This window comes from Manacus candei, unplaced genomic scaffold (assembly GCF_025592945.1).
Source record: "Manacus candei isolate 608988 ecotype Guabito, Panama unplaced genomic scaffold, ASM2559294v1 h1tg000019l, whole genome shotgun sequence".
NCBI lineage: Eukaryota > Metazoa > Chordata > Aves > Passeriformes > Pipridae > Manacus > Manacus candei.
In genome coordinates, this window is record NW_026138067.1 from 2,310,304 (window position 1) to 2,449,048 (window position 138,745).

The following is a 138,745-nucleotide window of genomic DNA, read 5'->3' on the forward strand; positions in this document are numbered from 1 at the left end:
CAGATCATGATTACATATTTTGGAGCCCTCTGTCATTTTATAAGATATTATTAATAGGAGTGAAATATTTAAATGCAGATTACTTTGTTATAATTTAGCGTGTAATGATATGAAAATCTTGGTATTATTTTAGTTAAATTCCAAAGATGGTAGAAATAATCTATGAAGTGCTTCTCCAAAAACTGATCATTTAGCACCTGAAAAAAGTTATGTATTTACGTCTTTAATTTATAGTGGTTCTGAGTTTGAACATTGATCAGACTGTTTTCTTTTAGACTAGTCAGGAAATGAGCTGATGTTGAAGTATTCAGGTTTATCCATTCAAGCAGCCAGGCTTCATGGTCGCTTAGCTGAAAGGGGAATGGAGCTTCCCAGTAACATGAAATACATGTTGGCATTTGTGTACTGTTCCATGTCTTTATGCAAAACTGAGACCATGGTTACCAGCTGTGAAATAGGTAATATTTTATTATATATAATAGAATTTGTATTGATATGTGTCTACAAATAAGTGTATTTAAAAATGTGTGTATGTATTTTATATGTGTATTTATCTCTGTATAAAATACATATTCTGTTTGATGTTTCAGATGTGTTAGGTAAAACTACTGTTGGTTTGGGTTATTACATAGCTCCTTAAGTGGTAGCTCTGTAATCTATTTGTAGGACCAAGTTTCCTAGATTTTCCCATTTTTGCTGTGACTCAGACTATCATATTTCAATCCCTCTATGCTTTCAGGTTGCTTAGATAACAAACGTGATCAACATTTTTTAACAGTGATGAGATGCATCTCATTATGAATTAAATTGCATGTATATAATATGCAAATATAAAGCAATCCCGAGTACTACAGAACTATTCAGTATGTTATAACACACCATCAGTATATATATTTACTTTCAGAATTTTGAGCAGCTTTACAATGCCTTGGAATTTCTTCTTCTTTGTTTCAAAGTTACAACTGTACTGTCTACCATCGAGCCTTGACTCCTGCTGGTACTGTACTGACTGGTTATAGAAAGACCCAAAACATACTAAGACTGACTTTTTTTTTACACTGTTGCAATAAATACCAGAATATTTTGTAAAATGAGGGTGAATATGAAGTGATGCCTTAAGCCATTCTCCCCTCTGAAATAAGTTGACAAAGGATGGGTAAGAATGCAGCTGCCTTCTCCTCACTGCACCATGTTACGCTCTCAATGAGACCCCAAGCACAGAAGCTGTGGTCTCCCTGGAGTAATTGCTGGATGCTGTACAGAGTGCCTGTGGTTTCCGTGGCTGATCTGACTTCAACTCCAGGCAATAATACAAAATCACTGCGGCAGAAGTGATTAAACCATTTATGCAATTTTAGAAAGGTGCATTAAGTCTGGTTTTCATTTCATCATGAAAACTTATTTCTGAAACACACACACTGTCATTTCCATCTATTTCAGCATTGTTAGCACCCGGATAAATGCTGCTGCTTTTTTTTCTTCTTTTTTTTTTTTCCTCCTCCCAGGCTGACCCATTTTATGACAATCTGAGCTGTAGTCCAAACTGCTGGTTGCATTCTAGGGACTTGTCCCAGCTGCAAGGGAGGGACAGAGGAAGGCTGTTGGGCTTGCTGATAGTTTGGCCTCTGAATAGCAGTTCTTAGATTTAATGGTTACATTTCACAGTCCTCGGTTCACTAGATAAGGTTTGATAGAGAAAAATCCGAAAACTTAATTTTGATTCTTTGGCAATAGAAGCTGGCAGTGTCCTGAAGATACCTAAGGAGTTTATTTTAAATAATAATATGTATTTATTTCTTCTCTGTGTTGTTTCCTATCAAAGTCAAGAGCCATCTCTGCTGTCCTTACTGAGATCACCTCTTGGATTAACCCTCTATCAATCTCTGTGGATTCTGCTTCAGTTTTGCAGGAACACATGGAACATATTTTCCTTTGGAAAATATGGCTACACTCAAGTGTGTTTGTATCTCTTTAAATTGTAGGGTAGGATCTGCAAGGATCTGCATCCACAAATATATATACATTTGTTTTGTCATAGCACAGGTTTTGTGTAACTGAATGTTGCAAATAACAGAGTTGTGTTACTGAGTGTCTGCAGTGGCGAGGTTTTTGCTGGTTCTGCTCTGGTTAACACATCTTAGTTGGGGCAATGGGAGTGACATGCAGCAGAAGTCTGAATTTGCATCACCGAAATGCTGTGTTAATGTATTAACAATATATGGGTTCATAGGTGGGAGGGAAGACTGTGAATAAAATCCAGTTTATAACTTCACAGGCTGTAGGCAAAACTGGATGTTTCTAAATGCTTGAATATAAGAGAATAGAAAGGATAGTGGAAAGTGTAATGTAGGATAAAAATGGGTACTTGATTTTGAGAGGATTTAATTTGCTTGTTGGAAGTTTTTATAAGGATGCATCACACTTAAAAGAGGGACTGCTGCACTGTGTCTCCATACTGATCTAAGCTTGTCCTAAACTGAACATTTGTTTGCATGGTCTGGCTGGCTCATTAAGTGTTGTAAGTTAATGAGGTTTCTAGTGCCTTTGTGAAGGAAGGAATTATGGCACAAAGAGCAAAGATAACACACTCGAAGCTTGCTACAGCACATTAACCATGGATGGATCTTGATGGTTACTTTCCTGTTGCTACTGGTAAACCATTCTGTAAAACCATTTGGTTTTACTTTGCAGTCCCAGTGTGAGATTTCACATGATGCTGAATTTTAGAAACTATCATCCCTTCCCCTTGCTGCGGTAAAAATAAAGGCCAACAGCTTGTAATAACAGATGTGATCTCCCAACGATTACCTCTCCTTACACTGGTAATTCCCCGAGTGGCAGAGGTGCAGATCTAGCAGCTGGTTGTCACCTTTGACTGTTGCCTGTAATATTTGACTAAAGCTGCGTGAAATGGGTTCTGGCTTTCTTGAGCAGAGCTTCACTTCCAGCCTAGATATGTCATCACTGAAGTTACAACACAGCTGGGAACAAACACTCCTGCCCTCCTAACAACCTTCTAGTAAAACTAGCAAACCCGTGTTCAAAACAGGAAGAGGGGATGTTTCTGTTGGAACAATGCTGACACAGTTTGCCCAGCTGGATGCAGAGGCTCGGCAAAAGGCTGTTCCTGAGCTTTTACTGTCATAGTGTGAAGGGAAATACTGTTGATCTTGTTATTAGTAGAAAGATGGTTTGATGAGTAGCAGGGAGCGATTGACATTGCAGTGGTCTGGCTTGGATTCATGCTTCCATTGATCACAGATTAACCAATGCAATGATTCCCATGCCCAGACTGTTTTATGCATGTTTAGCAGAACCGATACGTTTGCTTGCTGAGTTTAGAAAGGACCATTTTAGTGTTGCTCTCAACAACAGCACACACTATTCTTGTTCCAAAAATATTTTGCCCAAAGACTGACATGTTAAGAGTGATAATTGGTGGTGGTGTTCGTACTGTATGCTGAGACATGGTTTGCTCTTCCTCCTTCTGCTAAAATTGCATCTTTCCTTCCAGAGCAGCAACCTAAATGTGCATTTCTAAGAGGCCATGCTTCTAAGACAAGCTCAGCTTACGTCAGAGAAGCACTTCTACTAGGTCACAACTATTCTTCAATGATTCAAATATCCCAAGACCCACTATCCTTTATGCAACAGTGGTTTTTCCTGTGTTTCTTCTACTGGTCACTCTTGTAGCTTGACTGGGGCTTGTTTTAAATACAGGCTCAGGAGAGCAGGAGGCTGCCGTTTTCCCCGAAATTGCCCCCCTCCCTCCCCCCCCCCCCCCCCCTTAGAAGGCACAGTTCCTTATACTGTGCCCTCTCTACCTGTGGAGGAGCGGGAGCAAGCAGCTGGATGCATGTGGCAAGTTTGACGCCGGCTGAATGACAGGCACCCATCAAAGCTGCTCCATCACTCCCCTTCGAAACTGGACAAGAGAGAGAACATGTAACAGAAGGTTTATGAGCTGAGACAAGGACAGGGAGGGATCACTCACCGATTACCGTCACGGGCAATGTGGAAAGGGGGAAGATGAGCGATTGGCCCGGCAACGTTGTAGGCTTTGCCACGGGCGGGCGCCCCCCTCGACCACGCGGGGCGGGCTCGCCCCGTCCCCGCCCATGGCCGTCACTGGCCGGGGCTGCCCGTGCCGTGGGTGCCCGCGGCGAGAGCGGCGCAGAGAGGCTTCGTGGGGTGCTGGGCTCCGCTCGGCTCGGCGGGAGCGGCGGGATGGGCCGGGTGCGGCGGGGCGGCTGCGGGCTGCTCCCGGTCCTGCTGCTGCTGCCGCTGCTCGGCGGGGCGGCGGGGCCGGGCTGCGGGGGCTCCCCCCGCCTGCTCCGCTTCTCCGGGCAGGTGCCCGAGAACAGCCCGGCGGGGACCCGGGTGCGGGGCTTGCGGGTGCCGCTGCGGAGGCTGCTGGGCCCCGGTGAGCCGGCCGGGGAGTGGGCGCTGGAAGGAGACGGCGCTTCGCGCTTCTCTGTCCAGCGGTGGCCGGGCAGCGGGCGGGGGCTGCTGCTGCTCCTCACGGCCGAGCGCCTGGACCGGGAGGCGCAGCCCGAGTACGGACTCCGGCTGCGGCGGCGGGCGGGACGGTCCCCCCGGGAGGCGCTGCTGCAGGTCCGGGTCCTGGACCGCAACGACCACCGGCCACGGCTGCCGCCGGCGCGGCCGCTGGAGGTGGACGAGCTGGCCCCGCTGGGCACGGAGGTGGCCCGGCTCCGCGCCTCGGACGGTGATGAAGGCGCCAACGCGCGCCTCACCTACCGCCCCTGGCCGCCGGGCGCCGGCAGCCGCCTGCTCTTCGTGGTGCCCCGCAGCGGGCAGGTGCTGACCGTGGGCTCGCTGCTGGGGCTGCGCCGGCTCCGCCTCTGCGTGGCCGCTCTCGATCACGGGCGGCCGCGGCCCCTGCGCAGCCCCGCGCGGTGCCTGCGCTTGGCTGTGCGCGGGCGGGGGGCGGCGGGCGCGGGGCGGCGGCGGGGGCCGCGCTCGCTGCAGCCGCCGGGACCCGGAACCCGGCGCTACACGGCCCGACTGCCCCGCGGGACCAAGGCGGGCGACACCGTCTTCACCGTCCCGCGGAGCGGAGACCGGGCGGCCGGCGGCTGGTTCGAGCTGGTCTCTCCCGGCAACACCCCTGTGGCCGTCGACAGGACGTCGGGGCGGCTCTACCTGCGGCGGGAGCTGAGAGCGGGCGGCCGGGCGGAGGTGCTGGTCAAAGTGCACCGCGACGGCGAAGCAGGTAGCGGTCCGGGACGGGCGGCGGGGACGGGGTCGCTTTTCCCCGCGGGTCTGGCCCAGGTGGGTCGGGATGGCCGCGAAAGGGATGGGTGGGGATGAAGGGTCGCTCCGAGGGAGGAGGATGCTGATCAGGCACGGCCGTGCCGGGCACTTGTCACTTGAGGAGACGCGGCCGCGGTGATGCTGCGCTCCTGGGGCGCGGGAAGCCGCAGGCAGCTGTGGGAGCTGTCCCCCGGGCTCTGTAGGAGGTGTGGAAATGTGCCAGCTCTTTCCCGGTACCTCCCTCAGAGCTTTTGCGTCCTGCCTTTGAAGGAGCAGCTGAAAACGTAGGGAATGGTGTTTTGGTTATGTTGTTTTGTAAGGAATTCTTGTCACAGCAGGTTCACTTTAGTAGGACTGGAGGCGTCCGCTCAGGGGTTATCAAATGGTTAAAGCCTGTTAAAAAAGGGGGCACACCAGGATAGATAGTTTGTCTATTGTGGGAGCAGTTAGCAGAAATCCTTTTCTGCCGCTGTGGTCCTCTGTGACCTGGGAAGGGAGAGGTGACACTGCCCTGGGTGTGGACGCTTTCAGACCTGCAGCTGCAGCCCCCTGCGCTGGAAGAGCCCTCTGCGCCTGGCCGCTGAACTGCGCCGAATGATGCTGGGGGTCAGCTACAGCTCTGGCAGAGCAGTGCATGGGAGGGGAAAGGAGTCACTGCAAAATAAATGTCAATGAACTTAGGACAAGCAAAACCCCAAAATCATCTTAATCTAGAATCCTAGGAGTTGGTGTGCAGAACTAAATGGAGATACCTTTATACAACTGTTTAAGTCCTCTATATATCGACAGCTTGTATACCGTGTATGGTTTTACTAACACAGCAAGGAGAGTGGTTAGACTTGATAAATTTCTTAAACTGTGTTGAACTCGAGATGTGTTGTGGGTTCACAAGCCATGCTTTCCATGTGTTACTTTTGTATTATTCAGAGTAAGTTTTATTGTGTGTTTGTAGCTATAGATCAGGTCTCTGATAACATTACTGATTATCATTTGCTTGGGTTTGTTTTGTATTATTTGCTTGGTTTTTTTCTTAGATGTTTGCAACTTTACTGTAGAGGGAATATTTAATGTTTTCTATAAATGGATTTTAAGCCTAGTGCTCAGAAAATGTGAAACATAGAGCTGGGAGGAAAATAAACGTGCTGGAACATGCTGGGGGTTGTGACCTTTTACCATCATGTGCTGTGTGTGGCCTCAGAATCCTGGAGCCACCTGCCTGAGAAACTTATTCTTTCAGGAATGTGATGAGTTGTGCAAGTGACAAACATTTAACATTAGAAAAACTCTGCACAGTATTTCTAGGTACTAGCTTTAAACATATCACCCAATATTTAAAGTAGAACTTCTCATTCAAGTTAAAGATGGAGTTGGAAAGGGGACACGTTGCTTGACCATCTTGCTTATTTATAATGAAAGCAAATAACCTTGTGAGCAGTGTTCAACAAATGATTAATTGTGTTGTCCTCTCCAATCTGGTGGTGTACAGCATGTTTTTACCACTGTCTGTGCACTGATAATGTATTGATGAGAGATGAGCCCCAGGGAGAAAGGAATTCGATGATCAAGTGGGACAAGGTCATTTAGACACTCCTTTAAGCTACTTTGAAAATCAAAACTATCTCATAACTTTGTACAGTAACAAACTTGGGATCTTTTTCTGGCTGCTTATTTTACAGAATTATGATGAAATGCTGAGAGGATTTGAGCATCCATTTTTTTTATCTGAAGGAACCTGGTGAACTGTCAAACAGAATTAACTTTGGTCTGCTCCTCATTTCTCCTCATGCCTCTTACTAAATGTAATTAACAGTGAATCACATTGTAATCAATATTATGGAGCGTGTGCCAAACTTTTAATCGTCTCTTTAATTGAAAAACAAAGCTATTGGACCCTTATTAATTGCCATTTCTTATGTAAGTCATGAATGCACTTAGGCATTTCAAAGTTGCTGCTTCTCCAGGGGAGCATGTCTTGGGGTTTTGGAAGTGTTGGGGTTTTTTTTGGGGGGTGGTTGTTTTGGTTTTTTGGTTTTTTTGGTTGTTTTGGTTTTTTTGGTTGTTTTGTTGTTTGGTTTGGGGGTTTTGGGGGGTTTTTTGTTTGTTTGTTTGTTTTTTGTTTTAGTTTGGTTTGACTTGGGTTTTTTTGGTTTGTTCTTTTTTTTTTTTTATCAGGAAAAGCAAGGCTTTTTGGCACTAGTCCTAGGAAGACAGGGTATTCATGTGAACAGTTAAGACACTGAAATAAATTGAATGTAGACTGCAATAACCTTCTGAATCCTCCCTGCTGCTCAGTAGCACTTATAGCAGTGATAGGTAGGGGGCTACTATCTGTTTTGTGGGTACACTGTAGCAGGCACTGTGAAAACACAATTCTTCTCCCATTGAATATACACTCGGTACACGGACCATGCATTGCAAAGAGGTTTGCACAACTTTTGTGGCTTGTCTTACCTACATGGAGCAGTTTGCATCTTCTTTAGGAACCTGGCAGCAGGTTGCCTTTGTCTGTCTCTCAAAGCCTTGCTGTTCCAGGCTCTGCATGAGTGTAGTTATGAATCAGACCTGGAGTTCAGAACAGTGTGTAGCCTGTGGAAAGGCTGGGGGTGGTGAGGAAGAGTTGAAAGGGTTGAAGGTCCATTCCTCTTCTAAGTCTTCCTCTGTTCATGCACACCTGCAAGTACCTACCCAAGTCCTCGTTCTTGTTACCAACTTACACAGGGTGCGACGTGTGTGGCTGCACAACTATTTCCTCCTCTGCCCCCACAGCTGTCCTTTCTGATGCTGGCCATAGGTACTGGTGCACACTGTGTAGAGGCTTTACATTTAGGACTGTGTCTATCATGCTTCAAAAAGGGAAGGAACACAATTTCTTAGCCCTGTTCTTCAACTCTACTAGACTTTTAGCTCAGGAACTGGGGGCTTTTTTGTTTGGTTTGGGGGTTTTGTTGGTGCTGCTTCCATGATCACAGGTCTGAGAGTGCTTCAGAGCTTTCCTCTGGAAACAAACAACAAAATTAAAACATTTTAAAAACTAGAGGATGACACCACAATCAGGCTTTAAAGGCTAGGGATGTGGCAGCAGTAAAGATAAGATGGATTTTGAAGTCCTGTTCCCCACATCTGCCTGAAGCTTTTCCTGTGATGTACAGATATCTGCCTGCAGTGATGTCTTTGCTACCCAACAAATGTCATAGGTGTCTCAAACACCCAGTGTGGTGGAGGTACCTGCAGTAGCTGTGCATCCACACGGAAAGTGAAAAATTGGCTGAAGATTTCTCTTTGTTACTCGTGTGTGCAGTAGCACCTGCAATCGCCTTTTAGCTCCATGGTCCCACTGGATGAGCCTACAGTTAGTATTGAGAAAAGCAAGACCTTGCCTCCTAAAATTGCTGAGGTGATGTATGAGTAGAAAACGTGCCCAGGGGCTGGTGTATATTAAGAAATAGTCATGAAAATAATGCAAAGTGATCTCTGCATGCTGCTCTGTCAAGCTTGCTGGTTGTGGTTAACCAAGAAGGGAAAATTGAAACCCACTCTCATAGCTTTAGACGAGGCAGTTGGTATAATCACATTGCCCAGGTGTACTGTGGCTGTGGGCTCTTCATCCAGAAGTTGATGTAGTTGTTGGTGGACTGCCAAGGGAATAAACAGGCCTATTGCCATAACTGTGATGGTAAGGGTATTGCTTTGCCTTCAAGATACAGCACTCTGTGCTCGGTCCAACGTAAGTCCAATCAGTGCCACAGTGTGTTGCAAGAGGATATGATACTCCTGAGCATTGTATCCAAACCTTAGGTGTATTTGTGAGACCAGATCTGTTAATGAATAGAAACGTCACCCTCAGGAATCTCATCAGTGTTTGAGGTGGAGCTGACACATCATGTTCATGACAGAGTAGCTATACTAAAAGTCCTCCCCATGCCAATTTTTGTAAGAATTGGAGAAAAGAAATTAATAAACTTAAGCCTTTAATTTTGAAGGGGCGATCTGTGTCCTGAAGGCTTTCCCTGCTGTGAGAGCTCCTTCATGGCCCTGCACTTCTGCCAGTGGGAGGGACAGCTTGTGCTGGGGCAGAGGCATGAGCATCATAGGTGTTGCTGACTGGACTACTCCTCGAGACCTAGGAAAAGATGCTTTCTCTTTTCCTTTTCCTCAGTGAACACCTTTATTTGGGATGCCCATCTTCTGGCCAGCTGCTGATGTTCAAGTTTGTAAGAATGAATTTGCCACCAGACTCAAAAGCTTGGGCAGGAGAGAGAGGCACAGTGGACAGCATGACTGTGTAAATATCACTAGAAGTATCACTAAAATGCTAAATTTCTAAGAGTAATAATGAACTCTGCTTAAAGATTAATTACTGCCTTTTTTAAAAAGTTTAAATATCCTTAAGTAGATTATTCCCATCTATACTGTCTTAAAAAATCTGAGTGAGAAAAGTGAAAAGTGCTTGAAAGAAAAAAATAATTTAAAAATTAAAGAGAATTGACTGTCTTTAGCTTTAAAGGAGAGTATAAGCTGCCTCTCAATGCCTAAGCCTAAGCCCTCACGCCTGTGGTTTATTTAACTCTGCTTGGTGTTCCAATCCTTTTCTAGCCCTGTTGACTTGCAGAAATGTCAGTGATGGCAGCCAGAGACCTTTTCTCTGCTCTCCAGAAGAGCAGGCAGTCTTGTCTCCTTGTCCTCTTCACTGGAGCCTCTTCAAGGGGATAGGGCTGCTACCTAAGGGAAGGGAAATATTCATCATTGTCAGTGGCTTATCTTTAAATTATTCTGTGTTGGGGAGGAGGTGTGAAATGTAGTATCCTTAAATTCAAAGGATTGTGGTTTCCAATTTGTCTCATGTTTTCTCTTGCCTTTGTGCACAAATCCCCTTTGTTTTCCTTCCCCTGATCTTTCTTGAGGCTCCTCAGATCTGTCATATCTTTAGGAGACTGGAGCATGAGCTGCACGTTTTAACCTCTGATGACTATAACATTAAACATTAAAAAAAAAATCCAATTTCTTGTGGCAAGCAGACAGTCTGGTTTCTGCTACAGATCTTGGAAATAGGGGGTGGATCCGCCTATTTCACGTCCAAGTGCAGTGTTAATGCATCATGCTCTGGCTGCAATTTTTAATTTGAGGAAATACAGCTCATTTGAAACTAATTTTGTGTTTCAGTCCTGAAGATGACAAGGGTCTTTTAGCATTATAGTAACCATTTGTCAGGTGTAGATTTATTGGTTGTGATTCAATAACGAGCCAAACTCCTGATATCTTGCCCTACCACTGAAGACTAGTGGTGTAGCCTGACAGCACAATGAGGGGCTTTGTAGACATCCCACCTTGGTGTCCTGTCAAGCCTGGTACTTCAGAAACTTCTTCAAATACCATGATGTCTCTTTTAAATTCAAATGATTCATTTTGACAGAGGGCATAGAAGCACATTTTTTACTTCTCAACTTCTCAACATTAGTTCCATCAAACCCATATCAGCCAGTGCAGCTCTAATCCTCATCTCAGGAAAAGAAAATTACTTCTATCAAGTTTCCTCCTTTTGTTAAGGGAGAAAACTAAATGATTAGAGGAACGAGGAATTGATACAGACTTGCAAGAATAGCCACTTGCAGTTTCAAAACCTTTTCCAGTTCTTTCTTTGCTTTCATGCTCTTGTCTAAGGATGGTGCAGGTAAATCTGCTCTGATCTGGTGAAGTGTGTTTAGCCCTCAAAGGCAGAAACCTCGCAGCTCATCACTGCTTGGATGGCTGTGTGGTGAGTTGCCCCATTCTTGCACTTTCTACATCCTAACCTTTTTACTTAGGTTCCTCTTAACTGGTGACTGGTTGACATCCTTTTGTTAACATGCCTTTCCTAAATGTTAGCACAAGTTAAAGCTGAGGCCTTGGGCATACACCAATATCTCCAGGGAAATCAGCCCTCCTTAATATTATCTTCTAGACCGATCATACCAAGACTCTTTCCAATGTGTGGTGCCAGGTGTTTTATCCTGTTGATTGTCCTGTTTCACAGGCTATAGAGCCTGGTTTCCTGATTATTTCCTTCCTTTCAGTGGATGATTCATATTGACAAAATGGGTGAGCTGCAACATAGTGATGTTGCATTTTGATTTAATCGGATGCTCTGGTTGTGTCAGGAACAAAATAAAACATTATTGATTTTGGAGGCTTGATCTGTTAACGTCTTTCCAGTTATGGCAACTGAAAAAATAATGCATTGCTGGGGAAAATATCTACTTTATCCAGACTGGTTTTGTTTCACTGATTTGTTTCAAGTCAATGTGATAATTTTCCATAGTATTTGATTGTCATGTATCTGTAACACCTTAAAATCCTTGAGTTTCTCACATCTGATGTGTGCATAAAGGGGAACTACCAGAACAGAAATGTCCATACTGGTAGTGCTGCTTCTGAACAGCTCTTTCTGTGTGATAGGGGAACTTCGTGCTGTTTGACTGACCCCTTCTTAGTCTCCAGACCATGTTCAACACTGCTTTTTTAGGGTTTTGGACTTGCTCCAACAAAGATCTGCTCTTTGTAACTATCTTTTCTTCCATTTATTCCCTGTTAGAATTAGAGCTCTGATCTGTGTGCATATAACCCAGGCTGTTTTGTCAGCATGCTTGCAGGTTGCTTCAATTTAAATTTTGTTTACTTGCATGAAGAAAACAGCTTCAAGCCTGAAAATCTGCAATAAATGCTGAGGGCATGAAGGAGTGAGCCAGGTCTCAGCTGCAGAAAGACATTCCTCCTTGCTGCTGTACCACAGCCCTCCAGGTTTGGCCTCATCCCATGTCTTTCCTTTCATGTGTGGTGCTGGATGTTTCTAGAGTGGTGTTTGCTCCTTCCCTCACTTCTTACCCTTAAGCAAACAGCAAAATAAAACACATGGTCCAAAGAATGTTTATGCTATGAGTTCCCTCAAGCTGCAAGCGAATGAGTGACATGTGGACATGTATGCCTCAGAAATCAATGAGATGCAAAAGCTGAAAGGCAGGGAAATTAATGTATGATGGAAAGGATTTAACAGTCTTGCTGCTACTGTGCCTCTGCCTAGAGGCAGGCTTTGCAACAACAAAGTGATTGCCAGAAGATATTTATTTAGTCAGGTCTTAAAGATCTCAGTGATGGATGCTGTCTCACCTCTCTGGAAACTATCAAATGCTCCATTATTTTTATAATCAAAAACATGCTCCAAGATCCCACCCACAGCATCTAATGCCAATCTTTTCCTTGGGAATGAGAGTTTGTTACTTTTTGGTTTGCAGGTTAGGGAACAACTGACTGACTTCATACATCAGTCTTTCAGCGTCTTATAGTAATGTTGGCATATCTCTTGTAGTCTCCTGAAAATCTCCAGGTCTTTCCACCTCTCTTGATGTTTTCTGTTTGTGCTCTTGGCTCTTCTCTGGACACTTGCCAGTTGGTCCACATCTTTCTTGAAATCCACTCCCCAGAACTTTAGTTCACTGGGTTGCTCAGGGAGGTTTTGGAGTCTCCTTCCTTGGAGATATTCAAAAGCCATATGGACATGGTCCTGAGCAGCCAGGTCTAGGTAGTCTGGCTTGGGAGTGGTTGGACCAGGATGACCTCCAGAGGTACCTGCCAACCTCAGCCATCCCATGAAGAGGTGATCCGAGGCTTTCCTAAGTGTCACAATTTTACCAAGGTTCGTAGAGGGCTGAACATGAGCCAACAGTGTGCCCAGGTGGCCAAGAAGACCAAGAGCATCCTGGTCTGTATCAAAAATAGTGTAGCCAGCAGGATCAGAGCAGTGATTCTTCCCCTCTACTTGGCACTGGTGAGTCCGCAACTCAAGTTCTGTGTCCAGTTCTGGGTTCCTCACTACAAGAAAGACATTGAGATGCTGGAGTGACTCCAGAGAAGGGCAACGGAGCTGATAAAGAGTCTGGAGCACAAGTCCTGTGAGGAGAGGCTGAGGGAGCTGCGGTTGTTCAGCCTGGAGAAGAGGAGGCTCAGGGGGAACCTTATCACTGTCTACAACTCCATGAAAGGAAGTTGTAGCAAGGGAGTGGTCACTCTCCTCTCAAGTAACAAGTGACAGGACAAGAGGAAATGGCCTCAAGTTGTGCCAGGGGAGGTTTAGATTGGATGTTAGGGAAAAAATTCTTCATGGAAAGGGAGGTCAAGCATTGGAACAGGCTGCCCAGGGAAGTGGTTGAGTCACCATCCCTGGAGTTATCGAAAAGGTATGTGGATATGGCACTTAGGGACATGGTTTCATAGAATCACAGAATCATTAAGGTTGGAAAAGACCTTTAAAATCATCAAGTCCAACTGTCAACCCAACACCACCACCATGTTCACCAATAAACCATGTCCTTGAGTGCCATATCAACTTCCAGGGATGGGATTCCCAGGCTTAGTTGTGGACTTGGCAGTACCACGTTAATAGTGGGACTCGATGATCTTACAGGTCTTTTCCAACCTAAACTCTTCTATGTTTCTACTTAAATACACGTTTCAGAGAGAGGGAAGGTGATTTTTTTTTAAAAGTCCAGAAGATTATGGTTAATTTGAACCACACATATATTTCCCCTGATATGGTGTCCTGAACTCAGCGAAATTTTTTACTTTGTCTGTCTTTTTTGAAACAAAAAGCTCTGTTTTAGGGCAGACTTTAACTGGGTTTTACAATTCTTACAGCAGGATTAGGACCTCCTTATTAATTTGTATTTAACACTTGGATCACCTACATGAAGCAATATTATAATTTTTGAAATAATTCTCTAGGTTTGACTAAATGGGAAAAATGCTTGGCTAGATATTCATCTCTGCAGAAATTAGAACTGCCTGAATTAGACCAATGAATGAACAAAAAGATCTTTAAATGCTCTGTGCCTAAAAGCTTTCGTTCTGTTATTTGGCTGTACCAAAATGATGCTGTCTGTAGCTGGCTTAATTAAGACGTGTTTCTCAGCCCCACCTCTCAGCTATAGATAAAATACTGACTGCTACAGCTGCTCTCATGAGCCACTGGCTCATGCTGTGGGTTGTGCCTTGTCTTCCACAGCAATACAGGGAAAAAAAAATTAACCAATGTTCCGGTGTAAGCAGTGTTGGCATATTAGGAAACCAGAAACCATGTAATCTAAGAATTTCCTTTAGCTGAAGAAACCATGTCTTAAATGATTTTATGTGTTTTTGAAACCCAAAAAAACTTCAATTAAGTTCTTTCCTTCCTGGGAATGATGACCTCTGGGAAATTTGCCCAGCATATATTTTTACTGTGGGGTAAGGCTGCTCGTCAATACAGGCCTTGCATATTAGCAGATGTCTCTATCTATGGGTAGTCTTTTATTTAGTATCAGATCCCTGAGGTCTACAGTTAAAATTATTTGGAATTTCTGGCTTATTTCTTGCCTTGGTGCTGTTTTTGCCCATGTGCTCCTGTCTTCTTCCAGCCTGTGTGAAATGTGGCCTGGCTGAAGGCAGAGATCAAGGATTTTCTGTATGAGACACAAGTACACTGGTGGGTGTTTCTTTTGACAGTGGTATAGTCCTTAACAGACCTGAAACCTCAGTGCAGTTTGTTCAAGTATGTGATCATATTTTTTCAGACAGAAGACATGCATTTCTCATATGTATTTTCTACTCCCCCCTTTCTACATTTAGTTTATTTTTTCATTCAAATTTATTTTATATATTCAGTAATATATTCATTTTGATTTGAAGTCAAATCCCAAAGCCTCCTTTGGAACACAAATGTGCTCAGGAAAATTTCTTCAAGAAGCCCATATAAACCTTTAGCATCTGTTAGCAACTTGATGTAAGTCCAAAAGGTTTGAACTTAGGTGTCCCTAGAGGTAAAAATACTGTAATTAATTCTCCATGGGTTCTTTGCAGTGGAAGATTTTTACAGATATTAATGAATAAGATCAGAAAATTCCTGACTAAAGTTTGTGAGCAAGCTGTCCAGAAATCCATGCATCTTTTGCAGATAATGACTGGTACCTCTGTCATGTGACACTCTTTGCCCCAGAAGATGAACTCCTGTCCTGGGGCATGTACCCATACCCCTACCTGGCACGTGTGGATCCAGATGCACGAAAGGGCACTCTCATCTACCAGCTTGTCGCACATCACAGTAACAATGAAAATGCCAGTGCTGGGATAACTTACACACTCATTGCAGGTAGGTCTGTTCTGAAGAAAAAGGTAAAATTCTGTTGAGTTGCAGATGTTTCTTAGCAAGTTCCCATTTTACAATTTAATTGATAGATTTTTCCCTTGGGGAATCCTTATAGATACAGTAGGTACAGAAAGTAGAAGCTGTAAGTGCTTTAAGTAACAGTTACATGGATGGGAATCTTTCTTGTTGCCATTTTCTTTGCTTTACTTGTATTTTTAAATTGATTGCAGCCTTACTGTTAGCTTAAGGCTTCATTTCTTACATGTTCTTGTCTCTTTAACACTGCACTGGTCACCAGAACACAGTGTGGGTGACAGATAAGGTACACAACTGGAGAGGAAAAAAGAAATGCATGCAGGGACACAGGCAGACGATTTGAGGATAGCTTACCTTAAAATGGTGAAGATGGAAATGTTCTTGCCGTGGGGCATTTCTCAGACCAGCTTTGTAAATGTATTGACAGGTGGCGAAGAACGATTCCGAGTGGATAAGGGTACTGGCATCATCATGACGACTGGCTTGCCTTTGACATGGAACAAGGAGTATGTGGTTACTGTGGAAGCCACCGATGAGTACGGCAACAAAAGCCCCTATGCCTCCATTTCTATCCTGGCAGGCTCCCGACCTCCACAGTTCACTAACATGTCCTACAGTGTGTTCGTGCCTGAGAATACTCCAGCAGGAGAGAAGTAAGTTGTACTTTGTTAGGTGAGCTCCCTCCCTGCAGTCTGAGAGGAGCTTCAATTTAGAGAGAGCACAGTAGAGTGAAACTTGTGGTTTTGCTTCTCAGGGCTACAAGTATGCATTTGTCTATTACACTTTTAAAATAACATTGTGTTTTCTAAAAGAAGTTATGCCTGATCTGGTGTTCCAGAGTCTCCAGTGTGGAACGTGGGATGTAGTCTGGGATGCTGGAATTATTTTAATGTTTCTGGGGTCTTAGCACATTGCACTGTGAATTAGAACAGCCAACCTACTGGCTATGCATCTCCTGGAGATGTAAACGAATGCTTGAAAAGTAGACTTTTAATTAACTAGATTTGGAGTTGTTCGTGTCCCATTTGACTTAAATTTTTAGAAAGACAAGTTGTTGCCAGACTCTTGAGATAACAGCACCAGTGTGAAGTGCAAATAGATAAAGCTGAGTCTTCAAGGGGCTCTGCTGTTGCATGAAGAGTAGCTAAGCCAATTCACAGTGGGGAGATGCTCCTGAGCTGGCTCTGGCTTTATTGTCACTATTCAGCTGCTTGAGAGCAGAATGGGCTTTAAGGCACCAAGTAGCAGGTGGAGCATAGGGCCATAGGGCCTTTAAGGAGTAGAAAACCTCAAAATAAGCTGATGAAGTAGGAAAAATTGCTGGAGATGCCCCACTTAGTCCTTAAAAGGGACTGAATGGGAAGGAGGAGGGAAATTTTTCTCCTTCCCTGGAGCTTCCAGTGAGATGAGCTGAAAATGTATTGTCATGATGGTCAGAGACTGGTGTGAGAGATGGAGCTTCAAAACCTAAGTCACTGTATGGAGGCAAACATATCTTTCATGTCCTACCAAGGTGGACAGCAGGATCTGAAAAACTCTGTGCTTCATGGGTTTCCCATCCATCTCTGAACCTGTTCCTTTTCTGAATATACAACTTCAGAAAAACTCAGAAGTATAGTAGGTCACCTATCTCTGAAACTGAAGGTATATTAGTTACTACTGTCAAGTATTTAGAAGGGTACAATAGGAAAGAAAAAGATGTTTTAATGTTAGGGGGGGTTAAAATGGGCTGTTATCCCAGCCCTGCTATGTCAGCGGATAAGTTTGGGGAGAGAAGAGAGGGTAGGTCAACTCTCTGTAGCATAGGGATTTCTAGTCTGAATGCAAGCTGAGGCAAGCATCAACAGAGAGGGAGCAAGACACCTTTCCTCCTCATCATCTTCCTCCTCTAGGTGCTCAGGAGACAGCTACTGTTGTTGTTTGGAAGCAAAGAGTTGTTCTCTCATTCTTTACAGAGTAGCAGTTGTTGAGGCTGTTTCTTTCCAGAGCCAGCCCCTTTCATACACTCTGCTGACAAACCCCTCTGGGCTCTTCAGGGTGAGGCAAGAGAGCGGAGAGCTCAGCCTGACCCACCCTGTGGACTACGAGAGTGAACACCATCTCTATCATCTCTTACTGAAAGCCATGGAAGTTGAGAGCACTCTCAGCAGTGTGACTGAGGTACATGAATCACTTCACATCCTACCCACTGTCCCTGCAATCTTTGTTAGTTTACTGGTGGAACCAGTTACACTGGTGGATAGCCTAGGACACTTGCGAGGATGTTGGGGAGGAAGGGGACCTTACAGAACAGGGAGAAAGCTGGGGTCTGACTTAGGTTCAGATCTACACTCTGCAAATACCTTTTGTCATTTCTTTTTGGCTTTGCCTCCCATCTGCTTGGAACTGGAGAAGAAAATAATTCTTTGTGATAAAGGAGTAGTGTAAGAAAAATAGTATTGGAGGTGTAAGGATGAGAGAGCAAAAGCACTGACTGCCATGGCAGTGTCTAGAACAAGATGCCCATTTTCTGAAGTGTAGAAGCTAAAATCTCCTCTCAGCATGTCCTTTTGTCTCAGGTCATGGTCCATATCACTGACGAAAATGACTGTTCTCCTGAATTCCAGCGCTCCATTTACAGCAGAGACAATGTTCCCGAAACCATTCCTGTTGGCACATCTCTACTGCAAGGTGAGGACCATTCCATTGCCTTTCATTTCAGTCTTGCCACAGACCTGCTAGTTTGTTCTGTTTTCATGTTCTTGCCATGAGGAAGTGCTCACTGCCTTTGTAAGACATGGCTGGCAGCTTTCCTGGAGGTAATAGATGGCTTTTAGATATCCTGGAAGTAGAGTTGTGTGTGTCTTCATGTGAGGATCACTGTGCTGTGCCCAAGGAAGGTTCTTGTGGTACCCAAGAGACATTAAAGCAGCTGATAGGCAGTGACTTAGTGGATTGCCATAGCTTGTTTCCTTTAAATGTTGTAGCTGTCTTTCAACTAATCTTGGTAATCTTTTTGTGTCCCAGACACAGCTGCAACTAGTTAAGAAAAAAAGTGTTGAGGAAAAGAATTTTTTTTTTAGATAGGCAGATAGTTTTATCAAATAAGTATTAATGCTGTATAACTGACTTGCAAAGTGTTAAAAGAGAAAACTTTGGAAAGCCTGTGAACTTTTATTTATGATTGTGGCTTAACAGTCATCATCCCACATTTGCTGTGTTTAACACAGCTGAGTGATACTTGCACATAAAACCTGAGTGCACAGATGATGCTTTAGAGGCTAGAATAGTGTCATGCTGAAAGATCAGAGCTGTTGAAAATAATTTTTAGCTCCAAGTTCCAAAAAAATCTTCAAGGAAATACCATGGTTGCGCAAATAAAGAGTGAACTTGGGTGATGTTGCATCTATTGTATCAGTCCTGAGAGACCAACAGGCAGGGAACAAAAGCCCATTCTCCAGCCTGTTTTACTGGTGTCAGTTAAATGCCTTCAAGATGTCTAAAGATCTGATGTAGTCTGATGTGTTGTGATACATGCCATAGCTGTATTCTGCCTGAAACAGGGAGAACACTTACAGGCTCACTGTCAGCATTCAAACTGAAAGGAGGGGCAAGTACTGGGGTAGTAGTGGGAAGACAGGCTGAGACCTTGAGGGTTATGAACTGTGTGAAAATGGATATGTGTCAAGGCAAGACTTAGCAAAAATTTACTTGTCTAACATGTCTTCTGAAGCCAGTAATGTAAATTTCCTAAATTTGGAGCTTAACTCTGCAGGTTGCAGTGGTGATAAGAAACTTAGCTTCCTGGTATAAAGGGGCTGCAGGGTCTGCTTTCTCTAATGCTTACCAAGAGAGTTCAGAGCTTCTTGAACTTCATTTTTTGGTTTAATGGCTCTTGGGAAACAAGAAGTTGATCCGGATGATCAACTCCTAAAATTCCTAAGCATGTGATTTTCCTTAAACAGATGAATGCTCTTCTCTTCAGGAAACTTGTAAAGCTGATCAAAAAGCTCTTAGTTGCGGGGAGAAAATGTGTGCACGACGTCCAAAGCAAGCAGAATGGCAAAGCTGTGCATTTGCATCCCATTTTGTTGTCTTGCCACATGTGCAAGTTTTCAAGAGAAAGAGCCATCTTAGAAAAGAAAATGTGAGGTGGAAGTATAGTGACAGTCAGTGGAAATGAGTGTATGAACATTCACTTGCTGTTGAAGGGCTGGGCAGGGTTGTTAGTGACTACAAGGCAGTTGTATGGGCAGTCACCTGTACCCTGTGCTGGATGAGATCTGTGCCACTAACTCTGACTGCCAAAAAAAGTATTATCTCAGGGGGAAAAAAACCCCCAAACAGCTCTTACCTTGGATGTAGTTCCTTGAGGGGTGGGATTTTGCAACCTCAGAATGTCCCACAAACAAAAATAAATACAAATGTGAGACAGCCTTTGCCATTCTGGGCATGCATGAGTTGCTGTTGATGGCAGTGAAGAAGGTAGTGTGATATGTGGCATTTGTTAACACTGTTAGTAATGTAAATGTAGGTTTTAATTGTCAACCATTTTTATTTTAGCACACTCGAAGTCTGGCTTGAGTCATGTTTGTAGTGCAGATGCTATGCTGAGTCAATCCATCTACTTAGTCATTGTGGGCAGGTTTGTGCTGACTGTGTGTGCTTTAAGATTTCTGGATGCAAACATGCTATGATGAGAAAAGCATGGAGGGGTGTTCTCAGCAGGGATTAGTGTAGTCCCTCAGCCTCATCACTATGTCAGCAGAACAAGGCTTAGAGTTGGAGCTGGCAACTTTGTACTAACACATGAGGCTTTGAGCTGGAGCTAGATTGCACTAAACTAGCTCAGAACACAGGCAAAGCCAGCACAGACCTGCTTGTGGCTGCTATATGATCCTCAAAATATCTTTGCAATGCACATCAGTTTGCAGGATGGAATTAAATGGAATGGGAATAGAATTCCAAGTTGCAATTTGGAAGTAAGGCTTGTTCCTGTCATGTACAAGTAAGTATCACATTCCCTATTTGCCAGAAAACATCTGGGTGAAAGGAAATATGATAGTTAAGCACATAAAATATATTTTTGTGAATGGTTACAATGGCTCACTAATGACTGTGACTAATTCAGAACTTTTCAACTCAAATATGTCTTTCTAAAAACAATACTTAACCAGATTTAAGTCACAGTAATTTCAAACTTTCTTGAGTTTTTAATATATTTTTTCTTTCAGTACAGCAAGAGAGTGATCAACTCTAAAGCCCCTGATTTTGTAATCTGTAACACAAACAAACGTTTACACAGCAGGATTTGGAGAGATTTTAAACAAAGTGTTACAACCCCCCCTAAATGTCCTTGTACACAAAGATGAGTAACTTTCCACAGGCAGATGTAGCTGAGGTTTTTTGCAAATAAGTAGAACAGTATTTGTGTACTTTTGAAATCTTTCTCTCCCCATTTCCTACTTTGAGTTAATATTCTGATAGAGACAGGTGGTTGTTTCATCTGTGGATGATGCTGCAGCTCCCTGCCAAGGTGTCCACGCACTGCAGTCACTGGTCTGGTTCCAGAAGTCTGTATGCTACTGTAGTGGCTGCATCCTACTGGTAGAATAAGGAGTTTGTTTAATACCAGTGTGGGTATGATGTGAAGCCTCCTGTTTGGCTAGAAAAATTGCAGGGTAATTGGAGAGGTGAGCTCCCACTCTTAAAAATCACATTTGATGCCATGCTGTGAGCCCTAGCTCTTTGTTGTGCTGATTTGCTGCTTCTGAGCAGATGGGACACCCAACATACTGAATAAACACTTACTGGGGAGGAATGTTTAATCACTCTTTGTACCTTGAAGCACCGGGTAATTAAAAAATACTTTATCTGTAACATAGCTGGAAGCTAATTAAATTTGAACGGCATCCCCAGAGAGAGTGACTACACAGTTTATGACTGATAATATTCAACCAACGTGCATATTGATTGTGTGGTAATTACCAGTGTTGACTGCTGTTTGTACAAAACGTGTTGTGCAGTATTGGGATCACAGCTCTTTCGCAAACTCACCTGGCTGTGATCACTCAGGCTGTGTTGAAGGGGATGGAAGAATTGTTTTGATTTTTTACTTCCAGCCTCCTGCTAAGCTCCCAGATTCTAATCATTAAAAAGAGACTCTTATGGATGAAACAGATTTAGGTGATGCCTGTTCTCAAAAACAAAGAGTTGACTTTATAGGAAATAGCATAACCAAACCTCTTTTACAGTATGACTAGTCTGTTAAATGTGTTCTCTTTAGTACTTGCAACAGACTGCGACTCTGGCTCCAACTCTGACATCACTTACTTCATCCAGAGCACTGATTTTTCCATCACGCATCACGGGGTCATCAATTCTAACCAGAGGCTGAACTTTGAGCGAGCAAACCATATGTATGAGTTTGTGGTGATAGCTGTTGATAAAGGACACCCTCCTCGGACAGGGACAGCGTCTGTGCGGATTCGAATGGCCAACGTGAACGATGAGGCTCCCGTCTTCTCCCAGCCTGTGTAAGGCTTCGTGAACTCCTGCTTTGGGTTTAAAAGATGCTGTCCATATGCGTAACCTTAATAATACTTGGCTGAACGATCACTTGTTGTTTTGTGCAACTATAAGTACCACTGAAATTTCTATATAGAAAGGCTTTAGTAGTTGGACTTTCATTTCCAGATTGTATTAAAAAAAAATACACCAGTTGTGATACCAGTATATTCACTTTATACTTACAGAGGGAGAACAGAATAAATCAGAGACCTGATTATACAGGGAATGATTTTGATGACGTTGGCTTCTAGATCTCTAAATGATTATCCATGTATAAATAGATGACAGATAACAATGGTAGTTAGCAAAAACTAAAACTTAATTTTACCATCAAAGATTGTATTGTAAGCTAATTTCATGAGGCCTTGCTTGTTTAAGATGCCTCTTTCTTTCCTGTCAATAATCAATACAATTTCTATTCTTTGCACAGCTTTCAAGTATGGACATATTTTAAATACAAAACATACATATATTTAATTACAAAACATCAATTTACATTCATCTCTGTAGTATCTGATGCTTTCCATTAATATATAGGGACATAAGAAACACATCATGACAGATGTCCTTTTTCTCAGCTTTAGGAGATATGTGATCCTGATTTGCAGTACAGTGTAGTATGGTGCATATTGATATCTTCCAAAAGATCTTTGGAATTTATGTATACTAAAAGTGCAGGATTGCACTTTTTATGTATACTAAAAGTGCAGGATTAGTACTTACTTACTAAAGTAAGTACCCCATGCTGAACAAAGAAGACCAAAGTCACATCTTAAGCCAATTAAAGATTTCATGAATGCATGTTCAAAGCTTGAAAAAAAAAAACATTCATAATGAATTTATAATTTTGTCTAATGGTTACCATGGCAATGGTTCATCTGATACTGTACATGCTGCCATTGCTCCTGTATGTCCATCAGTTACAGAACCTTCCTTTCGGAAGATGCTGGTCCCAGCACCTTGGTGGCTACTGTTCGGGCAGAGGACCCTGATGGAGATGGGCTGCTGTATCTGATTACAGGAGGCAATGAGGAGGGCAACTTTGAACTGGATAGCCAGAAAGGTAAGGAAAGAGGTTTTAGAACACAGTTATTTACCATCTAATCTCTGTTGACTCTGCTTCTGCTGTATGTCAAAAACGATAAGAAAACACCATATTCGTATAATCTGCAATTGGGAATGCTTCATATCAGTGAGGATTAGTTCTTTGATATGATGGTTGTTATACAACTATCAACCAAAACCTAGAATCCTGGCCCAAGGCTGCGCAGACTAGGATGACGGATTCCTATGCTTTGCAACTAAAATACAAGCTGAACAACAACACAGTGACAGAGAAATGCGATGCTCGCTTGATTTTGTTTGTTTACTCCCTAAATTAAAATGACGCTTTATGCTTCCAAATTTAGGTATCATTAAGCTCCGCAGAAACCCACCACCCAACCTGAAAGGGCCACAATACACCCTGAACATCACTGCAATAGATGACAACGCCTCAGGGGGACCCACCCCTCTTAGCAGTTTTGCTGAGGTTATTGTAGGAGTTAATGACATTAATAACAACAAGCCTGTCTTCAGAGAGGTAAGATGTTTTTCTGCAGATACTCTTTTCCCATCCGTAACTGGAGTTCTAGACTCTCCTTAGCTACTGGTGATTTCTGGCTGGCTGAAGGGACTGTGTGTGCAGAGCAGAACGAACTTGTAAGTGAACAGCAGTCAGCTTTCTTCATACAGAAAATGTAAAGTCTCCATTCTCCTTTTTTCCTTCCTCTCCCTTAGAGATTTATTTTTTTGTAACTATAAGTAATAATAGTGATTTTCTTCTGAGTTTTTCTCAGGCCTGCTGGAAAAAAAACATTGACACTGTGCAGCAATTTCATGTGGCTCTGTGTAATATTTAGGGTCAGATGTTTGGGTGTATTTTTAGTGCGCTTACTACAGTGACAGCACCTGGGTTTTGGAGAATCAGCCTCCAGGCACATACGTGCTACAGGTAGAAGCCTATGATGCAGACCTTGGCGTCAATGGAGAGGTGAAGTATGGGCTAATGCACCGAGATGGAGCTTCCCTAGGCTTCAGCATTGACCCAGACACAGGTCAGTAGCTTCGGGTTGCTGAGATAAAATGAAAATGACATTTTTTTGTAATGAAAATGCCACTGTATGAGTGTGTTCATGTGGGCTTATGCTTTAGCAGTGTAACTGCAGGGTTAGCTGTAACAGTTTATAGGATAAACCCTTGATAATGTTCAGAGTATAAGGGTAGCCATGCACATAGATTAGATTAAATTAAGGTTGTAATGATTCAAATCATTACAAGCATAGAATGGTTTGGCTTGGAAGAGATCTGAAAGATCATCTAGTTCCAATGCCCCCGCCATGGCAAAGACACTTTCCACTAGAGCAGATTGCTCAAAGCACCATCCAACCTGGCCTGGAACACTTCCAGGGGTGGGGCACCTACAGCGTCTCTGGGCAAACTGTGCCAGTGCCTCACCATTTTCACAGTAAAGAATTTCATCCTAATCTCCCTCAGTTGAAAGCCATTACCCCTTGTCCTATCACTACATGCCCACAGAACCTCTCCAGCTCTCATGTAGGTTCCCTTTAGGTACTGGAAGGCTGCTATAAGGTCTCCATGGAGCCTTCTCTTCTCCAGGCTGAAAAATCACAACTCAGTCTGTTTTCAGAGGAGAGATACTCCAGCCCTCTGATCATCTTCATGTCCCTCTTCTGGACTCATTCCAACAGGTCCACTTCCTTCTTATGTTGGGGGCTCCAAATGCAAATTAAGTAGGGAAACAAACCCCAGTTCAATAAGCAGATAAAAACCTGTCACCTTCCTATTGGATCAAGTGTAGCTATAAAAGTGCAGAGCAGAAAGCGTGATTTAAACAGCCTGAGTTTGTTCTTCCCTTCCATATGGTCACAGTTTATTTCCCATCTCATGCACAAATAGGAGATCCAGTGCAGTGCAGGCAAAACCCTCATACCAAAACACGGCAATGATGTCTTGACGTATGATGTATTTCAAATGACAAAGTCATAAATTTGGTTGAAGTTTCTACAGTTAAAACAGTAAAATTTGGTACTGGCATGTCCAGGACTGTACAGGACACTGAAAGGGCCTACAATAGAGCTGCAGACCTCTGGACCTGAGCATAGTAGACATAAGTCTGGAAGTGATTTCAAGACAGCCGGTTTGAAGTCTGTTAGCCAGAAGAAAATAGTAGAGATAAGGAGAGACTTGATTAGTAGGGAGAAAAAGTGGAAAATTTGGAGAAAATAGTTTGATTTATCCATGGAGCTATGTGATTGATGGAGCTGCCCAATTTTAATTCATTTAATGAGACAGCCTCCAACTCCTGTAGTAGAGATGACTTTGGCCACATCACTTGTGCCTTCTGTGGTACGACTCTTCCTCAAAGTAGTAATGAGCTGATTCATTTATTTGACAATCATTGGAATAAACCTGAGACCTTTTGATGAGAAGGACAAAGCCCTTCTGTGCTCCAAGAGCCATGAGATCACAAGGTGCTCATACTGAAGCTCCTTATCAGGGCAGCAGGAAAGAAAGCTGTTGACTGCTGGCAGCAGGTGACATATGAGGAGAGGAGAGATGGGAGAATTGAATTTGGTCTTGTCCAAGATGTGCATTGCAGGGTTGGTGTAGATTAAGCTTGACAGTTGTGTTGTGTGTGGTCAGAGCTTCCTCTTGTGCAGGAGATGTGCAGATCCCTCTCTGCAAATTCAGTCCTGGGGCTGTGACATGCAGAACAGGGAGTGTCTGTGTTCCCAGGAGTCATCAGAACCACGCAGAGTTTTGACCGGGAGCAGCAGAGGGAGTATATGCTGTGTGTTACTGCTACTGACCAGGCACAGGAGCCGCTGATCGGGGTGTGTCAGATCACCGTCCTCATCGCTGACATCAACGACAACGATCCCAAGTTTGAGAACAGTCGCTATCAGTGTGAGTGTTGCTTAACTACCTGTCCCAGTACTGCTGCATGAGCCTGGTTAGTAGTTCCTTATACCAGTGGTCAGTTTTTTAGGTGACCAGTCTTCCTCTGTTACCCACTAAGCCGGTCACTGCTTAAACCATCACCAGTGCAAATGTACAGAATTGATCAGTCCTCTTTATTCATTTCAGTTCTCAAAAACATTGACTGTCTTCACTCCTAGAGATGAAGCAGATCTGATCTCTTCCCTTTGCAGCTTTTCCCAGCCCAGCTTTTCTCCACACTGAATCTTTATTTTATGTTCCAAAACAAAACATGACATCCTAGCTGGGAATTCATCAACCCTGACTAGAAGTGCAGTTGTCATCTGTGTCTCTTTAGCACAGCACCTCTGCTTGAAGAGGCTGAAGTGGCATTTATCTCTTGTCAAACAGCCTGAAATCCTTGGTTTCTAGGGTGCCTTTGGTTGGGAGCCCCTTATGCTGCCTGTAACTGTACTCCTGAGCTAGCCTCTCCCGTTTACCCTGGTGACATTCCCTTTTTCATCCCCACACAATATGCTTTTCATTTGTCTTTCATTTAATTTGACTTGATGCTTCTCCAGCAGAATCCTGCACTTCATTACACTCGGACCCTCTAATGTTATCCACAAATGATGGGCATACTCTCTAGCTGTTGGACTAGAACAGGCCCTTCCTTGCATAATTGCCTCAAAATGGCAAAAAACTGATGATGAATGTGACAACTCCATTTTGTAGATGTTTGTGAGTTGCATGGAAATGTCATGGAGGGCAAAGTGGTGACCAATGCCTTACTAAAATGAAGGTGGCTCACAAGTGAGTTGTCTTCAGCATCACAGAGGCCAGCATCTTAACAGGGTTCAAAAACAGATTGGATGTTTGACGAGGAGGAGAAGTAACCTGCTAGGAAATAGGCAAAATATACATCCACACTTCAGAGTTATGCAGAGGGACAGAAAGAAAATTGTGTTAAATCTTTTAGAGTATTTTGCAGAGACTAACTCCAAGTGCCAAATTGGTTAAAATGTGCAGATTGGGAATAGCCATTTCTACATTCCTACCAGTGTTTTCTGCAGCTTGGCCAAAGCAGCACTGAGAAATCAAGTAGAAATTATCTCTGAGAAATATTTTTGAGCAGAGCAGACAAGTCACTGAGGTAAAGACAAAGTGCAAAGATGAACCTTTCTGTTCTACTGTCAAATGTCCTTCAGGTGAAACTGCCCAGTATTTTTACTTCAAAAACTGTGAAGCTGAGAGATTGCATTTGGTAATTATGATTGATTCAGCACTTCTGAAGAATGGGTAGATTTTCTTTCTTTTTCCATGAACACAAGGTACCAGCAAAGGTCCTGAAGCAAAGGCAGCACTTTGAGATGGCGAAACCGCAGATAATGAGGTCACTGTGCATAGCGTTTTGCCAACATCTGTACATAAGTAATCAATGCTTGTACGTCACAGAATTAAAAATAGCTCCTTCTCTAACAAGATCAAATGCCATTAGTCAGAGGTTTCTATTCATTCTGGAAACTGCTGGTTCTTTATTCCTCAGCACTAGGATGTTGGTCAAATCCCTGATTTAGCCATGCATCTTATCATCTGCCTGCAAAACAGACATTAAAGAAATGCTTAACTCCCTCCAGTAGGGATGGTGTAGTAAGTGTTAGTTACGCCAGCAGCAAGCAAAGCACATGAAATGAGAGAGTACAGCCCTTTCAAGTAATTTTGTATTTTTTCTTACAATGGAATTTAACAGAATTTGACTGTTAAACACAGTATAAACACACAAAAAGTGGTATTTTACACTGTTTCTTAGCAATTAATTCAATTTTCATGAATCTATTTTAGTGTTGGTAGTCTCTTCTGAGATTAGCTTTAGCTGTTACTGACATACCAGGGACAAGAATCCTAGGACAATTAAATGACACAGGAGCTAAGAGAAGTTAATTGTTGTTCATGAAGAAAGTAGTTGTTGTGGTTTAAAGTTTTACTGCTCCACTGCCACAGACTGTAGATATTAAGGGAGAAAGCCAAAACAGAAAACATGACCGCTCCACTTTAAGTAGTATGCAGCTCTGATTGTCCCACCTCAAAAATGCTAAAGGAGACACATACAAGGGAGATCAAAGATATGAAACAGTTTCTGAACAAGCCATGATTAAATAGACTGACTGGGTTGTCTAAACCCAACTGCATGAGCCTTCACCCTGTCAGGACCATTTCAATACACTGAGCTGATGGAACCTTACTACATGGAAATGTCTCAAAACCATGACCAGGCAAGCACCCATAGCTGCTTGGAGAAGGAACTGGGACTGAATGGCTGAGAATGGAGGGAAGAACAAGACCGAAGTCAGATCAGAGCAGTGTAAAAATGGGAGTGTGGAAGAAAGACAGCCAGCAGGGATGCAATAGCTTCATATAAAGTTGTGCCTTGCAGAGTGGAGTAGGAACTGACTGCTCATGAATTCCCATCACTTTGTTGATGTCCCTTCCAGGAATCAGGCTTTAGGAAGACAAACTTAATTACTCTTTTGTGCAATGAACACTTCGAATGTGTGACTCTTTGCCACCAGATTTTTAGATACAAGCAAGTCCAAAGAAGGAACGGTCTGCCTAGAACTGTAGGCACAAAGGCATGATCTCTGTGTCAGCTGTATTACTGGGAATAGGGAGTGAGACCTAAAGAAAGAGACAGGTATAAAATGATCATTGCCCTTGCCCTGGGGGGCTTCTCCAAAACACTGGGATGTTGGAGACCTCTTTGGCATGACCTGAGTCTTCATGCTTTGTGATTACCTACTGCCTCCCACTGGCAGTGCTGCTGCCACCACTCATATTCAGGATTAATTCAATTCACACAGAATTCCCTTTGATGCCAACCTGCCTTTATCATCAGCCGGGCACAGCAGCCTGGGCTGTGATCCGAAGCAGCAGGCATGCAACCAGCTGTGGGGTTTGGCAGCGCTGCTGTGGAGACACACAAGTGCTGGCAGCAGCAGTGTCAGTAAATCTGCATCACCAGCAGCTCGTGTAACAACCCAGCATGGCTGGGGAGAGGGACAGGCAAGTTAAAAGAGGACTTCAGACACTCTATTGGTGACAATACTTTGTAACCTACCTCATTACAGAAACATTTAATCTACCATGAATGGGACTATGGCGTTTTACAAGGGTATTTCTTTACACACACAGCCTGGTAAACTAGATCAGACCTGCTGACACTATCTTTGTCTTTTCAAAGACTTCCTTAGTGAAGACACTCCAGTGGGGATGAGTTTCCTCCGTGTTGCAGCTCACGACAGTGACCAGGGTGTGAATGCTGCTGTCACATACTCAATGTTAGAGCATCAAGTGGAATACTTCCAGATCAACCCCAGCACAGGTTGGGTGTACGTGAACTGCCCACTACCCCAGGTAATATGAGACTCTGCTTGGAACAGAGCAACCTCCAACCCCCCAAATCCATTGCAAATCCATTAATTGCAATCTCCTGGTTTGTACAAAATGGTTTGCAAATATACTCTGTTTTCTTTGTTTCGTAGACAACTCGCATTAGCCGCTATATTGTAGCGACCGATGGCGGCAACAGGAGCAGCACAGTGGAGCTGACGGTCACTGTCACTAATGCACTCAGCCAGCCACCACGGTGGGAGCAGAACAGATACTGGGTAACCATCCCTGAAAACACCATTCGTGACACCAAGATAGTGGTATGTTAAAAATGTGATTACTTCCCTCCCTCTTCATCTCGACTTCTTCCTCTGTTTTGTTCTGCCCACTCTTCAACTTTACTCAATCACAGTTCCTTTATCTGACTTCACCGTTGTGTGTCCTGTTAGAGTTTGTGAGGAGCACTTGTTGCAGAACAGGCTGGCATTTCAGCTGGCAGCAGCTTTCCCAATGACTTACTTAAACCAATGGCCACCAGGATGCGCTCCCACAGAAGCAAAACTTGTGCCCTGCACATGTAGGAAACCCCTGGGTGTTCCCACCGAAGGCCAGCTCCTCCATCCTCCATCCTCAGTGGCCTGTGCTACCTACCTGCCTCTTTCCTGCAGCTTTTCTCATTCAGCACTAGAGCACAGAATGACTGCAATTTGCTTTGAGCTTTTTTTAACTCAAATCAATTCCTTTTTAACCCATACAGACTTACTCTTTAAGGACAGTGTCTTCCATAAATTGCCAGATAATTCCTGCCTTCCTCCTCCTGCATGTAATATCCAAGCAGTTGCAAACAATTTAGGTTCTTTTCCTGTAACTTGATGGGTAATATGTACAACTCGATGGAGAAATGGTCTCCTTTTGGATCGCTTTTTCTTTGGAAGGAGGAGAAAAAAGGGATTTCCTTTAGCCAGTGGTGCAGTTCTTACTTGGCACACTTACAGGCAGGTAAATTTCTTGTTGATTAAAGACCTGCATCGAACATAAATGTTGTAAAATGAAACTCAGCTCTGTAAACTGTTTCTCTTTTGTCTGTTATCCAAGTCATATAGGCGTGTATGTTCTTGGAGGACATACGTGCACGTGTGTTCTTGCCATCAAACTGAACATGTAACATTTGCAATCCTGTGCTTCATGAACATATGTCGTGGCTCTTTTCTTCTTCAGACCATCAAAGCCACATCCCCTCTTGGTGATCCCAGGGTTACGTATAATCTGGAGGAGGGTCAAGTTCCAGAGACTAACATGCCAGTTCGTTTCTATCTGAAGCCAAACAGAGCTGATGGATCTGCTTCTCTTCTAGTCGCTGAACCACTTGACTTTGAGACAACTAAGTTTTTCATCCTGACAGTCCGGGCACAAAATGTAGCAATGACTCCTTTAGCTTCCTTTGCCACTGTTTGTGTGAACATAACAGGTAAGCTTTGCTGTTATTAGAACAGCTCATTCAGAACAATATTCTAGTAATTTTTAGTATAATGTCATGAATTAAGGTAACATCTATGAAATGCCAAACCACCTAAGAAGGCTTTGTACATTTCTGTACTGTAAAAGGTTGTGCAGTCATCAGAAAGGTCTATTTGATATGATTTCTAAGTACCACCATCAAATGTGGAAATGTGGTAGTGCAAAAATGGGCTGTCTGAATGTTTAGACAACTGGTTCTATAAATCTAATTAGAAAGAATTTCTTTTGATAGGAGGAGAAATCTAGTACTTGTTCCCAAGCTATTGAAAGGAAATGAGTATTACTGGAAAGAGTCTGTGCTATTAAAACAGCACAGATAGGCTGGGCTTGTGTTGGATATCTGTTTAGGGTTTTTTGTTACATACAGAATTTTCTATTGCACACTGAGATTAAAGCTCTAGAAATAAAATTGCAGGGGTCCTTACAATAGGTGCAATATTCAAAAACTTAATCCTTATAGTAGCATCTTTTGGTAAGGCTCTACTCCTGTAGATCCACATAAAACTATAAATCTGATATTAATCCCTGCTTTTTGAAGCATTAGTGGAGTTACTTTTGATAGTAGACATTCAGATGAAAATATGAATAAGTGAAGTCCCCCTGGTCAGTGCCTCTTTGTAGTTTATGGATCGTATCTCAAAAAGTTTTTCCTATAGTGCAGTTGTTGGTGTCAGAATTTGTCAGAAAATTCATTTTATTTACAAGTAAAAATCCTTTTTGAGTAACTTAGTATTTTGTACAAAGAAGTGTTTACACATACACATATACATTAGCGGGAGAACAAAGCAAGTTAAACAACTTTGAGAGAAATAACCACCAGAAAATTTCACATGCAGAATTGTCCTTTATTTATGCACAAGTACACAGAAAAGGAAGTTTTTTATATCATCTTATTTTTCTTATCTTGCTCAGTGAATTTGCTGAAACGTTTCTCCAACAAGAAATATTCTCTTCTGTAAAATAGGGGAAAATAAATAGACTTTTAGAATAGAATTTTCCACAGGCAATTATGCACATAAGAGAGTAAGAAAATTGGGATTTATGGGAGCCCACACTGACAACTTAAAAAAAAATTAACTTTAGACACTCATCCTGTAAATAGATGCTAGAATCAACAGAATCACGTGGCAGTAGTAAAACAAAATATGTGCTTTAGGGTTTTCAGAATGAGATATTAAATTTTTTGTCTGCCCTTGACAAAGAGAGATGGAGCCAAGGAACTGTCATTACAGCTCCTCTGTCTTGGCACTATGCCACGACACAGGAAAATTACTTCCTTCAAATGTGGCTGTTAAACTGTGAGAAGTGCAAAAAGATATAGGGGACTGTGCAGCATTTCTGAGTTTAGTCACCTTACAGACAAAGAGGAACCTGGACCAATTTGCCATGGGTTCAGCAGGAGGATGTGATTCCAGTGCAATTTAAATGGATTTGAGTCGGTGCTGCCGTGATTCTCTTGCGCGTCCCTTGTGCTCATCTTGTCCGACACAGCAGTTTTATGGACAAAATGTGCCACAAACTGTCCCTCCAAAATACTGGGCATGCCTTTTTGGTTTGGGTCTCCACAGGGGTCAGGCAAGGAAGACAAGCGAGACCAGCACTGATATGAGCTTAACACGGCTTTGCCCTGTGTGTAATCTGACCTGACTGCAGGTTGCCATTATCAGATCGGCCCGTCCTTTCCCTCACCTGCATAATTTCACCACATCCCTTGCATTGGATCTCATGATCACAGAACTGCAGAGTGTGTCAGGTCACATCCAGCCTTTTCTCTCAAGAAATTCAGTCTCAGAGCAACCAAATGAGCACTGTCAACGCAGGGCCACGTGATCCAGTTCGTGGGAAGGGGGATCCCATGGCTTAGAGCAGGATGACAGGAGTGGAAAGATCAGCATACTTCCTTTGGACATTGGCCAGTAGTTAGATGAGGGGAGGTTAATGTGCAATTGCACCCTAAATAATCATTAGGTCCTATAGCCTAACATAACACTGGCTATACCGCCCTGCAAAGGCCGGGAAACACATTCTTTGACTACTCTATAGAGTCTGCAATTTTAATTTTCATTGTATGTTAATCTTATTAAAATACTGAAATTACCTACTGCTGTAGATAACCAGCTCTTTACAGACTGGTCCTGGTCCTGGCATTCATGGACTTACTGTAAGAATATTGCTGGTCAAATCCTTAGCTAGTATCTTAGCTGAGATTAGGCCACTATCTCCCAGAAGCTGCTCAATGTCTTTAAAAATGCCTCCTGTCAGCTACCACAAGAATGGGAAGACCTAAAGTAGGATTGTTTCTTGCTATGAACAATGTGAGTTCTTTCTCCAAGTAAAATGCAACTGCAGGGGGAAAAAAATCAGCACAGTAAAACAAAGTCTTCAAATATTTTCTTATCATGATCTTCATCACCTCCTTTTGCAGATGTCAATGATAATGTTCCATTCTTCATGTCTTCTAACTATGAGGTGTCTGTGCCAGAAGGAGCTGATGTTGGCACATCAGTGGTTCAGGTGTTAGCCACGGACTTGGATTCTGGCCTACATGGAGAGGTTTGACCTTACATCCAATTCTTTTCCTCCCGATAGTCAAGTTTTAGTATTGTAATTAGTGAGAATGTGTAGCCAGCAGATGACAGGATAATGAGCCACCAACACTTCTTACAGCACTTGTCAAGCATTTGTCTAGCATGTGCCTGATGTGCATAATTTGGGAGGCAGGCAGAGAAGATGCTGTTCACTATCTTCAGATCCTTCATCATAGCATCTAATCCTGATCCAGCAACCATGATAAAGCACTGCTGCATGATTTGCAGGGTTGCTCCTATGACAAGACAAGTGGATGTGGCTGCAGGCCATGTTTCCAAACTCTTACCTCTTCAGCTCATTTTTTAATTGATTGTCAGTGATTGTTGTCAGTTATTCACTGTCATTTAAATATGGCCAATTAAAAAACATTTTATTTCATCATCATTGGTCAAATGGTTGGTCAAACCAACATTTGATCATTATTGTCATAATGACCCAACCCTAGGGAAAAGCAGAATTCTGAAAGAAATTGCTCATTTTCCATGTATTTTCCTGAGCCCTTTCCAAAGATGTTACTAGCTCTTCTGTGAAGAAACTCTGGCTAGTGGAGATCTGCTGTTCTGGAACTGTCATTTTGCAATGTCTGAAGAGCAGCCTGTAGGAGAACTGCCTGGTGGTGCTCTGGGCATGACCTGGGGGTGGGGATGGAAATGTTTTTCTTTTCAGAGAGCAAATTTTATTATTTTATTAAACTATTTTTTATTAAATTATTTAATAATTTTTTATTAAATTATTTTATTATTTTATTAAACCTCAGTGGAGGTTTTCATTTATTCAGTCCTGTTGAACAGGACCCAAATTATCAGTTAGCTCCATTTTTTTTTTTTTTTTTTGAGATCAAAACCACAGTGGATTGCTAGAAGCTGAGGAGACACCAGGGAATATGTCATTCCATACATTTTGTTCCCTGTTACTCATGGTCTTTCTTAACTGCTCCTACTGGCCCCTGTTGGAGTTTGGGCTTGATGGGCTTTGATATCACCTCTTCAGGTGTTCTTCTGTCTGAAAGTTCTGGGGTTTTTATATAAAAATGAGCAAAAGACTTAGAAAATCATATTCACATGATCTGTCCTTCCTCAGAGTGTTGCTACTTTGCAGACAGAACCAGAAGGCTGCTGAAGAATGGGAGGTCACAACACTTGGCCATATAAATGAAAATCAAAAATGTTAACTTCTCTTAACTATTTCCTTTTTAGGTTCACTACTTAATATTGAAAGATTCTAATGAGGATTACCAGTTCTTCACCATTGAACCTGAGACAGGAATTATTTCCACCTGTGTATCTTTTGACAGAGAGAAAAGAGCCTCTTACTTGATTGAAGTTCAGTCTCAGGACTCTTCAGAATCTGCTAGACCTGGTGTTCATGGGCAGCCCAACACAGGTAAAACTAGTAAGGAATTCTGTATTGGTTAAAAGATATCAGAGATTGAGTTCTTTAACTTTTATAGACTTGGAGGGTATGTGAACTGTCTGGAATAACACAAGGTATTCCAGCTCTGCCATTTCTAGTCTGCATGTTCCTCTTGCATCTCCTTCTTAGACACAGCCTACGTAAGGATTTTTGTCAGTGATGTGAATGACAACGCTCCGGCATTTCCTCGGTCAGTGTATGAGGTCAGCGTAGATGAGGACAGGGATGTTGGAAGTCCTGTTGTGACAGCAATAGCAGATGATGAAGATGAGGGTGAGTGGACCTTGCATATCTTTTCAAGTCCTTAGTGTTAATTTGTGCTGTGCGTAGGGCTACTTCCTTCATGGGCAAACAAATCTCTGCATCCAGGAGATGATTACAGATTTCAAGCATTTTTAAAAGTGAGGAGAGAAGTTCTGGGCACATGTGAGCATTTTCTTTTATTAGGTGCTCAGGTTTTCACTGCAAAGGTTAAGCTAGCTGGCAAACTGTTTGGGACAGAATGAAATCACCTGGAATCACAATGCTGCTGTAACTTCATAATAGGTAACATAAAAACTCACTCCTGAGCATGTGCTTGCTTTTTGCCAGATCCTGTGCTTTCTAGATCTTTCTGGGAGTCAATTTTACTTACTATCATTGTAAGAAAACCAGACCTGTGTGCTTTTTGATGATTTAGTGAATATGGTGAATTAGTTAAATATGCCCGTGGAAGAATCTGACAAACAATGGATAATCTGGGATGACATGGTCAGAAATGAAGTCAGGAAGGAAAGGAAAGCCAGACTTTCTGTTTGGGCTCACACTGACATTGGCTATGATGGTGTGAAATTGCCCCTACAGACGGGCTGAGCCAGTCCAACAGCATATACCATCAGTTAGTCCCTGACTTTGCTTCTGTTGTGGCTTTTTTGCTACTTTCATGAGCTGGGACAGTAAAATTTGCTAAAGAAAAGCAAACTCATTGAAAAAAAGAAGGCAAGCTGATGACAGAGTCCAAATGAGAACCAGAGGAACACGTTCCCAGGAGCAGATGGGAGCTGGTCATTCCTTCCACTGGCAGTGCTGTAATGCCTGTGCCTCTCAGTGCCCACAAGGGAGATGTTAAGAGGCCATTTGAAACCAGTTGCTGCATTTGGGAGAATTTGACAAAAGTGAGTAGAAGTGATGCTCAAACTCTTGCTGCAAAGGCAGCCAAGCTCTTCCAAGCAGTAATGTTGAGCACAGCCTTTTCACTTTCTTACCATACATATTGGTTGCTCTAGTCTTCTCATCCACAGCTGACTATAACTTGAAATGCTGAATATTCTTTCTACTCCTAGCAGTTTGCCCATTTAATTTGGAAAATGATTTTCTATACTGGAATGCAATGTCAGGTATTTTTTACCTTTTCAAATAAGTAAACAGGAAGCACTAAACAATTTGTTGTTGTTGTTGTTGTTCCTAAAAGTTTTGCAACAATCAAACAGCTGCTGTTGTACAGGTGGAATGTTCTTCTGAGATGAATTCTTGCTCAAAACAGAGGACTTATATTTTAGCACCACCCAGTGGTTTAAAAAAAATTTAAGGAATACTGGAGTTTGAAATGAAGCTTAGGAAACATTGAGTAAAAGTAGCTTCTAGTATTTTAATACTATGTTACTTTTTTGTGATTGGCAAATGAATGAGCAACAAATTGGAGGTATACAATTCCTTCATTATCAATCAACAGACACTTGTCCATGTCTGCAAATATATATAAATGCAGACGTAACCCACAGTCTACCACACACAAACCCTTCAAATTACATACACATATCGTTTTGTTTGTGGCTGTGTCTGTTTTATCCCACACACACTATAACAGTCCAGGCAAATAAGGTTGCTCTTGGATATGTGTCCACCGTGCATAGCTGGATTAAGCATTCATAGGGTGAACAGGCAGCAATTGTTTCTTTCTCTTGTAGGTGCAAATGCCAAACTAAGGTATCAGATCACATCAGGAAATCTGAAAGGAGTTTTTGATGTGGAACCTGAGATTGGAACTGTCTTCATTGCTCAGCCTCTGGATTATGAACAAGAACAACATTATGAGCTCAGGCTTGTAGCTTCTGATGGAAAATGGGAAAACCACACTCTTATCATCATCAATGTTGTCAATAAGAATGACGAAGCACCAGTCTTCACTCAGAATGAGTACCAGGGTGGTGTCTTGGAGGAGCTCACAGATCTGCCTGTACTTGTCCTAAAGGTAAAGCAGTTTGTACAAAGCAGGGCAAAACCTGACTTTGTGTTCAGCTCAATCCCATCCATTCATACAAACCCAAAAAGATAGTTTCTTTAGGGTAGGTGAAGCCTACCTGATATTAGGACTTAGCTAGCAACTTTCTGTAAAGAACAGAATAAAGAATTTGTGTGGTGGACTTGCTGTCTTGATCAAGATAAATAACAGTTGGATTTGATGATTTTAAGGGTCTGTTCCAACCTAATTCTAAAATTCTGTGATTCTAAATGCTGAAAAATGTGATGGCTTTCCTTTACAAAGCAGAGTTGGTGTATTTTGAGTGACTGTATAAGCATAGCATGATTGGCATGTGTACCTCCTGTATGTAACGCATACTACCAAATAAACATTACCAGGGATTGGGTTTTGACTCCAACTCAATCATTTTCATTGTTTTGCTGTTAGAGCAATTCCTGGCTGGCCCAACTAGCAGTGTCACAAACAATCCCTGGATGCAAATCAGGAGCTGGGAGTTCTCTCTGGCCTGTGCTGCTCATAAGCTTGGATGTACAGCCTGTTTTCACAGCCTTCTGTTTTCTCAGAGAGAAACAGCCCCTGCTTGTCTTTGTATTACAGATCCAAAGAGTTTCACTAGAAACATTTGATCATCAGATCTGCTGTTATTTCCACTTGATTCTTCCTACAGTTATTTCCTCTTTCCAAAATATACTGGGAAATAGAATATATTAATCTGTCTAAATGTCATCTTTTTGTTTCTCTAGGTGTGCATGATGTTTATTGAAAGAGTACTTGAATGATGCAAACCAATAGATGCTTGCTGTTAAAATGCATGGTATTTATTTAGCCAGCACAATACCAGCTGCCATCAATAAGAGAACAGTGATTTCCTCTTTTCTTTTACATAAACACTACCCTGCTGTGGCTTGTTCCAGGTTTCCGCAACAGACCCCGACCAAGCAGCAGATCAAAATGCCATTAACTATTCCCTGCATGGGCAGGGGGCCAGTAGTGAATTCAGCATCAATGAGAACACAGGTGAGATCAGCGCAAATAAAAGGTTAGACCGTGAGAAAAGATCAACGTGGCGCTTTCTTGTTCTTGCAACAGATGAGAGTGGAGAAGGACTGACTGGCTTTGCAGATGTGATCATAGAAGTGAGGGATGTGAACGACAACGCACCCCTTTTCCTCTGTGTGTTGGATGGCTGTTTCGCGGGCCACGTCCCTGAGGATGCACCAGCTGGCAGTCCTGTCATGGAAATGACAGCAGTGGACCTTGATGACCCGAAGGCTGGTATGAATGCTGTGCTAACATACAGTATCATTCAGAACATCAAAAATGAAATTAATCTGGACTTGTTCTCAATTGACTCAGTCAGTGGCACGATCTGTACTGTGCTTGGGTCCCTGGACCGGGAGAAGGAAGACAAGTACCTCATAGTGGTTGAGGCCAGAGATGGAGGAGGGCTCACTGGGACAGGCACTGCCACTATATTGGTGACTGATGTAAATGATCATGCTCCAGTCTTCCTGCAAAGGATTTACACAGCCTTTGTATCTGAGAATGCGAGCATTAACACTGAAGTGGCAGTGGTGTCTACTGTGGACAGAGACGAAGGAGAAAATGCCATGGTGACATTCAGCATCCTTGATGGGGACAATGACCACAAGTTTTCCATTGAGACAGATGAAGTCAACAACTGTGGGTTTATCCGGCTGCGAAAACAGGTTGACTTTGAGAAGCCTCATGAGAGGGTATTCAATTTGACTGTGAAAGCAGAGGACATGAATTTCTTCAGCATTGCTTACTGCGTGATCTATGTGGAGGATTCAAATGATCATGCTCCTGTCTTCTACCCCCAGTTCTATGAAGTGGCTGCACTGGGGGAAGATGTGCCAGTTGGCACCAAAGTTGTTCAGGTTTCTGCTGTTGACTTGGATTCTGGCCTGAACGGAAGGTTTTCTTTCCACCTGCTACACAAGTCTGACCCAGGTGGCCAATTCTCTTTGGCTAATGATGGGTGGCTGATGGTTGCAGGGCTTCTGGATTATGAGACAGTGACACAGTACCAACTCATTGTCATTGCCACTGATATGGGGCAGCCCCCTCTAACTGGCAGTGCCACTGTTTTAGTGACTCTCCAGGATGTAAATGACAATGGGCCAGAGTTTGAGGCTCATTATAACCCAGTGGTCTGGGAAAACACAGCTTCTCCACAGGTTGTCCAAATGAACGAGACCTCCACGCTGCTGTATGCAAAGGACCGAGACACTGCTGCAAATGGAGCACCTTTCTCCTTTCGCCTTCTCGGCGATTTTGATAGTCTGACTAACTTCAGCTTGCAGGACTTCCACAATGGAAGTGCACTGCTCACTGCACTGCATACCTTTGACAGGGAAGTGCACAAGGCATTTTACCTGCCCATCCTGATCACAGACAGCGGGATCCCACCAATGAGCTCCACCAACACACTGACTGTGAATATTGGGGACCAAAATGACCACCCACACTCTGCTGGCCACATGGAATGTCTCATTTACAGCTATGATGGTAAATTACTCCCTGATGTTTGCTTCAAAGTGTGACAGTAAGGTCAAAAGAGGCAGCTGTGAGTTTCACAACAGGATTCTGTCCTGTTCCACATAAGCTAAGATCTTAGTAGAGGTGCTACTGAAGTTTGCTTAAAGCCCAATGGAGAGCAGGAGGTGTGTAGAGTAGGACTCTGGGCCACTTGATTTGTGAAAGAAACCAAACCAGTCTTGAAGGAAGAGTGTAACTGGCTGCTATTCTTTACATGTTTCTATCAGACTTGAGTCATGATCTCTGGGTTTCAGGTGCAGTTTTCCAGCAGCATTAACTTTTCAGGGGAAAAAAATGACCAAAGTTCATAATATTGCTGAAAAGAGATGAGTGTGAATGCTGAGAACCTTCTTTCTCCTCCTTAAGACTTCTTCCTCCTGCAGACTGAACTGAGTTTTAGTGAATACACTTAAGCTGAACGCACATGTAAACCACCTGAGACATTCATCTTAAGTCTTCGGCTGACAAATGCTGTTATGGTGGAATTTTCTGTGAATGCTGGCTGCAGGCAGTGTGAAGAAGCATCTTTCCCTTCTTGCTTTGGCAATTAGTTAGCAGCTTTCTTGTGATCCAGAGTGCCCACATAATAAGCCCAAGAGCAAAATAAATCACACGGGTAAAAAGATTTCGGGGTGCTTGCATCCATGTTGGTTCAGGTCATTCCTTCCTCTTCTAGTCTGCTGTGTATCCTGTGGTTTGATAGCACATTAAATAGATTATCTATTGTGGACACACTAGAAGCTTCTGAGTAGATGCTGTTGACCTTTCCTTAGAAATAGATTTTGTAAATTCAGAATATAACAATTTGTGAGCTTTGCTGAGAGGATGCAAAACCAGCAGAATGCATGCTGCTTTCCATCTCACCCCAAAGTCTCACCATCTACTCAAAATAAGCCTGATTGTTGTATTTTGGACATCCTCTCTGTCTTGCTGTAATTTCCTCCAAATTGCCATTTTTTTTTGCCCTTTATAACACAGTCTGCATTTTGGTTGTTTATCCTGCTGAACACCAATCTCTGTCTAAAACGCTTTGTAAGTTGGTTGGGTACTGCAGATAAAACAATGAAAATTTTTAGAGGTGGATTTTTTTTTCTTTCCTATTGCTTTTCATTGCAGTCACTTGTAGAATTAAATCTATGAAGCTGTACAGCAAACATTCAATAAGCAGGGCACCACGTGGCATTTGCAAACTGGCACACATCGTTGGGCACTATCGCAGATATTTTTGTAGAGGTCTTAGACTTCAGTCTAAAGTAAAACTTAAATGATCAACCTGTTTGTGTACATGTGAGAAGTCTGACTGTGACACTGACATGCTGTGTCATCTTAGGTATTCTCCCCACGACTGTACTGGGCCAGGTCCGTGCCCCTGACGCTGATGACTGGGATCACAAAATCTACCAATTTGAAGGGAAAACATCAAGGTATTTGGAGAGAAAAATGGGAGTTGTTGAGAAAGCTTGCCCCACCCCCAACCCCTCACCCTCATATCGTAACAAGTATTTACCCTGCCTTTTTTTAAAAAATCAGAAGTGCAAAAGCATTTTCTTGGTTAGACAATTATGTGTGTAGATCTCCAAAAGCCCTTCTGAATGTGAGGCTGCAATAAATAATGCTGCATACCAAACCAGGCTGCTTCCTGTTGCCTGATGGGCCAGAACACTGTTCTAAATTCCTGTTCAGTAATACCTATAATCTGTATCAGTGAACCACTACAGAAAAAATACCTATTAACTTCCAGATTCCTTCATCCAAGCTCAGGGAGAATTGTTGTTTCCATGTCACCACTGGTTTTAGGAGTGTCTGGATTGTGACTAGGACTGAGAGGTACATGTGCCATTCAGAGGTTTCAACAGAGGTGTCACTCTCAGTGAATGTATCTGCACTAGGCTTTTGCACTGTTTCCAAAGTTATGGCTATTGCGGCCTTAGTCTTCCTACACAGTTAATATAGCATAGCAGCAGAAAGAAACCTTCATGACATACTAGTGAAGAGTTACTAGGAGCCAACAGGAAGCAATGCAAAAAAGTTCTTATCTGCTGTGTCCCTTCGTGAGGGAACACATCTGCTTTCTCTAATCATACAATCATACAATCACAGAATCAGCTGAGTTGGAAAAGACCTCCGAGATTATCAAGTCCAACCCTTGATCAAACACCACTGTGGTTACTAGGCCATGGCACTAAGTGCCACATCCAGTCTCATCTTAAAAACCTCCAGGGACGGGGAATCCACCACCTCTCTAGGCAGTCCATTCCAATGTCTGATTATTCTTTTTGTAAAAAATTTCTCTCTAATACCCAACCTAAACCTCCTCTGGCAGAGCTTAAGACCATGCCCTCTTGTCCCACTGCTGGTTGCCTGGGAGAAGAGACTGACCCCCACCTGGCTACAACCTCCTTTCAGGTAGTTGTAGAGAGTGATGAGGTCTCCCCTGAGCCTCCTCTTCTCCAGGCTGAACAACCCCAGCTCCCTCAGCCTCTCCTCAGAGGACTTGCGCTCGAGTCCCTTCACCAGCCTCGTTGCTCTTCTCTGGACCTGCTCCAGCACCTCAATATCCTTCCTGAAACTGAGGGGCCCAGAACTGGACACAGTACTCCAGGTGTGGCCTCACCAGCGCTGAGTACAGGGGAAGAATCACTTCCCTGGACCTGTTGGCCACACTGTTCCTGATCCAGGCCAGGATGCCATTGGCCTTCTTGGCCACCTGGGCACACTGCTGGCTCATGTTCAGCTTCCTGTCAATCCAAACTCCCAGGTCCCTTTCTGCCTGGCTGCTCTCCAGCCACTGTCCCCAGCCTGTAGCGCTGCAGGGGGTTGTTATGACCAAAGTGCGGGGTCCAGCACTTGGCCTTGCTGAATCAGAAAAAACCATCAGTGATGATAATTAGTACCTAGCTGTTGAACTTCTCATAGCTTGTTCCTTGGCTTAATTCTTATTACAGGTACTTTATCCTTAATGATAACTCAGGTTTGCTGACTATTAAAGAAGGAACCCCACCAGGAACATACAACATAAGAGTTAGAGTCATTGATGGAGTCTGGCCAGATGTTATCTCAACTGTAAAGGTTATAGTGAAGGAAATCAAAGATGATGCCCTCCATAATGCTGGTTCCATACGAATAAAAGGTAAACAATGTGATCAAGTACAGTAAGATCGTAGTACTGAAATCTACTTTTTTAATTTTACTACTGTGATACTTAGAATTCTAATGCTCCTAGACATGGAATGAGAGTTAATAGTTTTTTAGGTAAGGGTTTGAAAATGCATGTTTATTTGCATGGTTTCTGATGCTGCATGAGTAGGAAAATCTATGGAGAAAAAAAGACAGCAAGAAAAAGCTTGTCTGATTTCTACACCAACTTTTTAACAAAACAGCAATTCATATTTTAGAAGAAAAACTATTTGAACAAGTATCTGCCTGAAATACAACAAATTGTTTCAACCTTTTTGGAAAAGTAAAACCTTCTTAAACATGTTTCTGATTTAAAAAAAATTAATTTAAAAAAAGAAAGTAATATAAATCAAAAAAGTTTCAGAACATACACCCTTAGCAGAAGCCAGCATGGAAAATTTCAGAGCCTAACAATGAAAGTACTCCTGAATTTGCAGTTGAGTCCATTTTTTGCGACATTCTGTGGTGCTTCTCTCTTCCATTTCTACAACACTTTTGAGATACATGTATTTCAGGTTTTCAACTTCTATTACAGGTATCACACCAGAGGAGTTCATATCTCAATCCCCTGAAAAACAGAGTAAATACTACCAGATGAGGAAGCTGCTTTCAGAAATTATATCAGTCCAATTGGAAAACGTTCACATTTTCAGTGTATTAAATAGTCCAAGTCCAACCCAAGGGATTGATGTTTGGTTTGCTGTTTATGGTCCACCTTATTATAAAGCAGAAAAACTCAATGGCAATGTAGCAGCCTCCAGAGCATGGGTAGGTATCCATCCTATATATGAAACCACAGCATCTTCTCGTTGTGTCTGTTCAGATAATGTACATTGCCAAGTGAATATGCACATTTAGAATGACTGAGGGAGTAATGTATGAGAAAAATAGATCATTTTAATCAGTAAACTCAATCAATCTTCTAGCATCATACTGAAAGTTTCAAATATGAATGTTTTCAAAGCCAGCCTATAAAGACATATAAAGTCACCCAAACACAATGAGCTTTTAGGATTGTGAACGTGTTTTTCCTATTAAAAAGATTGTAAAATTCTGTATAAAGGATGTTTTTGGGTGTTGCCTTTCTACACAGTGCCTTAATGTTTCAGTTTTTAGTCCTCTACATAGAAATGTTTTGTAGTTGAGACTCACAAACCAGTCAGAAGTTTCAAATTTCTAAGCTAAGAGGGCAAAGCAATAAAAGAGGCATTCTCCAGTGGAAAACCAGGTTGGAAATGTGTGTTGACAGTTTAGTAAAGTTCCTGCCCCTCTTGCAAAAAAAAAAAAAAAAAAGCATGATAAGAGTTAAATGACTCACTCTGTTGGAATTGTATCTGTTGATACAGAGGCTGAAATTAGAAATAATTTTAGAATCAATGCTTCTGAACCAACTCACTCTTGCCAGACAAGGTATCTCTTCATTGTCCAATGCCTTTCCACTCTCCCAGTATTTTTAAGGTGGAAGTTCAAATAAAAAATACAGCTCAGATGCTATGTAAATAATCCATCAGAATAATCAGTGACTGAAATTTATCCACTTGGTCTCTAATGATTATGACAGTATTTTTGCCCCCTAAGTGCATACTCATGCTGTAATTGACTTACACCTTGGCTTTGACCTTAACAGATGCCAGACTGAGCTGCCTTTGGCTGGATAGGGTGAGATTGGAAGAAAGTGGCACAGCAAACAGTTTTGAAAATAAATAAGACTTCTGCTTTTCATTGCTGTCATTAGTGAGTTTTCTCTCTGTGGAAAAGTGAGATGAATGCAACTAATTGTTCTCCACAGCTGGAAAGCATCCTGGATATAAATATCACCCAGATTGGCATTGATGAATGTGTGACTGCAAACTGTACTCACAGCAGCGGATGCAGCAGTAAGCATGAACAGAAACATGTACCAACTGTAACTACAACTGAAAGTGTTTCACTGGTGTCTGTGACAGTCCTGAGTCATGCTGTGTGTGGCTGTGCAGCTCGGGAGAGTCCTCATCTTTCCTGCTCCTCATACCAGACAAACCCTTGTCTCAATGGTGGCACATGCACGGACACTGATTTGGGCTACAGGTTGGTAAAGCTTTGTCTGGTGTGCAAACAGAATGCATCTAGTTCAGTCTGTAAGGAGGATGAGTGGAAGCTTTCAGAAGCATCATTGTGTGTCTTCTCACTGTAGCAGATATGGTTTTGTTATACTTCATGCACAGGTCTTGCAAAAGAATCTCTACTTTCGGACATGTACTTAGGTTCATCCTAGTCTCCAGGAAAACCTTGGGAAGTTTCCAGGCTGCACCAGTTCATTAATGCCCCCCTGCAAAATGCTCTCATTTTGTCCAGCCTACTTTAATGCTCTTCAACGTTTTAATCCCATCTCTTACACCACTTAATAACCTCTTCTCCACATTTCTTGCCTCATTATTTTCTTCCAGAAGTTAGATCTCATAGATAATATAGAATAAAGATGAAAAAATGATGAGCCTAGTACCCTTCCAGAAGTCAGCCTTAAGCATGTTTGCTTAAAAATGATCATCCCAACCCAGAAAGCAGAAATGCTGACCAGCCTCTTCAGAGCACCCTTGACAGGACTCAGACTGAAGCTGCAGAAGCCCTTGTCATTCTAAAGTTCTGAGTCTGACATTGCTGCTCCAATGTAATCAGCTATGGAAATTTTGCTACTCAGAAACCCATGGTAGGCTCTGCCACCCATCACTTGCTCAATTCTGAAGTTTTTTTGCTTCTTCTCCGTTTTCAGTAGTTTTGTGAGTGATCTTCTCCTGCATTCTGCTCTCAGTAGGTACTAGCAATGTATGGGAAGCAGAAACTAAGAAATAGGAGACCAGCTGTTCTCCCTCCCTGTCCTCCTGCCCATTTCTGTTGTTCCTTTGCTTTCTCACTTACAGGTTTTGTTATTGCCATGCTATGCTGTGGCTACTCTTTTCTACAGAATCCACAGAGCATCAAAGAAAGAACCCCAAGCATCTATTTTTGATAGTGTAAAGGAAATAAACCAGCAAGTAGCTTTCAATAAGAGTGAAGATGTCAGACCTCTTCTCACTTTTTCTGGGTGATATTAGCTTCCACGCCCTTCCTGGAGAGACTCTGATTGGACACAAGCAGAAAATTTTTCACAATAAGAATAATCAGCCTTTGGAATAATCTCTCCAGATTGGGAAAACCACCACCAAGTGGTGGTTTTCCCAACATTGCACACTTTTGAGATTTGGCTGTCAGAGTGCTGAGTCATCTTGTCTAGACCATTCTTTTGCCAAGAAAGGTTGGACCAGATGATACTTGAGGCCCTTTCAACCTGGTATTCCATGATTTCTTTTCTTTCCCTTTGCATCATTAAGTCTTCAAACAAGCTGATAACTAAGCCTAGTGAAAAGCAGGTTTCTTCTTCTTTTTTATGCTGAAGAGGTAAGATGTTTTCATAGGCTTTGTATATTACAAGAACTCCATCATTTATTCACAGAATATTCTTGCATAGACATATTATCATTTTGAACTAAATCTAAGTTCTATTTGTATGAACAGGTCAATAGGGAACATTTTTTGATGGAAGTTTTGCTTGTGCTAATCTTTGCTGTGTCCTAGGCAACGTGGACTCCTGTATTTTAAGTGAAGGGTCCTGCTGTCAGAAGAGCTCTTTGCAGCTTTTCTTGGATGGTGGATATTTACTTTTAATTTTTTATTTAACAGATGCAAATGTGCTGCAAATTTTCATGGACCAGACTGCCAGCAGACAAAACACAGCTTCAGAGGCCATGGTTATGCCTGGTTCCCTCCTCTTCAGCCTTGCTTTGAGAGCCGCATCTCCTTAGAGTTTATCACTGATGTCGCCGAAGGCCTTCTGCTGTACCATGGACCAGTGGCACGAGGGCAGCCTGAAGAACAGGAATACTTCCTTGCTTTAGGTTAGCACCTAACAGAGTATTTATTTGTGTTTGTGTGAAGTTGAGATTCTACTTAGTTCATAGAGGTTATTTTTCAAAAGAGGTTCAGAAAGTAATTTTTGGTGAATATGAGTCAGCAGTGCCCTGGCAGCCAGGAGGGCCAACTTTGTCCTGGGGGGCATCAGGTAAAGCATCGCCAGCCGGTCAAGGGAGGGCATTGTTCCACTCTGCTCTGCACTGGTGCAGCCTCACCTTGAATATTGTGTGCAGTTTTGGGCACCACGATACAAGAAAGATATTAAGCTACTAGAGAGCATCCAAAGGAGGGCAACAAGGATGGTGAAGGGCCTCGAGGGAAAGCTGTATGAGAATTGGCTGAGATCACTTGGTATGTTCAGCCTGGAGAAGAGGAGACTGAGGGGAGACCTCATGGTAGTCTACAACTTCTTTGTGAGGGGGAGACGAGGGGTAGGCACTGATCTCTTCTCTGTGATGACCAGTGACAGAACCCAAGGGAATGGCCTGAAGTTGTGTCAGGGGAGGTTTAGGTTGGATATTAGAAAGAGGTTCTTCACCCAGAGGGTGTTTGGGCACTGGAAAAGGCTCCCCTGGGGAAGTGGTCACAGCACCAAGCCTGACAGAATTCAAGAAGTGTTTGGACAATACTCTCGGGCCTATGGTGTAACTCTCGGGGATGGTCCTGTGCAGGGCCAGGGTTTGGACTTGATCCTTGTGGGTCCCTTCCAACTCAGCATATTCTGTGATTCTCTGATTTTGTAACGAGAATGCAGAATAGGTCACCAGTACACCCACCTTGTATACCTGTGGCACTTTGCTAAAAGCTGTATTTTTTTAAAGCCATCTAAAGAACTTTTCCAACTAAAATCTAACAGCAACAGTTATTTCAAGTGAGTGTGAGTGGGAACATGGTCAGTGCATATTCAATAACAGTCTTTCCTTTGCAGAGCTCTCTGGTGGTGTCCCGTCGCTGACCCTGAGCCACAGCTCTGGTGAGCTTTTCCTGCAGCTCTCACAAAAAGTTAATGTTGCAGATCGCCGCTGGCACAATATTAAAATTATAAATGATGGAAAGGCAAGTGTAAATATGGGCAGTCCTGTGGAAGCACTAATTCATATACCCAGTTATCCCTTCCAAATCCTTCCTCCCTTCTGTAGAGCTCTTTTATCAATCAGTCTTCCATCACTTCTGAAACAGCAGGGATAGAAGTTTGTCAGTTCAGATGTCCCCTTAGTCTTGAAGCAGTGAAGCACAGCAAGGGCTGGAGAAGTCTGATCCATTTATGAAACTGGCCAGGCTATTTCTTTGGTTTAATTATCCCACCTGCTGCTTAGACAACAAAGTTGTGATAATCCAGGGGCTAAATGCTTCCTGGACCAATTGAGTGAGATATCCTTAATTTCTCTGAGTGAAAAGCCCTGCCTCACCACAGGACTTTAGATGTTTAGCACAAAGGAGATAGATATGCTTTAGCGTACAGGGAATATCTTGCTGATATAACACTGCTGACGGCATCTGCTAGGCTCCCTGTTCCTCTCCCACGAGACAAGCTGAAGGACATGCCAGCATCTGGGACAGGAGCCTGGCAGGCTTTCTACTCTGCTAGATTGTCTCTCTGTGTTCTGATTTGGCAGAAAACTCCAAGAAAATGTTATATTCCCTCTACTGTGTCAATAACTTGGCATGATTATGTAGAGTCAGATCTTTTCTTTTGTATGGCTCCTTAGCCATATGCAACGTGCAATAACCTTCCAGATTGGTATGTGGAGTGTCTTATTATTTTAATAAAGTTTCCTGCACTGTAATTGCTAGTTACATTTCTCCCATCTGCTAAGTGAAAAAAAATATGTCATTAAAATATGTCATTAAAATGTATGCATGTCTCTGGATACAATTGTTTTAAATAATGCCTTTTTCTAGGAAGTGAAGATGATTCTTGACCACTGCGTAAATGTCTCAGCTAGAGACAATGACATTGTCATTAAGAAGAACTCCCAAATGGATCTGTCTGCCTGTGAAGCCTCTGGAGAGATTGTGGGATCTCAAAGGTAAAAATCCAAACCCAAAACAGCCAACAACAAAAACTGGCAACGTAACTACTCAAAAGAGCTAAGGAAAAAGGCAGGAGTGGGGTGGTGAAATCAGCCAAGCTGCTGTATTTTGCATGCCACTAATTCTTTCTTTCTCTCCCCTTCATCATGGGTAGGCTATTCAGTGGCCATCAGCCCCTGCAACTGGGTGGAGTTAAGAAGACTTTGCCTTACCACGATTCACAAAGGCACTTCAGAGGATTTGTTGGCTGCATACGCAATGTCATTGTTGATAGTAAGGTACGGCCACAAAAACCACTCTTGGGTTTACTGGTGTTAAATGTAGGCACCCGATGTGATGGTTCTCTTTGACCTTTTCCAGGTCTATGATTTAGAGCACCCTGCAGAGTCCCTGAACAGCGTTCCCGGCTGTGTCCTTACAGATGAAGTGTGTCAGAGTGGTGGGATGGCCTCCTGTGGCACTCATGGCAAGTGTGTTGGTGGTTGGGATTTCTTTCACTGTGACTGTTCCTCAGGATATGCTGGACCAGCGTGTGAAAAAGGTACTGCAGGTTCTAGGGAGAAATTCATGGTGAGGATCTGTGGGAACAGCATCAAACATACTGCTCTAATGTTCAAAGTCAAGCTACCATGACTTTGAACTGAGCAGCGTAATAAGACCTTGCTGTACTCTTGGAATTATTTAGATCTGAAAAGATGTAAAGATCCTTTAAACTCTTGTTGAATAAAGATACCATAACAGATGAGGGCCATGTTGAGAGCTGCTTTACTTTGCAGGGAAGGGAAGTGGTCAAACAGGTTATTTTGTCCTTTTCATTGCGGTATCTTATTTCTCAGTGGTGAAAGGTGAAACATTCTGCGTTGTGCCTTCTTCCTCCAATCATGCTGATCACAAAATGAACTTTAATGAACCTGTTAAACCTGAGGACATAATTTTCTTGTTAAATTCAGGTCCAATTTTCCATCTATAAAACGGCGATAATTACATTTGCAAGTTGAGCAACGCCCCTAGACCACAGCAGTGAAGGCATGTGGGGGCGTAATATCGGGCTGTCTGCAGCAAATACGTTATTCTGTACAAAATCAGCATGAAATATGTATCAGAGAACAAAGGCATGCTGTGGTGGATAATGAAAACCCCAGAGATACTGTAAGAATGTGCAAAATTTCAGCACAGTTCAAAAATTTAGGAAATAAATAATTTAACTCCTACTAGCCCACAGCCATTTCAGGGAACAGTGGACATACGCTTGAAGCTGGCTCTGTCCCCCTTATCTTAAACCTTTCATCAGTCCAGGTGAAATCAGAAGTGAATCACAGGTGTTTACTGAGACTTTACCTGCCCCGCATCTGCCTTCTCCCTCTAGGTACAAGGTACAAACAATGAGGTTGATCATAACAGTCTGTAATGAGCACCAGTGTCCCATAACTTTGGGGGCTTTTGATGGAAGAGAATTGGCCCTCTCAGTCCTGTAGTTTGAGTGAGCTGAGCTGCTGGTGAGGATGAGCAGCAGTGAGGAGCTGGAAAGGAGCACTTGCAAGTTAGCATTCAATCAAGGTATCAGGATTAATAGATAGTACTGGTGAGGAATTACACATATCCTTTCAGCTCAATGAATTTACCTTTCCTTCTTGTATACGGAACAATAACACCCTATGCAGGCAGCCAGACCCTCTCTTCTTTCTCCATCTAGCACACAAGGCTTAAAAGGTGTGACAGCAAATTGCTCAGCAGAAGTTCTGTCTGTCCAGTGGGGTGAAGACCGGAATTATAATTGGCATGGTCTAGGCCTGGAGCATTCACTGTTTAAAGTGTTTATAATGACCACAGAACTGCTAATGTAGCTCAGCTGTTTGTATTATGTTTTGTAGACAGATAATATTGGTTTATAAATATCTGGCTATATTTAAATCTTACTCTGTTTTGCATTATCTTGGGATGCTGGTTCACAAACCCAGCTGCTGTGTTGGCTTCTACCCCTTACTACTGGGGGACAAACCAAGTACTTACTTGAAATCCGTAAGTCATATCCTGGTGTATCAGGAAAGCTTTGATTGGTTCTAGCTTCTTCTGTGTTGGGCTGCAAAATGCTTGTGTGCCACTGGTGCTTTATGAATGGCTGAGCCATGCTCACAGCAAGGAGCAGACAGCTGGGGACAAGAGTCACTGGATCATCTCAAGAAAACCCTTGTCTGCTCATCAGCTGTAGCCTGTAGCTGCAGAGATGGTGAACAAGAGAGAACGGTGGGTTAGAAAGAATAATGGGAGGGAAATAAGCTAGAGGAGAAAAGAAAACCTGCTTCAAGAAAGGAAAGAGAGAAGAGAAACAGTGCGAGAAAAAGAGAGTTCAGCAATTAAGTCTCTCAATCATTTGATATTTCATATCCTGGGAACTAGACTAAATGCCACAGGATGAGCTTGGCACTCTTTAGATTTCTACCTGTATGACACTGACCTCAGATGAGCTTTGGTGACCCAGTGCTCCTCCTTTCTAGTAACTAAGTTGAACTATCTATCTATTTGGTGAAAAGAAACTTCTAGTTTTTTAATAAGCTGTGGCCAAAACAAGTAGATCTAGGATTGCTGTCAGGTAATGAGATTAAAATAGGTGCCTGCTCTGTAAAAGCATTCGGGCGTGGGTAGTTTAGTGGTGTTTGATTTCTACAGAAGTGTACAGTGCAACTTCATCAGACTGTCTACTGGATCCTGGACTCCCTAGAGAGATAAGGAAATAACTAGGTTCAGTGAATTTTCCTTTGTTAAAATAATAAACACTGACTTAATCTCTCTTTGTAATTAAAAAAACCCTGAGGTCTTCTTTTGTTCCATCTGAAAGGGGAAGTAAAGTGCGTATTTTCTAACACCGAGGGTTTTAACCACAGGATTAAACTACTGAAAGAAGCATTTGATTATCTTTTTTCATTTGGTTGGGTTTTGTTTAGTGTTTTTCTTCAGATCAATACCAGCTACTTTACTGGAAGATATGTTTCAGATTTAAAAAAAACCAAAACACTTTATTGAGCCCAGTGTAGGAGTGACTGGGTAGAATGTACAACTTGTAACAGATAGAATGTTGGAGACAGTATCTAATTGTCCCTTTCCTGCCTAAATTCTGAATCCTTGATTTGTTGTTTTTCCCTTAATTCTTTTTGCAATGGGGGGTGCTTTTCACAATGCTCGATTATGTAGCCAAAATTTCTTAAGAACTGAAACTCTGGCATTCAGAAGCGGTTAATTCTGAAGGAGCAGGGATCTGAGGGAGCAATTGTTTCTGAGATTTTTGCTTTGGTTTTGTGTGTGCTGTGCTTAGTTCTTCCAGAGTGGGCTTTTGGAAGGGACAGCTGGATCCATTACGAGCCAAGAAGCATTCTCAGCAGTCGTAGCACTAGGATCCAGCTGATGGTGCGCACTCGTATCTCCCACAGCACCCTTCTGAGCTTGGCCTCTGCAGATGGGAATGGATACATCCGACTGGAGGTGAGCAGTCCAAAGGCTGTTCTTTGAGTGCTCTTAATTTGTCATGGACTACCCTAGTAAGAGAAAAAGATGCAGTTTCTGATTAAGGACATCTGTTCTGTAATGTAATAAAGAGCAAGAATTTTCCATATGAGAGTAACTTCTTTTGTTTGTGTTTCCCTTCTCAGTATTACTCTTTCATGGCATAAATTCTAGTTGTTTCACTTGCTGCAAAATGTACATGTGAGTGCATGTGATAAATGTGAATGAGGAAGACTGTTTTGCCCTGCTTGCCATTTACCTTTGCTTCTCTCTGCACTGTCTATAAAACTTGTCTCTACAGTTTTGTTGCTGCTGAAAAAAGCTGTCTGGATTATGTTAGCTAGAGAGAGGTTAATTATTCTAATTGTAACAGGAGGGTCAGCTGGAAGACTTAGAGGTAGATATCAGTAAGGAGAAGATTGATAAAAGGATTCATGTGAGTTAGAAGAGTGGCCTGTAAAGAAAAGCGCTGATAATTCCTGGATCTGCAGTTTTCCTGTGGTAACATTTATCTGGGAATAAAGCACTTAAAAACAATAGTGCCATTTTCATTTTAAAAACTCAGGTCCATTTCTTGAGGCAGGACTGTGTAATAACATTTCAAAGTATATTTCTGTTGTTAAAGGTCTTTATCATCTTCCTCTAGGTGGTTGAGGGTTTCTTTAGCATTAACTTCAGTTTGGGGGACAAAAATCACTCTCTGAGACTGAAGACATTACACATAAACAATGGCCAGTGGGTTCTTCTGACCATGGAGCGCTACAACAATGAATTTACCCTGCGTGTTAACAGTGGTGGAGGTGATCATGAAATCACCTCTGTCTTGGGTACAAATAGATGGTTTGAAACGGATTGGGCAAGCATTGTGCTAGGAAACCGCCTTCCCAGTCATTCAGAGAACAATTTCCAAGGTAAGTGATATTACAGATTCCTAAAAGGAGGAAATTAAAGCCTGAAAGAGGCATCTTTGAGTGTACTGGAGAGTCTAAAACCCAGGAAATAACTCCCATATAGATTATTATGCCCCTTCCTTTCTAGGAAATTCAAAGCCAATGTTTAACTCTGCCATTGAACCTGGTTCTAGTGAAGATTTGAAATTGCCTGTAAATATTCAAAAATAGCACTTCAAATTTTTATGTCATGGAGTCACAGAATCATTTGGGTTGGAAGAAACCTTAAAGATCACCTAGTTCCAAAGCCTCTGCCATGGCAGGGACACCTTCCACTAGACCAGGGTTTCTCATGTCAAAGGCCCCAAGTAGCATACTCATGCTATGATCTTCACTCCTTTTTTTGCCTGGGAAGGGTTTAAGGTACAGACACAAAACCTCCTGGCACGAGAGAAGGAGTTGCAAGACATTTGTAGTGCTCTCTCCATTTCCTGGAGTGGGGTACTGAAGCCTTGAGATTGTGACTTAACAGCTTTTTCCATTTTGTTGCTTCTTATTCACTCCCATGTTTAGGATTAGATCTTAAATCTAGATTAATTTAGTGGAGCTGTTCTGGTTCATAGCACAGTTCTACTGAATTGTTTCGTTGGTACAAAGCAGCTGCCCTGGAGAAGTATTGTTGATCTCTAGACTGACCAGAGCACAAAAACACGTTCTGTAGCTCTCCTTCTAAAATAAAACAGATAAGGAGTATAAGGATCTTGTAAAAAGATAATTGAGTTTTCTACAATGCTCTGAGGTCTCCTGCGCATGTGCTGGGGGTGGGGCTTGGGGTGGAAGAGTAGCTAAGTTAATGTACTCCTCTGCACACTGCTCTGCTTTGATGCAGGTTGTATGCGTGATGTCCAGCTGAATGGTCAGCCACTCCTCGTGGAAGGCAGAAGCACAGAGTTTGGCTTAATTCTGAGGCGGCAAGGAGTCACCATGGGATGCCATTCCAGTGCCTGCAGCAGCCAGCCCTGTTACAGCCCCTTCCTTTGTGTAGACCTGTGGAGAAAATATGAATGCCGGTACATTATACTTTTGTTTTCATCTGGGAATGGCTGGGAAGCTCTTTCTTTGTACCTCAGACCAAGCAACTTGCTTCTAACAGTAAAACTACCTGTGGCTGCTGGCCAGAGAGGGTCATGCCAAGGACAAATCCTTCTCTCTGTCTCATCTCCCATCATGGGAGATGATGGGCCTTGCTTTTTTCTGCAAGTCTGATATGGAGCCTATTTATTCCATCATTTTTTCCATAGTGAGAGAATCACAGGCCAGCAAGAAAGTGAAAGGTCCTTTGATAAAAGGTGGATTGCAAAGCTTTGGTCTCTCCTCTGTATGAAAATATGAATATATTCTTATAGTGTATATATATAAAGTGTGTGTGTATACACACATATATACACACATATATGAATATAAAAGATACATATACATTTTATACATAGATGTATAAATATATGTATATAACACGTACATGTATTTCTATACATATAAGTATTTATTGTAAATACAATACATATTTACATATATTTTCTGTAAAGAAGTCAAAATTAATCATAATTTGTATGAAACAATTGGACTTTCAAAATTAGACTGTCACAAAATTGGATTCAAAAATTGACTGTCCAGGGCCAGAGCCAAAGCCCAACAACTGTTATCTTACATATTTAGTTTCTTGGAGAATATCCACTATTTAAAGAAAATTTTCAAAATATTTATTCAAATATGCAACTCAAAATACAGGCATTTCTATTAAAAAACCCCAAGCATAAATACATGCAGGACTGGTAGAAGAAGCACTCGAATTCTTGGAATTCAGCCAAAATTTAGCACTTCTGATGCCTAGTGATTCTCGAGTAGAAGAGGCTATGAGATGGTTTGAAGTGTGCCTTGGGACACTCCTTTCTTCAGTCTGCTTGTGAAAGAACGGTATGAAGTTTCTTCTACTTTTTCAGTAGTATTTCTTCTTTGGATTGCAGAAAGCAGGTCTGTGACCTCAAAGTATTCCTCCAGGGCCTCTCCAATTACACATCAGAAATCAGTCCTAAAAGACAAGATGGGCCATTCTAAGGAGGTCAATGACATTTCTCCCAAAGGTCCAAAAGAACATTACAAAGCTTACACCAAGTTCTTGATAGCCCTTTTTCCATTGATCTTGGCTATCCATTTCCTCTTAGAGACTTTGATTAGAACATGGCTGTAGGAAAAGGGATAGTCTATTCAGAAACTGATGGATCTCATTTTTAAGGAAGGAGTGAAGCTCTTCTGCATGTCTTCTGGATAGGGAAAACAGAATACGTGTTCATGTTTTTGTAAGCCTACTAGCTCACTAAGTTGGACTTCATATGTGTTTCATACTCCCAGTGTGGATTTGTGGTTTGCTTGAAAATAGTTAAAATTTGCTTTAAAGAAACAGTAACAAACCGTGCACAAAACAATATACAGCTCCAGATGCTTTGCTCGCTTAAAAGATATCACCTGCTTTGATTGTTCAGGTGCCCAGCTGGGAAAGTAGAAGTGACTGACACCCTTACAGGGCTCAGACACTGTAGCTCATCCACTTGTGGACGCTGGACCTGTAGGAATGGGGGAACCTGTGTGGCTCAATCCCAAGACAAGCCTATCTGCCAGTGCCCCGAAGGTTACAAGGGAAGATGGTGTGAAATTAGCCAGGTGAAGGCTGCAAGACCTGTTGGACTCAGCTCTGGCTCTATTCTGGCAATCAGCATGTGCCTCCTTGTCTTCCTAGGTAGGAAATCATGTACCTTTTGTCCTTCTTTCTAATTTTGTACCTTGTTCCATTAAATTAAGTCTGCTTTACCCTTGGATGTTGTGATGAGTGTTTCATCTTTCCTGGACATCAGCAGTTGGGAGTTCATTTCAGGATGCTAAGAGACAGCCAACAGCACATAGTCACAGTTTACTTGCTTTGAAGCCAGTTCAAGCAAGTTTAGAACTTTTCTTTTTCAGAATCACTTATTTTGAATCCTTCTTAAGTAAGAGCTTTCCATTTTTGTGTGCAACTCTGCGTGCAGCCACATCCTTTTGAAACTCTCACATGACCTGAGCCCTTACTTTTTTAATGGGCAGGGCCTACAGTTAGTACCCACTCCTCACGTATTAGGAAGGAAGAGATCTTTCTCTAAAAAGTTCATGATATTAACAGAGAAACCTCATTAAGTGTGTGGGGCAGAGGGAGATGTTCACACTGTGTCCAGTTTCAGGTGCACTTTGGCTGATAAGTTAATAACACCACAAAAATGTGTTCATGTTGATAAACTGCATACCCATCTCAGAACAGTAAAGACTCCATGATTATATTACACTTGTAACCTTCATTAAAACAGTGGTTTACTTACTTTGGGTATCTTATTTACTCAGGATTGGTGAAAGGCCAGAGATTGGCCAAAATGCCCTCTATTTAAATGGATTCCTTTAGGTAAGTAAAATACCCTTTTAATGAAGTTTATGATGTAATATACATAGATTATTCTTTACATTCATGAATTTATTTATATATTAAGAATTACTCATTTCTTACCTGCAAATTTGGTAGTCAAATTAAGAGTTGTTGTAATATCTCAGGAATCATATAACTACTTTTATCATGCATCATACTTTTTCATATGTCATGTAACAAATATGTGTTTTTATTTCTTCCAGCACTCTTGGTTTCCTACACAGTGTGGAGTCAGTGGGGAAGTTCAGGGTTTCGGAAAGGAGGAATTTACCACATTCCTGAAGAGCGTGAAAGCTGGGAGGATGTTAGAGAAAATGTCTTAAATTATAATGAAGAAGGAGGTGGAGAACATGACCAGGTATGACACAGCTTCAATGCGGTCTTTGCAAATCCAACCTCTCCTCACTTTTCTTTTTAGCTAACTAAATGTCATTATCAAATTGGCTTTTCTTTCTTTCTTTTTTTTTTTTTTTTTTCAACCTGAAGTACTCTTAAGTGGAAGGCTTCTATAACCCAATCTGTACCTTTCCCGATGCTGGTCATGTGTGGCCACCTTTGACGGCAGCATTGTTGCTTTAGCTGAACACTATAATTACACAAGGGGATTTGGTATGCTCTGGACATAGCCCTCTGAACTAGGCCCTCTCTTTTCTTCAGCTTGTAGAAAATTCACAGAATCCAGTATTGTGTGGTCCTGTGTTTCAAAACATTTTTTTTGAACTTGTTTCCTTTTAAGTTGTTTCTCTCTGATATTTGCATTCTTTTTGTTTCCAGAATGCTTATGATATAGATAAACTGAAGAAACCTCTCCGTAAAATTCCCCACTTCTCCTTGCGGGCAACTGCTCCACACTCCAGGACACGAACTGGCCCAAAAAGAGACTCATTCCCAAAACATGCACATCAAAAACAATCAACATCAGCTGCTACCAGCATCCTGGACTTAAAGGAATATGTTTCTCAAATCATCCGGGATGCAGACAACGATCTAAAGAGTCTTCCAGCTGACACTATTCATTTTTACTGCTTAGAAGGGCAATGCTCTCTAGCAGGGAGCCTTAGTTCCTTAGATTCCATTTGTAGTGATGAAGACCTAAATTATGATTGCCTCCAAGAGTGGGGGTCGAAGTTCGACATGCTTAAAGAACTCTATAAGGTCTCAAATGAAAATTTGTAACCAGAGTTAAAGGAACTTGACACATTGTCATGATGTATGGACACTGCTTTTAAAAATGTCCTTTTTTATATATAAGTTACATCAAGTAACTTACGTGATACAAGTTTTTAGTTACAGTAGTATGATATACTCACTTTCCCCAGGAGTGATAATCTGAGCGATCTTTTTATACGCACTGTACAGTTATTTAATGATAGAAGCGCAAAGACTTTTAAAGCATGAATTTTCTTGAAAACTTTGGAATGTAGGATTTCTATAGAATAGCATTGTAATATCCTTTTTTATTTGTGTAGACCACATGACTCACTGGAATTATCATGAATGCAAGAACTTGAATTATTTTCTCCCTAGCATTAATATGAATTCTATTGTGTGGGTAACAATGGGCAGGGCATTCTTGTTTTTTAAACTGAATTCATTTTAGACTGTGAAATAATTATTAAAAATGTTAAATATAAAATATTTTGAATTTCTGGTTTCTTGTCAGCTCCTGTTGTATTCTCCTAAGCTGTACTCTTCCTTGACATCACACATGCCACCTAACTCACTATTCCAGGTTGCCCAGCTGTGTGAGACTTTTTCTGTCTGACCCTTTTTCTAATTACCCGTCATGAGGGGAAGACAATAGAAAGATCCCAGCTGTAAATAGCATTTTGCTTCTGTGACAATTTTACACCCATTGAAAGAAGTTGTAAGATCTTGGAAAATTTTCTGTTCCATAAACTTTTATGTCCAACTCTGCTTTTCACATGGAACCCTTCTTCAAAGTCTGAGCTGGAAAACAGAGAAGGTAGAACGGCATCCAGGCAAAAATTGGAACTGAACTCTTTCAGTCAGGATAGTCGTTGTAAAAATTGGGATCCTCAAAACAGAAAGCATGGGAAACCTACCCCCTATTCCATTGCCTCTTCCTACTCCCACTCCCCCCAAAAGGACTGGTTTTAGCATGGAAAGGGACTCAGAAGCTTCTGAAATCTGGTATTGACTGGAACACTCCCCTCTGTGACCATGGGTCCTCTCCCAGAGGATTATTTTGTAATTCATATTCTGAAACTGAACATTTTCTATATGGATGTATTAAACAATAACTCAGAAAAGCTGAAACAGTAGTTAACTTTTTTTCCTCAGATAACTGCACACACAAAGTAGCACACATGAGAGAACGTAACAAATTATATTTAAATCAGGACGTGTAATGGACTTCTGTCCTCGTGGAAAATGAGAAAAAGGAAAGTTCTGTCTCTTTGGCTCACTCTGTAGAGGGCCTACAGGGAAGTCAGACAGGGACTCTTCATCAGGAACTGTAGTAATCAGACAAGGACTAATGGGTATAAATTGAAAGAGGGGAAATTTAGGCTAGATATTAGGAAGAAAGTCTTTACTGTGACGGTGGTGAGACACTGGAACAGCTTGCCCAGGGAGGTTGTGGATGCCCCATCCCAGTGTTCAAGGCTCTGGGATGGAGCCTTGAGCAGCCTGGAGGTGTCCCTGCCCATGGCAGTGGGGTTGGGACTAGATGATCTTTAAGGTCCCCTTAACATTCTGTGATTCTATGATTCGCATTTGCCTTTCTCCATGGATCGAGGTCTTGATTTCTTTGCCCTTTCATAAAGCATTAGGATGTGCATGGGCATGAGGATGGAGGGTGTGCCGTTTATCGGCGTGAGGGCTCGCAGGGGATGCCCTCGCTGGGACTGGACCACGGCGGACACGGTGGAGGGACGGCGGGGGGTGACAGGGTATGTGCATCCAACGAGTCACCTCGGAAAGAAAAACGCCGATTTCGTAGGGAAGTCAGACTGCCCTCCTAACAGGTCCCCCTAGGATGCGTGCGGCGCCCAGCCGCGAAACCACGACGGCTCAGGCGGGGCCGGCGCTGCCCCACAAGCGCCATGTTCCCGCCCCGCGGCGGGCGGGGCCGCAGCACCCCCCGCCTCCCGCGGGGCGGTGCCGGCCGCCATCTTGTGCCGCTGTCGGGGTTGGGGAGCGCTGTGCTGTTGTTGCGGGACTCCTTGCGGGGCCGGCGGCCGCGATGAGCGCGGAGGCGGCGGACCGCGAAGCCGCTACCTCCAGCCGGCCATGCACGCCACCTCAGACCTCGTGGTTCGAGTTCGTGCTGGAGGAGGCGCTGCTGGAGCAGCACCTGCAGAAGCCCTCTCCCGGTGCGTGCCCTGCTGGCCGCCGCCTCCCCGCGGCCTCTGGCGCGGCCCGGCCCCACTCCCCGGCTTCTCCCGGGGCAGGATCGCTCGGAGGGGCTGTGAGGTGGCGGTGGGTGCGGGGAGCTCTGCTGCGGTGCCGGGGGAGTCGGGGGCAGAGGGAGCCGGGCTGTGCCCACCGCTCTGCAGCAGCACTTACCGCAGGCGATAACGCGGGTTTTTTCAGGCTTTACATTATCTTTACTATTTAATAACTTCATTTCTCTGCCTTTCGTGTCTGGTAGATCGCTTTTCCTTTCGCGGATGTGAATTTTGTTCCGGAAATGTTTTCAGGTTGTTTATTTGTGCGGTGCGAAGTGCTGTTTGTAAACATCATTACAGTTTGCAGCTGGTTTTCTCCCATTAGAGTCTAGATAATGCCTGGAGCTGGAGTCCACCTAAAGGTTCAGTGCCAAACTTGCTCTCTGGACCTGAAGTAAATAGAAATCTAGTCTGATGTGGTATAAGAAAGTGACCGTATTTAAAAGCAGCTGATCTTTTGACGTTTATAAGTGATAATCATCTTTTCCAGTACCTGAATTCTATGACGAGGTAGAGGAAACAGGAAAACCTAGGCCGTTATTACCTCTACAAAAAGTAAATTTAAGCATAGTCAAGCTTAGATCTTATACTCTATATTGCAGTTAAGTAAATTATTAATACTTCTTTTATGTTTCACAGAGTTCAGTGCAAGTGTAATAGTACAGGTTGGCTTCTTTTTTCAAAAGAGCTCAATGGCATTGGAGAGTCTGTCTTATTGTCAGGGAGAGATTAGGGTGGGGGGTTTTTTTGGTTTTTTAATCAGTCTGAAAGTATTTTCTAAATGTATTCAGAAGTACCAGCAGTTGCTTGTAAATGTATTTCAAATACAGAGGAGAATTACAAGTAGATATATATTTTTTTACAATATCTGACTTGTGATTTCATTATGCGACATTTATTTTCAGTAGGTGCAAGTACTGCAACATAATACAAAATAGTGAAAAGAAATAAAAATGTGAGAGTGTGGTTACTATGGTCCAGTAAACTTGAAGGTTAAGGAAATATACATTAATAGTCTGATTTGAGTCATCATAAGTAGGACACCCTTGGATATTAGAGGCTACTAGGTGACACTGTCAGCAGTATAAATGATAAGAATGTAGGAACCCCATTCATAGCTGCAAAAAAAAAAATTTCTGGATTTACAAAGAATTTGAGGAGTGGCTGTGGTTTTTTGCAGATCCACCACCTGTGCAGCTGATTGTTCAGTTCTTGGAACAAGCTTCAAAACCATCAGTGAATGAACAAAACCAAGTCCAGCCACCACCTGATAACAAAAGAAACCGCATTTTAAAACTTCTCGCTCTCAAAGTTGCTGCTCATCTGAAGTGGGATTTGGATGTATTAGAGAAAAGGTATTGTCCGTACATTTTCATGCTGAAATTAGTGAATTGAAGTGGCTTGAAATCTTTATTTTAACAAATGGAAATCTGTCTTGCCTTCTCTGACAGTATCTTCCTTACGTTAAGAAGAATCTTGGGTGCGACAGTTGAAATAATTTGATTTCACCTGTGGATTAGGAAAGGGGTTTGATAAAGGCAATATCTCTGAGCAAATCAATATTGTTTATGATTTAGAGAGGAAAAATAGTATGTCTTAGACATTAAGATGTATACACATAAACTGCATAAATATGAATTGGAGGTTATATTTTCTTCACTGACAAAGTTTCCTCATTCTGACATGCTTGAATTTGGAAGTCTTGCTCCCGTTTTGTTGAAGAACTCCATATATTTGCAGACTAGATCACTGAACTAACTGGTTTAAATAGACAAACTCCACCTTTGGATTTTTTTCTCCCAAATAATGTCATCTGCAGAATGGTCTGATGAGCTAGAACAGTTAGGAACTACTTCATTCTGGCAGTGCTAAGCACATCAGGGAGCTGTGCTTCACAGAATCACAGAATGGGTCGGGTTGGAAGGGACCAGAGTGGGTCATCTGGTCCAACCTCCCTGCTCAGGCAGGGTCATCTTAAAAGGCACGTGGCACAGGACTGTGTCCACATGGTTCTTGAATGTTTCCAGTGAGGGAGACTCTACAGCCTCTCTGAACAGTCTGTTACAGTGCACGGTCACCCACACAGTAAAGAAGTTCTTTCTCACGTTCAGGTAGAACTCCCTGTGCATCAGTTTCTGCCCATTGCCGCTTGTCCTATTGCTTGGCACCACCCAGAAGAGCCTGGCTCCATCTTCTTGACACCCTCCCTTCAGATACTTACAGACATTGATGAGTCTCTTCTTAGGGCTGAAGAGGCCTAACTCTCTCAGCCTTTTCTCATAAGGGAGATGCTCCAGTCCCTTCATCATCTTTGTTGCTCTCTGCTGGACCTGCTCCAAGAGCTCCGTGTCTCTTACGTACTGAGAAGCTCAGAACTGGACACAGCTCCAGATGTGGCCTTGTTAGTGATGTATTTGAAGAAGTCCTTGACATCCTTGGCCAGATTTAATTCCAGATGGGCCTTGACCTTCCTTGTCTCATTTCTGCTTACTCTGACAACCTCTCTATATTAATTCCAGACCGTCTGACACTGCCTCCATCTCTTGTGTATTTCCTGCTTACGCTTGAGTAATGGCAGGGTTCTTTATTCATCCAGGTCTCTAGTCCCCTTTGCCTGCAATGTAATGTAAAATCTTATGGGGGCAATGCTTGCCCCAGTTCTAACTTGCATAGGTTGTAGGATAATTTAGGCTGAAAAAGAGTTTTAAGACTATCAAGTCCAGCCATTAACCTGACAATGCCAAGTCCACCACTAAATCATATCCCTAAGCGACACATCTGCATGTCATTTAAATTCCTTCAGGGTATGACGGTGGCTCAACCACTTCCCTGGGTAGCCTATTCCAATGGCTGACCACCCTTTTGGTAAAGAAATTTTTCCTAATATCCAATCTAAACCTCCCATGGCACAACTTGAGGCTATTTCCTCTCATCTCTTGTTACCTGGGGGAAGAGACCCCCTTGCTACAGCCTCCTTTCAAGTAGTTGCAGAGAGTGATAAGGTTTCCCCTGAGCCTTCTCTTCTCCGGCTAAACTCCCCCAGCTCCTTCAGCTGCTCCTCATAGAACTTGTGCTCCAGACCCTTCCCCAGCTTCGTTCCCCTTCTCTGGACTAGCTCCAGCACCTCGGTGTCCTTACTGTAGTGATCAGCCCATAACTGGACACGGCACTCGAGGTGTGGCCTCACCAGTGCCGAGTACAGGGGGACAGTCATTGCCCTGGTCCTGCTGGCCACACTGTTCTGATACAGGCCAGGATGCCACTGGCCTTCTTGGCCACCTGAGCCACACTGCTGTCTTATGTTAAGCTGCTATTGACAGGCACCCCCAGGTGTTTTTCTCCCACTCTCCTTCCAGGCTGGAGCGCTACATGAGGTTGTTGTGACCCAAATGCAGCACCCGGCATCTTGCCTTGTTGAACCTCTTACAACTGACCTCGGCCCATCAATCCAGCCTGTTCAGATCCCTCTGCAGAGCCTTCTGACCCTCCAGTAGCTCAAACACCTCCACCCAACTTGATGTTGTCTGCAAACTAACTGAGGGTGCACTCATCCCCTTGTCCAGGTCATTGATAAAGATACTAAGCAAAATGTTTGGCTTGCAGACACCTTGGAAGAAGAAAGGATTTCATTAGATAAGAGTTACATTGACTATCAGTGTGTTAAAGTTTCTTTTAAAAAAATCATGTTGTATTGCCTTAGTTCTCTAGAGTTATTTTGAGTCATGTTCTTTATTATGTTATATAGATTTATTTTTTTTTATTTCAGAGGCATTTTGAAAAAAAAACATTACTGGTAGGGCTTTTTTTCTTCCTATATACTTTTACTTGTATTTCTCATTTGTATTATATTATTTTTTTTAGTAATGTGCTATAATAAACAGTAAAAAGGCTTAGAATGAGATATCTTTGATTTTTACCTATGAAGTTCTCCTGTTACACACATGCACATAATATTTTTGTGTTTTGTTAGGCTATGTCATATTTGTCTGCCTTAGTGAAGCATTGTGAGACAGGATTACTGCTTTCCAAAGCAGTACCTTTTCAAGATGCTGCAGAGAATGAACAGAAACCTTTTATTGTGGTTAGTTGTGAAAATATTGTATAAACAAAAGTATCTGGTATACAGTAGGGGTGTTTTATGTATACTTTAGTTTTAAAAACAGTTGTATGTGTACGTGTACAAGAGAGCTTTTTTTGTCTGCTTTCCTTCCTGCAGGAGGAATTTATTTTGAAGTATATTTGTGGTGTATTTTCTGTCAATTAGTCCCTTTACTTCCTAAAACGCAGGTATAATATTGATTCAAAAATCAACCCTACTGTATGACACTATTGGGCTGATTTTGGGTTTTGTTAGGATTGTTTTGTCCGTCTGGTGGGTTTCTTGAGAACCAGTCTGAAGTAACTTCAACTACTAATTTACTATCTCTACATAGTAATTAGAGTTCTTGTTCTGTTAGCTTACGAAGCCTAAGATTGTTTTTAATTAAGAAGCAGGCTTTTGTTTTTTAACTGATTGTACCCAAAACTTCAGTCATGGTAGTTAAAAGGAATAAAATAATGCCTTGAGCCAAGCTTTTTTCCTAAAACTTATGCTGTTGTAAACAATTGAATGGTGTTCTACTTTTGCCAATGAAAACAAGATTCCTGGACCTCACATAGTAAAAACAGCATTGGTTAGTTTAAAAGGGTAGCTTGATGACAGACCTGGAGTCTGATATAACACAAGACCTAAAATTTGTTAAACAGAAGTCCTGGTTTTAGCTGTTAAAAGTGTATTTTGACTGGTTGTTTTCAATACTGGTTGCAAAGAATGCAGATTTTTCACATGAGCAAAGGTACTTTGCAGGAGCTGATAAATTCTAATTTCAGATAATGTCTAAATTAGTAATAGTGTTTCAGTTGTGTTAAATTGTACCTCAGAAGCTTGGAATGGTGCAGTCCAGCCTGCATGTCTTCTCATTTTATCAGAGGGTTTTGTCCATCTCTGTATATTTTATATAGTCTCTATTCCAGTTTCTAGTCTTAACTTTACCATTTGCTTTACATGAGTGAAAGTCCACTTGTGACGGAAATGTGGTTGTTTATCTTCTGGAAGTATGGCTGCTTTGAAAGAATTTATTAGTTGGATCCTGCTGCAGGGGTGGCAGGATTATTCTGGGGAGGTGCCAGCATGGACTAATGCAGTGGTGTGTAGTAGTAGTTCCGCTGTGAGGCAACCATCCACCTGGGCGTTATCTGTGCTGCTCGTACCGGTAACTGCGTTACATACCTGATCTCAAGTGCCCTCTGATGCAGAGCATTTTGTTATGCTGAATAAACATACTGCACTTAACACCCCTGGAGTGTTAAGTAATAATATAGTACTGAATAGTAGTGTATATTATTTAACATCCCAAAAGCAGATTTACTATATGGAGTATGTGATTCTCTCTCTCTTTTTTATTGTTGTAATAGCTTGTCGGTTCCTGTATTGAACATGCTACTGAATGAGCTTCTGTGTATCAGCAAAGTTCCCCCAGGAACTAAACATGTGGATGTAGACCTGTCCAGCTTACCCCCAACCACTGCAATGGCAATACTACTCTACAACAGATGGTAAACTACTTTTTGGCAATAATCTAAAATCGTGATAGAACAAAGCAATGTTTTCTTTTATCAGTGTACTTGTATGTAGAAGGAGAAAGAATCTCAAATTACTAATAACATTGTGGTGTGTAGGTGGGTTATAGTGAGGAGCTGATTTGAAAACTATTCTACAGCTGGTTTTTTTTCCCCTAAAAGATAGTCAAGGTGGTGGTTTGAACAGTCACCTAATAAGTATAAAAATCTTACTGTCTTTTAGCTTTTTATGGACATAAGAGCATTTCTTCACTACTAGATGTGCTCTTGAATAGAGGATGTATTCTAACGGTATAATGTATCTGAAATTATAAACTGTTATTATTAAGAAGCCTGTAATCTGTTTACAATTCTGAGGCTAATGTTGTTCTTCCCTTAATTTTTTCTCCTTCGTAGGGCCATAAGGACCATTGTTCAAAGTAGTTTTCCTGTAAAGCAAGTGAAACCTGGTCCGCCTCAGTTAAATGTGTAAGTTACAGGTATAATTTATTTGCATTTCACGGGTATTTTATAATCAGGAATTTAATTTCTAAGTGGATTAAATCATGTTAGTAACATACAGTTGCTTAAAATAGCTGGCAGCAACATGGAAAACTTGCATTTATTTCAAGTATATTCTTATTTTCCTATCAGATATGCTTGATACATATATGTACTTGTCTGTTGTTCCACTCTTTTAATGTTATAATCTCTGACTTTGTAGCAGCATGAAAAACCATGGCAGAAAGGGAGATGACAATTTGCCTTGGCAGAAGTTTAAACAGGGCATATTTCTTGCATCCCTTTTTGACTTATGTGATCTTGCTTAATATAGTTGTTTCATTATACCAATTCAACACATTCTGAAAAATAATGAGGGGTTTTTTATCACTTCATTAGGCAGTAATTTGTAATTTCAAATCAATTCTGCATTCTAGAATTTGTTTGGCTTTAGTAACAACTTGTCCTTGGGATTTACTTTTATGTCATAAATTTCTCCAAAAGTTGGAATTATCTTGGTGGTACTTTTCATGTGTTTTGTGTTAATTTTATGAGAGAGTCTGTGGAACATATTTATTAAAAATACCACTACTACTTACTTTACTATAAATCTTGTACTTTCATATATGTATCAGTCTTATCCTGAATAAAAAAATTCTATATGGGGAAATAATTTAAAAATGCTTTTAATTTTTACATAAACATGTGAACATACTTCTTTCCCTGACACATGTTTGAGAAGATTTGAATAATGAAGCTTCAAGATACTTGAGGCTGTGGAAGCTGATATCTTCACGATTGTTTTGCTAATATTTTGCTAATATTAGCAATCTAATTTAAAAAAAAAAGGCAGCAGAAACTTTGTAACTTCCATTTTATTGAACCACGTTCTCATGCAAAACTATTGTTATTATAGAATTCTGTATTTCAGATATAGATAGATAAAAACAGTCAGTGGTCCTGCATAATAATGTTTAAAATATAATTAAGCAAAACTTAGTATGAACAAATGTTGTGAGCTAGAACATGAAGTAAAGTAACATGCAGGTCTGCTTTGTAATTGAGATCTTCACCTCTGTTTTGCAGGATGAACCAGATGCAACAAGAAAAGGAGCTAACTGAAAATATTTTGAAAGTGGTGAGACTCTTTTCCCATCTTATTTTTCTTGAATTTACATATATAAGAATTTTTTTATTGTACAAGAAATATAGAAGCAGATATTACATGACAACAGGACAGTTGTATAAGGACTACTTGTTTTGTTATCCTTTTAGTGCATTGTTACATTTCTAGTGTTAATTTAAACCCAGAATTAAACTCAAAACCAAGAAGTTAATTCTTTTAATGTGTTTGAATTATTACAGTTGAAAGAGCAGGCTGCTGATTCCATCCTGGTCCTAGAAGGAGCACTGAAATTAAACAAAGATCTTTATGTCCATACTATAAGAACTCTGGATTTACTGGCCATGGAACCTGGTATGGTGAATGGAGAAACAGAGAGTTCCACAGCTGGACTGAAAATCAGTGCAGAGGAGATACAGTGCCAGGTAGCTTACATTGTGTACTAAAGCTTTCAGTTTATGTCTGTTTCTCTAGACAAAGTGTTAAGTAATAGTTTTGATGTAAATTGCAACATTTTTCTATTAATGTTCCTTTGGGTTTTTGTTTTGGTTTGGTTTTTTTTTGTAATGCAATGAGAGATATTACTGGCTTCATTTTTACATAATTAGAGCTTTTTTCAACACTGTAAATATTGTTGCTTCCCCCCCAGCCTCTCAATTTCATCCCCCCCTCTCTCCCCTGAAGCAAACCATTATATGACAAGACAGCTTATTGCATTGCTTTCAGTGATTATGTAGAAATCATTCTGTAATTTTGTAATGCTTGTGCAGAGTTGCTCAGACTGAGACTGCGGTTAAAGAGAAACCAATTGAAGTATATGGGGAAAGGAGTGAAGTGTGTGTTGGTACCTTAGATAAAACTAGGAATAGTTTACAGTACATGCAATGTTTTGAGCTGGAAGACTTGACTTAAAATATTATGTAAATACCAACACAATGTGTTTTATATCAATGCTGTTTGCAGGTTTGCTATGATTTGGGTGCCATCTATTTCCAACAAGGATCGACAAATGTAGCTGTTCATGAAAAGGCTAAAGAAAAGTTTTTCAAAACAAAGGAGTTGATTGCAAAGGTAACGAGTGTTCTATTAGCATGTATATTCAACTCTGCTATAAAAAACTTGTCTAAATTATTGCTTCCTTCTTCAGCAGTTTAATAACTGTTAATGGTACACATAGTTTTAAAAAGACTTCATGAGGTTTTGACAGCAGTTTTTATTGGTTTGGGGGTTTTTTCGCATTGTGCCTGGTTCGAAATTATATTAATTGATTGCTGTATATTGCTGCTTTGTTCTTTTACACAAAGTGTATTGATGCAAGAAACGTAAAAATAGCATCTCCAGTACTAATATTAACTTGACTAAACTGTACATTCTCTGTCCTTTGTGGTGTTTTTGATGAAAGTAACCGTACAGCACTTCTTATTCTTTTTTTTAATCTCTTTTACTCAGAAATCAGATTGTCTGTGTTCTAAGAATCTTTTAAAAATGCATTTTAATTTATAAGTAAGGTATGTTTCCTTGTTTTGCTTCATATTTATATCTCCAAAATTGTGGAACTCCAATTTTTATTTAAATAAAGTGCATACATGCACATTCTTTTGTTGTTTTGCTGTTAATTGGGGAAATTGTGAGTCTCTGTTTGTGTTTCTGAACTACCCATTTTTCATAATACTTTGGCCACTAAGATCTGATGAACTCTTGCTTTTCAGAATGGCTCATCATCACTTCATTTTACCATAGATGAAGAACGGTTAGCTGGATATTGTCAAGCTTGTGAAGTTCTTACCTCATCTTCTGATGATGCATCCCAGCAGGCAACTCCATATAGTCAAATCCACAGCTGTATGAAATCTGGCAACTATCAGGTAGGATGTTTTGAAGGGGTTTTTTAGTCATTCCATGTGGATGATTCCACCTGAACTTAAAAGGATTTTGATAAATTTTAAGTGTTACATTTAACCATTAACATACTGTTTTAAACCCCACATGTTTAGGAATATAACGTACTGTGGTACATAGCAGATTAAAATATCTTGGACTCTATACAGTGGAAATAATTCCTGCCAACTGAGGTATGGAATTTTCAGGTAGACTCTAATTCTTTGGGTTTCAGGGAATATTGCTGCTGAGATGTGCAAGTTTGTTTTTATTTTTGTTTACTTTGTTTGATTTTTCTGATGATAGAGAACTTTTTTTGTCATTTGATCCTTCTGGTAGTTTAATGAATTTTAGTATTAAATATGGGTACAAGCTGTTTCTGTTAGTTTAATTGTTTTTTACCAGATAGAAAATTACCTTATCCGTTTCTTTTACATTATGCATTGACTATTCCAACTGTGTTTGTGTTACAGGACATAGTGAAGATATTCCTTGAAGATAACCTAACCCTCAGTTTACCTGAACAGTTCAGGCAATCAGTGTTGAGAGAACTCTTCCAAAAAGCTCAGCAAGGGTGAGACATTAAATAATGATCTATTCAATTGTGATGAAAAGCAATTTTCATTAGTTATGTTTTTCATGGAAAGTATGCAAGATATTTTAACAACAAATTATTTACATCCAAGAAACTTCAGCCTTCATTTCTGTTAGCCAATAGTCTAAACTACATCTTCCAACTAAGGAGTAACTGTGTGATGTATCTCACTGTGGCCATATATGGAAAAAAAATAATGAGCATTAGCACTTAACTTTACCCCTTTACTGATTTTTTTCTTTTAATTTTTTTTTTTACCTGCTGTGATATCCACTCTTTGTTTGTCAGAGATGTTCTGTGATGTTCAGTTTTGTGTTCATGCAGGAATGATGCTCTGGATGAAGTCTGTTTCAAAGTCTGCGTGTGCAACACAGTCTGCGATGTATTGCAGGGTCGAACAATTGATATTCAGTTTTGTCAGCTGTTCCTGAAACCCAGCAAAGAAAAAATAGACTTCCTCCTGGAGGTAAAAAATTCATCTGAAATTAGAAGGGAAAACGGTGTTCAGTGAGTTACCTCTTTCCTCGTACAACTGTATTATTGTTGCAAGTAATGCTCAAATTTCTGAAGCAGAGAAAGGTAACTTCTCAAACATTATTCAACTTGTTTGCACTTAGTACAATTACACTCAATATCAGTCCTGTATCTATGTCCATAGCTCTGTTTCAGTGTGTTGGGGAAGAACTGGTGGTGAGTTGTTGCTTCACCTTGTATTTGAAATTGCTGCTATTCCTGACATCATTAAATTATATAAAGATATGTTGAATAGTTGGTTTCAAGGAAAAAAAGAATCAAATTCTCCAAGACAGAGAGAATAGAAATAGAAGTATCTGTTGAAGAGGACCACTGTTTCCTCACCAGCTTTGCTGTAAAAGTTAGCATGTCATGAAATGATTCTGAGTTACTGTATGTGTGAGACCTAGACTGTTATTACCCTTACTGGAATTTTTAATGAAACTATTATTGCTCAAACTAAACCTAATCCTTTTGTTGCTTTGCTGTTATTTTAGTATCTTTTCTTAATATGAGCATTGTTTTTTGCTTGTCTCTTAAGGGACGTGGTAAAAAATGACTGACAGTACTCAAAAGCAAGTGAAAGCTTTTCCATCAACTGCTCATATTAGGACCAAAACATATTTCTAAAAAAAAAAAAATTCTTGCAAGCTGTCAATTAAATTCAGCTATTTAGTTATCTTTCAACTGCTGCTTTAAAAAAAAGTCCTAGTGAATCTTAGTGTTTTGCACTTACAGAAATGTTTTATTTTTAAACTCATGCACTTAATGATCTTGGGAGGCTGACTGATAATGTGGCACTTGCCATCAGTACACCTATTTACCAGAGCAGTAGGAAAAAGGAATGCCAACTGTGTCTGAGGGAAGGTCACAGTTGTCTGAAACATCCTGCCTTGTGTACAGGTTGACAGAAATTCTGATCCACGTGTGATGGCTACAGTGTTTATCATGTTTCCTCAGAGATAGTTTTATTTCTGACCTTGGAAAGGTGGAGAGGAATTTTTTGCAGGGGTGTGGAGGGACAGGATAAGGGGTAATAGGTTCAAACTGAAAGGGGCAGGTTTACATTAAATATTGGGAAGAAATTCTTTATTCTGGTGGTAGTGAGGCCCTGGCACAGGTTGCCCAGAGTAGCTGTGGATGCCCCACCCCTGGAAGTGTTCCAGGCCACTGGAACAACTGTTGGGTTGGCATTTGAGCAACCTTTTCTAGTGGAAGGTGTCCCTGACCATGGTATGGAGCTTGGCACTGAATGATCTTTAAGGTCTCTTGCAATCCAAACCATTCCTTGATTCTGTGGTAACTTTGTTGCCTCCCTTGAAAGAGAGGTTTACTGGCTGATACTAATTGTGAGACAGAAAGCTGGTCAGTAACAGTGCTAACAGTGTCTGTAACTATGTATTTTAAGCCTGCAAAGGGAACTGCTTAATTCTTTTCTGCTTTGTTTCCCAGGTTTGTTCTGGGTCAATAAATTTGGAAAATGCTTCTGAAGCGTTGAAGAGAAAAATGGCAGCATTTCTCAAGTATGTAGCCATGTTAAGATAACATGAATTTATACTTTGTAAGCAATGTAATTAAGCACAATAGATATTTTGAGAACTTATAACTGGAAAAATAAGCACCACCTTCTTGCTCATGTATTAACTTTTTTATTTGTTTAGAAACTTGTGTTTGGGCATGGAAGATCTTCAGTTTGTCTTCATGATTTCATCTCATGAGCTGTTCATAAAACTGCTGAAAGATGACGAACGGAAGCTGCTCATTGATCAAATGCGGAAGAGGTCTCCTCGAATCAACCTGTGCACAAAACCTGTGACTTCTTTTTATGATATCCCAGGTAATTTTCACTGTTTCCATGCTTGAGGTTACTAAGTGCAGGTCTGTTCTCCAAAAAGTTTAGAGAGAATGTTTTTAGAGAGAAGACTTCCCATTGTTTGTTGGTGCATGTCCTGCTTGTGCAAGAAGGTGGCTGTTACTTGCTTGTATCTCAAGTGAATATAATAGGTGAGCTCAAATGAATGGGCCCCAGGTGACCAAGCGAGAGAGGTGTGGTGTTAGTTTGAACCAATTGTGGCTGTGGCAGCTGTTCCCAGAAAGGGAACCCTGCCTCTGGACTTTTGCACTAATGATCGTGTGACTGTGTGGTAAGCTGGCCCAGGAGTACCATCTGAACGAGGTTTTAAACCTACCAAAGTAAAACACAGATCTTTTCAACCGGTTCATTTCCCAGCTATAGCTGGCTGGCTGTGCAGCTGCCCAAGTCAAAGCTAACACAGGACATGTGAGATGGTGACTGGAGCTGGGAAGAACTTGCCTTTTCAGCTCTAATGCAGTCTTGCAATGACTTGAGCCAGTTGAGAAAGTGCATATTTTCACTAAGGCACTATAGGACCCCCTTTTTAATGCAGATCTTAAAGTTATTGCTTTACTGTAGCAAGAGTACTCAGAGATGTTGGAGTGAGAAAAGGGGACTTTGCAAGCAGCCTTTTAGGTCAGGGATGTGGGAATCCTGGAAACAAGGTGTTTGTGGAATAGCACAAAAGGATGGACTGGGCCTATGCAAGCATTGATGTGTCCGCTGTTCTTACTGTGTTATGATTGAAGTGTTATATATTAAAGAAACAAAAGTATCTACATTGCAAAGAAATGCACTGGAGACCTGGCTGCTTTTCTTCCAGCTTCAGCAAGCGTCAATATTGGCCAGCTTGAACATCAGCTCATACTGTCAGTAGATCCTTGGAGGATTCGCCAGATCTTAATCGAGCTGCATGGTATGACTTCAGAACGCCAATTCTGGACAATTTCAAATAAGGTAACTTGTTTCATGTGGTCATTAACCAGTCCTTGAATTACAGTCTCTAGGTATCATACTGCAGTGAACAGTAAACATTGTCTCATAGGTCCTCAGTGTGGTTTATCTTTTCCCTCTCTGCATAGTGGTGGTTTAATAAGAATGATGATACATATCTAAATTCACATTCTGTGAAAGTATCACAACAAAACCTGTAACCTTTGTTTTAAGGAAATACTGACTGTAGCTCAGGCTTTCCTTGTGAGAAAAGATGTTTTTGTAGCTTTTACTTTCAGTGTTCTGACTAGTTAGCAATATTGTTTTAGTTCAAATTTCTGTCATTAAAGGTGGGAGCAGGAGAGAGGAAGATTTTTTTTTTGTTGCTTTTTAAGTTAAGGTCTCTTGTCTTTTATTTTGGTTCCCCCATCATAATTGTTGCATATTCAGAGTGTGAACAAAGGGTATCCAGCTGTTTTTATTGTATTTCTACATGAACAGTACGTTACTTGTGATTAGATGTAAAGACAAAATAGTTGGCATTTAGATGGCAGTAATTTTCAATATTTGGGGCTTGTTTATAATGTTTTAAGCAGTGATGTGAATTCTAAAACTTGTTTCTGTGCAAATATCTTATGCGTTTCTCTCCCAGTGGGAAGTACCAAATGTTTACGGCAATGTTATTTTAGGAATCAAAGACAGTCTGACTAGGGATTTGGTCTACATCCTGATGGCTAAGGGACTGCACTGCTGTGCAATTAAGGTGAGCAAACCATCTGAGGTTACTGGCTAGTTTAGGCAATTGAATCTTAACAAAATGAAAATATGGAAAGCCCTTTTTGAGGGAAAAAACATGATAAATGAAGAGGTGAGGGAGGTGGTATAACAAGCTCTGTGTGTTGTATTTCTGTCTCTCACAGTTCCATCAGCAGAGCAAAGATAGTGGCTTTCCAGTGAATTGAGCCTGGAGGTCATTTCATTCATATTCATTCACATTTTGATTATGATGTGGTGATTTGACTTACTGATATGAAGTGCTGTTCTTTTGGCTAAGTGTTTTACATAAGGAATTTATTGGAATGCTGTTTTATTTTCCTTGTAATCGACAAGTTTGCTAAACTGCAGCTAAACCAAAATTCTATCAAACGTGCCAGTAGTTACTTCTGGTATGTTTTTGCTTAGACTTCCTGTTTTGTTTGAAAAATCTGGAACTGTTAAGCTTAATAGTGGGTTCAAAGGATTCATAAATAGTCATTGTGAGATACTTGAGCAATGCTGATGCTAATGGATGGCAAGGCTGGTTCAGCCAGGATAGATAGAGCTGAACAGCACTTTAGCTCTTAGTATATTCCCTTTTGAATCCATTAGGTATCAGTAATGCATATAATTTTTATTACAGGATTTCATCCATGCAAAACAGCTTTTTGCTGCTTGCTTGGAGCTTGTGACAGAGTTTTCTCCAAAGCTCCGTCAAGTCATGCTGAATGAAATGCTACTTTTGGACATTTACACTCATGAAGCTGGAGCTGGTGCTTCTGGAGAACGTCCTCCTTCTGATCTTATAAGCAGAGTCCGAGGATATTTGGAAATGAGAGTACCTGGTAAGTACATCGCTGTCTTTCCTGGGATGCAGAAAAGAACAAACCTTGAGAGAAGAGGAAAAAACCCACAACAAAATGAAACAACTCTGTATTGCAGACTTACCATTTAGATGTATACATGGAAAAACAGCAGTGACTCTGACACTGGTTTTAGTAAGTCTTTAAAAGTTTCATTCATTTTTAGAAGCTGGAAATGAGAGCAACCTGCATATTGCTGAACATTGCCAGTTTCTGTTTAGTACCACTTAAAGGACTTGGAACAGGATAAACATGTCTGCACTTTTACCTGAGAAGTTTTGCTAGTTGTTTAAGCTTTCCTCAGGGTTTCACCCCGAGGGAGTAATGTAATACTGCTGTGGTTAGAGGAAACTCTTGTTGCTTCTAATTTCCAGAGGTGAGATCTCTTTTAGGGCTAAGCATCGTGTTTCCCTGGAGAGCAGTGGAACAGAAATGGCTACTTAGAGGGAATAGGGTTTGCTTGTTTTCATACAACACTGTTTTCTCAAAAAAAAAAAAAAAGTTAAGCAAAGAATCCTTTTTCTTTTAGATATTCCTCTTCGACAAGTTATAGCTGAAGAATGTGTTGCCTTCCTGTTAAACTGGTGTGAGAATGAGTATTTGACCATGCAGGTTCCATTACCTCTGGTTCAGACTAATCCTTACGTGAAGGTAATGAGTGCTCCATCTTAAAGCTTGTTCAGACTGTAATTGACTTTTTTCCTGTTGAAGTCTTTTGTACTTTTCAAAGCATGTACCCTTCTGCTCAAGAGTGTGGGGCTTTGTGTCTGTAATGAATTCAGTCTGAGGTAGAAGACAGCAAGGCTAAGCAGCAGGTGTGTTTAGTGGTTGACAATGTTTTTGTATAACATCGTACCAGTTGCAGTTCAGATTAACTATTATAAGGAAGTGAAGTGAGTTCTAGAGAGACAGTCTCTGTAAAACTGTATTTGATGGGGTTTAGGTTTTATGCAGTATATTTAAGTTTGTTTTCTGGAGCCTGTAGTAATTAAACATGAACTAGGGAAACCAATGAAGGGAAAAATGGTCTGGTTAATTCCTATCTTCCAGCTTCTTAATCAGTGTTCTCTGCTGCAAAGTTTAGTGACATTGCTTTGTAGTTTGTGACTTAAAATCAGTTGCTTAGCTGTTTTAAACACCATTAATTCCTTTGCTGCAATCAATATGCAGAGAAACTACAGTGACTGTATTTTTTTCCTTGCATTGCATAGCTTGGCCAGTTGCTGGCTGCTACGTGCAAAGAACTTCCAGGTCCCAAAGAAAGTAGACGCACAGCGAAAGACCTCTGGGAAGTTGTTGTACAAATCTGCAGTGTATCCAACCAGCACAAACGGGGGAATGATGGCAGAGTGAGTTTGATAAAACACAGGGAATCTACACTGGGCATTATGTACAGGTATGTTTTTCTAAAATTATTTTTAAAGATGGTTTGAATTCTGTGTTTGACTCCATGTTCCCTTCAAAAATTGTCTGGATTCCACTATCAGAGTGGTGGGAGCAGCTGAAGATCCCTGTGTAAACACCCTGTCTGCTATGGGAGTTGGGTGTTAGTGGTGATGTGTTGGCTTTCCTTTTCAGAGGCAGAAAAGGAGTGTGTGGGATTCAGGTCACCATGCAGACACTGATGTATATATACTTATGCTCCCATTATAACCAGTGTAGATCTTCCAATAAAGTCAATGGCATCTCTGGGGTAGTTTAGCTGATGGGCTGGAGGTGTCTGCTTTGCATCAAATAGAATTGTTCTGTAAAGCTAAATGTATTCAATTTTGAAATGAAGTTATGGTTCAGCTAAGCTCCTGGGAAGAGGAAGGAAGAAAATATTCTTGATCGGAGTAATTTCATTGTCAGTCACCTGAGCACTGCCAGCCTTAGCCTGAACTGACTGAGTGATTCAGGACTCTCTTGATTTGTCCTCTCAGTGTTCGCAGCCTCTTCTGAAGTCCAAACCTGATTATAAGTTGTCTAATACAGTAAATTTTGGAATGTGTGATTATATTGAACAGCTTTCCATGTTAAACACATGGGAAAGGTGTCCCCACCAAACTTTTGACTGTTTCTTTGCCGTCCTTGAGCCAGTCAGGTTACTGTGTGCCTCAGGGCCAGCTGCTTTGGCTCACACTGCTGTGGGATGGGTGTAGGAGGGTACGTGTGTGCTGTAGGTTTCATTTGTGTACTCTGGCAGGGAAAGGGAAGCAGTACAGGTGTGCTCCAGGGTACTGAACCTCTTGTGACCCCTCTGGTTCAAACAGTAAAGGGCAGTGACTGCTCTTTATTAGCTGGTTTTGTTATGGAAAAGAAGCAGTGAAACCTTTTCTAAACAGGCTGTGCTTGTCTGGATTGTCATATGGTGACGATGGCTGATGTGCATGACAGGGAAATCAATGTACATTATAAATGATCACTGTGTACTCTGTTGCAAGTCTGTAGGTCATTATTGCAATCCTAGCTTAGGGAATTACTGTACAATTCATTTGCTTTCCATTTTAGAGTCAATGGTTGACTTGCTACAAAGCAATTTTCTTTCATGCCTTTTATAGCTCAATGGAATATCATACCTCTTTTAACTGTTTTAAATGTAGAAATAAAACTCACTAACTGTATTAAAAGTGAATGAGTTGTTGAATGTTTTCACTTGTATACCCTATGTTTGTAAACTTAGAGGTGAAGGGGTATTTTGGCAGATGAAGAATTTGCCTTACTGACTATTTCTAGGGGTTTAAGTTTGTGTATGTTCTTTGTTGTAAATTATTACTTACATGGGTACTTGTGTCCCCGATTTAGGAGTGAATTGTTGTCCTTCATCAAAAAGCTTCGGGTAAGTCGCAGTGGTGTTGCCTTTTGGTATAATATTTTCCTGGACTTTTCCCGTTAAACTCCAGGAAATCTATCAGATATATAGGGTGTTTTGTTATTTGTTATACCTGGCATACAGCAGTGTGGAATAGCTTTTTTAAAAAATTATCCTGAATTCTGACAGTGGAGACCTGTTAACTTTGGGAGTAACTGCAGCTGTCATGAAGCAAAGCATTCCTTTTGGAAGGAGCAGGAAGCTGCTACATGCATTATACTAAGCAGCAGAAGTAAGAAGAAGGGAAATTGGAAATTGTTTATAGCTTGTGGGTTTGTAAATGCATAGAAAGTTGTAGTATACCCAACCTGAGTTTAGGGTTTAGGCAGTAGCCACAGAAACATAAAGATGTGTAAAACCAAAGTAGAGTTTATACGAAGGAGTTATTTGGGAAAATTTGAAGTAATTAAAAACTTGCTATGGAAACTTTCTTACAGTATCCTTGTGTTGTAGGTCTTCTAACGAAATATTTCCCTATTTCAATAGGGAATTGTAATGATGCCAGAACCTTTTACATAATTTTAAAGCTTAGGGAAGAAAGTGGAGTTTGGTTGGTTCATGAGAATACTCTTTTTTTTTTTTTCCCCCTGCAGGAACCACTGGTTTTAACCACAATATTGTCCTTGTTTGTGAAACTGCATAATGTTCGGGTTAGTATATATCACAAAAATCTTTCTTGGTTTCTTGACATGTTTCTTGTTGTAATTTCTCTTACCATCTATCTTTTCTTAGGAAGACATTGTGAATGATATTGCAGCAGAGCATATTTCTATCTGGCCTTCATCCATTCCCAAGTAAGATGATGATTAAAAATACAGTTCTCAAAATATGCATTTATGTAATGGGTTTGGCTCCAGTTACTGTGTGTTGTGTGATTTCTGCCATATGAGGGCATCACTGCCCCCATTCTGTCCATGGAAAGGTTGGTCTGCTTGCATGGATGGTTTTGCTCCTAATTTGATGTTCCTAATGGAGGTATGGGGAAGAAGAAAGTGAGGGGGTTTTTGCTGTTTGCTTTATTAAGCTATATGTAACTGTGTGAACTATATAATACTTTAATATGAAATTACTCATATTTTTTGAGGTGTGTTTCAGTAATAGCCAAAATATGAAGTAGCAAATGGTATGTATTGATTTGTTCTGACTGGATTGAACTGTGTTTCTCCAATGAAGTTTAGAGGCTCTGTGGGGGTGGAACCTCATAAACTGCATTGGAAAAAATTGCTCTTCTGAGAGTGTGTGATACATAGTAGGATTAATTTGTTTGTAGCTTGTGACTGCACAGTCTTGTTACTGATGTAGATTTCAGTGTATACTGTAAGGTCAAGTAGAAGAAAGTTGTTTTCATCACTACCAGAATTTAGCAGGAAGGTGAAAAAACCCTATATTTTTAAAAATGGAGATTGCACATAAACTTTGGGAAAGGCTGCCTGGTGTGCCAAACCATTCCCAGCCCTCCTTGCTGAGCTATTTTCATAGTTCTCCAGAGATTGCTGTCTCTGGCCATTCATGGAGGTGCTGGGATAAATTTATAGTGGTTTCAGATGTTGTCTTGAAACTTCTTGAAACTGAACATATCTGCACAGAATCTTTTCATAGTGTCACCCACATATGAAGTTCTGACTTTTTGTCCAAGTCAGATTTACTGTATTGGAACAAATCAACAGTAGTCTTAGTCAACACTAAATCTTTTCTGGAGTTATTTTTGCTTGACACTTGATGCAAGGTGCTTTGGACTTAAACTAGATGGGAAATCAGATTAGTGGTTAAAAAGCCCAAAGCAATCATTTAGGACTTACTTTTCTTTCTTTTTTCCTTTAGTCTTCAATCAGTGGACTTCGAAGCTGTAGCTGTTACAGTAAAAGAGCTGGTCAGCTATGCGTTGACTATCAATGCAAACAACCACTTCTGGTTAATTATTCAGGCAGATATTTATTTTGGTAAGTGAAACCAATGTCTGGTTTTAGCATATGTGTAGGGGTACCTTGCTGCTCTGGGTTTTGCTTGACATAATCCTCCCTGTATTTTCTCTTATGAAAAATAAGTTTAAGTGACACATGAGGTTAAAATCTTCAGAGGGGATAGTGTAGGTGTATTTGGGAGGTTGTCTAAGCCCACAGAGAGACTAAGCTTCCAATGGGTCATGCAGACTTGCTTTTAGGGTAAGGGGAACTTTAACAGTCCACTTTAAATTTACTTTTGTAGTGCAGTTGGTTCTTGAGTGGTATAATTGTGCAAACTCCTGACAATTGAGTGTTTTATAAGTGAATGGAAAGTTGTGAATAGTGGTTGCTTTTAAATTTGGAGATCAGCTTCGCTGGAGCAGAAGATGAGCAGAGTGGAGAGGATCTGTATTTTATATAGAGAAGTCTCTAGGCTTTGTAAAAGAGGAAGTATGAACTAATCTGGTATTGGTTGTGATGGGAAGTGCTTTCCTGTCATTCTGTCCTCACCTGCCACTCCCCAGTATTTATTCTTGCCCCTCAGCTGGGAGCAGCCAACAGAACTAGGACAATACAAAGAGTTTCAGGTTCTGGGCACCATGACAGCGTATCCAGACCACACCAGGGCAGCAGTTGCCTGGGGAAAACTTGCCCAGCCTGTGTGATACTATGCTCTGTTAAATTATTCCCCAGTCTAGAGTCAGTTCCTGGGGCTTGCTTTATAGTGTGAGTAAATAGAGCAGAAGGGTAGGTGCAGAAGAATGAACTTCCTGAAGACAACCAGACAGGTAGGGTACTGCCTATTGTATGTGCTAGAGAAGGACATGGCCATAGCCAAACTCAGAGTGACCATTCTTCCACTTAAATTATCTGCTGAAACCACTTTAGTGAAATTTAGCTTTCACACCAGATGGTTCTTTTCTGGCCATAAAATGGTATTTTCTGTGCCTCTGGCATCTACTTGCCAGTGCTTTGGGCTATCACAGAGTCAAGATGCAAGTTTCCAAATCTGTTTTTGGACTGGAAGGATGTCTGTGGTGTACAGTAAGATGTAGTGCAGAAATGCGAGTCTGTTGCTCCCAAAGGAGACCCATTTGTCTAGAAGATGCTTTATAATCCTTGGGGTGAGGGGAAGGGTCTAATCAAGTGTTCAGTGCTGTCACCTTATATATGGGAGAGTGATTCAGGGTTATAAACTGGTAGTTTACTGCTTCTATGAAGTGCAGCAGCATCCCGGAAGGAGACATTATGTAGGGATCCTCAAATCCGGTGCCTGAAACAACAGTGGTTGGAGCACTCCTGGCATGTGCCAGGTCTGTATTTCAGCAGCAATGTGGACAAGCTGCTCCTGCCACAGAGCCCCTGGAGGTCTTATCCTCATTTCAGGAAGAGCTGGGAGTAGAACTGATGCTGAACCATGAGAGGCCTGTGGTGGCATCAGCTGTTCCTCTCACTTCACCAACTAAACTTCTTTACTGCCACTGTGTGTGCTAAGTTCGCTGAAGGCAAACTTCTTTTCCACTCTTAGTGCTGATGGATTCAAGATCAACTACCTGAAAAAATTAAAAGTATTTCTCAAAAGGCAGAACTTTGTGTATGATACTAGTTTTCCTGATTATGTAGTTTCCCATCCATCCATCACTGTTTTACCACCTCCTGTGTGTCCATGCTTTTTAAACAAAGGTACACAAGTCACTTCCCCAGTAGAATTCAGCTATGAAATATATATATATGATTAATTCTATAAATAATTGATCTGACTACTAAGTAACTGCTATATTTACTTTTAAGACCTTATTTTGCTTTTTTCCATGGCAGCAACGAATCAGTATTCAGCAGCCCTTCACTATTACCTACAGGCAGGAGCTGTATGCTCAGACTTCTTTAATAAGATGGTGCCACCAGATGTGTACACAGACCAGGTGAGTTAAAGTGGGATTTAAATTTACAAAAATCCCTGTTTGGATTCAGTCAGCATCCTGATTCTACATAGAGACAAAACTGTTCAGCATACACACATTCCTGTAGCCTCTGGGGTTTTATATCTGTGCTTCCAGTGCTGGTATCGCAAGGACGGGCCCTGCTTGTTTCCACCCGTGGTGCAGGCAAACTTTGTGTCCTGTCTAAATGCTTCTGAAATACTGTCTGCTCCGGTTAACATGGAAGAGGGTAAGAAGCATGGATCACATTAGTAGTGAGATCCATACAACACTGACTCCTTTTCCCACGCACTGGTACTTTTTCCCCAGACTCTGACTGAGCAGAGCTGCATCAGGGCTGTGCAGGATTGTCTAGAAAGGGGTGGGACTGTAGTTTACCCTTGTCAGGGCGTGCTGGAGGCACAGCAGAGCAGGTATCTGTGCACTTTGCAAGTGGGTGTGGCAAGTGGTTTGTCACTTGCAAATGGGCTGTGAGTGAGAGCCCCATCATCTCTGTGTTCTGGGGGAATCCTCAATCCCAGACACAGCATGTATCATGCAGGATGTCACTTAACCTTTTTCCAGGCATTTGCTTGTTCATTAGGAAACCATTGCGTTCCTTGTACTCTGTGTTTTGCTAGGCAGTAGGAAGGAACTGTCTGGACCCAGGGAAGGTGTCCTATCCAATTACTATTCCTTTCATGTTCCCATTTATAGGGCCAGTGAGAGCTTCAGATGCCATCTGGAAATCCTGAATGTTCACAGCCTGGTCTAAGCTGTGCCTCGTGCCAGGCTGCCATGGTGCAGGAGTCCCAGAGGGACGCCTGTGCTGTCACACAGCACCAGGGGCCTGCCTTGGTGTCAGAGCTTTGTCAGTGCTGGTCCCACCCGCCAGGCCTTTCCTGTGGGTGGCAGGACGTAAAGGTGAAGCTTTTTGCCAGAGCAGGGCCTGGCTGCCTCACACAAACACAGGGTGCTGCTCCTCAGCACATGCTGACCCTTGGGACATCTCTGAAGTGATGAACGCTCAGTTGATCAGTGGATATGCTAAAACCCCAAGGTTAGGGGGCTTAGAAGAATGTAAATAGCTATTTAGCGGGTCCCTTGCATTAAAAAAAAAGAATCATAAAAATTGCTGTTTGTGTTCCAAAACGAGCATTTCAGAACTTGTGTTTTGTGTTTTTAACTCTTCTCTAGGTGATAAAAAGAATGATCAAGTGCTGCTCTTTACTAAACTGTCACACCCAGGTGAGAGGTGAAACATGGCATTAAGTAAAATATTTGTTAATATTTTGATGATAAAAAGTGGGGAGAACTTTTTTAAAAAGACTAAATCCAACTTTCCTTGGAAAGGCAATCTGCAGCAAAGTAGATTTTGTTGTTACCTTTGCTTCTAGGACACACAAAGGACTGAAATTATTAATGAGTAAATAAACATATATTTGGAAATGTTCTAAAAAGTAGTAGTCTGTGAGTGCTTTAGCCTACTTTTCTCTTATAATGCAGATTTTTTTTTTAGAGGAACAGTACAGTATCTGTGGGGTGGTGTTGGGAACCTGGCCTTGTTCTTCATGATAACCACAGGTGGCTGTTGCTGTTCAGTGGGATCGTTCATTCTCCAAGAAGTAACAAGCTTATATTTGGCTCTGATTTAAAAGCTGTTAAATGCATTTAGAAACCTGGAAACCAAGTCAGTCCCTTCAGATCTGAGTAAATTCCTCTTAGCTATTGCCACTGTTGATGTGTCAGAACAAGCCCTATTCAGGTGCTCAGAATTTGCTAAGACTAGATTAGGTCCAGAAAGGCACTGGGATTAGCAAGGTGGTGTGTGGAAGGTTTCAGTGTGGGGGGAATTCAGGCTGTCAGAATCACTGCAAGTCTTTCCTTACAGGTAGCTATTTTGTGCCAGTTCCTCAGAGAAGTTGATTATAAAACTGCGTTTAAGGCACTGCAGGAACAGAACAGGTAAATGTTACAACAAAGTTTATAGATGCATAAACCCAGAATGTGAATGTGTCAGTTAACCTAACCTGCCTTGTCCTTCAGTCATGATGCCATGGATTCTTACTATGAATACATCTGGGATGTCACCATCTTGGAGTATTTGACATGTATCCTTTTGCTGGAATGCCACTCATAGTGGATGTTCCCAGCTGGGATAAGTCTGTTTCCTCTCTAAGTGACTTGCCTTGACTGGCCCTCAGATCTCCACCACAAAAGAGGCGAGACAGACAAGCGGCAGATAGCAGTAAGTTAAACTGGGGGGCTCAGGGTGCTGGCATTTCTTTAGAGCGTCTTTCCTTCCCTGAAACCACATTTAAAAAGAATTGCCACTTCCAGTTTTAATTTTGTCACACAATTCTTTTAGAGTCTGTGTGCTCCTGTGAAGCTGTGGCTCTAAAGTTGTAGGGATGGGGTGGCAGAGCATGTTACAGAAATAAATCACCCACGGAACTAGTGCTGAAAATGCCTTGAAATGAAACAGCTTTACTGGAAGGCCTTTTGCTAATGGTGTCTCTCCTCTTCTGTTTCAAGATAAAAGCCATTGGCCAGACAGAGCTGAATGCCAGTAATCCAGAGGAAGTCCTACAGCTTGCTGCACAGAGAAGGAAAAAGAAGTTTCTTCAAGCAATGGCAAAACTTTACTTCTAGGCAAATGCTGGAAGATTTATTATAAAACACGTAAAAGTGAAAAAAAATCTTTCAAGACTTTATTATTTTTAAAAACGCATTTAAATTTTTATACAACATTTACAGCCTAGTATCTTTCTTCTTAGAAATAGATGAAATCTTATAATAAACCCCTTATTTTTACAAACTGTACAGAAGGCTGGAAGCAACTTCAGCTAGTTCCACAATGGCTTGTTTGAAGAAGACATGAATTCAAGTTTGTCAAGTTGGTGTGAGTGTAATGTGGATGTGGGTGGCACCTGATGCTCTAGTGCAGCTTCAGGGGCTGCTCAGTGTCATGTAACACTTGTCCCTGGACATGAGGCACAGGTAAGAGCATCATGAAAGAGGGAGGAGGACTGATACCCATCTTTCCCAGTACTGCCCTTCATCACAGAAGTGACTCAGAGGTAGTGAATATTCCAAGAAAAACACAGTAGTTAATGCTGTTTATAAAACACTGATAACTTACAGCTCCACAGTTTAAAATACTGTTCCTATGACGGGAGTGGTTGTAGAGTACCTGCAGCTCACTTTATTCCATACCTTCTCCAGTTCTCATTATGTTCTTTTTGCAAGTTGGTGGCTGGCTCGTATAGGAGAGAACTCCTTCCTTCCAGGACTGTACTTCCAGTTATGGTTACTTCAGCAGCAGGTCCTTTGCTGATACTCTTACCTGAGGTCAGTGATAACATTAAAACCAAAGTTTATGGCAGGCTTAAATGGCTGCCAGAAATTTATCAGCCTCCTGTGGAGCTGGAATTTGATACAAGGCTGGCTACACTGTACTGCACCGGCAGAGTGGTTTCAGACATAAACTGCTTACCCACAGGCCTCTGTAATACTGCACCTGAGCTGGGGGACTAACTGACAGGCAGTGAGCTCTGACCTTAGCAAGAGAAGGAAAAGAACAAGTCACGAAGTGGTAATCGGTACAAGCTGTCAATAAGTTCTCCTGCACATTTAGCCCAAATTAAAGCAAGTGTGACATGTAAGCTGAGTGGACCAATTTTTCCACTAGGCACTATTAAAAAAGTTCTTGAAATTAATAAGTTAGGAATGGTGAGAATTAAACTAAGTTGTGTCATAATGGACCAAGGTGGTCCGGGCTCCTGTGACAGCAGGGTGGAATGCTCAGCTGAACTCTTTTTGTCAAGTCTCAAGGATGATGCTGGTCTCAATTTCCTGCTGTGTCTTTTACTGCCAAAGTCTTGAATAGCAGTAAAGAACATGAGTCACCTTTAGTGTGGTCTTGTTCTGAAGCACCAAGTCCTGTTTCTGAATCTGTTAATGATGTTTGACTATTTCATTTCTTCTCTGTGCTTTTGGGAGGAGTTATTATTCCACCTGTTGACAGGGGCGATAACTGACCTGGGGCAGTGGACACTACTCCACTGTTCACTTCTTCCTGTGAATGGGGGGAAGAAGACACCAGTTAGTACCCGCCACAAGGTTGGCTCTTTTGTGTCACTAGTCAGCAGTGCTACCTCACACCACTCATACAATTCAAGTACTCCAGAGTTAGGATACTGAGTAAAGCCAAGGTGACATTACACAATGAAGTAAAGATTATTATCTTAGGAACACCTCTCCAGTGCTGGTAATCCAAGTGTTTGCTTATGGCCTGGGAAGGTTACAGTAAAACACATGTTATTTACAGCATCACTGGTAGTTGGGCACATCTGACCACACTGGCTGAGCAGAGCCAGGCCAGGTGTGAGCAGGGAGAAAGGATGTGTAATGTACCCTCAGCTGCCTGAACTGCACATCCATAGGCCACCTACCAGCATGTCCAAGTAATTCGTGTGTGTCTGGATATTATGTCGATCTTCTGCTGCAACCTTCTTAAAGTTCTTAAGCTTCACAGGGAATCTTTTTGCCACGTTCACAAAAGGAACCATCCATTCTACACACTCTGAAATGTTCTCCCAATCTAAGCCTAGGGAATAGAACACAGGAATATATTTAAACATTATGAAGGAGTTGCAGTGTTCCAAAATGGCCATAAGTTTAAAAAAACAATAAATAATAGTGCAGATAGAAATTCAGAAGCATCCTCCCAGAAACTGGCAGCATTTTCTTATGCTTGTTACATGAAAGGGTAGTGGCTAAGGATGGTGAGTGCAGGTCACAAGGGTTCTTGGTGCTTTCCAGGGAAGGCTGAAGCAACTTTCAGCTTCAACAGAATGTTTTGGGTCATGCTATAAAAATATACCCTGGGTGCTGCTGAGAGACATGACTGCTTGGGAACTACATTTTAGGAGAAAAAGTAGCCAAATATTTAGCTAATGATCCCTCAAATAATGGGAAATAATAGAGCGAGTATTATCCCAAAACCAAGAACAGTAAATCTGCCTCATTTCCTTAGCAAAGACTGCACTTCTGAAGGGGTGTCCTTCTTTTTTGAGTCTTTGTAACATCTGAAATGGTAGGAAGTGAAATTAGGGGGAAAAGAAACCCACAGAACAAACTATTAGTGTCCCTGTAGCTTTTGCTCTTTGGCAGTGTGGTAAACCAATACACTCTAGCTGCCTTGGGCCTGTGATAGCTTCCAGAATTCCCTGCTCAACAAGGCCAAGCTTTATAGCTGTGTCTTACCTGAAGCTTTCTTAACTATTTCAATTGAGGTATAGTGGCAGAGCGCTGCAGCAGCTAGTGTTCTGTACTGGAAATCCAAAGAATTCACATCCAGAATACACAGATCTAAAAGCTGAGGAAATGAAGAGTAACAAATTTTAACAGCTGATACTTTAGCATAATCCTGTCTCAGAGATGGCTATGCATACACATTCCTACAGGTTCTGCCCTGGAACAGGGCTGAGCTCCAAGAAAATACTTTAATAAATTTAAATACTACCTAGTGTGGTATTTACATCACTGAGCTACCCAGCTTCAGTAAACCTGAGATTAGGCACAATACATGCCCATGCAAACTGAACCACACACTCAAAACAGACAAAACACTCCCCAGGCTGCCTTCTCAGCAATTACACAGAAACACAGTTAGGGGCAACACAGTTAAAACCAGCCAACTTTCTGTAGGGTCCTAAATTATCCACCTCCCTCTCAGAGCTGTTGCTGCTGTTTACCGAGTGCTGCAGTGTATAGCAATTAAAGAAATAACAGAGATTTTTATTTTTCCAGGGTACAGTAAAATTTTAAAATATGTGAAGCAGGGAGACAAGAAACAGGGGTGCTTGTCCTCAAAACTGAATATGAACTTTGGTGGTAGAGTCAAACTTGCACATTCCTTAAAAAGTAACAGGTGAGTGTAAACAAGGGAACACTTCCTTTCATGGCTTTTGAGGTGTAATGTTAAGTTTTTCTTGTCATCACTCCAAGAAGCACTTTCCAACAGTTTAGTACCTACCTGTGCTATCTGAATGAATTTTTCCTGAGAATACTGAGGTAGCAGCACTTTTGGAACATCCTTCAGAGCATCCACTTGAAGATAGAGGTTCAGCCAGGAGACAATTGTCACTGGACAGAGTTCCCATTTTAAAGCCTGCAAATATTTACCAAACAGTTAAGTGCCTTAAACCACTTGAGGATAGTTTTCTGCTCTGACTTCTTCACATACCCCTTCTTATGAGATTATTGCACAGATTGTTAAAAGACCCTAATGATCATGTACAATTTCAAGTACAAACAGTCACTTCAGATTGCATTCTCACTGCTTTTTGAACAGGGTTTGCTACGATCAGCACAAACATGTATCCCTATGCTTTTGCAGTTGGATCTTGTGTACCTTCCCCATTCAGAAGTTAAAGAGTATTTCCTCAAGCCTTCAGGCTAGCTGCCTGAACCTGCAGCTCATATCTGTTAAGGAAGAATAGATTTACAAAGAGTTCTGTGCTGGTAAGGATGGATCCTTGCCAACATGAGGGGCACTGAGTAGTATCAGGTCTTTGCCTGGCTCTCTAGAGACCCCTGTTCCTGGACAGCAAGGGACCTTGGAAAGCACAGTGCATTACACTGACAGCCTTCTAGCCTGCCCCAGTAAGAACCTTTATGTTCATACAAGCATGAGAAACCTGCTTGACTTCTCACAGTCAGGGACTGTACCCCAGCCAGGGGCTTCAGAGGTCCACTGCACATACAACAGAAACAGGGACGTACTAAACGTGTTCTTTCTAAGCAAATAAGTGACATTAAAACACAAGGCTCAGCTGGACAGTCTTCCAACCAGCACTTAAAAACACAGCTAAGTTATTACCTTTAACATAATAAGTTCCATTCTTACAATATCATCTTCACTGCAAGCACCATCAGTGACATAAGCAAATTCCTGTATTTTAGGAGCATAGATTTCCTTTAAAGGGAGAGAAGGGAGGGAAAATGAAGATTAGAGTGTCTTACAGTTCTAAGAAAGACTGAGAAAATACTGGCAAATACTTTTCTGTCCCTATCAACATGTTTACATTCCTTATGCTACAACAGTGTTTTTCTCATGTGTGAGGTAACCTGAAACTCACAGGATGAGGAGATAACATATAACCTACTTGTTTTTTAATATGTTGTAAAACACAGCGGAGTTATAGCAACTCTTTTAGCTTTTGTGGAAATAAATGCTGACCAAGCAATCAGAATCCCCTTTCATTTATACTCTTTCTACTCAGCCATTCCAACTGATGGGAAAACATGCACCATCCTAATTCTGGTACAGGACACTGCTGTGCTAGAAATGGGTGGCTACTACAGGTTACCTGCAACATCAGTGCTGAGGTAGTTGTGCAGATTAAAAAAAAAAAATTAAAAAGCTAGAGAAAGATGAGAGAAAATGCCAGCCACTCTAACTGGCAAAATCCATACTGCAGAGATGGTTAACAAGGAAATTTGCCAACCCAGTCATGCCAGTTGGGACCAAGCATAGCTAGGTGTGTTAGTAAAAGAGTGTGTGCCAGCAAAACTCCTTCTATACCAGCTGGCTCTGTGGCCACTCTACAGCCCCACACACTTCCTTAGGACAGGTAGCACAGAACCTTACACTGGGAATAACAGTGAGATTCCCAGTATTAAAACATAATATCCCAAATGTTCCGCTCAGCCTGGCCTACCATGCACTACACAAAAATATGCTCTTGGCTCGGAGCTGTAGTACACAATGTAACATGTCACCATTGCTGCACTTTAAAAGACTAAAACTCCACTAAATGGGTTTATAAGGATATCAGCCTGATGTACAGGCAGTTTGAGACTTAGGCTTGGTTTTGTTCAAGTCCCACACCCATTCCTGAGACTGTTTGCCAACTGCTGTATATTTGAAAAAAGACAAGACAAAACAAAACAAAGCTACTTCTAGCACGTTTGCATGCCTTTTAAGTTTATGTGGTCTCCTTCCCTGCTGCTCAGGAAAGGGAGGACAAAGACTACACTCCAAGAGATTGACATATGCACAGCTGAAGGAAGACAAAAAAATTTCCCCTTCTGACCCTCAGTATTGTACATACACCATCAAGTTCAAAAGATTCAGACAGAAGAAATAAATGTTATCACCGTCCTTTTAGTTACTCCAAATTCGATATCCTCCCTGTAAGAGAGATTCTTACCTCAAGTTTGGAGGCAATGAATAACGAGGTAATTCCTATGAGCTGAAGCATGCTCTTGTTAATGTTCTTTTGTGTCAACATGAATCTATCAAAAAAGTCTTGAGCTAGATAGAAGGTTTCCCGATGGAGTGCATACACCTCACACACCTACAACAGGAAAAAGAAACCAATTCAGTTTTCTGTTATATAACTGTGTACACACATTGGAGTATTCAAGCTTTAATAGCAAAACACAATGTGCACTATTTCATCTTTTGCACACACAAACCATCATATACCTAAGTGTGGAAGGGTGCAACGGTTAGTATGGGATTGGAAAAGGTATTTCCCATTGCTCCCATCCAAACACAAATTGCCTATGATATACTAACATACTTTGAAAAAATACTTTTTCCAATTTAAATAGCAATCATTTTTCCTAAAAATGCGTACAGTTTTTCACTCAAAGCCTTGTTGAGGGGAAAACCCCAACAAAACCGCAACGTGCGCGCACACACACACACACACACACACACACTAATTAGCTAGATTAAGAATACTAAGGGCTCAAACCTCAAGTTGAAGTCAGTGAGCAAATCCTCCCTGTATTCCTAGTAGGTCTGTCCCGGGGTAGAACCATTAAAAAAAACTGAAGCCTTTGGCTCTACGGCAAACGAGCCTGGAAGCTGCTGCTGGAGGGGCCCCTGCTGGCAGGCCAGGAGCGCTGCCTGCAGCCCCTCAGGCTCACTGACGGCCTCACTAAGCAGGAACAAAACTACAAGAGCGGCCATCTGCTCCATCCCAGTGCGTGTTTCCCTGGCAGGGAGAACTTTTAATACACGCATTGTATCAAAGTGTTTCAAATGTCAGTTCAACAAAAAAGGCGAGGAGATTGCCCAGGCCTGGAGATCTTAGGGGGAGCTCTACTTTTTCATATAATCTCTAATTTAATTTGGGTGAGACTACCACAAATGCATCTTATCTGCAACTCTATATCCCTTCCACAACTAGAAAACAGTTAGATATCTATAAATTACTTACAATCTACATGCAGTAAAGAACAGGAACAGAAAAGAATATCCAAGAAATAGATCCTAAGTGCTTCATTATTTCACTTGGATACTATTAGCTATTTCCCAAGATAAGGTTGGAGGCTCATTTGCAAATTAAAACCCTTCCTGACCACCAAAAATTCAACTGGTTGGCAGAAATAGCACAGCCCATTCTTTTAGACCTGATATAATATTTGCCAATTGCTGTGCTACTCTGATGTTATTTGTTCCAAAGAAGATTCAGAATCACAACTGTACAGATCAGGCCCACCCATAAATAAATGGCATCACTATTGTAAAAGTGTATTGTCCAAACATAATAATGCTTATTGTAAAAGTGTGTTGTCCAAACATAATAATGCTTATTGTAAAAGTGTGTTGTCCAAACATAATAATGCTTATTGTAAAAGTGTGTTGTCCAAACATTAAACAGTATCTCAGTTATAATATTACAGAAGACAGTGTTAGGAGTTGCTGGGATTTAAATCCACTGTGGCGTGTTGAACCACCAAGCCAGACAACAGCAAGGCCCTTGCTGACATTCTTGTTTGGAAACTGGGTGATTTCCTAAGAGTTCAAGACTTTAGAAAAAGTGCAACAAACCAATGTAATGGTAGTATGTAAATTACACTTTAGAGGAAGTAGAAGCACACAACTAGAATAGTTTTTATATTCAGCCCATATTATTAAAAAAACAAAAACACTTTCCTTTTTCTTGAAATTCCCTGCTCTTAGCACTGGCTGCTCCACCAAGACAGTGAGAGTGCCACCATAACATCTGCTTCCTTGGAATACTTGATGTGGAATTGATAATCCTGCAAGGACTCTTCTCCTGATGGGCAAGGACTGCATCAGGCAAAGATTGCTTTTGGCAGTGGTGATTGAATTTGCTCAATATAAAGTTCTTGGAAACACCTCCAAACCATAACTTTCTATTTACAACACTGATACTCCTTCACATAGGCTGCCAAGATTGAGAGCTTTTATTGGACAACTGGAATAGTCTTAAGTAAACCAATTAGATCAGAATATGGATATGATTTATTTGTAGACCTTTCACATAGGGATCTGTCTATATCAAGAACCTTCAGCTCTCAGCCACTGATGTACTACTTTCTTCTGCTCTCTTCATATGATACAATTAAAAATTCCCTATGGAGTCAGTAAATAGCACCAGGGGCTGACACTCCTAAGCTCTTGACAGGGACAGGGTGATAACTCAAGTCCTCGATACAGATGTTTCATGGCTTAGATACAGTCTAACACGTAAAGTCAGAGTTCCATACCTGGTCTGTCTATAGCAATTTCACTACAAGTCTCAAAATTAGATTTCTCTCCCTTGCAAGAAGTAGTATGGCAAGGGCAAAAGTTAACTACTATTGCTCACTGTCCTGTGTGGAACATTCAGCATCTCCTGCCAGGGAAGGCCTGGATGTAGTTCACCAAGGGGATCAGAAGAAGTCACTGGTTCTGTTGCAAAATAGTTTTGCCATTTTTTCATAACAGAATGTGTTGGTATTAGATATTTGTATAAAAGTTGTGCTTCTACCTGCCTACTTCACAGGCACAACACATGGCAAAGTAACTAAAAGAACACACCTCCAAGAGCCAGTCCAACAGTATCGATCTCATGTGAGGCTGCAAACTGGAATGTAGTGACGTGAAGTGTTTGCAGTGAGCGTATCTGTTCTCCTTCATCAGGATGTTCAGCCAGATATCTTTGGAGTTTCCCCAGCTACAGAATAGAATTACACAAAGCATTATTAAGTATATATTCAGCTCACAAAACACTATTTATTGTTTACAGACATTCGGAAACAAAAATTCCACATACTACGAGATCTTTACGGTAATCGCAAAACTGCAGGTATACCTGGGACACTTTACACCACCACAACAGCAGCCTGCAAAGATCATCAGCAAGTCCAGTTCCATAGAACAGACATTAAACCTGAACATGTGCCTCCCAAAGTTGCACATGCAGGTAGTTTCCTATTTTGCCTAGTTGGGTTGCTGTTCAAAGAGCGAGATAAAACCAAAGCCTCCCCCCTAAAAAAAGGTAACACATCCCCTCCCTAAGAAAGAGAAGACATACATGAAGTTGGTCCAGCTTAGTTTGAGAAAAACATTTACAGATGGTATTTAAAAGTCACTCATCCATCCCTTTATTGCCTAGCCTACTTCAAGGTTCAGAAGCAGGCTACTGAGAGGAAAACTGAGTTCCTGTTTATTGCTAACATTTGCACTCCAGTCTACTTGGGAAGATGATGCCCATATCATCAATATGGTTTCTTTGTATTTGTTATTAATTGATATCGGCTTTTTCTTAGATGTACTTCTCATGCTGCAGGTACTAAGAGGGACAGTGTGTTAACCAGTGAAATTATGATCTCCTACTGAACTTTTCGGAGCTTTATATTTACCTTTCCCCAAGCAGAAGTAGAGAGACAGAGCTGATCACAGGTATTGCCTACAAATTCTAAACCACATCAGTTTCGTTCTGCCATCATAAGTTAAAAGCTGGAGAGATACTTGTTTGTTTAAAGCACAAGTCCCCCAGTTTAAGCAAGCAAGCATTGAGAAATCAATTACGATCTTCCTACAGCAATTAGGGAAGTGTGAAGAAGTCAGGAAAAGTAAATTATCCTCTTATTCAGCTTATCAGAAAGGATGGAGGTCAGCTTTACTAGATGTCTATCAACAAGAGGATTAAACACCTTGCATAGAATTCTGTATCTGACCATGGCTTTGAGGCAAAACATCAACAGGCAGCATCTCCCAGTTCTGATCAAGTTTTGGCCAGAACAAAAAAAAACCCAAACTGTATCTAGAAAGTTTCTCTTAAAGTAATGCTTCACATTCTGCTTCTTTTCTCATTCACCTCAGCAGAAGTTTTCCCTAATACACTGCAGTAAATTTACCACCTCTTTCTTTAAACCCCAGGCTGATACAAATAGCAGCTGATACTCATCTAACACACCTGAATGTCTAAGAAATTCTGAAACTGAAAACTATGATTTAGTCATATAATCTACCCCTCTGCAGAAGGGAAGCTTTCTAGAATTGTGACTGCACTAAGCATACTGTACTGCATTAGCAAGCTACTCGTGATATTGCCACAAGTTTATCTGAACATTTTAAAGTTCTCAGTGAAAACTTTGCTTCATATTTTTTGGTCACTCAATTCTAATAGTACTGAAAAAGTTTAGTTTAACCATTATGTGCCTCTTAACCACTTGGAGTCTCCAGTGTTGTTATAAAAGGACAGCTTTGAAAGATGAAAATTATCTGTCTGGGAAGATAAAATAAGATCAAGAAAAAAAAAACCAACAAAATGTCTATCTTTTTTTTTTGAGACATTGAATTTTTTGTGGAATGAGGAGACAAGCAGAGGTGTGTATTATACAAGCACAATGCAACAGATTTTATTGCAGTAGTTTAGCATATTTGATGAAACATCAACAACTACTGCATCCAGTAAACTTACTTGAGTTCAGGCAAAGGCGACGGATTTATGAAGAGGTTACTGAACCTGTACTTTTTGAATCTTGAGAAGTCAGTGGTCACTGATTCTTTGTGAGGTGTTTCAATAATTATGCAAGGCGAGATGCCTCCAGTTATCGTGGGCGGCCAACAACTCTGCAAAACAAACAAGGTATCTTTAAAATGCTGGTTTTACTGGGAGAGTAAGAAAGGCACGAAGTAGATTATAGTAACAGCAATATATGTAAAGTATGTTAGTCTTTTTGGATCTCAGCATCAATTCAGGCACCGAAACCAAGAAAGACAAATCAAATGCCAATAAAACCTTTCACAGTAAAGAGGGAACATGTATAAACAGATTTGATGGATTTGGGGAACTCAGCTTTGACAGAGACAACCGTCTGTAGTTCATGAACCCACAAGTAACCTATTTGTTGCTTGAGTTGCTCAGTTACAGTACAAAAGGCAAAGATACTCATTGGTACTAAAACAGAAGACTGTAGGTTGCTAGTCCTATCTACTTATCTACTCAGAGGGAAAAGAAAGGAGAGGGTGGAGGTTCTACTGTCTCTCAGTGGAAATTCAGCAACTTGTTATCTTCCAATTAAGTGTTCCAGAGAGGAGCCACCCATCTCAGCTCCAGAGCTAGATACCCACTAAGCAAGCAGCAGCTGTTAATACCTCTCAGCCTGCAAATGCCAAATATGGGATGCAATGACTCAAAAGGAAAGAAGTGCAAAGGTATTCATGCAGAAAGCCTCAGAGAAGGAATTCTAGATTACTGTAGTTAACTATAACCTGTTTCACTAACACTTATTTGGCTCTACATAACCAATACAAGTAAGGAGATACCAAATCCAAGGAGCACATGCAATGTTGTAGTGGCTGACAACCTTCAAAATGGTGACACAGAACTTTAATTGTGTGGAGTTGGGGGAGAAATCCCATTCATAAAGAATGGCAACAACAGCCTCTGAACACAGAAACTTTTCCTATATAGTTGACTTGCAAGGTAAACTACACAGGATTCCCTTAGTATATCCAAACCTATTTATAGCCAGACTTCGGTATCCCAAGAGTAAAGTTACATATTCCAGCAGAATTGACCTTAAGGTGCAGCCCAGAGAAAAGGGAGGTCCTACTCCTCCTTCTCTCCTGTGGTCCTCACTGCCCAAGTCCACCCCTTCCTTCTTTGGTCAGCTTTGATGCTTGTCAGACCCTCTGCTGGGTTGATTCAACTCACTAACCTGGCAAAACATTAACTGAACCTGTATACTGCTTCATTCAAAGAGAACCAAAAACAGAGCAAGGCAGGGGATGCAGTGCATGGCCAGCTATCCAGGAAGGAGACAGGAAAGCAGTATTTCCCCCTTTCAGCAAAGGTAAGTTGTGACACGCAGTTTCACTCCAAGTACAGCTGATGTACTCACACAGCATTTTTTCCTACTCAAGGTTTACAAAGATAGCCCCACAATCAGAAGAGTTTCACTTCACCATAGCTGTTAAGTCTCATTTACTTTACAAACAGAAAAACTGCAAACAAGATTGTTTGCAAGAGAAACTTATATTATTTTACTAATCAGCTTTAAAATAAATGTCTGTAAAGCCCCTCACTTGTTTTAAGAGCAGCCAGTGTTAGTGAAAACAGATTCCTAAATTGATTTAAATAATCAAAAGAACTGTTAAATGAAAGTAAAGACAGCCTGCATGGTTATGAGACAACTAAATGGCCGTGAAACCACACCTAAAGTTAAAACAAGTGCAATGATCTTGTTTAGACTCGCCTCTAGGCCTTACCTGCTCTGCATATGGAATTGTTCTGAAATATCTGGATTTATTCTTTTACACCTAACCTACTCTGCAGTGGTTTTTACATTGAAGGATCCTTTATCTGCAACAAAGTCACATGTAAAAAAGGCAAAAACATTTAAAGAGGTGCTAAGCTCCCACAGCTTTTAATATCTGAAGATACAAACTTCCCCTATTCAATACTTTCTGGTGTCAAATGCATCATTTCACACCCATCAACATAAACCAGATGGAGTCCCTCACCTAGTTTGATCTGGTATTCAGGATTGAATTACCTTAATCTCATATTGATGTTTTTTAGCAATTTTTCCATCTTCTCTTTTCTTAATCTCCTGCTGAGAAGAGACACACATCAATACACTGACAGTGAGCAGCACACCCACCTCTAGAGCTCAGACAAACTCTTGCTACCCCATCCCACTTTATAACTTGGCAGAGTAAAAGACTGTCCCATCCAAATGCACTGGAGAACTTTCAGTATTATTAAACTTTTCAAGTTGCCCAAATAGGTCACCTCTGCTGTTCTCCTTTTTCTGGTCTGGAGATAGTCTAGTGTTTTTAGTTCTTGTGGAGACTCTTCTTGACAGGACAGTGGCTGCTGCTGCTTGGCTTGCAAACGGCTACTGCGAAGAGCAAAAAGACATTAGACATTGGGAGAGCAGCAGTTGTTGGATGAGTACAGATAATCCTGGCACAACACTAACAGCTTACCTGCGTCTTGACATCTTCTTTGGGTTTTAAGACCTCTACCTGGATCAAAGGAATAAGATGAGCTCAGATAGTGTATCATCACAAAACTAAGACCAAGTTCCCTACTTTACATCATGAACTCATCACAAAAAGCAACATGGTTTACACAACTCAAACAGAAGGGCACAAGTACTCTACTGGCCTCAGGAAGCCCTGAGCAGAGCATGACTGTGGTATATAACCACACACGGCTCCATGTCCTGCTGCAGGGTGCCCAGGTGTGCCAGTGGCCAGTGTGACTCAGGCTGGATTGGGATGTGGAGGAAGTTGTAAAGGGACATCTCCCACACAGGAGGATGTGGGGGGTCCACGGGGCTGTGACCCCCTCCACTCCTCCCCACCCTCCATTCCAGGTACCCCCACAGACACAGGTTTTGCCGGTGCTGCCGCTCCCCCGGGTGGATTCCCCCCCACACCTGCCGGGTTGGCGGTGCCGCGCTGGGACGGGCCGTGCCGGGCGCCGCCCGCGCTCCCGCCGCGCCGGTTCCGCGCCAATTTCCAGCGAGCGGGGAGGCGGCGGCGGCCTTGCCGGGATCAGGCTGGGCGGGGGGCACCGCCGCCCTCCTGCGCTCCCCCTCCCGCGGGGCCGATCCAGCACCCACCCGCTCCTGAGAGTGCTGAGGGGACGTGTGAGGGGACCGGGCCACCGCCCCGCCCCCCCGCGCTCCCGCCTGACGGCGAGTGCGGCTCCCTCCAAAACCTGAGGGGGAAGGAAGGGGCTGCCGGGACGGCGCCTCACACGCGGGACACCCACCCCCTGCCAAGACACCCCTCACAGGGACCCTCCGAGGCGGGCACTGGGGCTGTGAGGGGGTGTCCCCACGGGCACCCCACTCCGCGGGCCGAGGCGGGGGAGCGGGGACCAGCAGGGTGCAGCGCGGGCGGCGGTCGGGGTCAGCCCGCCAAGCGGCTCGGCCGGCATCCCCGCCCCCAGCGCGCCCGGCTCCCTCCAAAACCGGGCAGCCCGCCCCCCGCGGGGCTCTCCGAGAAGGGCGCGGGGCAGCCGATGGCGGGATCCCGCCGGCACCCCGCGCTGCTCCCGCCGGGTGCACTCGCCCGGGCCATCGCCGCTCACGGCCCCCTGCGGATGGGGCCGCTCGTGGGGACATCCTCCCCCAGCCCGCTCTCCTCAGACACTCTCCCTCCAAAACGCTGCCCGGGCGGGCGGGCGGGCGGGCAGCCCGCCTTACTGCTCCCGGTCACTGCTCCCGCCTCACCGCTCCCGCCTCATCGATCCCAGTCACTGCCCCGCGCCGCCGCCAGTGCGCCCCTGACATCCCCCAACACCGGCACCGGGTCTGCCGGTACCGCCACCACCACTACTACCATCATCACCATCATTCTAACCACCACCACCACCATCAGCGTTAGCATCATTAGCATTATTATCGCCACGCCAGCCACCCCCGTCCCTCCCGACAGTACCCCGCGCACCTCTGCCGCTGCCGCCCGGGCCGCACTGCTCAGCTGGCGCCGGCGCCAACCCGCTATATAGCGCGCCGGGCCCGCGCTGCGCATGTGCGAGGGCGGCAGGCGGCTCCCCTGCCCGCCCGCGCCCCGCTCGCCCCAGCGCCGCCCCTGGGCCGCGGGGCCGCGCCGACCCCCGCAGCCCCCGGGACACTCCGCGTCCCGCTCGCCCGCCCCGTCTCTCCCGGCAGAAGCGTCCCGGGAGAGCGGTAGGCAGCGCCAGGAGGAGCGCTGCCACCGCTGCCGCCGCCCGCTGCCGCCCGCTGCCTCCCGCTGCCCTGGCACCTCTCCGTCTCCCAGGGCACACCCGGCACCATCGCCCCGCTCCGCTCCACCGGCCCCGCGTCCCGCCGGGACGGCGGCGGCTCCGCCGGCGGCCGCGCGCGCCCCGCGGGGCTCGTCCTGCCCGCCCCGGGGCGGGGCCGCGGCGGGGCCGCCAATGGGAGCGCGCGGAGCGGCGGCAGCGTGCGGCGGGCACGGATGTAAACACGGCCCCGCCCCGCCCCCCGCCCGGGACCGCCGGCCCGGCTGTCAGGCACCGGCCTCCTGCCCCCCGCACACCGCCCCGCTGCTGTGGAACCGGCACCCTGACACCCCGCCGGCTGTCACACCCCACCGCACACGGGTGGGCTGAAGAGGAGGCTCAGGGGTGACCTCGTCACTCTCTACAGCTGCCTGAAAGGAGGGTGTAGCCAAGCGGGGGTCGACCTCTTCTCCCAGGCAACCAGCAACAGGACGAGAGGACGTGGTCTTAAGCTGCACCAGGGGAGGTTCTGGTTGGACATAAGGAAAAATTTCTTCACAGAAGGGGTAATTATACACTGCAATGGGCTGGCCAGGGAGGTGGTGGAGTCACTGTCCCTAGACATGTTTAAGGAAAGACTAGATGTGGCACTGAGTGGCACAGTCTAGCTGACATGGCGGTGTTCAGTCAGAGGTTAGACTCAATGATCTGAGAGGTCTTTTCCAACCTGATTGATTCTGTAATTCTGTGACTGTGTGAAGGGTAGCCTTCACCCCACTGTGCTCCCAGGGGCCTGGGCTCTGCCCCCATAGGCCTAGACCTTCTTGTCCAAAAGATTTCCCCAAGGTCCCTTCTCTCCCCTTCCCATTTTTCCACTGTGTTTAACCACATAGAAATTCATCCTGGAAGAACAGAGGCCTCTCCTGAGCACAGCTTCCATGGTCTCCCATGGACAAACTCTATCCCCTGCCCAGCAGCTTTCCACAACTGCCAGCCAGGCCCACCACTGCACCTTGGGGTCCCACCCAGCCCCAAGGCTGCAGTGCCCACCGTGGGAGCACCCACCCTGCAATGCCCTTCTCCAGCAGAAGACAATGCTGGAAATTGCCATCAGTGCCAGGCATGCCTTCCAGTCACTGCTAACATCACTCAAGAGTTGCATGGAGTTTTTGTAACAAATATCCTAAAAAAAAAAATCCACACTACCCCAAAAGCAACCAAACCCCACAGCACCATACACTTAACAATGCTTCAAGCACACATTTTTCTTTAAAACACCCAGGATAGGGCACCTGCAGCCATTTTGCTGATGAGGAAGAACTGGTACTTTCTCGCAGTGCAGGAGCGCACGTGCTGCAAAACAGCACAAAGAGAAGCCATGGCTGCCTTCAAGTAAATCCACGCTTTCATCATCTTTTTTTCACTTCTGCTTTTTCTTTTCCCAAGTGTAACACTATTAAAGAGTAAACATAGTTTTCACCTCCAGATTACAGTAATTAAGCACAATAACCAGGTCTTATTTTCTTGTAGCTTTGCCATTTTAAAGGGTAAGAGAAGAGAATGGATGCCTCCTTAGTGGGGATGAGCATAAAAGAGAGAAGACTTTTTTTTTTAAGCTTCTGGCAGTACACTACAACTGCTGGGCAGTATTTGTGCTGGGATCTGGCAAGTCCTTTTAGATTAGTCCAGTGGTTTTCTTTTTTTTTTCCTAATCACCACTTCTATATATATTCCAGATAAGGTGTGAAGGCCTTCCTTAAAAGTTTACACAGCTGATGTCGGTTTCCTTGGTTATCCTTTTATGGATCTATTTCAAGGAGCTTGGAATCTACCAAGGATCTATAAAGCACAAATGAAGATCATGAAGCCATGAGGATCAATCCAGCTACTGACTGTGCTCAATACTGCTCTTCTCCCAGAGTTTTTGAATCCACTTTGTTGTTTCCAAGAGAGTGAGCAGTATTTAATTATAACATTTGCACACAGCTCTATTGTGATCTGGGCACAAAATGACAAGAAATATTGCCTGCCATATTCTTCCTGCCTTGCGGTAAATATTTTACTGTGGTCATCTGCTTGTGCTGCCAGGCTTTGTCCTTTTGAGTCACATCCACATTGTCAAAGCTATTCTGTCATTAGTTAGGGGAAAGGCCTGCTCCAGGACTCCTGTGTGGATGAACTTCACTGTTTTTAAGAGGAGTTTTAAGGTTATTTATTACAAAATTGCTCCAGCTACAGCTACATAGCCTAAGCACCATTAAAGCTTTATACCCCTCCTACAGAGGAATACTTTAGTAGGAAGTCGCACACTTCCCAAACTGTACTTTTTTTCCTGTTGAACACCATGAGCTAATCTGAAACCCTGAGGTTTGGAAAACCCTTGTTTTCTATTAGAACCTGTAATATTCTACTTTCCTGCTTGTTTCATTCAGAGACCCTTTCACAGAATGGGTAAGGTTGGAAGGGACCACAGTGGGGCATCTGGTCCAACTTCCCTGCTCAAGCAGGGTCACCCTAGAGAACATGGTACAGGATTGCATCCAGATGGTTCTTGAATATCTCCAGTGAGGAAGACTCCACACTTTCTTTTTTTTCAAGCAAGGCATGATCCAGTTTAATATGCATTAAGGAATATTTTTAAGACATGAAAAGATTGATTTATTTTGTGGTTGGGTTTTTTTTTCAACCTGATCATTAAGGTTGAAAAATGATCATTAATGATCATTAAGTCCAACTCCTGGTGCTGCACAGAACAACCTGAGAGTCATACCATGTGCCTGAGAGTGTTGTCCAAAAGCTTCTTGAATTCTGTCAGGCTTGGTGCTGGAACCACTGCCCTAGGGAGGCTGTTTCAGTGCTCAGCCATCCTCTAGTGAAAAACCTTTTCATGATATCTAACCTAAACCTCCCTGACTCAGCTTCATGCCATTTCCTCAAATCCTGTCACTGGTCACAAGAGTGAAGAGAATGGTAATTGTCCCTCTGCTTCCCCTTGTGAGGATGTTGAAGATCACAAAGAGGTCTCCCCTCAGTCTCCTCCATACTGAACAAATCAAGTGGCCTCAGCTACTCCTCATATGGCTTCCCCTCCACACCCTTCACCAGCCTCGTTGCCCTCCTTTGGATGCTCTCTAATGGCTTAATATCTTTCCTATATTGCAGTACCCAAAACTGCATACAATATTCAAGGTGAGGCTGCACCAGTGCAGAGCAGAGTGGGACAATCCCCTCCCTTGACCGGCTGGGGATGCTTTGCTTGATGCCCCCCAGGACACAGTTGGCCCTCCTGGCTGCCAGGGCACTGCTGACTCATATTCAACTTGCCATCGATCAGGACCCCAGGTCCCTTTCCACGGCACGGCTCTCCAGCATCTCATTCCACTGTCTGTACATACATCCCGGGTTGTCCCATCCCAGGTACAGAATCCATCACTTGCCCTTGCTAAACTTTGTAGGGTTGGTGATTGCCCATCTCTAATTTGTCAAGGTCTCTCTGCAGGGCCTCTCTGCCCTCGAGGGAGTCAGCAGCTTCTCTTGATTTATGGCATTTGCAAACTTACATAGTATCCTTTTGAGTCCTGCATCCAGATCATTAATGAAGATGTTGAAGAGCACAGGGCCTAAGATGGAGCCCTGGGCAACCCCACTAGTGCCCGGTCACCGGTCTGATGTTACCCCACTCACTATAATTCTTTGTACCCAACCTGTGAGCCAGTCGCTCACCCATTGTGTAACATAGTTATCCAGCTATGTGCTGGACATTTTATCCAGAAGGATACTGTGAGAGACAGTATCAAAAGCTTTGCTGAAGTCCAAAAAGATTACATCTACTGGCTTTACTACATTAGCTAGGTGGGTTACACTGTTGTAGAAGAAAGTCAGGTTTTTCCCCTCATGAAGGTGTGCTGGCTGTGACCAACGACTGTGTTGTACTACAGGTGTTTTCCAATACCTCCCAGAATAATCTTTTCTATGATTTTACTGGGTACTAAAGTGAGACTGACAGGCCTGTAGTTTCAGAGTCCTCCTGCTTGAAAATCGGGACGTTTACCAGCTTCCAGTCAGCTAGGACCTCTCCAGATTCCTAAGATCTCTCAGAAAGAGAGAAGGTTTGTAATGACATCAGCTAGTTCTTTGAGGATTCTTTGATGAATCCCATCAGGCCCCATAGATTTACAAGGAACCAGCTGGAGCAGTAGATCCCACACAAGTTCATGGTCAACTGCCTTCCAGCACAGGGCACTGAGACCCCTCAGTCTATCATCCATGTTGAAGACAGAGGAGAAGAATGCATTTAACACTCACATTTCTGGCAGCTTCAACTCCAGTTAAGCTTTGGCTGCACAAATTTTCTCCCTACAGGCAGCATCTCCCTGGCAAGCAGCATCTCTGTATTCTTCCCATGTCACCTGGCCTTGCTTCCACTTGGCATAGACCTTCTTTTTTTGCCTTATCTCCAAGAGAAAATTCCTATTCAGCCAAGCTGACCTTCTGTCTCACCCGCTTGACTTCCAGCATTTGGGAATTGCCTGCTCCTGTGCAGGCGATGTTTAAAAAGTTACCAGCACTGGTGGACCCCAGCTCCTGCAATTACATTTTTCCAGGGGACCTTAATTACTAGTTCCCTGAAGAGCCTGAAGTCTGCTCTTCTCATGTCCAGGGTTGAAGTTTTGCTGGCACTTTTCCTCCCATCAGAGATTTTAAACTTGATCAAGTTTTGCTGGCACTTTTCCTCCCATCAGAGATTTTAAACTTGATCATTTCATGGTCACTGTGGCCAAGACAGCCACCAGTCTCCACTTTGCTCACGAGATCTGCTCTGTTGACAAGCAGCAGATCAAGGAGGGCATCTGTCCAAGTCTGCTTCCTTAGGACCTGTTCCATAAAGTTGTCATCCAGGTTTTTTAGGAATCTCTTGGCCCAGGTTGTACCAGCTGTGTGATGCTCCCAGCTAATTTCTGGCAATTTAAAGTCCCCCAGAAAGACAAGGGCAGTTGACTTTGAAGTGTCCCTTAATTCCTCAGAGAATAATTCATTGGCATCATTGTCTTGGCTGGGAGGTCTATAGCAGACTCCCACAATGACAATGGCATTATTTGTTTGCCCCTTGATTCTTTCCCAGAGGCTCTCAACTGTGCCATTGCCAACTGTAAGCTCCATACATTCCAGCCCCTTCATTACAAACAATGTAATTGTACATACAATGCCATGCTTCCACCTCTTCTGCCCTGTCTGTCCCTCCTAAACAGCCTGTAACCATCCAGCCATGTCAAACAGCACCCTGAGGTCCTTTTCCTCCAGGCAGTTTTTCAGCCACTCTTCCTCCAACCTGTAGTGCTGCATGGGGTTGTTGTGGCCCAAGTGAAGGACTCAGCTTTTCACCGTATCAAACCTCATACCGTTTGCCTTGGCCCATGAATCATTCTCAGACTCACACCACAGACAGAAGAGCTAGAGCTGAAATTCACTGCTAGGACTAGACAAGGGGATACCCCTGCCCATATCAGTCCCCCCTGTCTTAATCTCATCTTCTTTATTCACCTTGCAAAAATTGACAGCTGTTGGCCAATACCCACAAACACCCAAAGCCTGAGGCCTCCCTCCTCTTTCCCACCTTTCTCTGCTGCTACTAATTCTCTACAGAACCCTGTTTCAGGGAATCTACAATTCTTTTAGCACTTAGACTTATTTTTGGGCATAGTGATATTTTTTATTAGACTGTCTAACTAGGTCATCTTGCTTGGACACACCAATTTGAAGTCTATACAGGAGAAATGTAGACTTATGGCACAGCCCATGTCTGCAAGTTGAGATCTGAAGCCTGCTTCTGGCCACTAGCCTATTTTTGTTACTCTTATCTGTTTTGGTTTGGTTTTTTTGTTGGTTTTTTTTTTTTTTTTGCTATTATTCCTTTTCCTTAGCTTGCTCGTGAAGTTACGGTATAGTTATCTGCTTGTGAAGTTACGGTATAGTTATCTGCCTCATTAAGATATTTGAGTGTTCAAATATCAATCTGTCCACAAAACTTCAAACAAGTCAAGAGATGAACTTTTGAAGTACTAGTTATACAGCAGTAATTCCAGGACAGGATTTTCATAAATGTCTCTGGACATTTACACAGGATCTCTACATCCCCTGAGAAACAAAATGTTATACACATCCTGTTAAGTCTCAGTTCAGTTTCATTTACTCTAAGACTGATATATCATGACCACACTATGGGAACAACAGTGCCACAGCAGCACCAACATATTCTTTTGATGAATCATTTCTACATGTGTCAAAAAGCCTGAACCTTCCTGGCAAGAATCATGCAATAACAGAAGTCACAACATTTTTTGGTTATAAACATGCACCAGAAGTCAATGAGACAAAGAAAGCAGATACTGAACAACTTGATGAGGAAAAAGAGTGACTTCATTAGTGTCAAATGTTAGAGAGAACCATAATTACCACATTATCTTCATCAGAGACATACAAGAATTTATATAAACAGGAAAGCTAGAATGTGAAGTGAGAACTTTAACCAATAGAGTTACATTGATATGACCCTTTATACGAGCATTTTTGTCTTGGCACAAAGAAGTTTTGAAAAACACTAGTTCACAGTGTGTTGGAGAGTGTCCAAGCTAAATTTAAAAAGCTGCATTAGGCCTGAACTAAGAACCCTCAAGAGGAACAGTATCAACTTAGTTGTGTTAGGTTATCTGCACGGATACTGTTATACAAACATAATTGATCAAACTTTCTTCTGCAGAATACTGTACAGCTCTTAGCACAGATTTGGTGTTTTGATAAATGTACAGGACAAAACCTACATTTGAAAAGGAAAGATTTTACTCAGTGCTTACTCTGGAAAGATGGATGCTTTGTTGCACAAATTCCTTTTCACTGCTGTCAGTTAAATAGATCATTTTGTCACCCAGTTTGTTCGGTGGGTGAGTTAGGAACTACTTGCAACAACTGAGCCCATACAAATCCATGCAGTGCAGAAGCCTGTATCCAGTATGCTGAGAGAGCTGGCTGATGTCCTTGCAAGGCCACTCTCCATGATTTTTGGAAAGCCACAGAGATCAAGGATCCCTGATGACTGGAGGGAAAAAAAAAAATTCACATACAGTTTCAGAAAAAGCCCAGATAACAACCTGGAGATCACTGAGCTTATTTCTTCCATTCAAGTGGAATTTCCTGTATTTCAGCTTGAATCCATTGCCATTTGTCAGGCACCACTAGAGAAGGTCCTGGCTCTGTTGTCTTTTACACCCTGTCAGGTTATACACCTTGACAAGATCCCCCGAGACTTTTCTTCTCCAGCCTAAACACTAACTCTCATCCTCTCCCCCTTATTTCAGTCTTCCATCCTATTATCATCTCCTTGGCCTCTTGCTGGATACTCTCTAGTATGTCCATGTCTCTCTTGTACTGGGGAGCTCAGCACTGGACATGGCCTTCAGATGTGTCTCACCAGCTCAGGCTGGACCAGCAGGATCACTTCCCTCCACCTGATGGCAACACTCAGCTTGATGCAGCCCAGGAGTCTGAGTTTTTGAGGCCACGAGGGTGCACTGCTGGCAACACACTCAACTTGGTGTTCACTGGGACCTCCAGGGGCTTTTCTGCCAACGTGCTTTTCAGCCATTTGGCTTGGTGCCTGGGGTTATTATTGCTCCAGGTAGAAGACTTCATATTTTCCCTTGTTGAACTCCACAAGGTTCCTGTGAGCTCATTTCTCCAGTCTCTTAAGGTCCTTCTGAATGACAGCACAGCCCTCCAGTGCATAAACAACTCTGCCCTATGAGCCAGGTTCTTAATGAAGGTTTTTAATGTGTAAGAACCTGTACTGATAGAGAGCACCAATGAAAAAAAAAAGCTTTCAGCTAGGCTTTGACTTTGAGCACAGCAGTTCAGCCAGCTCTCAATACACCTGCTCATCATCTACTTTACAGTCCATAACTCATCAGTTTGGGAGGATGTTACGGAGGACAGTGTTAAAAGCCTTGAAGTCAAGATAAACAACATCCAGTGCTCTCCCCTCATCCACTGAGCCAGTCATCTAACTGTGAAGGCTGTCAGGTTGCCAGGCATGCCTTCCCCTTCCATAAATCTATTCTGGCTACTACTAATTACCTTACTGTTCATCTTTGGTTTCCAGGACTATTTGCTCCAGTACCTGCCCAGAGATCAAGGTAAGAAATGCTTGAAGAGGTGGGCCATACACAGATCTATGGCACATATCCTTGACTGCTGAAGGAGCTGGCTGACGTCATGGTGAAGCTGTTCTTAATTATCTAAAAGGTTATAGCAATGGACAGGATTCCTAAGTGATGGAAGAAAACAAGTGTCCTTCCTATCTTAAAGACAGACATGAAGAATAGGGGGATCTACAAGACAGTCTTACCTTGATCTTACCTTCTCATCCAAGGGTTATTCTTCCTTGCTGTAGCATTTTCCACTGGCCTCAGGGGCCTGCAATCCCAAAGGCTGGTCTTACCACTAGAGACCAAGGCAAAGAAGACATGAAGTACCTCAGCCTTCTCCATGTCCTTTGTCATGTGGATTCCTGTCCTGCTTGGCAGCAGGCCCACACTTCCTCTAATGTTCCATTTGCAGCTGCAACACCCATTGTCCTCCACATCCCTTGCCAGGTTCAGCTAGGTGGATCTGCTTTGGCTTCCCTAGCCCCATCCCTGGACATTTACACAGGATCTCTACATCCCTCACAGCAGGGGATGTACCAGCAGCCTTCCACACAGACTTTTTCATGGTGTTTCATGGCAGGAAAAACCTTCCACCCACCCCGTGCCTGCTTCATGTGTTTTTATGTCTGTTCTGTTCTCCTACAGAGCTCCCACATGCTGATCAGGAAACACAGCAGTTGGCAGAGATGTGTAACAGCGCTCGGATGCACCTTATCACTTGATCAGCAATGCAAACCCATTCCCAGAGTAACTTCTGTACTAGAGCACACATTGAGACACTCAGTAGTTGTGCCTGCTACCTGAATGGGGTGCTCAGGCATTTGGATTTTGACCAACCTCTAATATTAAAGAATAGACTGACAATTTTTAATAGGCCATTTTTTATTGAGAGTTAAGATCATGTTTCCCCATGGTGCACAGGATGCACGATGAAAACAAAATACAGAAGATCACTTTAGTAAATACACACTGGTTAAGCAATGCTACTTTTTGGCAAAGTGCTATATTTTGTCTGTTTTCAGCTTGTGTTAAACTATTAAAAATAAGAGCCAGACATTCTTCCATATCAAAAGGACTGCTACAAATAGAGAAGTGGCTCTGGAGAGAAGCTGCCATATATGCATAGACTGATGTACAGTATTAATCCTAACTGAAATGTCCCTTTTGAATCTTCAAGTTTGCTGCGTAGAAGGCACAGTTTAAAATGCAAATCTGTCCATTGACCAATACGTGTGAAAATACAATTTCAGCAAAATTCATGAATATCAACCAGTATGAGACAGTGCAAGGCCTCCACTTTTACAAGAAAAAAACCCACACTTTAATACAACTTAAAAAACCATATAAAAAGCCACACAGCTCACTATTAAAACAGAAAACCAAAACAAATCTAATTGCCCAATAGCTCCAGGCACAAAACAGGGCTAGACCAACATAAATATGTAAAACAAATTAACAAAAAGCCATTGATGCAGTACTATCTCACACAATAATATGGTTTCCAATATTACAAATTGAGAAGCACAGCTTTGTGCAACAAAATAGTTTATATCCTGAAAGATATAGGTTTTCATCACCAGAAAGTCATCTAGTAATGTAGTATAAAAAGATCAGTATCTCCCAATTCTAGGAGCAGTCTAAAGTTGCATTTATTTGCCTACTGAGAAGAACAGACCAAGGCTCTCATTGTAATGCCTGGGAGCCTTATGCCCTCAACTCCATCTCCCTGTGAAGAGCTAAGGGATTACTTACTCCTTCCAACATAGGGAGGTGGAGACTCCATCTTCCTTCATTTTACTTTAAGAAAATTAAAGCTGAAGGAAAGTATTTACCTTATATAAAGAAAAGTAATACAGGAAAGCAAAGAATTTTCCTGAGCTAGAAAGTTGGCAGTGAGGAGACGGAAGTTTAAGCCAGACAAAAAGCTGGAGTGATAAAGGTAGATAATCTGAGGGCAAGTAAGAGTACTTGTGAACAGGTAAGAGACTGGTGAAACTACAGCTATCTGCAAATAAACTAGAGTATTTGGACCAGAACAGAATTGTTGTATAGACATGGGCACATACTGCTGAAAATAACAGTAACAAAATTTCTGTTTTGGAAACTCACGATGTGACTAATTTTATTTTCTTTCAGTGTCCATGTGAATTCAATGTGTAAAAAAAAAAAAAAAAAAAAAAAAAAAAAAAAAAAAAAGACTAGTGTGTCCAGGAAAGCACCTCTTGCTTTTATACATTTAACTATTTTCAACATCCCTTTGCAACACTAGTTTCAGTGAAGCAGCACATCTGCAGTGAAACAGAGGTTATAAATGCTGTTTCCTGTATGCCAAGTAGGTTCCACTACAATTCCAGCTGCAGAATGTGCAACAGTACCACTATATCAAGGTCAATCTGAATTGTTGGGGTTTTGCTTCAGTGAAATTGAAGCATTTGGCTGAATTTAAAATACTTCATAGGTCTGGAATAATTCACATTATCGACCTCACCTGATTCCAAAGACTCCCCACGTGACTCCTTATACCAACTTCTGTATAAGGACTACTGGAAGACACAGTTGAGTGTAATGTTAACACTTTAATGCCCTAGGCACTAAACACAAGAGAAAACACAGTAAGTCACATTAAGCACTGAAAGAAAGGAGGATAAACTTACTTATCATTCCCCCCTTCTTTCAGTGCAGATTTCTGCTTCCTCACCTCCACGCTCATTTAATCCACTTCCCAGACTGATCTATCAGGGTTCAGCACGCTGTATGGCTGCTGTGGAACACAGTTTTTGTTTACAGGTGAACTTTACTTCACCTGTAGTTGTAGTTAGCAGTGCCTGCCAACTTCCAAAACATCTTGCACAGTGTTCTTAAGAAAACTACTTGTTAGTTTTGAATGGCTTTTCTTTCTTGTTGGCCCCAGTCCTGCCTCCAATGGGCTAGGAGAACCACCACTGCTGATCAATTTTTACACACCCTGTTATCGCTGTGTTTAGTTCTCTAAGACTGTTTTCCAGCATCTGCTTCTCCCTGCCTCACACTGCCCTTCATTTCAAGTCCCCATTAACTTGGACTTCATTTCATAGAGAGAAAATTAGGAGAACTTCTAATGAAAGCCTCCTTCTAGCTATTTTTGGGCTACTCTCAATCTGTAAATATCAAGACAATCTAACAGCAACTTGTAGCTCAGAAATAGCTGTCCATCAGCAGTCAGCTACTGATGGGACTAAAAGAACAGTCAAGCCACCATCTTTTTTCTTTAACTAGACTAGAGATTAAATGAGATAGGGTAGGGGAAATACATGTATCAAAGACAGAAATAGTTAGAGAAAGGAGTAAGAACTCAAACTGTACCAAGTAAAACCCAGTTCAGTTCTCTGTGTTGTGCATCTGCACTTTACCCATAGGTCCACTTATCTTTCCACTCCACTGTGAGGTACTACATCTGTAACACTGGTGCCATATCATACTGCAACAATATTGGGGGGACATTTAACCCTCTTCCAATATCCATATCAAGTACCCAACACACCTGCACAGACTCCACTAACACAAGCAGGTACTAGGCAATTTAGATGAGATGTCCTTCTTGCAACAGCTCAGCACAGCTATGTAATATCCACTGGCAGCTATAGAATTTCCTCATTAGAAAGTAATCATATATGCTGAATACAGACAGATACACAAGCTGTCAAGTACTGGTCATTAAAGCATACGGCTAACCTCAATTTTTCTAACTCCATTTTGATTAATGCAAAATGTAACTGATCTCCATCTCAGTTAAGTTTCTTTAAAATACTAACTAAGAACCCATCTATACATCATAGTTTATAAAACAGCACACAAACTATCGTACTGATAGGCTTCCAAGACATTGATATTTAACATCAACATTCATAACTCGCTGCAAGACGTTTGGAGATTTATGTGTCTTTTCAAAACAATGCAACACTAGTTATGATTGTGTTTGAGGGATTGACAATCAGCTTCAGATTGACTACACTTACCTACACATGAAAACAAGAGCAACCTAAAAAACAATTAGACCATAGATTAAAACCACAAGAACCATCAGTAATTGAACTGACGCTGGCAAGGCTGGTGAACAAACAGTCCGTTGTGCTTGATTTGCCGAGAGTGGCAATCCCTGGTAAGATTTTGGCGACGGAGACTGTTTCTATTGAGACAGTGTCTTTCATTATGTTCTTTTATCCAGTGGGTAGGACGAAAGCTCTTGTTTTTTTCCAGAAAAGTTGAACGAGTAGCAAGAGCCGTGACATAGCAGTGAACACGCTGTCCTGTTTCATTTCGGGCCTCCAGTCTAGAAATGTAACAACAGATATCAGTCATTAAGGAGGTGCACTCGAGAGACAAGTAAAATAAAGGGTAGAACATGGAGATCAACACCTAGCATTTCAAAAGGGCACCCTAATTCTACTGGACATAGATTTGGGCTGAGGCAAGGTCAAGCCACTTACCACGCTGGTAAGTAATGAGCAGTGCTGCCAATTCACTTTCTGTGTGAGGGCTCCACAACAGCCTTTGGACTTCCACCATCTTACACTATCGTGCTCCTCCTTACCCACCCCAGCTCCCTAAGCCCGAGATGCAATACACATCAGAAACACAAGGCAATGTGTGTCACACTGCTCCAGCTTTAGAAGACTTGGAGTTATCCATCAGGGAAAGTTTGATTTTAAATCATCTTGAACATAGGTGGTTCAGCCTGAAAACAGAAGCACACTAATGAAAGTGCATTTCAACTGCCAGCCACACAAGTAAATCCAAACAATGTTCATGCAGAGGAATGGGAAAGATAGATCAGTTGTGACACACACAGGAAATAACTTAGAAGGATTGTTCCTCAACCAGCCCTCTAAATTTCATGAGCAGAGAGTCAGCAGTTTTGGCAAACCCTTCCTTCATCATGCAATAGTGAAAAACAAACCAGCAGCCTATGCAAGCAGGGACTGACATATTGAAAAAGGACTTCCCTACTTGACAGAACAATCACTGGCACTTCCTGAAACTTCAAAAGTAAAGTTAAAAATAGCCTGGCCATTTTAGCAAAGCAAAACCCAAATCTGAGTGCTACAGCTGGTGCAAGACCAGTGGCATCAGAGCTGCTTGCCTTCTCTCTTCCCACCCAGGACCCAACAACCAGCTGTCAACTGGTGAGCGTGCTCAGGAAAGATGTCTGCAAGACCAGGAACTTGCTCAGGCATGAGCAAGAGGTCTCTTGGGAAGTCTGTTTTTTGGCACTACGATGACTCTTCTGGAAGGGCTTAAATTGCATGTATTGTATGCAGTCTCTGTAGACGTAAATCGGGTCTGCCATGTCCATGGTATGCCCTTTGCAGCCTTACTCTTGGGGGGCCGACACAGATGTGATCTCTTCTGCCTCCCACCACTCCACACTGGAGGGAATTACTCCTTGTCAGCAAGGGAATACTCCCTGCCTTCTACCTTTTTTTTTATTTTAAACATCCTAATCTTGCTTTTAGATCCTTGGGTAGCTAGATATGACTGACTGAAGACTAGACACAGCAGAACAGCCAAATATGACATGCTGATTTTCCCATTTATTCACTGGATATTGTCCTAAACCTAGCACTTAAAATATCAAGCAAGAAATAAGTGAATAATAACACAGCACCAATCAATTCACAGTGCACTGTAAATATGTTCTATGCAGATTACACCAGTTTAATATAGATGAGGGTACCTGCAAATATGGGGTTACTATTTTCTATATGGGGCAATCCCTTAGCACAATCAGCAGTGCTGGAGGTGGAACTTCAAGCGAAGCTGTTCTGGGGAAAGCTGTAAGGAGCCAGGAAGCCACAGCACAATTATTGCAACCCATATTTCCTAAGCAAACTCTTAAACTAGCAAAGGGCAGCAACTGCTAATACAAACTGTTGTGGTTTTGTTATGGAAAAATATGACTAATCTGACAAACAGGGGGAAGTTTATACAACATCCTTTTGCTTTGAAAGGAATTTAAAATGAGAAAATAGATTTCCTCCACAAAAGGAGAAAAACTGGTTTAAAGTTGCAGGTGGAAGATACTTAAGCTTATCAAATACCCTTCCAGCACTGGTTTGCAAACCAACACTCTTCTATTTGTCAACATAAAGTGAAACTGGGATAGCAAAGGTGGTTTGAATTGGCTAAAAGGCCACACACTCTTCCATTTTGGTACCTTAGTTGCCTTTGGTAGCCTGGCACTAGCAAGCCCTATGCACTGAGAGAATAGGGTTGACAAGTCTCCATTGATATTGTCAAAATAGGAGTTTTAGAGGGGCTGTGTCTTAAGCCAGACCATCACTATATACATTCACTGCTGCACTCCCACCATCTATTCTGCTAGAAAGCAGAAGTGTTCTGCTAATTGCACTATAGAGCCAGACCTCACAAGAAACGTTAAAGGCTTCAGACCCCACCCCAATTAATATTTCAGCAATTTTTCTGCACTTAGCATTTTGGCTTGTTAAAGCAGATGTAGTTAGGCTTGATCAAGTAACATCATTTGGCACAAAGGTTAGTCCTAAAACCAGTATTGCTTTGGCAGACAAGGCTCTAGAGGAAGCAGTGTTGCTAGCAGCCTGATCAAACAAAAAGCACTGTCCCAAAACAGTAGTACTTACTGTGCCAGTGTGCCTTAAGCAGCTTTTCTTGGCCCTATAATGTTAAATGGCCAACCATTAAACCACTAGAGACTTCAAAACAGCTTTTGAAACTTACTGCAAAATCAGTGTAATCAATGTTCCCAGTTTCTGCAGTCTACCTCAGCTTTAGACTTGTCTTGTCCCAGTTCTGCCACCCAAAGTAACCAATATAAGAGCCTAGATCTTCTGACAAAGCAACAGCACAGAATGCAGTGTGAAGAAACTTAATTACATGCCAGCTGAAGATCATCATACCTTTAGCTTCCCCCCACATTAAAACAGCTTAACTGTACTGTATGAGACAGGATTATTCTCCAGAAGAATTTATACCAGTATCCCTAGTTCAAGTCACTGAAAAGTCAGTATCCAACTTTGAGTGTTACACTGCAAATTGGTATTTTAGATAAACTGGTTTACTGTCTTGTTCCAGGGCATGACTTGCAGCCTCCAGTTCTTCTGCAGATTACTTCAGACCCTCACTTTAAAGGTGCTGTGTGCTCATAGTTTCTCCCTGTTTAAGTTAAGCTAGACCCCTGATACTTAACATCATTAACTGCCCTCCCCAATTATACAAATCCTCCACCCAAAGACCAATAGTATCAGCACTATACTTCAATATTATACAGCAGCACATCATCTCCAAGTCATATGTTTCTTTGAACTAAGAACTTAAAATACAGCAAGGAGCTGATCAGAGAAGTCAATAGGCGTCTACCTGCAGCAACTTCACCCTACACTCATTTCTTCCTGTATATCAAAACTTAGTATACTATAGTCTTTTCTCTTTTTATTTTTCTCTGTTTGTTTTGTTCTCTTTTTTATTATTGCTTCTAGACATAAGCAAAAATAAGCTGGGATGAAAAGTCAGTCTTTGTTATTAACTGGGATTCACAAAACACCCAATTATTTCAAAATCAATGAATGCATGGGCACATGAGGGGTCATAATGGCAAAGAAACAGTATTTGTATACATCTACGATGTATAGTATATTTGTATAGTTGTACACACAAACACCAAAGAAGTAGTGCATGGCAAACATGCCTCTGCAATAACCCCACATGGCCAGATTTTTAGGACCCAAAACCAAAAAGTACAACTTCTTACTTTGCTAAAAGCAGAAGTTTACAGCACAAAGTTTTGTGAAATATTTTGGGTTGCTTTTGTTTCACAAGCTGTTTGTGGAAAAATTTAATCCTATCCTTATCTATCACTATGTTGAGGAACAAAAAACACCCAAAAAACCAAAAAACCCACCCAAAACCCAAGCCCCTAGATTTCATCTCACAAGGTGACTGAATAGGTATTAATCAGCAGTTATGAAAGAAACATAGAGCTGTGAAGGGGGCAAAGTGCTTTCATATGTACATTACTGGATATACAGTGAACTGCCAGCAGTTTCAACACGACTGGGACATATTCTGCAAGGGAGTAATTAGGCTCCATCAATATTCATTGTAGTATCAAAATAGCATACCCAGCTGTTTCCTGACACAGTCATCTTGTATTAACATTTTTCTAAGCAGGCAGGCAGCCCTGACCACCTTGTGTAGTATTCATGCTTTATTCACCTGTTCTGAAATACGCTGGAAAATTCAGTATTAAGTGTCTAAGTTGATCAAGTAGAAACCAGATATTTTCAGGAACAGAGCTGCTTGACAAGAGAATTCACACATACCTGGGACTACCTGGGCTGTGAAACTCCTCATCTCCACATCCAGTCTCATTAAGGCTGTGACAGGCATTATGGACAGCATACACAGACATGCTGGGATGCTCTATTAGGAGGTTCTCCATCGGACTGGTTTCCACCTTGATAGTGGTCAATCCACCTGCAGTAAAACATGGGGGAGGGGTAATAAACCAGCTCTCCTCCATAGGACATGACTCAAACTGGATGAAGCAAGACTCGCTGGCCTCCGGCAAGTGTTCCAAGGGAGACGATAAACAAGAGAAGACGGGTGAGCCATCCGTGGTTGATTCTTCAACAATGTCTGCTTCCTCCACAGAACAATTAGTGCAAGTGTCTGCTGTAGGTGACCATTAGTCAGTGGAGAGGAACCCATGGATGTTGGTGATCACAGGAGGTCAAAACCAACAAGGTTGCACGTAGTCAAAAACAGAATATGAAAAGAAAAAGAAAAACAAGAAAAAAACCAGAAATAAACCTCTTATTAGCACATACGCAAGTTTTTACTTTATAAAGCAAGAGAGGAAAAAAGGCAAGCCATGTTAGACATGTGAAGCAACTGTTATCAGTAAAGCTATATAATTGCGTAATAAGTCAAATATATTTTATCTGTACAGGTGGTTCTGCTGAATCTGTGTCAGGCTTATAAACCTGACATCATTCTTCTCACCAGTTTACTCAACATATTTTAGTACATTTGTTTGGAAGACACCCTATACTCTAATCCCACACTGGTTTTACTTAGATAAAGGTTCTCCAAGCTACTGGTTTGTTCACCTGGAAGTAAGACAAACAAAAGCCAGAGCATGACAAAGGCAGAGCTTATATCTGACAGACATCTTACCTATAAAGTCAACTAGAATCCACTCGTCGTCTTCTTTCTCACTGAACTCTGGCTCTTGGCTGGACAAGCTATCAATCTCTCCCATGAGCATGTTATTTAACCTCTGAAACATTACTAAGGCAGGAACAAGACTTTGGCTGGTAGGTCGTTACATCCAAGGTTCAAGGCACAGCTAACACTGTACTAGCAGAGTGGCACAGACTTGAGATTAAAGTGCATAGATGCTTTATCAGCTTAGGTATGGGACATGCAGAGGCATGACTTGTAAACAGTTTATGTGAACCTGCAAAAAATGATGACAAGGGTCTTAATGACAAAGCAACAGGTAACAACCCCGGGGGAACAAGTTAAAAGCCCCCTTGCTAGTGTAGTCAGAGCTACCAGTGAATATTTTCCTCAAAGAGGAGAGGCAGGTTCACTGGTATTCACAATCCCCTCCCATCTAGATATGTATAAAAAAAAAACCAAACAAAACACCAAAAACCAACAACACCAAAAAGGTCTCCCGTGGGAACTGATTGCCTTCCCCTCAATCCTCCTCCCCACGGAAAGGTCTGTTCAGTTGTCAGTCTCACCTTCTCCTAAGAGAAGGGAGGACTCTTGTATGGGAGCCTTGTGTTTATGCTCACCAAGGTGCTCTCCCAGCTCCCTGCCTGTCCTCCTCCGGGTCAGAGGGGGATGTGAAGGGCAAGTGCATATTTTCTGCTCCAGACAACTCATCTCCTTTGTTGACAAAGAGGAGCCCCTGTGAGGGCTCTCAGGGAAGCTTAAGGCAGTGTTTCTTCTCTCTCCCATCACACTCAGTTCAGGGCCACTGCCTACAAGTTAACAAAGTAGGAAGGCACATCCTGTCTTCAGGTTCAAAGTGCACCAGTTACCAGTGGGATCGTTTTCACAGCAACCACCCAACTAGTCATGTATGCTAAGTCTAAGGAGCATGGAAAAGTATCATGTATGCTAACTAAACCCAATGTTTATTTCTCAATACATTTCCCTAAATCTACATGTAACTGGTCACCATAAGCCTGAACTCTGCATTTGGCAATTAAGATGAAAAATCCCATTAGTACCAAGAAGCTGAATGTTCAAACACCTCAGATCAGCATGCTTACAGCCTTTGATATTTATATATGAGCCAATAAGGAGAAGCCATTAAAGTAGCTAAAAAAGTAAAGACTATGGGATATATATCCACTGATTTCACTACAAGTTAATTTTGCCATAGTAATATTTGAATCACCACAGCATGTCAGAATCATTACAGATTAAATACCTGTTTGATAATTTAACAGAGAAGAATATATGCAGGTAAGACAGTGTGAATGCCTGCATTCAGAAAGAGAGAGAAAACACACTACACTAGACAAACTCAACCATTAAAAGAAGATACAACCCATTAAGATTATTATTTAAGGCCAGTAATCCCTGTGTCACCCTAGAACTTTCAGGCCACACTAAAGGGTCATTTGGGCCTCCTATGTCATCTTATCCCAGGACACCAAACCCCATCACCTACTTTTTCAATGCAAGGACAAGCACCTGCTCCATACAGTACTGCTTCTGTACACATTTATGCAGCTTCCTCCTTATTCAAATAGCACAAAAGGAGTAGAATTTAAAGTAGTCTTCAGCAGCAATATGGAAAGGTACAGCAAAACTCAAGAAGTTATGCACACTAGTTCCTCAACAGAAACTATCAACTACAGGAAAAAACAAGACCAGAAACAACTGGCTCAGCTGCAGTTGTGAAAAAAGTCTATTTTTAAGGACCACACTTAAAAATGAAACGTCAGGGCTCTCTTTATGACAGCTACAAAAATGATCAGAAGACTAAAGAAAACTGATAAAATTTTAAAAATGGAAAGGCTTAACAGAAGGAAGGCAAAAATTACAACAGTACTAAATTATGTGAAGAAAGAGGCAAACATTTATTGCCACCTTCTACACTCAGAGCAAGCAGAAGTGACTTTAAACTGCAGTAAAGTTCAGCTTTCAGTGGTTATGGCAGGAAACACTTTTAACCATTAAGGTTGCTAAGCCCTGGATGGGTTACCTAAGGAAATGCCAAATGCCCACAGTGTTCCTAAGCACCTTCTTGAGAAGGTTTGAGTGCTTCAATTATAGGCAGAGCTTACCACGGATACGGAAATGAACTCTGAGTGAATGCTTGAAGTCTGTAGCTTTCCAGCTACCTTCCACTTCTTTCCCTAACACTCTCCTGGCACAAGGCCTATGAAGAAAAGAGTTTGTTTTTTTTAGGCTAACTAGCAAGCCACCGCACAGCTGCTGATCAGCACTGGCTTTCCCTGTACTCCCACACACATGTGCTGCCTCCTTCCTAGATCAAGCCTGAAGGTACCTTCAGGCAGAGGCTGTCTTTTTGTTGTTGCAGAGTGCAGAAGGATGAGAGCTGACACTCCTATATTAAGTCTCGAGGCATCACAGCAGCATCAAGTAATTAGCTTCTAACAAGCAGAGATCACTGTTCCTGAGAACATAAGCTAAACAAACATCAGCTTTTGACCCACAACTGTCTTTCTATAGATCAAAAGCAGTTTGCCCCATTTTCCCCTTCCCCCACCCCAAGGAGGATCCAAAAAAACATCTGAATCATTCAGATACCGGTTGATGTTTTGACATCCTTTTGGACAAGTGCCTTTAAAAAGGCCACGCTCATGTGCTATTGTGCAAGTCAGAAGGCGACCAAGAAGTTACACTGTTATCCAGGGCCACCGTTCGGGGAGGAAAACGGGACAGAGACCGAGAGAGATTTTCAAGTTCTTAGGCAGGAACTATCAGCTGCAGGAAAACATAAGGCTGGGAAGAACTGAGTCAGCTGCAGCAATGATTAAGAGGTTGTTACAGATAACATATCCAATGAATGTCAACAATAAAGTATCGCTGCACTAAAAAGTATTTTTTCCTTTTTTTTTTTCCTAACCTAACAAAGGAGATGCGGTACGTGCTAAGCAAAAATCAAACAAAACCCAAAAATGGCATCCCCAAGTCACTGTGCAGTTCGCTGCCAGAGGGAGCCGATCCCTGATCCCCCCGTGCCCCACCTCACAGCTCTTCCACCACCACCAGGAGGCTCCAAAAAGCCGCTCCGAGCGGCGCCGGGGGTGACCCGGCAGCGCCCGCAGCAGCTGCGCACCTTCCCGGCCGCGCTCCGGGGCTGGGCGGGAGGCACGGAAGGCACTGCCGCTGCTCCACAGCCGGGAAAACGCCAAACACTTCCCGGCCCCGGCGCCTTCCCGGCAGAGAGAAGCCGGGATGGACGCACAGGGAAACGGGAACTCCGCTGTTGCTACTGGTTTTCAGCGCTCAGAGCGCAGGACACCATCACAGCCGGGTCAGCGGCAGTGCCCGGTGCCCGCGGTGCCCCCACAGCCAACTCACCGGACCGCAGCTCCCCCGCTCCGCGTCCCCGGCGCCTCCGGAGCCCTTTGTTGTCACGGCCGCGGCGCCGCTGACGGACCGGCCGCCGGCCACGCCCCCCGCGCCTCCGCCAATGGGCGCCGCCACCGCCTGTCGCTAACGCACGTGACGGGCGGGTGGGCAGCGGAGGGGGCGGGGCCAGCCCGCCCAGCCCCGCCCTCCGCCCGCCCGGCCCCGCCCCCGCGCTGAGGGCTCGGGATGGAAGGGACTCTAAAGATCATCCCATTCCAAGCCTTGCCCGGGGCAGGGACACCTTCCACTAGACCAGGCTGCTCAGAGCTCCTTTCAACATAAACATGTCCAGCAATGGGGCATCCACAGCTTCTCTGGGTAACCTGTTCCAGTGCCTTGCTACCCTCATTGTGAAAATCTATAAGGTCTCCTTGGAGCCTTCTCCAGGCTGAACGACCCCAGCTCTCTCACACTTTCCTCACAGGAAGTGTTCCATCCTACTAATCCTCTTGGTGTCCCTCCTCTGGAGCCACTCCAACAGGTCACAGAATGACAGAATTGGTCAGGATGGAAGGGACCACAATGGGGCATCTGGTCCAACCTCTCGGCTCAAGCAGGTCATCCTAGAGCACATGGCACAGGATTGCATCCAGACAGTTCTTGAATATCTCCAGTTAGGGAGACTCCACAACCTCTCCGAGCAATCTATTCCATTGTGTGGTCACCTGCACAGTAAAGAAGTTCTTCCTCATGTTCAGGTGGAACTTCCCGTGCATCAGTTTCTGCCCTTAGCCCCTTGTCCTATTGCTTGGCACCACGAGTAGAGCCTGGGTCCTTCCTCTTGACACCCTCCCTTCAGATACTTACAGACATTGATGAGATTCCCTCTCAACTGTCTCTTTCTGAGGTTGAACAGGCCCAGTTGCCTCAGCTTGTCCTCGTAACAGAGATGATCCAGTCCCTTGATCAACTTTGTAGCTCTCTGCTGGACTTTCTCCAGGAGTTCCATATCTCTCTTATGAGGTTCATGTCCTTACTGTTCTGAGGACTGGACACAGCACTCCAGGTGGGGTCTCACAGGAGCAGAATAGAGGAAAAGAATCACCTCCCTCAACATTTGTAAGGCTGAAGCACCTTAACTGGGCTGTAAAGTTTCCAAGTCACACACCTCAAGCCCTAGAAAACTTGTGCATTAGGTCACTTACCCCCTTCTTTTCTTTTACGAAAAAAGAAGAGGCAATGAATGTAAATGCAGCACTTTTCCTTTTAGCTGCATATCTCTCTGAAAGGAATTTCCAGGCAGTGAAGCTACTGCCCAGGAGAGCTGGTGTGGCCGTGCTGCACACCTTCAGTCACTTAATACAACTCTGAATATATCAGACAGCTAATAGTCGCTTCAGACTGCAGTGAACGCTGGCCAGGCAAATATCTGCGTCCTTCAGAAGATGGTGAAATGAATCAGTGATGTCTAGCCATAACAATTAAGGATTTTTCATGGTTTCAGTAGTGCCGAGGAATAACTTATTGCAAAAAAATAACATTTTGTACTAAAATACAAGGTGTGCAGCATGAGAGTGTTATGGTTGCTGGAGTCCCGATAAACCTCTTGAGCTTTTAACCTCAGTGTTAAAATTATCTTTTTTTGTCCACTTTTTTTCTCTCTTTCTTTAGTGTTTCTTCTTTATTTTCTTGTAAGGACAAAGCTTTTCTATGTAAAACAAAATGGGGAAAGTAAATTTTGGAAAAACGCTGCAAAGTGCCTTCCTATTGGCTGGGAACAGGCTATGTAAGTTGACCGAGAAACTGCCCAGCTGTACAGTCTGCAATATTTTTGCAAAAACTTCAGATGTTTGGTATTTGATGATACTTTTCTAGGCTGAACTAATCTTTCCTGAATTATGAGATCAACTTTATTTTTACAATGACAGCATTATCAAGGGGCATAAACTGATTGTATGTTTGATTGAACTTTCAGTTTATAAGTTGAAACAACAAACGAGAACAACTACAAAGTCTCTTCAATTTTCAAAGATAGTGGCTCCAGCATAGAAAGGGGAGGGGAGATGGCAGAAGCAGCGCATGTCTGCAAATTCAAGATAGGCGACAGAAAATTAAATGTGTAGAATAAATGCCCCAAAGGATTAATCTGTATTGCAAAACTACATTGTGTTAGAGCATGTTAATTAAGGCAATACAAACCACTTAGTGTAGACAAGAACTGTCATGTTTGGCAGCTGGGTTACCTCAGGTCAACAACAACAAAAAATGTTAAAGTGGTAGTCTTTGTTTATACTGACTGTTATATTAAGCCCTACGTGTTAATCAATTAACATAATGTATTTTTCCAGTATAGGCAAGCCCTAGGAAAGCTTGGGTTGTATTTGAGACACAGACTTCTCATGAAGTTAAAAAGTCACTCTTTATATTTTTGAAAGTCCCCTGAGGAGTAACTGAAGGGATAGAACCTCTCCTCTTTCTGTAGTGTTGCTCTCAACATCTTTCTTTTTCATCTCACTTATTTCTTAATTCTCTATCACCACAAAATGGGGGAAACAATGAACTTGCTTATTTTTTCCTCCAAAAAACGTTGGCAGGAAAAGGCAGATCTAAAAGCTACCCCTCTTCTCAGCCTGGCAACCAGCATGCTTTTGTTCCATATCTGACTAGCACTTAGGTATATAAATTGTTTACAATGAAATAAATTATGTGTGTGGACTCAAATACCTGCTGACCAAGAGCCCAGGTATTTCATCCTGCACTTACTGAGGTCAATGATAAATTTTCTGGTGATTGTTGTGGTGGGGGTTGTGGCTTTATCCAAAGTCTTTCAAATCAATTAGCCTTTATTGATTCTAATGGTTGTTAGATCAGGCCCTCAGACAGCAAAAAAAATACAGTAAGTCTGGGGCTTGCTAGATGCAAAAGCTGAGTCAGAAACTGGCCTTCTCTTGAGGAATTTGACTCTTATATTTGTATTACAGAAAAATATTCTGAAAAGATCTCTGGAGCAAGGGAACCATTCATATTTCCAATAATACATGCCCTTGCATGATTCTGAATTTATTGGTAGGAGTTAGCAGAGTGTCCATTGTGCTGTGTGCTTAATGGCACAGCCATTGCTGCTCTGTGTGTCCTGGGAATAGTAAACGACTGTGCAGCAGTACTCTGTTATTTGTATTGATTTTTCAAGATCCTACACATTAATGCAAGGCATGACCTATTGTCCAGGTTCCCACTGCGATGAAATACTACAGCAGTATTTAGCAGGCACAATATATGTCTAGCCGTGGAGTACAGAGTGACCTTCCTACCACAAGACTTGCGAGTTACAATGAGAGCATTGAGCTTATAACAAAGCACTGCCATGTGTTGTGCCTCTTGGAGAGGCCCTATTCTGCAGACATGCCTGTTTAAATGGTAGGTGAGAATACAGATCTATCTCTGTATTGGAAACACTGAGTAGCAGGAGGGAGAACCACACCAAACAGAACTTGCACAGATTGAAAAAATAAACTCCCTCTAGACTTTGGACAAGATATATCCTCCAGATAAAGATAAATAAAAATACTTTCCAAACAATATGTAACAAACAGCTTGGTATCACTCTGAGTGATTTGTGCAAACACATCCATCATGCTCACGTGGAAAGTACCTGGCATATCTGTACAGGAACCTCCACACCATTCACCTTTGCTGACATGTGTCATTGGTTTAAGGTCAGTGCAGCACAGCTACCGAAACCAAAGTTTCAGTTTAATGTTCAGTTAAAACCCGATGCCCTGAACCTTACCCTTATTAAGACAAAGTCTAAAGCCTTCAGCTCCATGGCTTCCATCTGGCTGTGGCAGAAAGCCCTGTGCTGTATAGGAAGAGATTCTGTGTGATTCTGAAAGGTCACCGCTGTCAGATAGAGTTTGGTTTGTCCTACTGAATACGTTATGAAATCTGGGGTTTATAATTTTAAAAATATCTCAAGTTTATGAATAACCACAATGAAATACTGTTGTGTTGGCTTGGTTTTTCTTTTCCTATGGAAAAGACACTAGCCGCTGTTCAAAAAAGCCCAAGCTTTTCTGTCCAAATTTAGGTACAAACACTTCAAACCTGCTGTTTAAAGCATGAATAGCCTGAAGAGATCCAAGCTTAAAAATGCACAGTCTAACATTTATGCCCTTGTACAAATGTCAATCCCATTTTTTAAGTGGACTTCTAGATTTAAATATCAATCCCAACTAAAACAGGCACTTCCTTTACTGCTCTTCTTCCCCTGACTTAAGTTAGTGCAAAGATTTCTGCAACATTGGCTTCAAGATGACAGATTGATTGCTTCTGCTGTAAGTCACAAGTTTCTAATGCTATTTTCCCAAACAGCGAGTTACAATTTTGAGTAAGAGCAGGCCTTTCCAGACTTTTATGCAAAACAGGTGTTTGAGACCTGTTTCTTGTATTTCTAGAGCATGAATTCAGCGAATTCAAGAATCCAATTTTGACATGACTAGGAGCCTCATGATTTGGCTGAGCAAGATCCAAGGAGGCAGAAATTACTGGATATGATCCTCTAAACCAGACTGAAAAAGTTGAGGTATTTTATTTTCTGTGGAAGAACTATTACCTTAAAACATCCAACCTGTTGTCCTTTTCAGCAGAGTGCTGGTTAGAAAAAACCTCTTTTTCCTTTGAAACTGTCAAAATGCAAATCCTGCTTTTCGTATTGTTTGAGAGCAAAACCAGGTATAACTCTGTCTTCAAATTGCCATTGGCAGGAAGCCATTGTAAATCACAGCCAGACTGAAAAAATAATGGTAAGTTTTAGCCACACTTTGAGCTCTTTTCCTCCACTTTGTCAAAATAAAAATCCTCTCAGAAGTCAGTATAGATTCTGATGGTCTGAATAGCTCTGCTTTTTTCTAGAGCACCTTCAGTGGCAGCATGTGAATTGTTAGCTCGGGCTGGAGCATGCCAGGCATCCCAGCAGGTAGTGCCAGCCAGCAAGGAGCCAGGGACAGATGCCTTGACTTGTGTCATTATGTGAATGATTTTTCTCCTGAGCCCAGAGGCATTCATCAAACATTTTCCAACAGGATTTTCTGTCCTCTCTCATATTTGTCTCTTGTACTAGGAGAAGTCCAGCATATTTTCACTATTCTAGCCTGAACCTGTCCTCTCCTTCAGTACTCAGTAAGAAAAGACTCTATTGTACCTCTGGGTACAGCCAGGAATCATGATCTTCACTGTTCTCTTCTTTGCCATGTGATTAGAGAGCCTTTCCACAAGCACACCTCCCTCCTACACAGCCAAGCACAGCGTTCTTAACATCTAAAAGGGAAATGACCCATGAGTTTTTTACTATGGCATTGAACGTGCATTTGTTACCTTTATGAAATTCCCGCATGCTTCAGATGTTGACAGATTATTACCATGGTTATTAACCCTTCATCTTTTTTGTTCTTCGTTCCAAGGATGATAGGCACCCCACAGCCAACATATAGGCAAGTCTGCTTGATAAGCTACTACAGGTTGAGTTTAGAAGGCACTTACCTTGATGATACAATTTATTTTCCTATGTTGGATTTATCTTTTTAATGATTGTCAGTTAATGTCCACTGAGAGAATAAGCAATCTCTCTCTGTAGCATATCTATGTTTTAAATCACATGGGAAGGACAGACAGTGTGCAAGAGTGCTTCCTCCTTAAATTGTTCGGCCCAAAACATGTTTTGTTCTGTGGCTAGCCAGGCTTAAAACCCTTCCTTGAATTTTTTCTGCAGAACCGCAGAGTCAGCAGACACGCCGTTCACATCTCTGAGGCATTTTTAGTCTCACCAGTGATCCATTTGTTTCCTTTCAGCTCTCCCACTGATTCATATGCTTCCTAAAATAGTGAGCACTATCTTTGTTCTGTTGTGATGAGTTACAAAAGAATTAGAAACATCAGTTTAGCACCAAGTAATATGAATCCCATCATATGCTTAGATGTGCTTGGATTTCAACTGTAAGACTCCATCTAATTGCAAATTACCAGTATTTTTGAAAGCATTCTTAGTCTTTTCAGGGTACAAAGCCACACAGCATACTTCTGCATTGTTATTCTTTTCAACCATGGATGTTTCTTGCAAATACTGCGCCCAGTGTTTCTCAACATAGCTGACATCAGTCCCAATAGATTAAAAAAAAAAGGCCAAGTACTTCTGAGAGAAGAACAAATAATGTCTATTGCAATGAAGCTTGGGGTGATCACGGTGGATGAAAAAGATGTGACCTTTCCTGCTCCCAGGTCTCAGGTACTGCACTGGTAACAAAACCACTAAATACTTCACAATGTTCTTAGTTTGCATGTTCCAACCTCATTTTAGCATGTTATATATACAAATATATACCTGTGCCTCTGTGTATTTCATAATTTTTGCAGTCTATTAAAGTATATATGAATGTTTATGTAGCTCAGAAATATGAATGCCAGCACTTTGTGCCAGCTGAGCATGGCTGAATGAATAAATAGTGTGGGAGGTCTTGTCAGTGGGGTTAAGCATTTCATGGAAACCAGGTGCGAGCGTCATCATTGCATACGAAATTGCTGCAGCTCAGATCTGGTATTACAGTCATCTGAGGAGCTCTTTTCAGATAGCATTTTAAAACTGGCTCTGCACAATAACAAATTAATGAGGTCTCACAGTCTCAAGATCTGTGCTAATGAAGCCTTCAGGCAAGGGACAGATTGTACCACATGCCCTTCCAGTCTGGAAAAGTCAGTGTTCATAGAAAGGTTTAGCTTCCCTACACAACAATATAACTCCCCAGATGACATCAAGGATTGTAGTAAAACTTGCCAGCAAGGTCATCTTGTCCAGCCATTACAGCAAGAGCCCTGTAGTTCCAGATTTAGTTGTTAACCTGTTGCCTGGCTTTGGGCAGACTACGAAACTCAGCCTAAATTCCTCATAGGTAGGATGTGGTCAGGTAGTTAGGCACTCCACTGGGATGATGCAAGAGAGTAGTTTGCACTTAACCCTTTTTACTCTAGGCTGTCTATGAACTTTTCAAATGGCAGTAAGGTGTTGTAAAGGTGCTTGGATAAGGTGAAGTAGAGATGCTCCCGGGGTATTCTTCCAGCTGATAGTTCAGCATGTGTGGTCCAAAACACAGAGAAAGTAAGTTAGTATGCTTCAATTCTTAAACATATACACCAAAACAGCACTTTCTTGGCTATGAGTGACAGTGTGACAGAATGTGACAATTTGACAGTGATGCTCTCAATCTCCAAGATCCTGGTATTCCCCAGGGCTCAACTCCAACAGCTGATGTGCTAAGAGCCATTTGCCTCACCTGTGCCAGTGCTTCAACACATGCTACCTGATGTATTTTAAAGATACATCTTTCATCCTGCTGTGGTGAAAGTGCTCAAGTATTAGAAATGTTTTTTTATGAAAAATTCCTGGCAGAAGCAGGGCCTTACAGAGTCTTCCAGGGTTTTTGGAAAAACATCATGACTGGTTGTGACAGAGTGAGGAATATGCTGTGAGAAAACACACAGTTCAAGAGAACAGCTAAATAAAAGACACTTAAATTCAAAGAACCCTTTTTTCTCTGTGCCTAAATTTTGGACATATTATCACTCAAATGTCAGTGTTTGAATTATTAAGGTGGTGTAATGAGATGTAATGGCCAGAGCTGCAAGGACAGTAAACATAACTGCATTATTATCAGGACAAGCTGAGCTTCCAATAGTGCAACAGGTCAAACAGCTATAATCATACCACTGTACCTGGAACAGGATAAGTGAAGGAGCCATGTCCAGGCTGCACATGAACAGACTGTACCTGGGCTCTGGGACTACAATTAGAGCAAAGCTGAAGGTTTATAGATCCCAGGCACAAATCAGCGTGATAAAGCTAAAAAAATTTGAAACTAAGTTGGAAGAAATAAAAGTATTTGACTCAGTATTCAACTGAGCAATTTCACATTAAGCTACAGAGCCGGGATTGCTAGTGAAGAAAAATAGGGGGCTATTTAAGAATATGAAATCCAATATTTTATGTCTGGTTCAGAATAACTCACTGCAAAAAACACAGACTGAGGAGCAAATGAGTAGGGAGCAGCCCTGAAGAAATATTCTGGATGTTGCATACTCTTTCAAAAAAAGCAAACTACATACTGAGAGGCACAAATATAAATAGAGGCAATAAAATATATGAAGTGATTCTTCCACTTTCCTCAGTACTGGCAAAGGATCAGCTGAAGCTCAGCAAGCCTGGCTTGGGCCACCATGCTTGAGTAAGATAAAACACTCATCAGGCTACAGAAGAGAGCAACGTGTATGATCAGAGCTCTAGAAAAGCACAACTTACATGAGAATATTGGAGAAATGGGGTGCTGGCTCTAGTGAAGAGAACAGAAACATGACAACAGTCTTCAAAAATACAGATACTGCAGATTAATAAGACATTCCATTGCAGCAGAAATAGACTTTGGTTAGACATTGGGAAAAACTTTCTAAAAATAAGGCTAATGATACATTAAGCTAGATTGCCTGGGGATTGTAAATCTTTTGAAAAGAGATCAGATAAAACTTAGTCAGTAATGACAGAGATAAAATTTATCCATCTGTAGAGAGTGGGATGGTATAGATGACTTCTTGAGATCCCTTTTCATCCCTATTTTCCATGATCATCCACAAGATGAGTGTTTGGTTTTTTTCTGACTTGCTTGTTTATTCATGCTATTCATCTGCTTCTTCAGCTTAGAAATGGAAATCCCATTATTCAGTCCCAGTCAGCACTGACTTCAGGTTTTTCTTGTACTCCGTAGCAACACAGTGTGTCTGTTCAAGGTGAAAAGACATCAAGACAAAGTTTAAAACTGTGTTAAATTAATAACTTTGAAGCCATAATCATACCATACAAAATACTTATCGTTGGCGTCAAATCAAAAGAGTTCACGAAAACAAGTCCTAAGTCATGAGACTCAGGTAATTCATGGGGTCCTTTTGACACTTCAAAGAGACCAGGTTGCTTGGATGAGATGTATAAGTTTACTGGGGCAGGCAAGATGGAGTCAGGAACAAACACATTTGGATCCACTCTGCCAAGCAGCTATTCCCACTCTTGTGACAAGGGAAGCAGGAGATCTATCACCTTTTCACTATGCTTCCAGTACCATCGACACTTCTATACATATCCACTTCCACTGCCAACAAGAAGGAATCCCTCTAACACAAAGGAAGGGGCAGCTGGATTTAAAGCCTGCCCACAGTGCTCCCACTGGATGACTGGGGCCTTCAGTAGGATAAACGTGAGACAAGCTCAGCAACATAGGCCTCTTCCTGCTTCCATGATGCCTTTGATGTTTTTCTTCCTCCAGTGTTCCTACAGCAGTGGAATCAAAGCATTGAACAGCTAATCCTCCTGCCTGTATTCTGGAAGATTCAGGCAACATTTGACTATGTTTCTGTCTCCATGTAATTTTGGTTATTACTGAAAGAATTTTAGCTTGTTTTCAAACTATTTAACTCCATTACAGTGATCCTTGTTGTGGCACACTAAGGCACTTAGCACATCTTGAGCAAGTGCTTTACAAGGATAAAGTGCTTTTACCTACTATGATTAATATTACTTCGCTAAACATGGAGGGCACTTTGGCTGCCCTCCCCCTAGGTTGCTAGAGCAACACACATCTGCAAGGACTCATTCTTCTAATCATGCCAATTAGGCTTATATAAAGGTATTTCAGTGAGCCAAATGCTGTGGAAAGCACAGTCTGAGGTCTGGCTGAAGACGAACCTCATGCTCTAAATGCTAACAAAATTATTTTAAACTTCCTTCTGGTGTTACTGTGTTAGTCATGGTGAGCAGGAAGCAGTGCAGTGGCTCGCTGAGCTGGGCAGGTTTGTTTGCCTCTCTGATGGAAAGGAGCACAATGGGGAGCTTCTGAAATGCATTTCTGAAACAGAGAAGAAAGTGAGCTTGCATTTTGTTTGCAAACATTATCTTATGATCAAGCAAATTAAGTTAGAAAGCAAACCCAGCATGTAAAGAGGTGAGATTAATGATTAATACTTCACATCTAAGTGGTGCCAGATTAATGACTAATACTTTACAGCTATCCATTGCTTTTTGAATAAAGCCAGCCTGTGAAGAACATGTAGATGCACAAGTCAGCAACAGTGAAAGTGCAGCAACTGTCTGATTGACACCTTTGACTGGAGCAATGTGAAAGCTGCAGGGCCCATATGGGAACTTTCCAGGCAACAGCAGTGTCTTTCTCATGCAAGAAAACTGCTCCTTTCCACACAGTACAATTAAATTAAGAAGTTTGTACTAACTAGCTGTTTATTTTATTAGCTCTATCCTCCAGGGGTATTTTGCAACCAGACCATTATGTGGGAATAACAAATACTTTCTGAAAACTTGGACTACTTGAGACAGTTGTCATTAAAATATTAGCAGAAGACACTGACTTGCTGTTACATGACACTACACCATCACACTTGACATGTTTTGCCAATGGTGTGACTCATCATAGGAGTTCGCTCGAGACCAGCTATTGAAACACCGTCCAATTGCACTAATTGCTGGCTGAAACCTCCTGAAACAAAGAAGACGGTATCTTTAAAATGAGACAACTATGTCTAATTACAGCCTGTAATGGTCATAATATAACAGTCCAAACATAACAGTATGATTGTTCAAATATGTAACTCCATGCATCCAAAGAAATTAAAAAGTTTCAAAAATCAACATTTTGACTCCGATTCTAATCTTGTGTTGTGATGGACTTACTGGCCGGGCTGGAATATTATTTATTGTGTAGAATATGGAGTGACAGGTCTTTTCACACATTGTTTTCAGATTATAGAATTACAGATTCATAGAATGCCTTGGGTTGGAAGGGACCTCACAGATCACCTAGTTACACCCCCCCTGCTGTGGACAGGGACACCTTTTTATAGGAAAGTATACAGAAATGGCACTTTGAATAAAAGTTCATGTTCCCTTTACTTTTAATGCAGTTACTGGGGGCCACAAATTAACTCACAGTTGTGTATGCACAGAAGATAGAACTTGACATGTCTTTGTGTTAAAAGATGATAGTGGCTTATATAGGATAAAAGATGGCAAAAGGACCCCTTACACTCATAGATGCCAAATCCCAATGCCACCTACATTTACAGACTTGCTAACTGTAGGCTAAAGTAAGAATTACCACATTGGAGCAATTTATTTTACCCTTGCATCAGGCTGTCTAGTGCTGCAGCCTTTGGTTAGGAATCAGATTGAGGAGCTGACTGTGAAATGACAACACCAAAATGCTTCCCTTTTTCAAAGAGGGGTGGGGTGGAGGCAACATAGCGTAAGAAGGCAACCAGAGAAGTTCCCCAGCTTAGCATTTGCAGTGCAAGAGCTGACCTACATTGACCTGCCTCCCAGAACTGAAGCTTTGCCATACTGGTGCTGAAAGGATTCCTTCCCTATGTTTTTTTGTCGTCAATCTTCCAACCTAATGCTCCTTTCTCCTTAAGGTTCTCAATAATTGTTCTGTTTCAGCAACCAGAGAATCACCATAAATCACCTTTCTACATTGGCACTTTATCCCCTTCTGTGCTCTTTAAGGTTTTGTCATTGATCTCGTCTGCCTGCAACTCTTTTCACTATTTTAGCTGCATTTAATTAGCATGACCATTTATAATGCTCAGAACTGAACTCTGGACTGTTTGTGTATTTGAAAAGAGTTGGTTTATAAAAGGTGTTTTAGAAATGCTTTGAGATCGCACATCACCAGAAAAATGTGGGGAAGTGAGAAGCAGGGCAGCAGCTAGGCATCACATTTTTTCCAGCAAATGCTACGTTCTTCTAGTTATTATGGTTGGCTGATAAGGAGCGCTTTTGGGGGTGATTGTTCCTACTTACGACTGCAGATTTCCATAACAAAATTCCTATATATGCTTGTGCCCTGAAGCCCTGTGCAGAAGATCCTCCTGGCTCCTGCCCAAGTGTGTCCCCTCTCCTAGGCCCCCTGGATCTGACAAATGGTTTTGTCCAAGCAGAGCTGGGAGGGATTCTCTTTGAGGAGTAAGAACACCATCTGTAAACAAAGAAGGATGCTAACTGCTGAAGGAGGTGTGAAGTTTCCCTATCTGTGATGGCTCTGCTTTTTAGGTTCTTCATGTGCTCAGGGTCAGGGGATGGGGGAAAAAAAATGGCATTATTTCCTGGCTACATGGATATTTTACTATCTGTCCGCTTCCCTGAAGCACTTTGTAAGTTACTTCAGTGTGATGTCCACAACCAGAATGTCAGCTTCCCTGTTTCCTCTGCAGGTTTCTGCAGTTCTTTCTATTTCTACTACATTGTAAGTACTCTTCCCGAGGATACTCAAATGTTTTCTGTTCATCCAGTGAGGACTGATACTATCATTTACATTTTTCACAGTCACAGAATGACAGAATCAGTGGATTCTGTCAGTCTGGAATGTGCCTCAGGAGATCATCTAGTTCAGCTCCGCTGCTGCTGCTGCTCAAAGCAGAGCCAACTAGAGCTGTTTTTGGGCTTCCTTTCATCATGCAAGGGGAAATGTTCAAAAAGGAATGCTCACATGGACAGCTGAAAGAGCAGGATCCCACTGTGAGATGGAGCAGACCAATGTGACAGGGTGGGAAGCACTCTGTGTGACTTCTGAGGAACCAGGCTGAGTTTCAGAAGGGGACACAGTTGCCTGAGGTAAAGACTAGGCAGAAAGCAGTTTAACTGGACATTCAGGCCCAGTTTGTTGATCTCAAGAGCTGGAAGTACCCAAGTCTTTGTTAGGAAAAATACTTAGACACCCAAGATCCTGCTTTTGCGTGTGGCTGGAGGTGCCATTATCTCAGTAGAGCTGGTTTCCACAGCATCTCTGGCACATCAGCATCCCTTACTCACCTCATGAACCAACCCAAGAAAACCTGAGTCCTCCTAACAACCATTTTAAAATAGGTACAAATAGAACAAGTGCAGAATCCCAGGAGTCTACTCAGGTGTCTCTACACTGCAGTATTCTGCAGTCCTGTCCCTACAATTGTTCCCTATGGTCTGCACTGTATAAAACTGACAAATCATGTAAGGGTATTTCAATTGAGTGAGCACCCCTGCACCCTTGCACAATGGGTTTCAAAAAGAAACTTTTTTCAAAAAGAACTTTTTTTCAAAAAGAGACTTGCAGGATTTGGGGAATTCTCCTGCTAAGCAGCTGACTCCACAGCCTGTTCTCACTGGGACTGCCTGGCACCTGCCATGAGGCTCTGGGATGAAGGGAAAGAGAGAGCAGAAGAGGCTAGCTGTGTATAATGCTCAGGGAAGAAGCCTGATACAGGGAGGCAGAGAGTAAAAGTCAAAGTGAAACGAATCTGTCTGTGTCCTTGCAGCTCTACAACTTTTGGACATGTTGCTGCCAGTCATTGGTTACAGGTGAGCTTCCCAAAGCATTGTCTCATCCCTGGCAACTGGCACACTGCCTGGCCTGCAACACCCTAGGAGTGTCTGTTCTGATGGAAAGTTTTCTCTGAGCCCTTTTACAAGCTGTTATAAGGGCCTTGGAGGCAGCAAAGGTTCCTGGGTTGCTGTAGCACTGCCAGCAAATCTGTGATGTTTTGCCCAGCTGCCTGGCAGCACACTTAACCCTGCAAGAGTTTGGAGTCTGGTTAAAGTACCTGGACAGGTTAGGGATTAGGCTGAATTGACCATAATAAAAAGGGATCCCCTCAGGCCACCAGTTTTTTAAAAAGGAGAAGACAGCAGAAGTTTCTGGCTTGTGTCTGGTGGAACATATTCGAGTGCCAAAAGATGCTGTCATCTTGGACTCTGCCAGGGTAACCAGCTTTTGAATTATCCTCACTGACTGACAAGGCTCGGGCAGATCAGGCTCGGGATCCTTCCTAGCTTTTGCAGATACAGACCTGTGTGGCAGGCAGCAAAAGGAATGCAGGTCCTTAGTCTGTCTCTTGTTGAAATGGTATTGGGTAAACTCCTCTGCAGGGCATTCACGATGCCAAGTTCTACCCTCTAACACATAAGTTCTACCCTCTAACAAATTCTGCAGTCTAACACACAAAAGTAACAAGCACCAGCATGCCTGCACAGGGAGTGCAAGGCAGAGGATACATGGCAGAAGAGGGAGATGTCTGTACCCAGCCACAGCGAGTGCTGCTGGTCTCATCCCTTCTGTCTCAGGTAGCAAAGCTGGAAACAGGCCTGTGGAACTTTCCCCAATGGGACAGGTCTCATACCACCCTGTGTCCCTGCTAATGTGCAATAGTGATGTGCCCTGCGCACCCAAAAGGCCCTCGGATCTGAACACTAAAGATACGAGTCAGTTAAAACGACCTGGTTCATGAAGTGTAAGCTTCTCTCAGATGTGACTATTGCAGACAGTACATGTGTTGCCACAGGAACTCAGTGACAGGACTTCAGAAGACCAGCTGCCAACCTTGTGCTTTAATTACTCAATAATAGTCCCTCCTGCAAGTTTCTAAAAAAGAAAACATAGAGAAATGTGGAGATCTCAGTAGAACATGATAAGGTTCTGGAACAAATTGTTCTCTCCGCTGTTGCCTCCTTGCCCAAATGCCTGAGGCCTCTCTCACTCTTCTGTATCTGCTGTCACTTCTTTCCAGACTTGTCAGGGACAAGTCCTAGTGATGCAGTTTCTCATTATTCACCTTTCCTCCTTCTGAGTGTTAGTCTGGTTTGCAGGGGTCCAAGCAAAGACATATAAACAAGAGCAGGGTTCACAACAGATACACCCACCTTCAATACAGCAGACACAACATTTAGCTCAATTTTCGCTCTGGGGAAAAAACATTCACTTGGTGAATTCCAATAAAATCCTTGTTATATTTGCAGTTGACTTCATCCACATGCCCAAAACCAGTTTGCACACCCCCAGCTTCCTCTCTTTCTCTCTCTCATCCCCCTCCCAACAACTTCACAAGAATTTCAAAGAAAAGATTGGCAAGTGGTTGAAAGAACACAAAGACCTTGTCCTTGTTAGCCAGAGAAAAAGTGCTGGCACCTGTATGTCAAGAACTTGTGGCTTTTCAGTTTGCATGTTTCTTGCTAATACTGTTTATCCAGGTAGCACAGATGGGGCATATCATTTGGCAAGCTTACCCCTAAGCTTTTTACAACAAAGATGATAACAGATGCAAGATAAGGATACAGATAAAAAAATTTGCATCCAAAGCAGCAGCAGGAGGACTTGGCTTTACTTTATCTTAAAAGCACACACTTTGTGAATTCCATTCAAATACTAACTGTATTTGCATCTGATATTGTAAGTGTGTCACACTAGCCAACAACATGGAACTAAACTGTGTCTGTGTGGGCTTCAGCTCCTGTGCAAGGGCAGCCAAGCAAGTCACCTCTTCTCATGGCAGCACGAAGGCTTTAGGACAGGTCTTGAAAAACTAGAGACAAAATTCTGAAGAGATTACATTGTCCCCACAGAGCACAGGATTTTCAAAGGCACTCATTAGATTAATAGAAAAGGCCTCTTAATTCTAAAGGTGTTATTTTGATCTCAGAATGGAAGCTGAGCAGTTAGGATGCACTAAACACTTGAAAACTTGGCCCCAAGTTCTGCTTTTGCCTGCTTGTGTGATCAAAGAATGTGGCACAGCTGTGTAGAGGTTCCTGGTCAGAGATCATCCATAACATACAGCCAGGAGAGAGTTAGTTAGAGGCCAAGGTCAATTAGCATGATCTGAGTGCTGAAGTCTGTATTCTCAATTACCGTCTGTAGAAGTCCTATTTTAATCCACTGTTTAAAAAGAGATAAGAGACTATCCTAACAAAAGATAGGTATCGAAAAGTTGCATGACCTGAACATCCACTGTTTCACTCACAAGTCTGCAGTCTGAATCAGAAGTAATTGGGAGCTGGTAATACCTGGCCTTTACTTGATGGTGTATGTAAAGTGTGTTGATAGATCCATTCATTTCATAAGAGTAAACGTCAATCCCAGGTAAAACCACAGGAGGCTTGAGAATGTCAGATGAGCAGCAATTCCTATTAGTGCAGTGGTGTATGCCCATGGTTGGCAAAGGTGCCAGTGGATAAGGAAAAATTGCAATTTCCTTTCACTCCGAAGGACAGTCGCTCCAGCTCAGTCCTATAGCACAAAGCCAAGGAAGCATGCAGTGGTCCTCACACTCCATTAAATCACCAAGACCTTTGTGTCCCTCTGCTTTTAGCATACCATCTTGTACAACCTCATTTGTGCTTGAAACCAGGGCGTGAAAGAGCACAATAGTAACAAGAAATAAACAAAAGTTTACCAGCAATTTATCTACAGACAAACATACAACAAATAAAAAATGGAACTGCAAACAAAGATGAAACCCTTTCACTGCAACATCCTTTGGGAATTTTTCATCTACTTTGTAATTAAAGACTGAGATGATTAAACCACGGAAGATGGGAAAAATGCATTTTAAAGTGGCCTAGTGCTTATTAGTACATTTATTAATGTATTATTTTGTGGCCATGACTGAAACAACTGCCATTAAACACATTTTCTTAGTGCACTCCTTTAAACAAAGATTTTTGGTTGAATAATTTTAGTCGTTCAGGTAAAATAACTGCATAGGCCTGTTCACTGTGGCATGGAACTAGGCAGGAAACACTGTTGTTAGCCCACACAAATTTTTCCTTAACTCTGATAATCTTGAATCCAGGATTATTCAGATGAGGCAAATGAGAGGGAGAATATATCCTTGCCCATGTAAATGTAGAGAACAGATCTCTCAGATCATTGTGCATATTTCTGCTCTCTTTGCTAGAGATGAGGGATCCCAGTGACCATCCTACATCCCAGTGAACGCCCCAGCCTCTGGTCACTGGATATTTTGAGGCAGGTCTCTCTCTCTCCCCCTCTGTTCTCCTCTGCATGAAGAGTTTTTTGGTACAAACACATGACTATATGTAGACCTCCTAAACTTCCACTTGTGTTTGACCATGAGGGTCTTTTTTTCTCATTTCTGTGTTGACAAATAATATCTGGATGTTCTTTTAACAAGAGTCAGCTATAACTGATCAGTGTTTCCATGTTTTCCTTGTCCAGAACTTGTTTGTTTTTTTTTTCCCCATAAATGCCAGGTTAGAGTAATAACTGAATTATCTCTGCCTAAACCAGCTGTTGCTGTCACTAGCACTGCTGCCCAAGGATTTCAGAGTTTTGTCTGAGGAGTCAGAGGGACAAAATACTTCAGTAAGAAGTACACATCAGAGAGGCAGTCACTTTTCAGCTTCTGAGGGAAATATTGAAAAAGGTGATGAAATGTGCTCCTTAACACAAGGAGATAATTAAAAAAGGTTTGTGGTTGACTCTTACAATACTTCGATCTTTATATAGTGTTCAAAACTCACTAAAACATTAAGCCAAATCCTTACTTCCACTGAGCTGGCGGCACAAAAAGCTAACTTATTAGAATCTATACAGTCTTGAAGAAGCTTTTCAATAACTACACATGACACATGGAATATTTTCTTAAAAAAAGTAATTTAGTAAGCACAGTAAAGGTACAGAACAATAAGAAACAAATGTCAGCACACTGAGAATGAGGCTGGGATTGTTTTTTATAAACAACTGGTTTATTCTTTTCTTATTACAGGTTTAAATCAGTTTAGCACCATTTTTGTTCATTCAGAGACTAAAAAAAGTTAATATTTTAAAAGATTTATTTATAATACCCTTGAGGTTTAGAGTATGTTTATGTAACCCTTCTGCCAGGAATTGGCAGCAGCTGAAAGAGCTGGATTCGTTTATCTAGGGGTTCTCTCTGAAAACTTAAACAAGCAGTTTCAGCCTCCACCCAAAGCTAAATGACCTCCTTTGGGTGTCCTGACAAACAATAAATCCTGCTCAAGGCATAGCAAGGGTTTAAAACAAGGTTCAGAGTTTCAAGACAAAGAGAACTTTGGAGATGAGGGAAAGGGAAGAAGAAAGGCTCAGGGTAAACCCACAAGAGCCACTAATCAATAAAATAAATAATGCTTAAGTGATCCCTAACCTCCCGCTCCTCCTTGCCTCTGTGACACAAAATAAGGGCTTGCTCTCATTTCCAAACAGATGCCTTGTCCATTGAACATCACTGCCCACTCAAAACTCTCCCTGTATTTACTGTGTGGCTTCACTTTGCAGCTAAGCTAATGAACATATGTATCAGTGTGCACAAACCTGGAGACCCTACCCTCTCCACAGCCCCTTGCTCATGCTGACGCTTAGCTGACCATGCAGTGAACTGATTCAAGGCACCAAACTGGCAGATAAAGAACTTGTGAAAAACAAAAGTAAGCAGTGGAGGGTTTCTGCTGGTTTAACTACCTGAATCAATTCACTGTAGTATAAAATGAAGGTCAAAGGTGGCACCAAGGAAGAGGATGGCATGGCTGGGGATAGAAAGAGGAGCCAGACTGCTGTTGTGTCTCTTCTAGTAGTAACAGCTAGGCTGGGTTAGCTACTAATAGGTTGGGCTGCTGTAGTTTCAAGATAAAACTGCTTTTAAGCATGGTGGCATTATTGTATGAATCTGCTGGCTTATTCCCATATAGGCCAAATTTTGAGGAAGCACAGCTGCTCTATTTGTGACTATGGGGCTAATTCTATCTCTAAATAAAAGTCCAGCCGACCTGTAAGGTGCGAGGATCCCCTCTGCCAGCCAAGAGGAAGAAATAGGGCTTTTGATGCAAACCTTAAACCACCACATTTTACTAAGGACAGAGCCCTGGGGCCAGCTTTGCTGCCCAGTGAGAATTGCTCTGCTCTACTCCCTCACACAGCAGATCAGCCCTGAGACTTTTCCAGGTCCCTCAGCTGCTCCTATGCCACACTGTCCACAGCGAGGAAGCTTTTAGAACTCAGCTTCCTCAAATTTTTGGGGCATCAGATTTAAAAAGCTAACCACAGAATTAATTAGGTTGGAAGAGACCTCCAAGCCCAACCTAAGCCTGATCACCACCATGTCAACTAGACCATGGCAATAAGTGCTGCATCCAGTCTTTCCTTAAATACTTCCAAGGAGGGTGACTCCACCACCTCCCCAGGCAGCCCATTCCAGTGTCTAATTACCCCTTCTGTGAAAAAATTCTTTCTAATGTCCAACCTAAACCTCCCCTGGTGCAGTTTAGGACTATGTCCTCTCATCCTGTCATCCTCTCATCCTGTTGCCTGGGAGAAGACACCAAACGCCATCTGGCTACAGTCTCCTTTCAGGGAGTTGTAGAGAGTAATAAGGTCACTCCTGAGCCTTCTTTTCTCCAGGCTAAACAACCCCAGCTCCCTTAGCTGTTCCTCATAGGACTTGTGCTCCAGATCCTTCCTCAGCTCCATTGCCCTTCTCTGGACTTGCTCCAGCACCTCAATGTCCTTCCTGTAGGGAGCAGCCCAGAACTGGACACAGCACTCGAGGTGGGGCCTCAGCAGTGCTGAGTACAGGGGGACAGTCATTGCCTTGGTCCTGC

The 138,745-nt window shown here is 42.3% G+C and overlaps 4 protein-coding genes across 17 annotated transcripts; 2 read left to right on the forward strand and 2 right to left on the reverse strand.

The window, feature by feature from the left end:
• Nucleotides 1-4,227: 4,227 nt before the first annotated feature.
• LOC127470134 (neural-cadherin-like) lies at nucleotides 4,228-58,579 on the forward strand. The gene is made up of 33 exons (XM_051785321.1): nucleotides 4,228-5,236; nucleotides 15,236-15,430; nucleotides 15,891-16,116; nucleotides 17,419-17,623; nucleotides 18,022-18,133; nucleotides 21,729-21,978; nucleotides 22,933-23,075; nucleotides 23,422-23,594; nucleotides 23,940-24,108; nucleotides 25,811-25,981; nucleotides 29,232-29,404; nucleotides 29,533-29,700; nucleotides 30,599-30,848; nucleotides 33,324-33,451; nucleotides 34,684-34,870; nucleotides 35,030-35,173; nucleotides 36,847-37,130; nucleotides 38,057-39,674; nucleotides 41,035-41,128; nucleotides 42,650-42,834; nucleotides 43,417-43,649; nucleotides 44,671-44,948; nucleotides 46,578-46,792; nucleotides 47,737-47,868; nucleotides 48,715-48,838; nucleotides 48,997-49,120; nucleotides 49,203-49,383; nucleotides 52,153-52,319; nucleotides 52,987-53,251; nucleotides 54,120-54,300; nucleotides 55,771-56,024; nucleotides 56,939-57,093; nucleotides 57,510-58,579. Exons 1-33 carry the CDS (start codon nucleotides 4,228-4,230, stop codon nucleotides 57,909-57,911), a joined length of 8,595 nt encoding a protein of 2,864 aa, XP_051641281.1. The 3' UTR covers nucleotides 57,912-58,579.
• Nucleotides 58,580-59,852: 1,273 nt separating this feature from the next.
• Nucleotides 59,853-84,224, forward strand: INTS8 (integrator complex subunit 8). 3 transcript variants are annotated; one of them, XR_007904171.1, is made up of 27 exons: nucleotides 59,853-60,073; nucleotides 61,329-61,503; nucleotides 65,603-65,743; nucleotides 66,164-66,235; nucleotides 67,334-67,385; nucleotides 67,613-67,795; nucleotides 68,334-68,441; nucleotides 69,080-69,235; nucleotides 69,722-69,822; nucleotides 70,168-70,309; nucleotides 71,809-71,879; nucleotides 72,018-72,193; nucleotides 73,035-73,168; nucleotides 73,797-73,907; nucleotides 74,544-74,745; nucleotides 75,293-75,414; nucleotides 75,975-76,159; nucleotides 77,548-77,581; nucleotides 78,208-78,264; nucleotides 78,347-78,408; nucleotides 79,436-79,554; nucleotides 81,376-81,479; nucleotides 81,615-81,726; nucleotides 82,674-82,724; nucleotides 83,368-83,441; nucleotides 83,523-83,587; nucleotides 83,681-83,724. XR_007904171.1 is itself a non-coding variant. In XM_051785260.1 (27 exons), exons 1-27 carry the CDS (start codon nucleotides 59,944-59,946, stop codon nucleotides 84,126-84,128), a joined length of 2,988 nt encoding a protein of 995 aa, XP_051641220.1. In that variant the 5' UTR covers nucleotides 59,853-59,943; the 3' UTR covers nucleotides 84,129-84,224. The 3 variants fall into 3 exon arrangements, 2 of the variants coding, with proteins under 2 accessions (XP_051641220.1, XP_051641221.1); XM_051785260.1 differs by lacking the exon at nucleotides 81,615-81,726 and adding an exon at nucleotides 84,012-84,224; XM_051785261.1 differs by lacking the exons at nucleotides 59,853-60,073; nucleotides 81,615-81,726 and adding exons at nucleotides 60,224-60,400; nucleotides 84,012-84,224.
• Nucleotides 84,225-84,855: 631 nt separating this feature from the next.
• CCNE2 (cyclin E2) lies at nucleotides 84,856-98,599 on the reverse strand. Of its 8 annotated transcripts, none has more exons than XM_051785290.1 (12): nucleotides 98,521-98,576; nucleotides 96,730-96,768; nucleotides 96,533-96,638; nucleotides 96,294-96,353; nucleotides 94,214-94,365; nucleotides 92,326-92,461; nucleotides 89,696-89,842; nucleotides 88,363-88,458; nucleotides 87,517-87,651; nucleotides 86,745-86,856; nucleotides 85,931-86,085; nucleotides 84,856-85,554 (listed from the first exon to the last, which is right to left on the reverse strand). In XM_051785290.1, exons 2-12 carry the CDS (start codon nucleotides 96,741-96,743, stop codon nucleotides 85,453-85,455), a joined length of 1,215 nt encoding a protein of 404 aa, XP_051641250.1. In that variant the 5' UTR covers nucleotides 96,744-96,768; nucleotides 98,521-98,576; the 3' UTR covers nucleotides 84,856-85,452. The 8 variants fall into 8 exon arrangements, with proteins under 8 accessions (XP_051641250.1, XP_051641251.1, XP_051641248.1 ...); XM_051785291.1 differs by lacking the exon at nucleotides 98,521-98,576 and adding an exon at nucleotides 98,203-98,257; XM_051785288.1 differs by having other exon boundaries at nucleotides 84,857-85,554; nucleotides 96,294-96,350; nucleotides 96,533-96,641; nucleotides 98,521-98,599.
• An 8,942-nt stretch (nucleotides 98,600-107,541) lies between these two features.
• On the reverse strand, nucleotides 107,542-119,369 carry TP53INP1 (tumor protein p53 inducible nuclear protein 1). 5 transcript variants are annotated; one of them, XM_051785314.1, is made up of 5 exons: nucleotides 118,932-119,251; nucleotides 115,870-116,152; nucleotides 115,014-115,362; nucleotides 113,316-113,349; nucleotides 110,837-110,986 (listed from the first exon to the last, which is right to left on the reverse strand). In XM_051785314.1, exons 2-5 carry the CDS (start codon nucleotides 115,979-115,981, stop codon nucleotides 110,969-110,971), a joined length of 513 nt encoding a protein of 170 aa, XP_051641274.1. In that variant the 5' UTR covers nucleotides 115,982-116,152; nucleotides 118,932-119,251; the 3' UTR covers nucleotides 110,837-110,968. The 5 variants fall into 5 exon arrangements, with proteins under 5 accessions (XP_051641270.1, XP_051641272.1, XP_051641269.1 ...); XM_051785313.1 differs by having other exon boundaries at nucleotides 115,014-115,365; nucleotides 118,932-119,249; XM_051785310.1 differs by lacking the exons at nucleotides 113,316-113,349; nucleotides 118,932-119,251 and adding an exon at nucleotides 119,269-119,369 and having other exon boundaries at nucleotides 107,542-110,986; nucleotides 115,014-115,365.
• Nucleotides 119,370-138,745: the final 19,376 nt, after the last annotated feature.

What these genes read in the sequence shown, in the direction of transcription:
- LOC127470134 (XM_051785321.1), top strand. Translation starts at nt 4,228, where the DNA reads ATGGGCCGGGTGCGGCGGGGCGGCTGCGGGCTGCTCCCGGTCCTGCTG. An exon ending in TGGCACATCTCTACTGCAAG is followed by an intron (nt 18,134 to 21,728) that starts GTGAGGACCATT and finishes TGTTCTCTTTAG; the next exon opens with TACTTGCAACAGACTGCGAC. An exon ending in TGTTTGTGTGAACATAACAG is followed by an intron (nt 30,849 to 33,323) that starts GTAAGCTTTGCT and finishes CTCCTTTTGCAG; the next exon opens with ATGTCAATGATAATGTTCCA.
- INTS8 (XM_051785260.1), top strand. Translation starts at nt 59,944, where the DNA reads ATGAGCGCGGAGGCGGCGGACCGCGAAGCCGCTACCTCCAGCCGGCCA. An exon ending in GGTCCGCCTCAGTTAAATGT is followed by an intron (nt 66,236 to 67,333) that starts GTAAGTTACAGG and finishes TCTGTTTTGCAG; the next exon opens with GATGAACCAGATGCAACAAG. An exon ending in CAGATGTGTACACAGACCAG is followed by an intron (nt 81,480 to 82,673) that starts GTGAGTTAAAGT and finishes ACTCTTCTCTAG; the next exon opens with GTGATAAAAAGAATGATCAA.
- CCNE2 (XM_051785284.1), bottom strand. An exon ending in TGTTGGACTGGCTCTTGGAG is followed by an intron (nt 89,843 to 92,325) that starts GTGTGTTCTTTT and finishes TTCCTGTTGTAG; the next exon opens with GTGTGTGAGGTGTATGCACT. An exon ending in TGGAACTTATTATGTTAAAG is followed by an intron (nt 87,652 to 88,362) that starts GTAATAACTTAG and finishes AAATATTTGCAG; the next exon opens with GCTTTAAAATGGGAACTCTG.
- TP53INP1 (XM_051785310.1), bottom strand. Translation starts at nt 115,981, where the DNA reads ATGTTTCAGAGGTTAAATAACATGCTCATGGGAGAGATTGATAGCTTG. An exon ending in GATTCTAGTTGACTTTATAG is followed by an intron (nt 115,366 to 115,869) that starts GTAAGATGTCTG and finishes GGTCACCTACAG; the next exon opens with CAGACACTTGCACTAATTGT. An exon ending in CACAGCCCAGGTAGTCCCAG is followed by an intron (nt 110,987 to 115,013) that starts GTATGTGTGAAT and finishes TTACATTTCTAG; the next exon opens with ACTGGAGGCCCGAAATGAAA.